The sequence below is a fragment of the Eubalaena glacialis genome, chromosome 2 (genome assembly GCF_028564815.1).
Source record: "Eubalaena glacialis isolate mEubGla1 chromosome 2, mEubGla1.1.hap2.+ XY, whole genome shotgun sequence".
NCBI lineage: Eukaryota > Metazoa > Chordata > Mammalia > Artiodactyla > Balaenidae > Eubalaena > Eubalaena glacialis.
In genome coordinates, this window is record NC_083717.1 from 194,767,554 (window position 1) to 194,903,958 (window position 136,405).

A 136,405-nucleotide genomic window follows, 5' to 3' on the forward strand; every position below is an offset into this window, starting at 1 on the left:
CGGAGCCTGCCCCTCCCCCAACCCACCCCTCCCCCCTCAGCTTCTGTTCCAGGTGATGCAGGCCTGAGGCAGCGGCTTCAGGAGAAAGGCGTGGCCACTTCTTTGCCAACACGAGGTGGCGGGGTGGGCGTGCGGGGGGCTGAAGCGCCCAGGCTCTGTTAGCTGGGATCAGCAGGGACCCCTGGCCAGGACTGAACCAACCACAACGTTGCCCCTTCCCAGAACCCTGGAGGCCTCTCCCGGGGAAAACGTACACACACACAAAGCCCACCCTGGGCGGGAGGTGGGGCCGGAACAGCGACAGCCCAGCCCGTGGAAGAGGAGCCAGAGACAGTGAGGTGGGGTCTCCAAGGGAGGGGCTCTCTGGGCTCATCGGCCACATGCCCCCCAACCCATACCCAGCTACCTGCCCATCACCCAGCGCCCTCCGAGCCAGGCCCCGTGCTGGGCACAGGAGCAAATGAGGAAACGGAGTTGTGCCTTGGGGGGTGCGGGGTGGGAGGGCAGCAGGTGGGGGGGGGGATCCACAGACGCATCGCGGGAAGAAATAGCGCCGGGGTTAGGGCCTCCCAAAAGCTAAAGCAGGCAGGGGGCATCTCGCTGCCTCTTCTCCGCCCCTTACCGGCTGGTGACTCTGGATCTTAAGAATGTATTCAGTGTTCAATAAGGAAACTGATCCAATTTAAAATGCGAAAAAGAAAGAAAAGAAAATCCCTTGAGAGCCATCAAGAGAAAGCTTGTCCCTCGCCTTCGTGGCACCAGATGCGGTGCTGGTTGCGCCCCAGCTGGGCTCGCGTGGCCTGGGGAGGGTCGGGTAGGACTCTTTGTGGAGGGGCCCCGGCTTAGCACCCGGCACCCCGCGCGCCCCGACGTGCGCGCCCACGGAGCCTCCCACCCCAGGGCGCTCAAGGAACAATCCGCCGTCCCTAACCGCGGTGCAGTTACCACCCGCTAGAGGCGCTGCTCAGTCGCCGCGCCGCTCCTCAAATTAGAACTTGATTTCTAGTTAATTTCAAGAAAAAAAAATATGGCCAAGGTAATTAAGGTACTGATGGATGAAAGGAAACGGTGACGCCGCCTGGGACGGCCACAGAGGGCCTCCCTGGGGAGGGGCGGGGTGCCGAGCCCCGGGAGGCTGGAGGAGGCGCAGGGCACGGAGAGCCTGGCGGGGCCCTGAGCTGCACCGCGGAGTGGGGCCAGTCCGGGGCCCATTCTGAGGCACGCCGCAGAGACAGGGCGGGCGGAGCTGGCGGTGGGTAGGAGCTGGCGGTGGGTAGGGGCTGGCGCTCACTCGTACCTCCCACATGCCCACACACCGGGCACTCCAGGGCCGCCGGCACCCTGACTCTCAGCCACACCCCGCCTGGAATTCACAGTCCAGTCAGGGACACGGATGACGCCCACACGGGCCTGTGCAAGGGGAGCAGAGGTCAAAGCTTCCTGGGAGACAGGGGAACGCAGTGATTCTTCCTGGGGCCGGAAGGGCGTGGAGAGGTGGAGCGTCCCCGTGGAGGGGGTCCTTGTGCGGGGCCAGGGGAAGTTCCCGGGGAGTGGGGGGGGGGGACGAGGGCAGTGGGCGGCAGCCCGCGCAGAGCCCACGGCCTGTGCAGAGGGACGGGAAAGACCGCGAGCTCTTGGGCTAGGAATTGGCAAGCCAGGCTGGTGTATGCGGAAGAACCGTATTCGGGTTTTGGTTTGGGGGTTATTTTTAACCCTTAAACCTCCCCACCGGGCTGGAGGAGAAAGTTGTGACGGGGTCAGGAAGATGCTGAGCAGGAGACAGCAAGGGGGTGGGGGCAGGAGGGGCTGGGACAGAGCCCTGTCCTGGGGGCTGAGGGAGTGGAGCCCCGCCGCTGGGGGGTGGGGGGCCACAGGAGCCCCTTCCTCCATCCCCGCCTGAAATCTGTGAACTCTTCCTCCCCGGGAAAGCTCAGATGCCAGCGGGTTCTTTTCCACACAGGAGAGACTGGGAGCCTAATTCAAGGATGGCTGGGAGCTGAATGGAGCCGGTTATCCTGGGAGAAGCAGGGAACTGCCGCGTGGGGGGGCCTGGAGGCTGGAGCCCGGAGGGGTGGGACGCAGTGAGGCAGGTGCGCCAGGACAAAACCTCCAAGACCTGGGAGGCCCAGGCTTGGCGCTGTGCCTCTGAGAAACACAGCCCAGTGGCCAAAACCAGCAGCAAGGATTCCAGCCTTGATTTCCATCTCTCAGCAAACACCAGGGGGGGACCCAATTCTTCAGCCTAAATGCCCTGTCCCCTCCCTTCCCAAGTCACCTCTGCCCCTCAGAGCCCTGCCTCTTTAGAGGGGAGAGGGGAGACCCGCCTTCTGAGTCTGCAGCTTCAAGGGCAAGGTGAGTCGAAAACTGCTACATGGACGGAGACACTGGGTTTGGGGCAGGGTGGGTCTCAGGCACCTCCTCATCATCGAAGCTCTAAGGAGGCCCCTGGGATTCCAGCGGGTGTGCCCGCCGGCAGCCTCCCTCTGCAGCACTCCCAGAGCCAGGGCTGCACGGCCCAGTGGTTTCTTGCCTCTTTCCCTGCATAACCTTTTTTTTTTTTTTTTTTTTTTTTTTAATTTATTTATTTATTTATTTATTTTTGGGTGTGTTGGGTCTTCGTTTCTGTGCGAGGGCTTTCTCTAGTTGCGGCGAGTGGGGGCCACTCTTCATCGCGGTGCGCGGGCCTCTCACTGTCACGGCCTCTCGTTGCGGAGCACAGGCTCCAGACACGCAGGCTCAGTAGTTGTGGCTCACGGGCCTAGTTGCTCCGCGGCATGTGGGATCCTCCCAGACCAGGGCTCGAACCCGTGTCCCCTGCATTGGCAGGCAGATTCTCAACCACTGCGCCACCAGGGAAGCCCCCTGCATAACCTTTATCCTGAGGTGAAGACGCCCCCCCTTCGGCCCCCCCCCCCGTATAAAGAAGTCAGCGCTGAGCTGCCGTGTGCCCCCGTCACACTGGGTTATCTCTGCAGAACCAAGGAGAAAACCACTGTCCCAGCTAGACCTTCACTGGGTAACTGAGGCAACGAAGGGAGTCCAGGAGGCGAGGGACAGTCCAAGTCTTGGTGGGTCAGCAGAGGCCCCAGGCCCGCCCCTCTCCGCTCTGCAGGCTGCATCTCTGGGCATGGCCCCGGCACTCCCCAGGGATGGCCACCCACTGCCCTAGGGGACTGCAGGACCACTGGCCCAGCTGCTCAGAGAGGCACCAGAGGGGAGGTGGCCACGGACAGAGAGACCAGGAGCCCGGAGGTCGCCCAGCTCTGCCGACACCTCCGCCCCTCTACATCGTGGCTTCCTTGGCTGGACGGGCCTGCAGACGCGGGGAGGTCCGTGCGGGAGCCCATGGGCCTCTTGCCCCGATGCGGAAGCCACACACCGTCTCGGCCAACCCCAGGGCGCAGCGGTTCTGGTCTGTAGAGTCGCCACAAACACTGAATATTGGAGAACTGAGCCATCACCCCAGGCGGAGCCCAGGGTCAGTGTCCCACCAGCTTCGGGCCACATTCTTTCAGCCAGTTGATACATAAGCTCGTTCTACGTATTCTTGCATCCCTGTTTAAAGACACCGTATTTGGTACGATTGTATTGTTGGTTCACGAGCGTTGAACCCGCGGCGGCTGCCCTGTAGCTCACGTGGACGGTATGGTCCTCAGACACAGGCGTTTTCTCTGTGAGGCACGTCCAACCTCCCTGTGATAAGGGCCACTGGACGCACTTCAGGGCTGTGCTGGGGGCCGCTTTAAACAGGGAAATCTCCTCCCGAAAAAGCACAAAAATGTGGGAAACTGAACACTAAATTGACCGTGTTTGCAGCAGGCGATTAAACGAGAAGGCACAGAGCATCACCTCGTCCGACCTCAGCTGGGGACTCAGAGTTTTTGCCGGTCTACACATGTCAGCAAAAGACTGCAAAACAAGTAGTGATTTTAGGGTCACAAATACATTTTAGCGAGTAGGCAAGTTCCCAAATACAGATCTGCAAATGATGAGATCTCCTGAGTGTGTGACCGCTACTCAAAGGAAGAGGCTAGAGGTTACTGACCCACCCGAGCCTCTGCCTGACCGGCCCGCCCACTGTCCCTTCTGAGAATCTGGTCCTGAGTCCCACCTCTCCTCCCCAGACCAGGGGTGACGTCTGACTGACGTCACCTTCTGCCACGAGGGGGTGTTGAGGCTACAGTGGCCAAAGCTGCCAGGCTACAGAGGAAAGGCGCTGAAGGAGAGGCAGGGATGCTGAGAGGAGCGGGGCCCAGGGCCGGAGCCTGCAGCTGCTGCCGCATTACAGCCCACCTTTCTGGAGGTGGCCAGAGTGGTCAGGTTCCTGTCAACAAGCACAGGGGCAGAACGGTTGCCCGAGGTGCCATAGCTGCTCTGTAGCAGAGCTAGGTACCCCAGGTCTTACTCACCAGGTAGACCTAGTCCTGCAGTGGATGAGTGGATGGATGGATGAGTGAGTGAGTGGGTGCGTGGGTGGGTGGGTGGAAGGAAGGATGGGAAGATGGATGGATGGGTGGGTGGGTGTAATGGGTGGATGGTGGGTGAGTGGATGGGTGGGTGGGTAGGTGGATGGATGGGTAGATGGATGGATGGGTGGTAGACGGGTAGGTGGACGGGTGAATAGGTAGATGGGTGGTTAGGTAGGTAGGTAGGTGGGTGGGTGGGTGGGTGAATGGATGGGGGGCACACTTCTGCTGACTTTATTCTGTAGCAGTACCAGGGGTCACATCAGGGCACCCCAACAGGATAAAAAAGGAAAAACATTTCAAAAGGCAAATGGTAAAAAGCATTTTGGGTGCTGAACTGACACAGGAAATGAAACCCAAGGCCAGGCGGCTGCTTGGGGTCCCCGGGTGGGCCCCAGGCTCCCCTCTTGGCCCACAAGTGCCCGCTCACTACACTCAGGTCTGTCCTGGCATCAAACATCGGGCTGGAAGACCTCTCTCTCTCTGAGAAATTCCCGTGCCCGCCCGGCTGCTCCCAGAGCTCACGTGTCAGCGCCCAAAGCCTGTTCTGCCCCCTCATCCCAATCTCTGTTTTCTGCATCCCAGCAGGAGGCAGTGGCAGGCTCTCCACAGGCTCACTGTGGCCCGAGCACGGTGCTGTGGGTGCGGGCTCTTTGCGGGTCAGTCTCAGGCCTGTGCGAGTGCCACTGTGGGTGTATGCTGGAGGGGGCCGGGTGCGGTGAACGGACCTGACCCTCGGGTAGGGCCTCTACCATTGGTGCCATCCAGGACACCCGCCAGACCGGGAGAGTCGGGACTGTGCCCACCTGCCCCAGGCTGGAGCACAAGGGAGAAAGCCCTGGGCAGGAGCCAGCTCTGGGGGCAAGAGAGCTTCCCTCTCTTCCGTCAGGGGAGGGGTCGTCATGCCTGAGTGCGCCACAGAAGGGCTGACCCAGTGGCCGAGCCATAGATCCCTGGCCAAAGCCAGGCCTCCTGCTTCAGCCACTGGGGGAGGCTCAGGATTCTGGCTGCTCCCCGCCCCAGGTGGTAAGAGCTGGGGGTCCAGGGCACGGGAGGCCCCGCTCGACGCTGCTCTCCCAGCTGGGTCACCCTCGCCAGCCCAGCCTGAAGGCTGGAAAGTCACTCCCCACCTTCCTCCCCTGCGCTTCTCCATCCACTGGATCCACAGACACACCCACTGACCACAGCCGGCTGCAGCCAGGAGCCAGGTTCGGGAAGCGGTGAGTCAGCGACTGGTGTCACCCCCAGAGGTGCCAACTGCTGGGATCCAGGAGGGCATGGAGGGGCCTGAAATCCAGCTCAGGGAGGATAGGAAGGCTTCCAGGAGGAAGCCACACCTGCTCCACGGGAGGGTCGAGGAGAGGGGCTGGGAGCCAGTCGGGGCGCTGGCCGGCCCTCCAGGCAGAGGCAGGCCCAGCCCTCGGAGCAAGGACTCGAGCATTCCAAGAACAGCAGAGTCCCGGCAGCTTCCCGTCAGGGAGCGGCCTCCACATTCACACGTGCCCTGGCTGGAGGGTGTCCAGGAGCCAGCGCACCCTCCTTGGCGGCTCACCTGGGCACGCCCGGCCCTCAGGCCTTCATTCCACACCGGCCTGTTGCCAGAAGCTGCTCCCTCACTGGGGCCGAGCCAAGGAGACTTCCAGGGGCTGTACACGCTGCTCTTATCCCCACCCGACAGGGGCAGGCTGGGCGCCAAGGGGTGTGTGGTTGGCCCCAGGGAGACGCGGGAGCAAGGCTGTGAAGCCGCCTGGACCCGGCGCTGTTCCCTCTGCCCTGAGCGGCCCATCGTGAGCCCTCTCCACCCACGCTGCCCCCACCATGGTCCAAACACGGCAGGTCTCGGGAGAGATTTGGCAAGACAAAATCAACAGTGGAGACACTTCACCACGTGTGCTCATCTCGCCTGGTAACCTTTAGACGTAATTGTCAATGTTTTACAGATGGGGGAACTGCGGCTCGGCAGTGCACGTCAAGCCCGAGCCTGAGGTTGAAGCCTGAGCCTGAGGTCACACCCTGACCGTGCAGGACCCTCAGGCCTGCTGCCTGCACCACCCAGCAGGGTCCAGGCTGCCCAGAGACCACCCAGACCCCATCTCTGCTGGGGATCAGGGAGCACTGCTGAAAGGAGGCCACACCGTCTGGCCCGGTTGATCGGGACACTCTCCATCCCGGAAGACCCGGAAGACCAGTCTCCCATGAGGGAGCCTCAGACGTCAGGACGTGGGATCAGCGGGCCCAAGGGGGGCTCCCACTCAGGGCGCAGTGAGCGAAGCGTGGGAAGCCGGTCCCACCTGCCGCCGGGCTTTGACAGGGAGCCTCAGTGGGTGAGCCGGTGACCTGGAGCGCTGCCAGCGCGGGTGGACCTGCAGGGGGTTTGTGGGGGGAGGAGGAGCAGTGGAGCCCAGGGAGGGGGCGGACAGTGAGGGCTGAGGTGGGGAGACCACTTCCAGATGTTTCCCAGGACGCCCCCACCCCTTCCCCACTCTGTGTCTCACTCCCCAGCGCCACCCCGGCCCACGAACAGCGAAACTGGCAGGGCCGGGAATGGGTCGAGCCGCGGCGGAGGCGGGCCGGGTATTTATAGACGCGGGGAGATTCCCTCGGCGCCCCAGCCCGCCGGGCAAGAGTGGGCGGGGCCTCTCCCGGGACCCCCACCGCAGACTCCGCCCCCGGCCGCCGCCCGCTCCCCACGTGGCCGCCGGCGGGCGGGGCTGGGCGGTGCCTCTTCTTCCTCCCGCGCGCCCAGCGGAGCCGGAGCCCGAGCTGTGCGGAGACCCGCTGTGGGCCGGCAGTCCGCGGTTCCTGACCCGGCTCCTGACCCGACGCGGACCGAGCGCTGGCCTAATATACCCGCCCTCCGCCGCCGTCCCCTCCCGGTAAGTCCGCGCCCTCTGGGCCGGCCAGGAGCCGCGGGGAAACTGAGTCCGGGCCGTGGGGGCGCTTGGGGCCGGGGAGTGGGGTTGGGGGAGCGGCGCGTGCGCCCGGGGTGGCGGCCAGCAGCCCCGCGGCTCAGGGCGGCGGGATCCCGGCTCCCAGGCGGGGACCCCGCGGCGCCCCGGCCCCGCCGGCTCGCGCCCCACCCCGGACTGCCGGCCCCGGCGCGGAGACGCCGCCCGAGCGCGCGCTGCCCTCGAGTGGTGGGCCGAGGGTCGGCTGGGCCTCCGCCCTGCCCGGTGCCGGCAGAATTTACCCGCCTCGCGGCTACTACATCCTGACCATGAATCAGCCGCAGTTGGGGAAATAAACTTCAACTTCGCGTCCGCCGCCCCGGTGGCACCACAAGGCATGCGGCGGCCTGCGGCCCCGCCTGGGCTGCTGGGTCTGTAGCCGCCTGGATGCTGGTGGGCGCACACGGGGCCCTGGCACCCCCATAGGCAGGCCTTGGGGGAGTGAGCCCCCGTCACTGCTCTGGGTTCCTCCAGAATGGGGCTGGTAGTCTGGCCCTGTGCTCCTCCGGTCCCACTTCTGGGCCCCTTTTCTGGGGAGGAACCCGGGAGTGACCATAGCCTCAGGAGGGAATCCGTGCTTCCACCAACCCTGGCTGCTCCTGGGGAGACACGAAGGGAGACTGTCTGCCTGGCCTCCTGAGCCTCTGTGACCCAGGGCCCCAGGCTGCATGGTGGCCGGCCTCAGTTGTGACTGCAGCTTTAGTGCCCCACCCCAGCTAGACACACACACCAGGAGTCAGAGCACCTAAGGTGGCCATGACCCTGTCCCAGCTGGGAATCAGGAACAAGGCCAGAGGTCAGGCACACCCATGAAGGAGCTGGAGTTGGGAAGTCCCCAACTTCCCAACCTCCCCGCCAGCCCCGCCCCCTTCTCCCTCTGGCAGTGGGAACCGGCCAGGACTCTGGCCTTCTCCGGGCCTCTGTCTCCCCACCTGCACCCTGAAGGGTGGGGACGGTTGCTCAGGCGTGAACCTCCTCTGTCGCCCAGCAGTGAAGGAGCTGGGGACCCAGAACAAAGCCCCAGACCCCGTCATGGTGCTTCCCAGGGTGGCGGGCTTTGGGTAGTGCACGCCGCAGCTCTCTTGTGACAGCTGTGGATGGGCGTTTGGTTCCAGGTCTGGAGTCTGAGACTTCACACTGTCCCCACCCCTTTCCAGGCCGGCATCAACTTTCTGCTCAAAGAGCCAGGTTGGTGCGGTAGGCCCGTCCCGACCACTGCCCAGGCCCACCCTCCCGTCTCTTCCACAAGAGTTCCCGGCCCCCAGGTCTGGGCTGACAGGTCATCGGGGCGGGTGGGCAGGCGGGGGGGCGGGGCACTGCCGGGGGGCGTGACCCCAGGTGACCGGGTGGGGCTGCCCGTCCCGTGACCCATCCAGGCCGCAAGTCCGTTGAGGCTCCGCTCCTTGGCGGCAAAGAGTTAACCGTCAGGTGGGGGCCCCCGCTTTGTGGAGGTGCTGACAAGCTGTCGGAGCTAATTGCACACACTTCACATTTGGGACCTGGAAGCTGTACCCTGAATAGATTCCGTTTGCCTTTCAGCAAAGTGCAGTTGTTTTCCAGGTTGGAAAAGTTAGTGGTTTGTGGGACTGCAGAAGGGATAGATGGTAACTGGATGACGATGGGGCGCCGCCCTGGGTGCAGGTGTGACCAGCTGGCCCGGCCTGGACCCTGGCGGGGGGCTTTCCCTGAGGTGAGCTCGAGCCCCTGGCTTTTGAGGGCACCCAGAGGAGGAACCCAGAGGCAAAGTCCCCCCACGGTCTGAGGGTCTGTGGGCTGAATGAATGAAGGAGAGGAGGACCGAGTGAACTAGCCCGCCACGTTCCCAGCGTGATGTCTGACCCTCACGCCGTCCCTGGGTAAGGGTGGGTCCTGGGATTCTTGTCTGTTTCACGGGAAGAGGAGACTGAGACACGGGGTGGTTGGGTGACAGAACCAGTGCTGCCCTCCTGGCAAGAGATGTCTGTGAAGCCCCTACTGTGTGCGTCAGCGCTCACGCTCCCCTCACCGCTGTGGTGGCCAGAGCGTGGCATCCACCGCTCTGGGCACTCGGGAGGTGCTGCCCCGGGGGCCGGGGGAGAACTGGCCGGCCCCCCGGGGAGCACTTGGAGGCCAGGGCTGTCCCCCTGCCCCTCATCACCGCCGCAGTTCCCACGGGAAGAGCAAGCACATGGGTGCAGCAGCCTCTGGGTTCCAGACCTGATGCCCTAGGAGTTAGGAGAGCTTTGTCCTGGCCAAGCAGCGCCCCCTGCCCCTGGCCCCCAATGCGGGGAGGGGGTGCCGGCCCACCCTCAGGGCACCCACCTGTGTGAGTGCAGAGCAGAGCAGCCAACGCAGACAGACAGCTGCCCTGGAGCCCGGGAGCCGCCAGCCCATCAGGGCGGTGGACCCTCCTGGCAGTGGCCGGGGGCAGGAGGGGCGGAAGCAGTCGTGGGTGGGTGAGTGACGAAAAGGCCCCTCTCCCTGAGCTGTCTAAAACAGAAGGGCAAGGGCCGAGGCCGCTTTCCTCTTCTGCCTGCCCATCCTGCCCCATCGCAGCCCCCTCCCCCGCTGCAGCTTTCCCAGCTGCACCTCCTGGGTGCCCTGGGCAGGGGCCCCTGCTCACGGGCTGCCAGAGCACCCTCCGTCCCCCCCCATCCTGTGAGCTGGGCCCAGTGGGAAGGGAGGGGGAGGGAGGGGGAGGGCAGACTGGAGGACCACCAGCTCCCATGAGGTTGTGCCTGGGCCCACCCGATCGGGAAGGCGGAGGCCTCCCTGGGAAGGGGGGCAAGGCCAGCGCTGCTGGAGGCCCGGCCGGCCGGGGCCATTGAGCGCAGCCCTCCGTGGGCGGGAGGCACACGCCTGGGGAGGTGCAGGCTGTTTCTGCTTCCTGTTTGGCAGGTGGTGCCACCGAGGCCTAGCATCGAAGGGGAGCACTGCGGCTAGAGGGTGCCGTGGGTCAGGGCTGGGGCGGGGCCGGGCGGCCCACTCGGGCCGCATCACAGCCCTGGGCCGTGGTTTCCCTGCGTTACCTCTGAGACCCCGCTCGGCTGTGTGAGCAGAGGCCAGCCCCAGCCCCGCGCTGTGCCAGACACTGCCGGTCCCCCCACCCCACACGCGTGCACACAGTCCCAGCAGACCCAGCTGGTGGGGCGGGGGCTTCTCCGTCCCTGAGCCTGACCTTGGTCCTCGCCAAGTGCTGGTGGGTGTGGGCGTGGGTGCCAGCACGGGCCCTGCCCAGCTGGGTGAGAGGGCCTCAGTCTCCCCATCTGGCCTGGTCCCGGTCCTCTGGGGCCCTGGGATGTGGCCTCGGTGTGCAGCTTGCCTCTCCCACCATCCATGTCCCCGAGCCCACGTCCCCATTTCTGCTCCAAGTATGTACAGCTCGGCACTGCCGCCTGCGCACCGCAGCCGGGAAACAGACATCTGCCCTTCACCCAGCCCCAGGGTGGGGAGGGGATGCTGCCCGTCCCCTTCCCGGCCTGGCTCCGCCGCCCCACACGCACAGGCGTGAGTGGCCTGAGAACGCCAGCCCCGCGTGCCCAGATCGGATGCTGCCCACTATGGGGACATCCATGGCCCCTGCCTGGTGTTTCCAGGCTATCCACCCAGGGGCTGGGCCAGGCCGTGCAGATGGAGGCAGAGCAGTCGGGGCTGCCTGTGGAAGGTGGCAGAGTGATGGGAGGGACGGCCGGGACAAAGGCCCAGGGGTAGGACCTAGGAGGTCACCTCTGAGAGGAGGAGGGGAGCCGCCTGGGAGGGGCCTTACTGGCCAGGCAGGCCCGGCGCCTGTGCAGATGGTACTGGCCCAGCCAACCCACGGTCCCTGGACGACATTCTGGCCATTTTGCAGATGAGAAAACCAAGTCCAGGATGGGCCTGGCCCCTCGGTGCCTGGCAAGGAACAGCACGCAGCATCTTGTGCCCGATGCTCAGGATCCCACTTGCCCGGTAGGGCCGGGCTCCTGGCGCCGGCTCTCTGGGGTGGGTGGCCCAGGGATGCTGAGCGGGGGCTGCAGAAGAGGCCTGCTCCGTTCCAGCTCAGTGTCGGCCACGGCAGCCTGGCCGAGGCGACGTCACGCACAGTGGACTGCTAGGCAGTGGGGCACAGCACGTCCTGGCAGTTACGGGCCCGCTTTGCAGATGGCATCCGTGGATCTGTCGGCAGACTGGGGTGGGGAGGTGGCAGCAACATGCTCATGCCTGTGTGAGGACAGAATCCAGGGCCCAGCAGGTCCTGTGTGTTGCCCAAGGGACACGGCCGGTCAGCAGCAGAGCCTGGTCTCAGCTAGAACCTGAGCGGTCCCCTGCCCCCAGGCCCTGGTTGCAGCCCTTGGCAGTGCCAGGCTGCGCAGGCTGGGCCCCTCCCCGCCACAATCTGCTGCTTTGTTCTCCCTACTCTGGGCAGGCAGCCTGGAATGGGGAAGCAAGACAGGCGGGGGTGGGTAGAGGCCCCCTGGGGCAGGTGGTGGGTGGCCTTCATGTCCCACCCCAAGACCCTGAGGCCTAGACAAGTACAGGGCGATCAGGGCCTGAAGCGGGCCTACCCCTTCCCTTCCCTGGACACCAAGGGTCCTCCTCCCTGCTGGGAGAGGCCTTTCCTGAGGGCAGCAGGGGGCCGGGGGGAGGGACACGGGGCTTCCTGGAGGAGGCTGCTCGGAGCTCTGTCTGGTCTTGGGGGAGAGAACCCATGCAGAGGGGATGCTGGTGGCGAGCCTGAGGGCTGCGTGCGGCCCAGCGGAGCCCTACAGGTGGAAGCTGTGGCCAGACGCCACCTTGCCACCCGCGGGGCCACCAAGTTCCTCGCCCTCGCTCACTCCCTGACCGCAGGACTGCACGCATCACTGCCCTCAAGTGTTCGTTGTCAGAGCTGACTCAGCTCCAGAAGGCGGCAGCGGCCTCTGTCACCGTCGGCCCCTGAGCCGCTCCCCTCCCTCCCGGCCTGGGATCCCCCAGAACCTGGACCAGAGCCCTGAGACTGGCAGAGGTGGCCAGGCCCTCTGGGAGCTCCCCATTGGCTCTGCTTGTGTGCAGCTGGGGAGGCCGAGGCCCAGAGACCAGGTGACAGCGAGAGGCGAGGACAGACCCGGTTCCTGTGAGCCTGCAGGGCAGGTGGAAGCGAAAGCCTGGCTTCCTGGTGTGGGTGCCTCCACCCTTCCTGTCCTCTCCCTGCACCCGAGCTGGCCCATCCCCAGGGAATGGGGCTCCCAGATCACCCCCAGCCCCTTCCCAGAAGCCCAGACACCCACAGTGCCCAGCTCAGAGCTGCACTGCGGGGACGCTCCTCCCAGTGAGCCCGGGGTAGGGCGGCACCACCCACCCCCCTCCGGCAGGCGTTTCCTGTTCACCGGAGTCAGTTCCCTGCACCAGGGCCCCCCTGTGTGGCTCCCACCAGCTTCTGCTCCTAACGAGGAGGGTGTGAGCAGGCCATGTCGGTCGTGACTCCAACCTGCTCCAGATCCTTGGGCACATCGGGCCGCCCGGCCCCGCCCTTCTCCACTAGCTAACCGTACAGGAGACCCAGCTCCCAGGTCTGTCCCTTCACCCCTGGTGACCTGAGCTGGGGGTGGACCTGCTCTAAGCCCAGCTGCCTCTGTGAGATGCTGCTGGTCTCCTGTCATTTTGCTTGCTCTGTCCCTTTATAATTATGAAAATGACCACATTCACCGTGGATGCATCACCTCTTAGTGTTCGGCGCGTGTCTTGTGCGACATGTCACATTTCACGTGATTGGAATCCCACACAGTGCGCCTGGCATCCTGGTTGTCATCTCTGGGTTTTAATTTGGTGCTGCCGCGAATGTCTTGGCGCCCACCCACCTCCCAGCGGGCCCCTCTGTCCCGCCGCTGGATGCAGTGAGGGCTCCGGAGGCAGGGGCCTCACACCCCATCCTGGAGACGGCAGGTGGGGCGGGCAGGAGGGCTCCTTGGACGGGAGATGGGCCAGGGAACCGTGAGGACCCTGCGCACTCCACGCCCGGGGACGGGCAGGCGATGGGTGGACACCCAGTTCCTTCCCCGAGGCCCACTGTGCACAGGACCCCCTACCTGGGATGAGCCCACAGGAGGTGACCGACACTGTTGAGTTGAGGCACCCTGAGGGCTCGGGGCCTGGCGAAGATGACACAGAGGAGCCAAGATTCTGGAAAGGAGGGGTAACGAGGTCACAGCAGGGCAGCCTCAACTCCCCCTCCTACCCGGCAGGGCCAGGGCTGCCCCTGAGCTCCAGGGAGCTGCCAGGAATGTAATCCAAGAGTTGCCAGGCAGTGGAAAAATTTGGGTTCTTGTAGGAGCTAAAAATACAGTGTGGCAGCCCCTGCCTCCCAGTTCCGGAACTCCCCTCCTGCTGTTTTACGCCCACCCCGGGGGAAGACGAGCTAACTCTTTGCACCCGCCCCCGCCCTCGCTGGCTCTGGGCCCAGAAGCACCCCAGCCCCTTTGCTGATGCTGGCAGGGCTACCCCAAAGCTGTCTCCCCAGCCTCAGGCAGCCGGTCCCCCTCACCGGCGCCTTCCTTAGCCCTGGCCCCCTCCCCGGCCCCAGAGCCCCTCCGCCTGCCCTTGCAGGGATTGAGGAACAGAAGACCTCACCCACCTCCACAAGGTGCCAAGTGCTTAGCCCAGAGTCTGGGCTTCCCCACCCTACCACGCTGCTCAAAGCCTGATGGACCCGTGCAGGGCCTCCCAGCAGCCGTGCCCAGGACACAGCTCAGTGCCCAGTGCCTGCCTGTACCGGCTCGCCCTCTCTGGCTCAGTTTCTCCATCTGCAGGGGCTGGTCTGGGAGGTCTGGGAGGCCAGCTTTGACCCTGCCCCCGCCATACGCACGCACTCAGTTTGATGACTGCCAAGCAGGGGCGGTGGCTTCCCGAGAGTCTGCACAGCTGCCCAGGCATGAGGGTGCCCAGGTGGAGGTGCCAGCATCACCGTGTCAGGCTGGCCAGGTGCAGGAGGAGAGCCAGATGGCTGTCTGAGGAAGTGGCATCTGTGTGGGCTGGGTGAGTGCCCATGAGCAGGACACCCAGATCGGTGGGCTGACCCTAGGAAAGCTCAGAGGGAGACCCTACCTTTTGGAGTTCCCGTCCGAAGGGGAAGGCATGACCCTGTCCAAGTGGAAACCCCACGTTAATGGAAGAAAAAAGGTGAACATTAAAGATCCACGGGCAACATCCCACTAATGTCAGAGCCTCAGGGTCTCCCTCTGCAAAGGGTCACTGCCCCTGTAGTTTTGGTGCAGGGGTGGGGCGGACTGCTTGGAGGACAGATGGGGGTGCTTCAGCGCCCCGACCCTTCAGTTGCCGAGGGACGGGGGCTGGCCTGAGCCACTTGAACTTGGACCCCTGGGGGCCCCAGGTGGTCGTGCTCTTCTTAAGTCTGCCATGCTGGCTGCAAAAAAAAGGTCTACCATTCCAAATTCCTGTGCAGGCCCTGCCCTGGGCAGGCTGGCCACACCCCTCATCTGGGGGGGCCCCCCCCGCAGAACTGGGAACACATTCCTGAGCTTGGGGCCCCGCCCCGCCCTGGTGAGACTAAGCTGGGTTGGTCCCCGGGGCCCCGCCGAGACCCGGCGCCTGTACTGGCTGCGCAGCGGGCCAGGGCTGAGCAGGGCCCGAGGGCAGAGAGGCAGGCATCCACGGACAGGGTGACAAGAGCCGGGAGAGCCCTGCGCACTCGCTCTGCCCACCGGGTCCAGCTTCTGCACGGAAACCCACTGCAGCCCCCTGAGACACTTCACAGATGGAGAACAGAGGGGCAGAGTAACTTCCCTGGGCGCACAGCCAGTGAGCCCAGGAAGGGGGCACCAGCCTCCCACCAGGCTCCCTCCCGCGCAGCGTCCCGCGTGTTGTCAGGAAGGGCCGTCCCCACAGCCTGTGCTCCTGAGAGCAGTAAAGGTTGATTTCCTGCGGTGCTCCCTTTGGAAGTGCTCAGCCACCACCCAGACGGGAACAGGCAAAGGCTGTTTATTCCAAGCTGCTGCAGCCAGGGAGTCGTCTGCTGGCTGCTTACTACAGACATGGAATGTTACATACGCACATACCCGTCTACATACATATTATATAATATATGTTAATATGTTAAAATATTTTCTGTGTACAGAAAGCTTCTTTACAGGAAGAAGGGGGCCTTGGTCGTGATGGGGGCTGTGGGACTGGGGAAGCTGGACGGCCCGTAAGACGTGGGGCGCCCACGTGATGGCTGGGGGCACATCTGGTTTTCCCCAGTTGGTCCTCAGTTGGAAGCGAGGACAAAAACAATGGGAGCCATGGGTTACTGATCAAGTCCCGGCTGTGGGGTGATGTCACAGGGCGGTTGTAGAGCTTCCTGGGCTGTCACTAGAGATAGAGGTCTGACTTCCTGCAGGTCTGGCGCAGAGGGAGTGGGCTGGTTCCTGTGATGGTGGCTGGGTGTCCCGGGCTGGTGGCTGCAGCTGTGGCTCAGAGTTCCGTGTTTATATATGGTCTGGTCGTGGTCCATTTATGTATTCAGTCTTTATCCTGAAAAGCAATTGGAACATTTCTAGGACGATGTCCTTGGCCCAGGGCCTGACGGCCCTGGATGATGTTGGGCAGCCTGGTGGGCATCACAGAGGGAGAAAAGCCGCCCCACCTAAGCCTCTGGGTCCCTAGCTGAGCTCGCTCTCCCAGCTGGATGCCCTGTGCTCACTGGGCCACAGCCAGCCGAGCCCTGCGCACCGTCGCTGCCCCACACGGCGCCTGGGGCAGAGCTCGGTGCCAGGGCACATGGCATAGGATCCTTCGTGGACAGGTGGCAGGCAGGGCTGGTCCCCTGCTGTGCTTCCCCTTCCGCAGACCCAGGGCTCCCACGTTGGGGGTCTTTCAGGACAGTGAGCCGGTGGGCCCGGGAATTGGGTGTGTACTGGGAGGACGGGGCGGCACCAGGAAGGGTGGTGCTGGTGACATGGGCTGCCTCTGCATCCAGGGACCCCTGGGGCTCTTGGCTGGCGAGGACACTTGGAGGCCAGAGTGCTGGCCTGGGAGAGTTCGTGCTCTGTCCACTCAGCCTGTGCCAAGCAGCCAGGGACTCGGGCCAGTGGAGGCGGGGCGGGAAGGGAGGGTCGGTTCTGGGTCCTCCTCAAGCAGCAGCACCCACGGCGGGTGGCAGGGTGTGCGGAGGTCCGTCTGCCGTGCTCTTCATGGTGCTGGTGGGAGCGGCCCCCTCCCCTCCGCTGAGAGGCTGCCTGGGAGGGATCAGGGCCACGGCTGGTACCGGGCAGTTCAGTGGTCAGCAGCGATGAGAAGCCAGGAGAGTGTGAGGGGCAGCCGGTGGCAGGGCCCAGAATCGATGGGCCGAGGCAGCCGGAAGGTCCTGCGAATCTGGGTGAGTGCCTGGGCGTCTGAGGCGGCCGGGCCTGGGAGGGTGCAGTCACGGGGAGGGCTCCGGGTTCTCCACCCGGCCTGGCCCAGCACAGGACCCAGGCCGTGGGGGCCCCTGGGCGAGGGCTGAGGAGCACCCCGCAGGCCCCTCGCCTCCCACCCCTCAGGATGCTGCCAGCAGCCCGACGCTGGTCCAAGTGAGGAAACAGGCTCGGCCAGGGTCTGCTGGGAGGGTCAGAGCTGGGGGCACTTGCGGGTCAGCCCTCTCTCCCCGCAGCCAGGCTGCTTCCTGGAAGGACCCCATGGGCCCCGCCGGGCAGGTGGGCAGGTGGAGGGTGAAGGGTCGGGGGAGGGTGCTGGACTCCTGGTGCGGACCCACTGCAGACAGAGGAGGGGCTGCTGAAACTCCAGGAGGCCTCTGGCTGTTCTCTGTGCTCCGGGCAGGCGGGGGCAAGGGGGGTGGTTCCAGAAGCTCGAGGGAGGATGCCCAAGACCCTCACCCAGGCGGAGGGGGAGCAGGGCCTCCGAGAGTGACAGCAGCGAGCCCTGGGGACCGCGAGCCCCGCCGGGGACAGGCACCTGGGCTCTTGGCCCCATTCAGCCTGTCTCCTGTGACCTCAGGCGGCCCCGCGCGTCTCCCCTCTAAATTGCCAGGGCCAGCAGCCCTTAGGGTGATGCTGCCCTGGACATCCAGCATCTCGAGGGCCGCAGGCCACTCTCTGGGGTCCAACCTCAGCTCTGCCATTTCCATCTCTGGGGCCATGGGCACGTGATCTGGTTTCCCTGGGTACTGCCTCCGTGTCCCCTCCTGTGAAGTGGGGGCGTACTGTGCCCGCCTGCCGGGTGGTGGGAGGCCAAGGGGCGGGGTGGGCAGTGCTGGCACCAGGCCCTGGGCATGAGGCACCGTGGTGATGCCGTGCCCTGCCCCTGAGGCCTCCCTCCACGCTGCCCTCTCACACGCTAAATATAAGACCCAAGCCATACATGGTCGCAGAAGAGCCTGGACTGCCCCTGATCTCTGGGGGCCGGTCCCAGGGTCTGTGGTTGGGGACAGCGTCACAGCCCAGGGCCCCAGGGAGGGGGCTTGGTGGGTGTGATGATGACACAGAGGCACAGCCCGCCTGTCCTGCTGTTCCGTTTTGGGAAGGGCACGTCTGGGGGTCATTCTGGGCTGGGCCACCCCCTCGGCCTCCGGGGAATGTTCTCTGGGCAGTGATCATACCTCCTGCAGCTGCATCCGGGTCAGTCTCCGAGAGCCACAGGCCTGGGGGACACTGGTCCTCCACTGCACACAGGTTGACAGAGTGAGGCCCACAGAAACTGGGGCCTGGCAGGGCTGCTCCCCACAGGGCCCTGGTCTTGCCCAGAATTGGGTGGGCGGTGGACATGACCCTCGAGTCAGCCCCCCTCCCCAGGCACATTCCCGATGCTGTGGGCAGGCTAGAAATGACCAGGGTCTGGAGTTGTCCCCGCCCACCCTATTGTCCCCATCTGATTCTGTCCACTGGGCAGGGGAAGCACCCTGGGGGCCAGATAAGGGAGCCCCGGAGACACCATTTTTGCTGCCTGATCACCGCTGGGTCAGTGGTATTCCGGCCAGTGTAGCCTTCTGGGGTCCTGGTGCCTTCAGCGAGGACAGCGGTGCTGCCTCCTTGGTTGCCATGATGATCGAGACAGGGATGGGTGTAAGCAGAGCCTGGCACAGGGGAAGCCAGTGGGCAGTGGCAGCCCTGGTGGGACAAGGGTTTGCCAGTAGTGTGTCCCCCGGGCAGGCCTGGGCATCAGCAAGAAATGCAGTGAGTCCCCAGTTGGCAGGTGGAGGCTCGGAGCAGGGGACGTTGCCTCCACTGACCAGCCAGGGGCCAAGCTGGGCCGTGGCTCCCCTCCGGGCCCGGGGCCGGGCTCCGGGCTGACACCCCTCTCCTCTGGCCCCGCAGTTCAGCAAGATGTCGGTGAAGGAGGGCGCGCAGCGCAAGTGGGCAGCGCTGAAGGAGAAGCTGGGGCCTCAGGACTCGGACCCCACGGAGGCCAACCTGGAGAGCGCTGAGCCCGAGCTGTGCATCCGGCTCCTGCAGATGCCCTCCGTGGTCAACTACTCGGGGCTGCGCAAGCGGCTGGAGAGCAGCGACGGTGGCTGGATGGTGCAGTTCCTGGAGCAGAGCGGCCTGGACCTCCTGCTCGAGGCCCTGGCGCGCCTGTCGGGCCGCGGCGTGGCCCGCATCGCTGACGCCCTGCTGCAGCTCACCTGCATCAGTTGTGTGCGTGCCGTCATGAACTCCCAGGAGGGCGTCCAGTACATCCTCAGCAACCAGGCCTACGTGCGCCAGCTCTCCCAGGGTGAGGCTCCGGGCTGGGAAAGGCGGTGGGAGGGCCGGGGCACAGGAAGAGAGAGCTTGGCCCGGCAGCCAGGGAGGACTTCCTGGAGGAGGAACCAGTTTCCCATCTTCCCAAGTCTGAAGCCTCCAGGTCACCTTGGAGCCGTGATCCTCTACCAGCTGCACCTAGTTGCCCCCTCTGTTCTGTGACTTTGCCCTGCTTTTCCACCTAGCCCTGTGCTAGTTTGGGCCCTGCCCTGCCCCCTCCCCAGTCTCTGGCCTCCGGGCCCCCGTCCACACCGTGGCAGCTGGAGTCACCTGGGCCAGAAACACACGTCCACCTGAGGGGCCCGCTTCCACTCCGCCTGGCTCCGAGCTCCTCGGCCTTAGCCAGGCCTCAGCCCTTCAGGTCTGCAGCCCCTGCCAGTGGCACCATCCTCCACCTCCACCCCCCCTCCCTGCCCCCATCCCTGCTCTGGCCACCTGGGGCTTTTCCTTCCCCAGCTGCCGACCCCCAGTCTCCACCCCCCGCTCAGGCTGCTGTGCCCTCTTGTGCCTGCCAAGTCCTGCCCGCCCTTCAAGTTCTGGCTCACTGTCACCTCTTTTAGGAAGTCTGCCCGGACTGCAGCCAGACTCAGTCCTCAGTGGCCCTTGGTGGGCAGTGGGCCCTGCGGGCGCTTTGCCCGCCAGGCTGTGCTGGTCCCACTGATGCTTGGGGCTCCGGGGCGGGCAGGGCCCGTGTGGGCGAGCGAACTGGAGACCACCCGGCCCAGGCCTGGCTGTTGCCGTCTGTGGAGTCCTTTGTGCCTTAGTCTCAGCAGGGCCGGCCGAGAGACACCCCCAAAACTGTCCCAGCTCCGGGAATGCAGTGGGAGGCAGGGGTACATGGGGACAAGGAGGCATCGCAGGCTGTGTCTGCCGTAAACACAGTTGGTCTAAGTTTGGAGAAAACACGGGCTCAGCCCTGGGAGGGCTGCCAATGTTGGCCTTGGGCCCGGAGCCCGCAGAGACCCCCCTTAGACCTGAGGGCCAGCGGGAGTCGACCCCGGGTGACTGGAGCCGTGCCTGCCTCCACACCCCTCCCCGCGGTCCTGGGGACGGTCAGCGCGTCTGGAGAGGCCAGCGCCTGATGTGGGCGGTGGGCCGATACAGAGCGCCCCCTGGCCTCTGCCAGCCGGGCACTTGGCAGCTAAAGTGTGGGAGCCCAGGGTGGGCGGTGGGCACGGGCGGGGGAAGGGCAGGACTGGGAGGAGGAGGACCCCGGGCTGGGGGGTCGGTGGGCCCCTCTGAGAGGCCCCCTGCCCTTGGCAGCTCTGGACACGTCCAACGTGATGGTCAAGAAGCAGGTGCTGGAGCTGCTAGCGGCCCTGTGCGTCTACTCGCCCGAGGGCCACGCCCTCACCCTGGACGCCCTGGACCATTACAAGGTGAGCGGTGGGTGGCTGGCGCCTGGGTGCGGCCTGGGGGCACACTGACCCCTGCCCACCCTGCAGACGGTGTGCAGCCAGCAGTACCGCTTCAGCGTCATCATGAACGAGCTCTCGGACAGTGACAACGTGCCCTATGTGGCCACCCTGCTCAGCGTGGTCAACGCCATCATCCTGGGCCCCGAGGACGTCCGTGCCCGCGCCCAGCTGCGCAGCGAGTTCATTGGTAACCCTGCCCGGACCTCCGCCCCTGGGCCCCTGGCCGCCCAGCCCGCGCTGCCCCCTTCTGGGGAGATGCCCCGTGCCCTCCACTCCAGGGCCCCAGAGGCAGGCTCTGCGTGGGCCTGGGAAGCCTCCTGCCCCCACCTGCTCCCTTCGGTGGACCCAGGGCCTCAGGACCCCTGGGCGTTAGCCCTGGAGGGCTCTCTGTGCAAGGCTGCCGGGCAGTGGAGGGAGGCGGGTCCTCTGACGTCCAGTTCCAGCCCTGCTGGCTGTGCCAGTGACCGTTTACTGGGGACCACTGTGCGTCCAGTGTGGTCTCCCCCGAGAGCCCCATATCCCCGGTGTCCCGAGGGAACGGGCCGGGTGCTTCGGGTGGTAGGAGTGAGCCCAGGGAGAGGGTGGAGATGAAGGTGTCAAAGATGCGAGTGGCCCGGGGTGGGCGGCCCGAGCGGCAGCCTCCGAGGCTCACCCACCTGTCCGTTCCCAGGGCTGCAGCTGCTGGACGCTCTGATGCGGCTGCGGTGAGCCCCCACTCTGTTCCCCAGAGCCAGCCCCCCTTCCCCCCGGGTCCCAAGCAGCGCCTCCAGATGGGCAGGGAGGGGGCTTCCTGGAGCAGCCCCAGCAGGCCCACCCCTCCTGGGGCCAGGTCCCAGGGAGAACCCAACTTGCCATCCCTAGCGCTGCTGGACAGGCCATTCTGCAGCATTTCCCGCCCAGGGTCTCGGGAGCTGCCCCGAGAAACTAAGTTACCAGGTAGGGTACAGGACGCCCAGTTAAATTGGATTGGAGGTAGACAACAGATCGCTTTGTTAGTATAAGCGTGTCCCACTTATTGCACGGACGTACTTGTGCTAAATATACCGTTCAGCGTTTATCTGAAATTCAAATTTAAATGCATATCTAGAAACCCGTGTAGCTGAGAACCCCATCCCAGGCCTCATCAGGACCACTCTCCAGGGTGGGGCCTCCACCCCCAGGGAAGTGGGCAAGGGGCGACCCCAGGAGCAGGAGCCCCAGCTGGTGCGACTGGTGCTGCGCTGGCCTCGGGCAGAGGTCTGCTGGGCGCTGGGGGTGCGGCTCGTTGGCCAGGCTGAGGACAGGCCTGTGCTGGGCTCAGTGAACGCACAGCCCCCCGCTCAGGCCAGAGCCCCGCACCTGCTCGCAGAGGCCGGGTGGACCCCTCGGGGGCGGCCTTGGTGCCGCCCTCCAGCACCCAGAGGAGGGCCTGCCCTCCCTACTGTGCCCGCCGCAGCACGGCCCCTCCACCTCTCCCTGCGAGTGTGAGAACGCGCGCTTCCCGTCCCGAGGGGCGCGGAGCTGACCGGAGAGGCCGGCCCGACAGGCCACGCAGCCCCCAGCCACGGCGGCCACCTACAGGCCACGGCGGCCACCTACAGGCCACGGGCCCTGCTCGGGGTTGTCTGTGCGCCTGTCCCGGGGGAGAAGCTGGGGGAGCAGCCCGCTGAACCCGCCCGTGCCCCGCCCACCCTCCCGCCTCAGAGACCTGGAGGACGAGGACCTGCTAATCCAGCTGGAGGCCTTCAGGGAGGCCAAGGCCGAGGACGAGGAGGAACTGCTGCGGGTCTTCGGGGGCATCGACATCAACAGCCACCAGGAGGTCTTCGCCTCCCTCTTCCACAAGGTGGGCCGGGGCCGGGGCAGCCCCTCCCGGGACTGTCTCGGGGGAGGGGCCGGTGGGCTCAGGGCTCGGAAGTGGCCTCCTGTCCTGCCCTGGGCACACCCTGCCCTGCTGGGGCCGGGGGGAGCCACATCCGGAGCTGAGAGGGCTGGGGGGCTGGAGAGAGGCAGAGGCTGGAGCCCGCTGCCTGGGGCCGGCTCTGGGCTGTCCCTGGCCAGAGTCAGGGCCCCAGGATGCAGGAGGACGGGCTGGCTGCGCTGTCCTGGGCCCAGCCGCCCGGCCACCGTGAGGGGTACCGAGGTGACTTCGGGACCAGCGAGAGTCGGGGGGCTGGGTTCTGGTCCAGCTCAGCCCCTCCCTTCACCGAACCCAGCAGCTCTCAGCCAGGGGCCAGTGTCCCCCAGGGGTGTCCAGAAACATCTGGAGACGTCTGGGGTTGTCCCAACTGAGCAGGGGTGCTACTGGCTTTGAGTGGGTGGAGACCAGGGATGCTGCTGAACATCCCGCAGGGCACGGACCGCCCCCACACGGTGCCCTGACCCCAGGTGTCACCAGCGTGCCCGTCAGGGAACCCTGCCTGACTCAGGCGCCTCGCCAGGGCCCCCGTGGGGCATAGAGGGGTGACAGGGTGGACACTCCTGGGGAGGCGATGGCTGTGACCCCTGCTCCTCGCCCACCCCGCCCAGGTGAGCTGCTCCCCAGCGTCTGCCCACCTGCTGTCCGTGCTGCAGGGCCTCCTGCATCTGGAGCCCACCGTCCGCTCCAGCCAGCTGCTCTGGGAGGCCCTGGAGAGCCTGGTGAACCGGGCCGTGCTCCTGGCCAGTGACAGTGAGTGGGTGGGATGGGGCGGGGGAGGGGGCCCCGTGCCCTTAGCCCCCGCCCGCGTCCCCCTCCCTGACCCCAGCCTGGTGGGCAGACACTGGGTTCTTAGCCTGTGGGCGGAGGGGGCCAGCCTCGGTCCTTAACCCGCCCCTGCCCGAGGGAGGGGCTGCACCTTTCCGGATGCCCCCTACCCTGACCTGGATGTCCCCACCCCAGCCCAGGAGTGCACCCTGGAGGAGATGGTCGAGCGGCTCCTGTCCATCAAGGGGTGGCCCCGCCCGCGCTCCCTGGACAAGGCCCATAAGGGCGTCCAGGTCAACCTCGGCCAGAGTCAAAGGGGCAGCTCCCCCCAAAACACCGGTGCCCCGACGGTGGGGGTCGGGGGCCAGCAGCCAGCGGCAGCCCTCGCTGGCCTGCACGTTGCCAGCGTCCAGGGCGAGAGTGGCAGGATGGCGCCACAGCCCACAGCCCCGGAGCAGCTGGAGGCCACCCCGCCCCCAGCTGCAACCCCCCTCCCTGGCACCGCAACCTGTCCCCCACCCCCGCCCCCGCCCCCCCCCACCTCCTCCACCCCCGCCCCTGCCAAGCCTGGGGGCCGCGTTCCCCTCACCCCCACCTCCTCCACTGCCTGGCCCTAGTGGGACCATACCCCTCCCGCCTCCACTCCCAGGCCTGGGGTGCCCACCCCCGCCCCCGCCCCTGCCGGACACCTCCAGGCCCCCTGCGGCGGGCGGCGCGGAGGAGATCATCGTGGCCCACGTGGGCCACAGCCTGGGCTCCGCCTGGGTCCCCAGCCACCGGCGGGTGCACCCCCCCACCCTGCGCATGAAGAAGCTGAATTGGCAGAAGCTGCCGTCCACCGTGGCCCGCGGTGAGTCCAAGCCCCCAGGTGGCTTCCCTCTGAGGGCAGGGGCTCGGCTGCCATGGGGGGCAGCCGGGGCAGGAACAGGTCAGGGGTCACCTCTAAGGCCCCTCTCCTCCCACAGCTGCAGGCCAGTGTGTGTCTCTGATGCCACCCAGGGGCTGAGGGTGCTGATGGCTCAGAGAAGGTCAAGGCCAAGGCTGGCTGGCGGCCAGGTCACCTGCCAGCCTGGACGCAGGCCCCCCATGCAGCCACACCCACATACGTGGCATGACAGCAGCTGGAGGGCTTCCTTTGCCAGGCATTTATTAAGTGCCTGCTGTATGCTTGCCCTGGGCTGGGCCCCAGGCAGGGCATCCCTGCCGGCCCTCCAAGGCCCGGGCCACCTGCACCCCAGACTCCCGGGGTAGGTGTGAACCTGACCGGCGGCCCCTTGTCCGCAGAGCGCAGCTCCATGTGGGCGTCACTGAGCAGCCCGGACGCTGAGGTGGTGGAGCCTGACTTCTCCAGCATCGAGCGGCTCTTCTCCTTCCCCGTGGCCAAGCCCAAGGAACAAGCAGTGGCCCCAGCCAGGAAGGAGCCCAAGGAGGTAGGGAGGGGGCGGGGGCTTAGACAGGGCTCCGTGGCGCCCTCCAGGTACTGATGGGTCACGGATCACTTTTCCAGATCACTTTTCTGGACTCCAAGAAGAGCCTGAACCTCAACATCTTCCTGAAGCAGTTTAAATGGTGAGCTGCGGGCATCTGAGAGCAGCTGGTGTCGCAGAGCCGGCCCCTCCCGCCCAGCCCCCGTCAGACTCCCAGGCCCCGCCTGACCTGGCCCCCCATCTTGGGCTCAGCAGTGCTCTCTGCAGGCCACCCTGGGAAGTTCACATCCCATCCCTGGGGCTAGAGACAGCGGGGGTAATAGCCACAGAGGACCCCAGCTGGGGGCTCTGGAGACCACCAGTCCAGACTCCCTGGGGAAAATGAGACCCAGAGAGTGGTGGGGACCCCATAAGTCACAGACAGGCGGTGGCCAAGCCAGGCCGAGGACCTGGTCCAGCCTCCCAGCCCTTGAGTCCTTCCCTGCAGCAGGTGTCCTGCCCGGGAGCTCACTGGGTACCGCTGAGCCATCCCGCCTGTGTCCTGAGCAGCCCCCTGGAAGGAGGAGGAAGAGGGTGCTCTGGCAGATGGGGAGTGTTCTCTTCAGCCCCCAGCCTCATTACTGTGTGACCCCGGGCAGGTGGCTTGCCTTCTGTGTGCCCCGCAGCCCTGGTCCCTGCGATCTCCTAGGTGTGGGAGGCAACCCGCGTATGAGCAGCAGAGGTGTCGTGGGCCAAGGGCCATCCCAGGCTGGCAGGGTCCCGAGGAGGCCAAGTGGGGTGCCTCGTGTGACCACCCCCATCCTCTCACTCCTCCAGCTCCAACGAGGAGCTCACCGCTATGATCCGGGCTGGGGACACCAGCAAGTTTGACGTGGAGGTCCTCAAGCAGCTCCTCAAGCTCCTTCCCGAGAAGCACGAGGTGAGTGGGCCCGAGAGGTGTGTGTCGGGGGCACCCAAGGGGCCTGCAGCTCCACCCAGAGCTGTGCCCGGTGAGTGGGCGCCTCAGCGAGCCGCCGCAGGCCTCCTGGGTGAGCACGCGTGGGCCTCCTATTGCAGATTGAAAACCTGCGCTCCTTCACAGAGGATCGGGCCAGGCTGGCCAGCGCTGACCAGTTCTACCTACTCCTGCTGGGCATCCCCTGGTGAGCTCGGCAGCCCCGGACCCGAGGGCCTGCCCATGGGGGCGGGGGTGGGGATTGAGGGCGGGAGCTGGGCCCAGACCCAGAGGAGAGAGCAGGGCTGTGTAGACCCGTCCCCAGGGTTCCACGAAGAGCGATACAGATATCACTGGTGCTACCCCCAACCGTGGGGCCCTTCGAGGGGACCCTGTGGGCCGGGGCCTTCCTCCAGGCCAGCGACAGCATTGGGGGTGGGCAGTGGGCAGGGCTGTGTGGCCTCCAGCAGGCAGGCCCAGGCCCCCCATGTGACCCCCGGGAAGGGCCCTGTTCTAGGAGGGAGGGGTGCCCCACAGGGGAGCGACTGCCCTCATCTTCGGCAGCCGGGGGCTTGTCCGGAGCGCCCTTCCTGGGCCCACCCCAGTCCTGCTGAATCCCACCTGGGGCCTGGCCCGGGAAGGTGCGTGCTGAACAGGGCCAGGCCGTGGGACCACCCCCCACACCAGCTCTGTGCTGAGAGGACCCTGCGGGCCCAGGGCAGGTGGGTGGGGGCCCCCGGGCCCTGAGCTCCTGCTCTGCCGCCCCAGCTACCAGCTCCGGGCCGAGTGCATGCTGCTGTGTGAGGGTACGGCCGTTGTGCTGGACATGGTGCGGCCCAAGGCCCAGCTGCTGCTCGCCGCCTGCGAGAGTGAGTGGGGCACCAGGCTGGGGGCGGGCAGGCCCTGGAGGGCGCCCCTCGGGCCGCGGAGGCACCTGGGGGTGCCAACCTTCCCCTCCCTGTAGACCACCGCCCCGCCTTGAAGCCTGAGCCGTGCACGCACACACGCGTGCCCACGCCGACACACGTACACGCACACACGCCCACTGCTTTCCCTGAGCGAGGAGTCCCCAGCCACCGGGCAGGGACACGGACGGGCCTGACCACCGAGGCGTGGCTCGGTTCTGCTGGGGTCGCACGCCGGGCGGGGATGTCCCCTGTCGTCTTGGCCACAGACCTGAGAGCCAGGGTGGCTGCAGGTTCCAGAAGGTTCCCCTCAGTGTCCTCGCCCCCAGAACGGGCAGTGGTCACCTGCCCCCGGGGGCGTGAGGTTCAGTGAGCGCCGATGTCGCTCCTGCTTCCCGAGCCTCCAGGCTTGCTTTCGGTCAGGGTTCCGCTGCCCTGCCCCCTCCCTCGTGCCCTGGAGCCTAGCGGGGAGGCGGGGGGAGGCAGTGAAGGGACGCCATCCTGCAGGCCTGCTCGCCAGCCACCGGCTGCCCGTCTTCTGCCTGCTGGTCCTGAAAATCGGGAACTTCCTCAACTACGTGAGTGGGCAGCACGCAGCCCGCCCTTGCTCCCTGATCCCCGCCCAGCCCCGGGCCTGGGCGGAGAGGCTCACTTCCCGCCCTCGCAGGGCAGCCACACCGGGGACGCTGACGGCTTCAAGATGAGCACGCTGCTGAAGCTCACAGAGACCAAGGCCCAGCAGAGCCGCGTCACGCTGCTGCACCACGTGCTGGAGGTGCCCGCGGGCCTGGGGGGCCTTCAGGATGGCGCCCACGCCCCGCTCTGCCCGCAGCCCCTCTGGGCTCCCATTCGAGCCCCTGGTCTCCCCTTCACACCACTGCACCCCCCGCAGTCCTCACCCACTCCAACTGGCCTCCGTCCCTCCCCAGACCCCAAGGAGAGCGAAACTGGCAGAATCCGGCCAGGCCCGAGGGGAGGCCTTGGAGGCCCAGGGTGCCGAAGGCTTTCCGAGGGCTGTGAGCCACAGCTACTGAGGGTGGGGGGTTGCAGGGTGGCCTTAGCGGGTCTCACCGGACACGTCGTGTTGCAGGAGGTGGAGGAGAGCCACCCGGACCTCCTGCAGCTGCCCCAGGACCTGGAGCCGGCCTCCCGAGCGGCAGGGTAGGTACCTCCTGCCCTGCCCCCCGCTGCCCGCTCCCCAGCCAGTGGGGCGGCTGGACTAGGCTGGGTGGCACGCTGCGGCGCCACCCCGGGCCCCCAGGATCTGCTGCCTGATAGACACTCACTCTCACCCTGGGCAAGACCTCGTGTCCACCGTGGCCTGTGCCCGTGTGACCTAGAGGAAGAAACTGAGGCCTAGGATGTTGGGGAGCGACCTGGCTACAGTCACGCCAGGGGCTGGTCTAACACGCTCTCTTTACAAGGTTAACCTTCAAGACGAGGCCGTGCCACCCCATGGTACAAGGAGGGAAACTGAGGCCTGGGGAAGCAGGGCCGGGTCCATGGGGTCACATAGCCCAGGTGCAGCTCTGGGAGGGCAGCCCGGGCCATCCGCCTCCAGGGTCCACACTCCCAGCACAGGCCCTGCCCGGCATCACGCCACCGTGGAAGGTCCTCTGGTCCTGGGGCTGCTGAGCCTTGTGGAGGGTCAGGCGAGGAGGACAGGCTGATCCGTGGGGATTGCTGTCCTAACGCCACAGGCGCAGCTCCTTCTAGGCTGGGCACTTCATCCCGACACCACTCAGCCCATCTGAAAGCTCTGACGTGTTTCTGGCAGCCAATGGGCGTGCAGTCCGGGGTCCCACTGTCCCTGAGGGTGTGCAGTCCGGGGTCCCCGCTGTCCCTGAGGCTGTGCAGTCCGGGGGTCCCCGCTGTCCCTGAGGCTGTGCAGTCCGGGGTCCCCGCTGTCCCTGAGGCTGTGCAGTCCGGGGGTCCCACTGTCTCTGAGGCTGTGCAGTCCGGTGTCCCCACTGTCCCTGAGGGTGTGCAGTCTGGGGGTCCCACTGTCTCTGAGGCTGTGCAGTCCGGGGTCCCCGCTGTCCCTGAGGCTGTGCAGCCCGGGGGTTCCCGCTGTCCCTGAGGGTGTGCAGTCTGGGGTACCCCCGTACCTTAGGGTGTGCAGTCTGGGGTCCCTGCTGTCCCTGAGGCTGTGCAGTCCGGGGGTCCCACTGTTCCTGAGGCTGTGCAGTCCGGGGTTCCTGCTGTCCCTGAGGGTGTGCAGTCCGGGGTTCCCGCTGTCCCTGAGGGTGTGCAGTCCGGGGGTCCCCGCTGTCCCTGAGGGTGTGCAGTCCGGGGGTCCCCGCTGTCCCAGCAAGCGTGGACACCAGCTGTCACCTGACCTTACTGGCCTGTGGCACCTTCAGGATAAACCTTGAGATCATCCACTCGGAGTGCAGCACTAACCTGAAGAAGCTTCTGGAGATGGAACGGAAGGTGTCTTCCTCCATCCCAGAGGTGCAGGAGCAGTACTCCCAACGCCTCCAGGCAAGTGCTGGGCAGGTGGGGCCCTGGGCAGGGAGCGGCTGCCCGGTGGTCTCTGGGGAGGTGGGCCCCTCCGGTGTTGGGGAGTCTGCCAGGCCTGGGGTCTGTAAGGTAGGCTGGCGCGTCGGGCGGGGGGCAGGTGAGCGTGGGGAGGAGACAGCCAGAGTGAGAGACCCCCCCCCGGAGGGCGGCCTCCTGTTCCTGGTCCCTGATCCTGGGGCTGCAGTGCTCAGACCCTCGGTCCTGCTCAGAGACCACAATGCCTGCAGGGCCTGTGCCGGTGCCCATCCTCCTGCGGCCATGGGCCCCACCCCGCCCTCCCTGGGGCTCCAGCCTGGGCATCTCCCTGTGACAGCAGGCGGCGCCCTGCGTGGGCCCCCTCAGGGCCATGACCCTGCCCCTGTGCCCCCAGGCCAGCATCACGGCCTCCCAGGAGGTGGAGGAGGTGTTCCAGGCCATCAAGCAGAAGCAGCTGGAACTGGCCGCCTACCTGTGTGAGGACGCCCAGCAGCTGTCCCTGCAGGACACGCTCAGCACCATGAAGGCCTTCCGGGACCTCTTCATCCGCGCCCTGCAGGTGGGCCCCCGCCGTTGCCGGGGAGGGCAGGCGGAATGGGGGTGATGGAGGGCGGGGGTCACGGGCCGCCGCTGTCCCGCAGGAGAACAAGGACCGGAAGGAACAGGCGGCCAGGGCTGAGAGGAGGAGGCAGCAGCTGGCGCAGGAGGAGGAGGCCCGGAGGCTGCGGGGCGAGGCCGGGAAGCCTGGTGAGGCCGGGCCTGGGGCAGCAGGGACAGGCCACGGGGTGGGGGGGCACCGGGTCTGGGCCGTGGCCGCTCCTCCTTCCTTGCAAGTCTGGCAGCACTACATCCCCTCCTCTGGGGTGAGTCCCGGGTGGGCTCCAGGGACCCTCTGAGCCGTGTCTCTGGGCTTCTCAGTCAGGAAGGGAGGCGGGAAGCAGGAAGAGGTGTGTGTCATCGACGCCTTGCTGGCTGACATCAGGAAGGGCTTCCAGCTGCGCAAGACGGCCCGTGGCCGAGGGGACACCGAGGCGGCCAGCAGGGCGGCTGCCGCAGACCCCCCGAGGAGCAAGGCACCTGGTGAGACCCTCCCCCACCTCCCCGTCACCATTTGCTTCCCGCCACCCCCGCGCTATGCCATCCTTGCAGCCCAGCGCCTCCCTTCCTCCAAGAAGCCCTCCTTGATTTCACCGGAGAGCCCACTCCTCTCCCCTGCTGCCCTGAGATAAGGGCCAGCTCACCCCCACGATGCTTCCGCATGTCTCTGCTGCAAGAGGGCTCCCCGGCTGGTGTGACGGCTGTCCGTCCAGCCCCCGGGCCGGCAGAAGAGTCGGGCCAATGGGCCCGCTGACAGATGCCCTGGGGCTCAGAGGGGCTCTTTGGTGGTGGAGGAGGCAGGCATGAGGCCCTGGGGTGGGACTCTCCACTCCTGAGGAGGCTGCCTTGGACTTCTTGGGGACTCTGGGGCCAGGGGTGACATGTGCCATCGCCTCGGGGCCCAGCGTCCCCTGCTCTCCCCCACTGTGGACAGACCGTGGACATCAAGGCCCGGGCCTGCCCTGTGGGAACCCACACTCGGCCACCAGGAAAAGCTTCCCGGGGAGGGGGCTTTGCAGGGTGGGTGGTATTCGACTTGGGCAGGCCCTGGGGATCGGGATCACTGAGGGGCCCCTGCCCTCCGCTGATGTGTACTCCATCCACAGCGGCCACCAGGGACGCCGTGGGAGGCAGCAGCCTCCCCACCTCTGAGCCTGGTCCCGACGCTGCAGCGGCCAAGGAGCCCCACGGCTGGGCTCTCGCGGATGCCGCCCCCAGCAGCGCCCAGCCCATTGGAGACTCATCAGAGAAGGGTGGTCCTGGGTCCCTGGAGAGGCGTTCTTCCTGGTACATGGATGCCAGTGATTTCCTGGCCACCGAGGACCCCTTGGGCCCCCAGCCCTCTGCAGGGGCCTGGCCATTGGTGCTGGGAGACACTCAGGCCCTGAAGCCCCTCAACTTCTCCAGTGACAAGCCCTCCACAGCAATGGGTTTGAGCCAAGACACCGAGGAACCCACGGCCCCTCCGGGCGCCCACCAGGCCGAGGCTGACACCACACGCGAGGGCGCGGAGGACGCAGCTGCCCACGGCCGCGGTGCTGGCCTCCCTGCTGCAGGCCGGGGCGGGGACGGAGACGAAGATGAGGAGCGCACAGCCCCAGACTCCGCTCTGGACACCTCCCTGGACAGGTCCTTCTCCGAGGATGCCGTGACTGACTCGTCAGGGTCTGGCACCCTCCCCAGGGCCCAGGGCCGGACGTCAAAGGGCACGGGCAAGCGAAGGAAGAAGCGCCCCTCCAGGAGCCAGGAAGGTAACTTGGGGCTCCCCCGTCCCTCCTTGTACCCCGAGCAGGGGTACCGGGCAGGCGAGTCGGCAGGGCTCGGGGCATTGGCGTGTGGTTGGAGCTCATTCGTCACACGCCAGGGCCCTGGAGCTCTCCCTGCAGCCGGCCGCTGCCACCCGTTCCCCCCGAGCGTGGGCGATTCCCGGGGCATCTCCATGTCCTGCCAGAGAGGAGGTGGCAGCGCTTCTGCACCGGGAGGGGCAGCCTTGGGGGCCCCTCCCAGCCACCACACCTCTAACCCACTGGCCCCTGCCTTACGTAGGCCACGTCCAGCAGGGTGCGGCGGGGGGCCTGGGGTGCGGCTCTTTCGGCTTAGCGTCCACGCAGCCCCAGCCCCGGCTCTGAGTTCAGGGTCGCTCGTGAGGGGCGAGCTGTTGAGCGCGTTTCTTTTATTTGGAAGCAGAGGTTGCCCTTGACCCTGACGATAATAAAACAAAAAGACTCTGTGTGATCCAGTAAGGTACGTACCAGCCTGGCGCTCAGCACTAACGGTGGCGGCAGAGGCAGGGCCCGCGCCCGGCCCTCCTGGGCACTAACCCAGCTCCCCAGCCCTCCAGCCGGCGTCCCCCGGGCCGCGGTGTGGGGCCCTCCCGGTGCCCGGCTTCCCCTCCCTCTCGGAGAAGGGCGGGAGCCGTGCCTCACCTAGCTGGGGCAGGTGCGGCCTCAGAGCCTCCGCCGGGCCGACGGGGTGGACAGGGCCAGCCGGGGTGCCCTCGGTTCCTCACGCACCTCCTGCCCGATGTGCCCGGGGCTTGGACAGGGCATCGAGGTGAGGTCGGGCTGGTGCCAGAGCCCAGGGCAGGGGTGCGGTCCAGTGCAGCTGTGACCTAGTTCATCCTCACTGCTGGGCTCAGCCTTCACCCTGCGCTCCGGGGGTTTGCCCCCCGGGGGTTCTGAGCTGGGCTCTCTGCTTTCACGAGGGCACCTGCCTGTCCCTCAGGGCCAGGATTTGTCCTTGCAGCCCCAGCTGCTGGCCCTAGGCATGGGGGACGTTGGGGAGGGTGCAGTCTGTGGGTTTGGGACAGCGACCGTGTGTGGCCACTGTCTGGTGAGAGGTCGCTGCGCCCAGAGCAGGGTCTGCGCTTCCCGAGTTCCCCCCGCCCCACCCCCGGCCAGGCCTGGGGCTCCCAGTCTGCAGGCTCGTGGGCCCCGTCATCCAGTATTAGGACGGGAGGAAGAACCCCTACCCTCCTCGTCTCCCCAACTTCTCATTTGGAGAAAAACTTCAACTGGACAGAAAATTTGCAAGGAGGTCCCAAAGAACACCACCTACCCTGTACCCTGAAATTACAAAAATGTGGAAAACATAGGAGAATTGCTGACATCTGCTGCATTGCTCCCCCCACCCCCCGCAGCTTTACGGACCGATTTGAGAGTTGCTTATAGCCATCAGGATACTTTGTGCCAGGGTTTGTCCCCGGGGCGCCCAGGTCAGGGCCGTTCTCCCGCACACCCGGACGCCGAGCTGTCTTCACCCGCAGCCCCGGCTGGGGTGACCCCTGGCCCCAGTCTCCCTGTCGCAGTCGTTGCTTTGCTTTTCTGGAAACAAAGTCCTGCCCAGGACCACACGTCCAGCCCCTTTTGTCTTGCATAACACCGAAGACACGAAGTCACTTTGGAGGTGTCCTGTTTGTCCCCCACCTGGGTCCAGGTTGCGTTTAGGGCAGGAATCCTACACCCATGACGTGAGTCCTCCCCCAGAGCATCGCGGGAGGGGCTCAGGGGCCCATTTGTCCCGGTGTCGGTGGCATTGACGCCGACCCAGACGTGTTATGGTGGTGATTCTGGCAGAACCCCGCTGCACAAGTACTGTTTTCACTCTGATTAGTAAGCAGCCGGTGGGTGATGACCGGGGTGACGGCCCCCAGTTTGCACCAGCATTTCTGTCCTGTCGGGCCTTCCACAAACTTCTCTTCTGCCATCTTTCAATCATGCAAGTGTCGAGTGTGGGTGGTCTGTTCCGTCCTCTGTTCTCCTCTGCGATGCTCCCGTGGCCACAGGAAGAGTGGGAGGAGTGGCGTCAGGTTGCCTCCGCCGGCTCCTGCAGTCCTTTCCTGGGTGCAGCCCCACCCCCGCTCCCTCTGCCCGCCCTGCCCCGGCCTGGGCCCGCCTGACTGTTCCTCCTGGGCCTGCAGTGGGGCCGGGACTGGAGCCACAGTGTGAGTGACTCTGATCCTCTGCTTCCGCCCCACTTGTTTTCCTGGCCCATCTCTTTTGAGCTCTGGTCCCCAGGCCCCACGCCGCCGCCTGGCTCCGGGGTGCCGTGGGCGCAGGGCATCTGGGGGGAACAGCCGGGCAACGGCCCCTGGACTACAGAGCACGGAGGGCACTGGGTGGGCGCAGGGCCGGCAGGGGGCAGGAGCCATAGGTGTAGGGCCCGGTGCCCTGAGGACGGAGCTGCAGAAAGACATGGCAGGAGGCGTCCACATGAGGGGCCGGTGGGGAGGTGACAGTGGGGACCTGTGAGTGTAGACAGAGTGAGACTTGGCGAGACCCCGCCCACCTGGTAATGAAACGTGCTTTGTGAAACCCAGTCTGGACAGGTGGACGAGCCATCTTGCCAGGGGTCAGCTGGCACCTGCTTCCTGTGTGAGCCTCGCTGCTCCAGAGAAAGGGCCTGCGGTCAGAGTGGACCTGGGGACACGCGGTGCAGCCCACTGGGCAGGGGTCACCAGGGGGCAGCAGGAGCCTGGGGACCCGATGCGGGCCCCCTGCCACTGCCCACAGCAAGGCTGCTCCTGACCGAGTTCTTTCCTCTCCCTCCCCGCAGGCCTCAGGCCCCGGCCCAGAACCAAGTGAGAGGACCCACAGCAGGACCACTGGACGTGCTGCCGAGCAGGGCTCCTCCGGGGCCAGGCTGGGACCGGCCCCCGGGAAACCAAAACTCTGTGCCTTACCCAGCCAGTGCCGCGGTCTCCCGGAGCCCTGGCAGGGGCTTGTGGCTGGGACCCCAACGGACACTGGAGCCCGGCCCGCCTGGCGCCTTCCTGGCCCGCCTGAATGCCCCCAGCCCCTCGCGGTTTGCTTTCCAAACGCAGATGCCCAGCCCTGACCCCACACCGCATGCACCACGGCGCCCGCCCACAGCCTGCAGGGGGCAGGGTCAGGTGGCTGCAGGCCCGGGCACCGCTGAGCTTGTGACCTGGCACCCAGCTGCTTCTGGGGACAGGCCCTCACAGACCCCCTCCCCCTGAAGCTGCAGTTAGCCGGTGGGGGGTGGGGGGGACTGAAGCCCCGGCGCCACAGCTCGTCCCCCCAGGCCACTCAGTTGGTCTGAAGCAGTCGTGTTTAACTGAAATGGGATTGTTGATGCGTTTCTACAGTTCTGTGGTGGCCGAGTCGGGGATAGGTAGGTAGGTGAGAGGACCCCAGGGCCTTTGGGTAGAGGCAGGCTGTCTGGCAGTGCATGGGAGGGCCAGCATCCCTCTACTCATCAGGGGGGGACCCCACGGAGCTGACACCCATCCTAGCATCTCCAGCCCTGAGGTGGGGAGGGGTCTGCCCTTGTGGCCACAGCCGAGACCTGGTCCCCTCGTCGACAACACGACCCGCCCTGCGAACTGCTGCTCCCACCTCCAGACCCGGCTGGGCTGAGGGGAGGCCAGGATCCAGGCCTAGGGGACCGGACGGATCTAGCCAGAGGGGCTGCCGCCTCTCGTCTCTGACCCCATGGGCCCCCTGCCTGCACTGCGCCCCCGCCCACCCCCCACCCCCCCACCGTGTGCTGCTGAGACTGGAGGAACTTTGGCCAATAAAGAGCAAAGCTTGCCCAGAACGTGACTACATTGTATTCAGAAGCCGTGGGTGAATGTGGTTTGATCACAATGGCTGTGATGATGTGGGTGGGTGGATGGATGGATGATGGACAGACGGGTGGGTGGATGGATGGACAGATGGGTGGATGGGTGAGGGACGGATGGATGATAGGTGGATGGACAGACGCGTAGATGGAGGAAGTGAAGGACAGACAGGTGGGGGGAGTGAGAGGGTGGGTAGATGGGGGTATGGCTGCATTAGCACGTAGGTGGCTGTGTGCATGGCTGGACAGGTGGATGGATCGCGGGAGGGGGGGACAGCGGGAGGGGTGGGCCTGAGGGGCCTTGCCTGCTCCCACAGAGCCCCGAGAATAGGGGCAAGGGCAGGACAGTGGTGAGATGAGCACAGCTCTATAGGGCCGTAATTTACCGACATAAACCTCCCCTTCTGTGTGTGTGATTCAGCTACCTTTCCGGCAGATTTACAAGATGCTGCAATCGTCACTGTGGTCCGCTTTTAGTATATTTCCATCATGCCCTCGAAGTCCCCGCACTCCCGGTGTGGCAGCTCCCCCTTCCCCCAACCCCAGCAACCACTAAAGTGCCTTCTGTCGCTACGGATTGGTTTTCCGTGGATGTGTCATGTAAGTGGGATCAGACAATAAGTGGCCTTCTGTGACCGGCTGAGCATGTTTTGGAGATTTGGCCGGGCTGTAGTGTGTCAGGACTCCATTCTTTCATGTAGCTGAAGAATGTTCTGTTCTGTGGCCAGACCACATTTTGTTCATCCGTTCACCTGTCTGTGGACGCTCGGGTGGTCTCCCCGTGAGGCTTTGTGAGCAGCGCTGCCGTGAACACGTGTGTGCTGCCCGTGTGTTTTCATTTCTCAGGGATAGATTCCTAAAACGAGAATGGCTGGGTCATATGCCAAATTTATGTTCAACTTTTTAAGAAATTGCCAAACTGTTTCCCAAAGCGGCTGTACCAGTTTTCACTCCTGCCGGTGCACTGTTTCAAGTTCCAGGGGCACCCGTGTCCTGGGGCACCACGTATGACGTGAGGTGAGGTCCCTTGATGTGTGGCCCCAGAGAGTGGGAACCCTGGGCAGCCGAGCCTGTGTGCTTCTGCAGGGGGCGGTTCTAATTTGGGCTGGGCCGTGTGATTGGCAGGGCCCCAGCTGCTGGGCCTGGACAGGGCTGTTTATAGAAAAGCCTGACTCCCCCCAGGCCTGCTGGCTATTTATAGACCCAGGCTTGGGGGAGTTGGTGCCCCGGCCAGCGTCTGGCCCTGCAGAGCCCATCTGAACCCCCATGGTGTCCCCTTGGCCCCCCTGAGCCTCCATCTCACACCTGCTGGCCCAGAGCCCCGGCCACCCGCAGGAAGGGCTCGGAGCCAGCAGTCCCCGCCTGGGGTCTTCAGCACCACCCAGTGGTGGACAGAGGGAAGCATCACCACCACCCCCCTTTGACGTGACTCCAGCAAATCCCTCTCCAGGGCTCCTGGTGGCCATCCTAAAGCTCAACTCCTGCATCCGGAGACAACAAAGAAATCTCCCAGAACTCTTTTGGTCCCTCCCGCTACAATCCCGCCTCTTCCTTGTCAACACAGCCAGCCTCCCACGCCCTCACTCCCTGAAACACTCCGCCCCCCTGGCCACAGCACCCCCTTGCCAGCCCATGGTTCGCCCCATCCTCAGCCTCCTCAGCCCTCGGTGGCTTCAGAGCCTGGCACCCGGCCCTCCTGACCCTGCTCCAGCCGATTTCCAGGGCTGGCGGCCCACGGAAGGGCGGGGGGGGAGGGGTGCTGCCCACCCCCCCTCCATTACTGTCATCCAGGGAGGCCTCACACCCTGCTTGTAACCCCTGGTGTCCCCATGTGAGAGAAGAGGGACTGGGGCACAGAGGGGCCACGAGACCTGCCTAGGGTCGGAGCCAGGGCTCTGGCCAGGAGCCCAGGGAGCTGGAGGATGCGGGGCGGGGGGAAGGGGGGGCGGAGGAGCAGGAGAGCAGTGCTGGGGCTTCAATCACTAACTCTCCAGGAGTCTGAGACAAGCCCAGGGTCCACTCCCTTGCTCCTGGGGAGTATCTGGTCCCCTGCCTCTGGCTCGGGAGCCCAGGGAGCCCAGTGGCTCTCTGAGCCCTGGGCAGAGGCCAGTGGACAGGCTCCAGGCCCCTCTGCACTGAGAGTCCCCCCAGGAAAGGAACCAGGGGCACTGGCTCCCAGCCCCGGGGCAGGGGCCTAACAGGACACTCCTACCCCCAGGGGCCCATCCCTCGCCCCTTCTCCGACCCGTAGGGCCGGTCATGTCCAAGCCCAAGTCCACTTAGGGTGTGTGTGTGGCAGGGTAGAGCGGGCGTTCACTCAGCTGGGAACACAGGAGCCCAGCAGACCATGGTGCACCCTCTCTGGGCACCCAATCCCTGCACAGCCTGGGGCAGGGAGGTCTGCTGGGGCCTCTTCGACACCCCGGCCCAGTGCGGTTGGTGAGCACGCTGGCTGCTCCAGTGCCCAACCAGGTGACCTGACAGCACCGTCCCTTCTCCTTGGACTCAGGGCCCTGAGACCCGAGGGCAGCCGGGCTCCTGGATTGAGCCCGCCTGTGATACCAGGGTGCCCAGTGCCAGACTCCGGGGCCCCTGCCCATGTGGGAGGGCGACAGGAGCGGGGACGTTGGTGGGGGAGACACTCTGTCCTCTCTCTGCGCCCGCCAGAGGGCGCCCGCGCCAGTCTGGAGAACCCGGGTTCACCGCGGGGCAGGTGCGCACCCCGAGCACCCCGAGTGGGGCGCAAAGACGCAGCTCCCCTTTGGCAAACCGCACTCCCGCCCTGGAGGGGACCCCCGCGGTTTCTGGAACGCCGAGGTCCTGGACCTAGCGGGGCCCGGGGGTGCGGGAGGGGGTCGCGGCATCCAGGCCTCGCCTCGGGGAAGGCGAGCGCGATCGCCCCCCAAGAGCATTCCTGGGGCTCCCCCGGCCTGGCCGCGTGGAGGGACCCCGGAGCGCGCCCTCGGGCCTTGCGCCCCACAACCCCTGGCCGGGCCCGCGGCCCCACCCGGCTCCCGGGTGGTTGCGGGGGCGAGACCCGGCGGCCGGGAGGTCACGGCGGCGCGTCACGGCGCCCGAGAGCCCGCCCCCGGCCCCGCCCCCGGCCGGTTCCTTTTAATGGCGCGGCGCACTGGTGCAGCGGGCTCTCGGGCGGCCCAGCGCAGCGAACGAGCCGAGCCAGCATGTCGGGGACCCGAGCCTCCAACGACCGGCCCCCCGCCGCAGGCGGCGTCAAGCGGGGGCGGCTGCAGCACGAGGCGGCGACCACCGGCTCCCGGGTGACCGTGGTGCTGGGCGCGCAGTGGGGGGACGAGGGCAAAGGCAAGGTGGTGGACCTGCTGGCCACGGACGCCGACATCATCAGCCGCTGCCAGGTGCGGGCCGGGCGCCGGGTCCCTCCCCCAGCGAGCCCCCCTCCCCTCCCCTCGGACCCAGACGGAGCCTGTCCTCCCTGCCCTCCAGCCCTCCCGGGACACGCCTCTTGGACGCCTCCCCTCCCGGGACACCCTTCCCAGCCGCCACCCCCGCCCACTCACACGCACACACCACCCACTCACAACCCCCTGCCACTCATGGGAGCACACATTTCCCTCCCCCACTGCCTCCCCCAGGGACCCCGCCTTCCCCACCAGCCCCACCCCCCCAGGGCAGTGGGCCAGGGGCAGAGCTATAAATACAAGTCGCTGAGTTGGGGACACCGGATCCTCAGGGGGTGGGGTGTGCCGTGGGTGTGACAATGGGCCCTGAAGTGTGGGGGGCAGGGACCCCAGCTGCCCAGTGGTTTGAGGGCCACGGAGACACCCTCCCTTCCTGGTTCTGTCTGGGTCTGGGACAGGGCTGGCTGACCACAAGGGGTCAGTGCACGCTGAGTGCCCGGAGCCCAGAGTGGGAGCGAGCAAGGCCCCTCTGAGAGGGGTGGCCCTGGAGGGTCAGCCAAGCAGAGGCAGAGGCCAGGGCAGGACAGCGGGCCAGGTCCTGAAGGCAGGCAGAGCAGGCACAAGGGGGAGAGAGAGGAACCTCGGACTTACGGCCAGAGTGACCCAGCGGCTGGCAGTGCCAGCTAGGAGGCCGGACACAAGCTCTGTCCCCTGAGGGCCCAGGGCGGGGCCTCTGCCGGCTGCGGGCTGCTCTCTGCACCCCGTCTGTCCTGACTGCCACCGGGCAGTCCCTTGGGGCCCCGTGCCATGCTTGCTGCTATGGGCTGACTTACAGCTCGGGGCGCAGAGGGGTCAGCTTTGGGGTGCGTGCATTGGCGCTGCCAGGGTTTGCAGCCACGGGCGGGAATGCTGTCAAAAATGAGGAAGGGATGCCCTCTGAGCTCCTCCTCCCTGGCTCTGTGGCCTCATTCCTGAGCTCCCGCCAGGTGGCTTGGGGCTCAGCTGCCCCAGGGGAGACCAACATGCCGGGCTTGGGGAAGACGCTGCCATCTGGACCACTCCTGCCCGACGCGGACAGTGGGTTCCTGCAAAGTGCTTCCTGGGGTGGTGACAAGTCTCCCACCCTCTCTCTGCGCTAAGCCACGGCGAGCAAGTCCACTCCTCTCCCCTGGACCCTGCAGCTGGGCGCGTGGTCCATGCCCACTCCCCTCCCTCCCCAGCTCAGGGCATCCCCTCCTGGGGCCTGTCTGCTCCAGCAATGATGCCCAGGGCCCTCCGTGTGACCTGCCAGCTCTGGTCAGCCTCGCCCACCCGCCTGTGGCCGTCTCCCCTCCTCGAAGTGACCTCGGGGCTTTGCAGGTACCCGTGAGAGCCCTCATCTTGAAGCCACCGGGATGTCCTGGCTGTGGAGATGGTTCTGGAATGAGGCCCTCCCTGCTCTACCACCTGGGTCAGCAGGCCAGGCCCTGCCCTCTTCCGTCGCTGGACAGGACCAGCCAAGGGCAGAGCAGGCTGGAACCCCCCACCCACCTGGGGGGCCCCCTAGGCACCCTCTCCCCCACCCATATTCTCCAGCTGACATCAGTACATTTCGACCTGCAGGCCTCTGCTCTGCAACACGGGGGAATAATTCCCAGCTGTCCTGGGAGCCCACTGTGGCTTCTCCTCTCCAGCCTCCGAACAAGCTGGTGAGGCGGAGCCTCGGAGAAGCTGAGCAGTTGGAATAAGCAGCACTTATGGGCCCTCACGTGTGCCACACCCGCATGGGAACAGCGCTAGGCATCAGGGGTTGGCACGGGGAGGGTCCAGCCCATGCTCCGGGAAGGCTGCTTTTACTTAGAGCGTGTAGGCGTGAAGCCCGGAGTCGTAGCCTTCACACCGCACCTTGACCCCAGGAGCTGGTCCGAGCTCGGGAGCGAGGGGCCAGGGCAGCTGGCGGTGGAGTCGCGTGCAGTGGGTGGGCTGGGCTGGGGCCCGTCTGGGTGGCTGCCTAGAAGGCCTAAAGCCAGCCGGCCCCAGTGGCCGGAAGGGTCCCCTGGCCTGTCACCTGGGCCTGGGGCCGTCCTGAGTGGCAGCTGCTACCCCCGTGGCTGCCCTGGTCCCCGGCTCTGGTCTTGCCTCTGCTCACCCTCTGCCACCAGCAGGCCTGTCTTCCGTCTTGGCTCTGGTACACGTGGGAAGCCCTTTGGTGGCCTTTGGCCACCTGGCTCACCTGGACTCACTTTCCGCCTGCCCAGAGGCGGCCTGGGGCCAGAGCCACCCATGCCCCCAGCTGCCATCCTCATTTCTTCCCATCTCAGGGGTTTGGGGCCTGTGGTCAGCAAGCACCCCAAGACCCCCAAGACCTTCCTTACGGTCCAGAGACTCAGGCCTTAGGCCCCTCCTGCTGTTTTCTTTGACTCTAGGACGCGTTTCCTGGCAGCCTCCCCTCTCCCTGAATGGAGGGTGTGCAGCCCTGCCCTTCACCACCAGCAGCCCTTCTGCAGCCTGGGTCCCCGGTCTGCCCCAGGGCTGGCTCCCTTCTCTCCTCATTCCCAGCCCAGCCCCTTGGGCTCAGGGATGGCCACGCAGCCTCCCCCTTTCCTCTTTCTGGTTCAGGTCCTGCCACAGCGCTGCGACGGAGACCCCAGAGCCCATCTGTTAGCGGCCTCCCCGCGCTGGCACCTCATGCTCTCTCGGCCGCTCGGGCTCCGCTCACTCCCTGGGAGTCCCCGCACCTCCGCTGGGCTCCCGCTTTCCATGTCTGCTGAGCGTCCTTCCTGCTGTTTGACATTTCCCCCCCCCGCCCCCTCCCCCCCACCCCGCCTCCGTGGTGCAGATAGGAGCCTAAGAGCCCACACACCTGGCCTGGCTGTCGGGCCTCGGTGCCAGCCCTCCTTCCATTCCCAGAGTTGCCTTCATCAGGCTTTGGGCCCCCGCCCAGGACCCCGAGGCCTTCACGTGCACTGGGCAAGTTTCAGATTCCCCTCCTTCCAAGGGCAGTAAGACGGCTCGGCACAAGGGCGCGGGCGGGTTTCCCTGGGGGAGCACCGTCAGTTCGCAGGGAGCTGTGGTGATGGGCACGGTGGTCTCACTCGTTGGGGGCCGCGTCCTGCGGCTTGTTGGTGCTCTGGGTCCCCTCTCCCCGGGAGGGCGACTGGGAAATGCCTCACCTGGAGCCCCAGGCCAGTCCAGGAGCCTCCGAGGGGGAGGGAGAGTGGGGAAAATACCTGGTGGTGTTCCAGAAGCCGCCCCCCTTCCACGTGTACACCCTCCGATGACACCGGCCCCCCAGCAGTGGCTCCAGGGGGAGGGCCTCCGCAGGGTCGCCCAATCCCTCGTGGCTGTGGGAACGTCCACGTGGAGCCCACGCCCTCCTCCCTCCAGGCCTCACCCCAGTGCCTCATGGGACAGAGTAGCTCTGTTAGGGATGAGTGAATGAGGGGGTGAACGAATGAACAGCAGGAGCCTGCCGGCAGAGCAGACACACAGAAGGAGCTGACGATGCCTGGGCGCGGGCGCGGGCGCTCCGTGGTTTCACCCCAGCCGGGGCGGGGGTGGGGCAGTGCACAAGGGTCTCCAGCCGGAGAGCCGGCCCCTTGCTGCCTGCTGTGCACGCCCCTGATAAAACCCGCAGCTCCTGCCGCTGCCCAGAGGCCTCCTCCCCCGCCCGCGGCCACACCCGGGGGCGCGGGAGCGGCTTCACAGCCTCTGAGACACTGTCGCCCCGCACTCAACCTCTCTGCTATCTTTGTGCACTCTTCCCTGGCCCCCAGAGAGGGTGGGCTGGAAGGACACCTGCAGAGGCAAGCAGGGTCAGGGCTGGTCAGACTCCCCAGTGGGTTGGCCTTGGCCCCGTTCCTGTGTCCCTGAGCGAGAGAGCCCCCCTTTCTTAGATCCCTGCTGCCAGGGAGGCACCTGGCAGGAGCATCCACCAGGGAGTTTGAGTGACCAGCCAGGCCACAGGGGTGGCTTCAGCATCCCTGGCGACTCAGAGCTGTGCCTGACCCGAAGCTGCATCACGGAGGGGAGAACCTGGAGGCTGGCAGAGCCCTGAGGGTCCCCCTAGGGCACAGGAGAGGGGTGAGGCCAGCTCCAGCTCACTCTTGCGGGGCCCCCGGCATGGAGCTTCCAGAACCTGCCCACCCAGGGACGGGGAGGCAGAGCACCACCCAGGAGTGAAGGCCCTGCAGAGGCAGCCGGGCTGGGCCTGGGACCTGGACCGGCTCCCCCTCCAAGTGGTTTTCCAAACCAGGCCCCGCATGGACTGCCGGCCCCCCGCCCAGCTCTCCCTGGGCCTGCAGGGCTGGAGCCTTAGGAGGGCAGGTGGGGTGTCCCTGCCCCGACCTCAGCCCCTGACTCTGTGCGGCCAGGAGCGGGCAGACGGGGGTCTCTCTGGGACGGTCACCTAGACCTCTGCAGAGCTGCTGGGAGGTGCACGCTGCGGGTCGGCAGACCCTGGGCTCAGCGTCCAGGGCTGGCTCACGCCCCTGGGGGTAGACTGTGACCTGGTGCCTGGGCCCTGCAGCCGGTGGGGGTCATCTGCGGCCCACAGGCCCACAGAGGCGTGCGCCTCTTCCTAGGCGCTGGTGTTTACCCCAAACAAATGTGGTGCGTGCTCAGGCCAGCTGGCGTTGGCACCGGGCACTTGAGAGCAGGGGAGGGAGGCGGGCCGTCTGGGCCCCCACCAAGGCAGGCAGGATGCGGCTGGGGGGAGATGTCTGGCATACGGGGAGAGCATCTGCAAGCTGCCATCTGGTCTAGCCTGGGCTCTGCTGCAAACTCCCTTCTTGGGACCTCAGTTTCCCCATCTGTCAAAGGAGGCCATGCACCCCGGACTGCCCCACCTACGGTGGGAAACCTGACCCTGGGTGTGAACTCTGCAGAGAACCTCGTGTGAGGGGACTCACTGCACGTGTACCGAGGCAAGGGCAGAGCGAGGACGGGGGTCTCGGGGGGGGCACAGTTGACCCCCAAACCCGGGGCCCGTCAGTCACGGTGACTCAGATGGTCAAGGCTGAGCCCACCGCCCTACTCCCCCGACCCCCACACCTCATCAGCATCAGCTCCCTTCCCTCCCACAGCCCCTCTGGGGTCCCTTCCCTGTCTCCCTCCAGGGCAGCCCCCCCAGTTCACCCCCCAGCACAGTCTGCATCCGAGCCCCCCGTGGCCTGACACCGCCTGCCCGCCCTTGCTCGCAGGGCACCCCCTCCTTGGCCCCCAGCCCCACCCGCGTCATGCCCTTTGTCCTTCTGCCTCCCCTGTCATTTGTTCAGAGCCTGCGCTCAGTTCCCGCAGCCAACCACCTGGCTCGGGGCACCTGGGGAGGCGGCAGGCTGGCCTCCAGCCATCGTCGGCCTTCGGGAGGCGGCTGAGCCGTGGGACCTGGCACCGTCGCGCAGCAGGGCCTCGGGGATGCACAGCAGGATCGCAGTGACCCCAGGAGTCAATTAGAGGCAAACCCACCCCAGTCCTCCAACCCCCGTGTCAGGCCAGACAGGCCTCCCCGCGTGCGTTTGACAAGCGGAACGCTAGGGTGTCTGGGGACCCCCGTGGACGGGGCTTCTAGCCGGGCCGTGGTGGGGCCGTCTGGCACAGATCGTGGCCAAGCCCCAGGGCGAAAGGGGTATTGTGGGTGAGGTTGGGCTCTGGCCCCGCTTCTTAAATTCCCCGGGGGTGCGGTGAGGTCCAGGAGGAAGAGGCCCTGGCCAGGTCTCCTGGCGCCCGCGCCCCCAGCCTGGGCCATTTCGGTGGGGGAGGCCGGGAGACGTGTGAGTTTCATCCATCCCCAGCCCGAGGAGCAGGTGCTCCTGGCGGGAGGAGGCTGCCCTCCTTCAGCCCTGCCTGGATGGGGCAAGGAGAGGCCTCGCATGGGGGGAGCCCCACCCTGCCGGGCCCTGCGGAGGGGGGCTGAAGCCCTCACAGCCAGCAGCCACGGCCCCCGCCACAAGGCTGGAGGACAGCGGGGCGTGGAGGGTGGAGGCCCAGCCGCGGAGAGCCTCCGCGGATAAGCGATAAGCGTGTGCTTTTGCAGGAGATTCAGCCGGGAAGGTGGAGCTGGGCCGGACTCCGAGGCTCTGGGGGCAGAGCGGGCCCCACAGGGCAGGCCCACAGCCTCTGGCGCCAGCCGGAATGTGCCCCTCCCCGGGCCCTGCTCACTGGCTCTGGCGACCCACGTGCTGGGGCCCGCGCTGTCCGCTAGTGGCCGGAACTGGGACGGAAGGCCGGTGTCCCTCAAGGGCGGGGCCTTCCCCTGGCTCCCCTGACTCAGCCCCGCCAGCCTCAGAGTGGTTTTTCCCACTTTATTCTTAGTTGGGAGACACAGGCCCCAGGGAGGTTCCCTGCTGAGAGGGTGAGGGGCCCTGGCCCTGCTGGCCCGTGCCAGCACCCAGTCCCCTCACCCGGCCCCAGAAGGGCTGTGCTGCTTGGCCCGCCCTCTGCTTCCCCGGAGCTCGGGCTGTGTGGCAGCAAGGGCCGTGGGGGCCTGAGTTTGCTCCCCGGGATGGTTGGGCCCCCTCATTCCTGCATCAGAGGACGGACCCCCAGAGGGACTCATGGGCAGGGCAGGCAGGGCTCTGAGTGTGTCCGCACTAGCCAGCCTCCCTGGAGCATCAGCACGTGACGGTCCTGGGTGTGGGCCAGCCCCTCTCTTGGACCCAGTCCCCTGGCCAGGCCCCTTCACCCCGTCCCAGGAGCAGGGCCCTAACCCAGCACCCCAGACGTGCATCAGAGCCGACCACTGGACCAAACTCCCCAAGTCCGAGCATGGACGGCATCTCACACTCCTTGGGGAACAGGACCACCACCCCGGGCAGCCCAGAGGGGGCTCCTGAGCGCCTGCATTTAGAGCTGCCTGGAGTGAGGCCGCTTGCCGGGCAGGCCTTCCCAGGGTGGGTCCAAGCCCCCGGGCTCCTGGATGCTGAGCCAGTTTGTTTTCTGTTCCCAGGGGGGCAACAATGCTGGCCACACCGTGGTGGTGGACGGCAAGGAGTACGACTTCCACCTGCTGCCCAGCGGCATCATCAACACCAAGGCCGTGTCCTTCATTGGTGAGTGCCCGCCCCGCCGCGCCCCGCCCCACCCCAGCCTGGGATCCTGAGTGTGTGAGCAGGAGAGACCTGGGACGTCATCCAGCCCAAGGGCCCGGTGTGAGGCCTGGACGCCGCCGGAGAGCTGGGCTGGACCCCCGCCCCCCCACTGCCCTGCCCAGCGTGAGGAGCAGGTGCTCCCGACCAGGAGGGAATGACCTGCTCAGCCAGGGCCTCGGCCCTGGGCCGGGAGGTTCCAGGTCCCAGCCTCAAGCGGGAGCCCTCGCAGAGGCCTCTGATCCGGGACCTGTCCTCAGAGCCCCTCCCAGAGCCCAGGACCCCACCCGGCCTGGGCCAGAGGGAGGGAGAGTGCAGGAGGCTCCGCTGAGGGCTCAGACTCGCGCAGTGTGTGTGTACAGGCCTGTGTGCCTGTGTGTGAGTGAGCACACGTGCGGGTGTGCATGGGTATGAGTCTGCGGGCGTAGGCGCATGAGTGTGAGCGTGTGCGTGCGTGCAGGTGTTGTGTGTGTGTGCTCTTGTGCATGTCCTTGAGCGTGCGAGCGGGTCGGGCCTGGCTCCCTGCTGCGTGGCTGGAGCCGGGTCTGTGCCTGCAGCCGGGTCTGTGCCGGAAGCTGTTCCTGGCCTGCTCGGGCCCCTCTGCGGTCGCCTCCCCTCGGCCCCTTCCCATTGCCTTCTGCTGCCCACCCCACCGTGGGACACGCTCTGGCAGCTTCTGGTACTTTTCCTTCTGGCTCTTTCCACGACTTGGCAGGCCCACACTCGTGACTTATCTGCCCCGCCCCCTCGCTGGCTGGGAAGCTGGGAAGCAGGGGTGGCGCGGCAGGTGTGTGCCCGGCGGTGGCAGGGGGTCTGCCCCTGCGCGTGAGCCCAGGGACACGGCGGCGGAGGGGCTGCAGGGGCAGTGGGCAGTCCGTCTGAGCAGGAAGAAAGGGTCTCCCGGAGCCTCCTCCGTGGGTGCGGACCGGGCCCCAGCAGTGGGTGAGGATGGGGCAGCGAGGACGCCAGCTCACCCGGGACCCCACGCCCAGGGGCTAGGGCTTTGCTGCAGGAAGCTGCTCAGCGCCAGCCTCGGCTGCTGGGCCCCGGGCCCCTCTGGGAGGAAAACGAGCCCAAGGAGGCACCACTCGACCAGGGGGCGCTCTGCCCGGTCTCCGAGGAGCTGGGGGTGGGTGGGGGCTGGCGGTCACCGGGGAGCAAGGGCAAGGGTTCCGCTCGGCGGTCAGCGCGGCCAGACGGCGACGGCGGCGGGAAGCCCCTTCGCAAGGGCAGGACGAGCTGGCACTCACACAACTGCCCCCGCAGCCCGGGTCACTCCCCCAGGCCCTGCCACGTGGTCATTTCAGGACTCGTGGCATTTAGGTGACCTTTTGTGCTCGGTGTGGCTCGCATCGTCTCTGAGTCACTCCGTCTGGACCCATGTCCCGTCTCCCTCGGCCATCTCGGTGCTCAGGGGACGGGCTCCTCCCAGGGGGGCAGCAGGGGCCCTGCCCAGCTGGCTTTGGTCTTAGAGGAAGGGGCCAGCGTTGGCTTTAGCCTGGGCCCACGGTGACCTCGTGACCTTGGTGAGCCCCTTCCTCCCCTGGCCTCAACCTCCGCCCTCTGTAGACCCTACTTCAGTTTTACGTGGATGGGGAAGCGTGGCTCCCCCAAGGCCCTGCTTGGGTCCCAGGAATGGCTGGAGGCTGCATTTCTCCGCACCTCCTGCTTTCCCATTTCCATGCCGCTTAAATAAAACACAACAGCTTTACTGAGGTATAATTTACGTACCATGAAGTTCACCCCTGTGAGGGTACGATTGTACATCCATCACGATTCAGTTCTAGAACATTTTCTTCCCCCTGAGGAGTTTCCCCTCCCCCCTCCCACCCCACCCCCGACAACCACTGATCTGCTGTCTCTGTAAATGCTTCATGATGGCTTTTGTTTTGTTTTGACCGTTTTCTTTATTGTGATAAAATGTACATAATATAAATTTACCATCTTAGCCGTTTTTCACTGTACAGTTCGGTAGCGTTACGTACGTTCACGTTGTTGTGCAGCCTTCACCACCATCTGTCTGCAGAACTGTGTCATCTCCCTAAACAGAAACTCTGTCCCCATTAAATACTCACTCCCCCTTTCCCCCTCCAGCCCCTGCCCCCAGCATCCTACTTTCTGTCTCCACGAGTTTGACTTCTCTATGGACCTCATACACGTGGATCATACAGAACGTGTCCTTCAGTGTCTGGCTTATTTCACTTTATATAGTGTCCTCGAGGTTCATCCATGTTGCCACCTGTGTCAGAATTTCCTTCCTTTTTAAGGCTGGATAATATCCCATCATGTGGATGAACCACATCCTTCTGTTGATGGACGCCTGGGTTGCTTCCCCATCTTAGCTATTTTGAACGATGCTGCAATGAACATGGGAGCGCGAATTTCATGTTGTTTTTGTTTTTATTTATTTATTTTAAAAATAGGCTATTTTATTTTATTTTTTAAATTAACTTATTTATTTATTTTTGGCTGCGTTGGGTCTTCATTGCTGTGCGCGGGCTTCCTCTAGTTGCGGCGAGCGGGGGCTACTCTTCGTTGCGGAGCGAGGGCTCTAGGCACGCGGGCTTCAGCAGTTGTGGCGCACGGGCTCTAGAGCGCAGGCTCAGTAGTTGTGGTGCGTGGGCTCAGTAGTTGTGACTTGCGGGCTCTAGAGCGCAGGCTCAGTAGTTGTGGCTCGTGGACTCTAGAGCACAGGCTCAGTAGCTGTGGCGCACGGGCTTAGTTGCTCCACGGCATGTGGGATCTTCCCGGACCAGGGCTCGAACTCAAGTCCCCTGCATTGTCAGGCGGATTCTTAACCATTAGGCCACCAGGGAAGTCCCTGTTTTTGTTTTTACATTTTTTTTTTATGTGGACCGCTTTTAAAGTCTTTATTGAATTTGTTAACAGTACTGCTTCTGTTTTATGTTTTGGTTTTTTGGTCATGAAGCATGTGGGATCTTAGCTCCCCGACCAGGGATTGAACCCGCACCCCCTGTATTGGAAGGTGAAGTCTTAACCACTGGACAGCCAGGGAAGTCCCTGTGCTGTTTTAAACGTAAATCCCCCGCGTCCGTGATCCGATTCAGTCTTGTGTCTGTGTGTTGCAGGCAACGGAGTGGTTGTCCACTTACCAGGCTTGTTCGAAGAAGCAGAAAAGAATGAGAAGAAAGGTAGGTCCGTGTCCCCGCAGACCCGCCCCGCCCAGGACATGTGCATGTTCCCAGTGGCCAAGTTGCCAGGTGGCTCGCCATGTGGTTTCTCCTGAGGGCGGCGGCAGGTGGGCAGGTGGGGCGGCTTCCACGGCTGGCCCCCTGCCTGGGCCTGCTGGCTCTGCGTGTGCAGGAAGCCGGGAGCGGGCAGTCCAGAGGCCCCAAACTCTGGCTTCAGGCCACAGCCTCAGTGTCGCAGGGGAGCTTTCATGCCACTGGGGACAGGTGGCACTGTCCAGGAAGGAGCCCTGGAACCTGGAAGATGACCCTGATGTCTGGCTGAGGCTGGGGACTATTGGGCCGACCATGCGCGCAGGGAAGAATGTGGTCCCTGGGGGCTGTTCAGGGGCAGGAGGCTGGCAGGCAGTGACCGAGGCCACCAGCCAGGCATCTGGGCAAGTGGGACCCCAGTGGTTGTTCAGAGGCAAGCTGATGACACAGTAGCCCTGAGATGCCATGGAGGAAGCATAGCCTCGGCCTCAGGGCTCAGTGCAGGCATGAAAAGAGCGAGTGGGACCCTGGCCCTGGGACGCGGGCACCAGGAGGTGCCGGGATGGAGACCCCACAGAGAGACAGGCTCGCCCGTGGGGACGTGGGTGGACGTCCCCGGGGGGAGGGCCCAGGACCCCCCCCAGAGAGGCCACCATGGGGAGGGCCCGCCACTAACCGGAGGTGACTTTGTGGCCCGTGGCCGACCACGTGCTGTGTCCGCAGGCCTGAAGGACTGGGAGAAGAGGCTCATCATCTCTGACCGGGCCCACCTCGGTGAGTCTCAGGCCCTCCCTGCCCACCTGTGAGTGACGCCCCCATCCCCACCATGGCCTGGGGCTCCCCCAGGCCTTCTCCAAGGGCTTCCGGGGGTGCCAGGTCGGGAATCACTGCCCCCACTGGCAGATGGGGAGATTGAGGCCCGGGGGACCCCAGTGCGTCCCCGGAGGCCCTGTAACCGTCTGTCTCTCCCGCTCGTGGTGCCCCCGCCGGCCCGGCCGGCAGTGTTCGATTTTCACCAGGCGGTGGATGGGCTCCAGGAGGTGCAGAGGCAGGCCCAGGAGGGCAAGAAGTGAGTAGTGCGTGCGCTCGGCGCGTGGCCCTCGAGTCCACGGATGGAGAGCTGGGGGCGTGTGGGGTGGGGAGCGTGCGTCCACCCGAAGCCCCCGAGGACGGTGCCCGTCGGTTCACCCCAGGCCTCCCTGGCCCTGAAGCCCAAGCGAGCCGCCTCTCCCCGGGGCCGCGCCGTCCTCCCCGGCTGCCACCCCGCGGAGTGCCCGTGCTGTCTGTCACCTGCTGCGCCCCCCACCCCTGCTGGGATCGCAAGCCAGCCTTGACCACAGCTCCGTCACGGCACCCCGTCCTGCCCACCAGCTCTCGGTGGCCGTTCACTGGTTCTCCAGAGATGTTTATTAGACGGTGCCGGGGACGGTTCTCAAAGCCGGGGCAGGGATGCAGCAGACCAGAGTACTGCCTCTCACACACACGTGCACACGCGCCTGCACTGCCCACATTCACACTGCACACGCTCGTCCACAGGTGCACACGTACGTACACATGCACGTACCGCACACATCCGCACACACACACGCCAGTGCACGCATGTGTGCACACAAATGTGCGTGCACCACATGCACTCACACACAGCACACGCTCATACACAGGCACACACGTATGTGCGCACGTGTATGCGCTGCACACGTACACACGCACGTGCTCATACACAGGTGCGCACACGCTCCCATAGGAGCACGTGCACGCACACACATGCACGCACACACACAGGGCTTGGCCACATGCAGGTGGCAACGCTGAGCCTGGCTGGGCTGCGGCGGGCAGAGCGTGCAGGCTGGGCACAGCTGGGTTCCACTCCCGGAGCAGCAGCCTCCGTGCCAGGCGAGAGGGAAGCCAGGGCAGAAGGCAGACGGGCCGGGGAGGGCACCACTGGGCACTGGGCCTCAGAGGGGGGTAGGGGAGGGTCAGGGCTGGGACTCAGTCAGACCCGGGTGCCACCACCGCAGCCCCGGGTCCCTGGAAGCTGGCCACGTGAGGTTTCCCGTGGTTCTCATGGCCGTCCCAGACTCCCGGGTGCTGCTGCTGGGAGGGACCCTCAGATGTCACCCAGCTCGACCTTGATTTATGGGGCTGGAAACTGAGGCCTGAGGGGCTGGCTGGGGAACCCGCGTTCCCAGGCTCCGCCCCCAGGCCCCAGGCAGGCTGGCCTGGGCGACCCGAGCTCACAGCCTGTGGCCTTTTAGCATCGGCACCACCAGGAAGGGGATTGGACCGGCCTACTCGTCTAAAGCGGCCCGCACGGGCCTCCGCATCTGTGACCTCCTGTCGGACTTCGACGAATTCTCCACCCGGTACCTGACCTGTCCGTGACCCCAGGGGAGCCTGGCCAGGGAGGTGGGCGCAGGGCTCCAGGGGGCCGGGGGTCTCAGTCATTGTCGCTTCTGCAGATTCAAGAACCTGGCCCATCAGCACCAGTCCATGTTCCCCACTTTGGAAATAGATGTTGAAGGTCAACTCAAAAAGCTCAAGGTAGAGCTGGGTGCCTCGGAATCAGGGCAGACCCCACCGAGGGTCCGTGTCCCACCCGGGCAGACCCCACCGAGGGTCCGTGTCCTACCCGGCTGCCCGTGCACATGCGCGCAGTGTACCTGTCGCGGGGCGCTATCACAGGGTGCCTGGGCTCGGGGACTGCGGGCCTCCCAGGGGAGCCCCCTGGCCAGCCGTGCTCACGGTGTTCTTCTCAGCAGGCCGGGGGCTCACTTGCTGGCCTGGCCCCTTGCCTCCTCTCTGAGGAAATGGCCCCAGATGTGCTGGGGGACGGAGGCCGACCCTGTCTGTCTGGGGCAGGAGCAGGCGGGAGACAGGAGGATGTCAGCGCAGAGCCCTTCTGGAAGTTTCCAGGGCTGGGACCCCAGCTCCTCCAGCCTTGTCTGGGGCTGTAAATGTGACAGGGCGGGACGAGCGGGGATATTTGCAGACCGAGCCCCTCGCTGGGCGGGAATTTGCTGGAAAAGAGAGGCTGTGGGGAGGAGGCCAGAGCTGGGTGGACACCCTAGTTCCTGCATCCTCCCCTTTCCCCCAGGGCTTCGTTGAGCGGATCCGACCCATGGTCCGAGACGGCGTTTACTTCATGTACGAGGCGCTCCATGGCGCCCCCAAGAAAATCCTCGTGGAAGGCGCCAACGCAGCCCTTCTCGACATTGACTTCGGTACGCCCCGGCCGCATCCCCACAAACCCCTCCTTTCAGAGACAGGCGTGGTGCGGCCTCCCTCCATGGCCACGCTGCCGGCCGTGCCCAGGAAACGTACCGCCCTCGTTTCCCTAACTTCAGCCGCGAGGGGAGAAGCGAGAAGCTGGGCTGGAGGTGCGGGAGGGAGGGCGAGAGAGACCGGCGGGGCCCCAGCTGCCCCACGTGGGCCTCCGTCCACCCTATCCCCGACCCAGGAACACACCAGCACCGAGGCCACAAGGCGCAGGCAGGGGAGGCACGCACCGTCCAAACCCAAGCGACCCTCCCCCTCCCCTCCCCCCCAGCTCACACCCATTGCGCCCTGTGCCGGCCACTCCCCCGGGAGGGTCCCCCTGGAGATCCTGCCGAGGGGGACCCCTGGGCCCAGGCGATCTGCAGGCTGGTGGCCTAACTGGCTGTCTCACAGGGACCTACCCCTTTGTGACGTCATCCAACTGCACGGTGGGCGGCGTATGCACCGGCCTGGGCATCCCCCCCCAGAACATAGGCGAGGTCTACGGCGTGGTGAAGGCCTACACCACACGCGTGGGCATCGGCGCCTTCCCCACCGAGCAGATCAACGTGAGTCCCCAGCCCCGCGGGACCGCGTGGGCACCTGGGCGAGGGGCCTGGGGAGGCTAGCGAGATGCAGGAGGCTGCCGCTCCAGCCCCATCCCGCGCCGTGGCCGTGGCCGTGGCCATACACAGTGGAGCCCCTCGGCTCAGGAAGGGCACCGAGAGCTGTCTCTCTGCTCCATCCTCGGGGGCACAGGCCACCTTCGTCCTTGGGGGCCTGAGCCCGCTTGGGTTTTGGTCTCAGCCAAACTAGAGCAAGGCCAGAAGCACCGCCCCCGCCCCGCCCAGCAAACTGCTCTCCAGCCTCGTGGGTGCTTCTGGAAGCTCAGGACACCGCCGGCCTTCCTCTCACCTGGCCTGTGCCCTCATGGCCGGCGAGCACCCGAGACTCTTGTCCTGGGCAGATGTCTGAGAGCCAGAGTGGGAAGGGGCTTGAATGAGGCACAAGGATAGGGATAGGGACCCCTGAGAAATAAACACACACCTGCCCGAGGCTCAGCTGCAGGGCCAGGTCAATCCACCCTCACCTGCCCACGAGGCCCAGAAGGAGGCGCTGGTCAGCGCGGCCCAACCTGTGGGGGCCTCAGCTGGGGCAGGTGTGCCAGGGACCAGGGAAGCAGGCGTGAGGAGGGGGTGATCGTCAGGGGCTGCAGGAGGGTCGGAGGGGAGGGCAGAGGAGATCGTGAGCGCCAGGCAGCCGGGCACAGGCTCCCTTTCCCATGGCACTGGGGCCCTCTCTGTCCCCACGCAGGAAATCGGGGACCTGCTGCAGAGCCGCGGCCATGAGTGGGGCGTGACCACGGGCAGGAAGAGACGCTGTGGCTGGCTGGACCTGATGATCCTCAGATATGCCCACATGGTCAACGGATTCACCGCGTAAGTGGCACTTCTGGCACGTCTGCTACTGAGCCCACCCGGGTGCCCGTCCACCCCGGGGTCCGTCCCTGAGTCCCCAGACACCATGGGAGCAGGGAAGCTGGGCATCGGGGCTCAGGGCCACCGTCTCCCCACGCAGGGTGATGTCACCCGAGGGAGACCCTTCTCCACGGCGAGGCCACAGCAGTGGGGTGACGTGGAGGCCCATGCAGGGCACCTTGGAGCTGGCCCTGTGGCCAGCCCTGCATCTGCTCCTGAGCACAGACAGGGCTGGGGCTCCTCCCACGAGCTGTGCCAGCAGCAAACGCCATCACTTCAGTTCCCCCAAACCCCCAGGGTGACACTGGGCTCCTAAGAAGGGGGCAGAACAAACCCCCAGCAGGAGAGGCCACGCTTGAAGCTCGCGAGACCCCGCAGAGAGGCAGCAGTGGGGACGCAGCCTGCGCTGGTCCTAGAGAGCGGCCGGCCGGGTTTACAGCCCCTCGGGGGCCTCTGCAGGTCCCCCCGCTCTGGAGCCCCGGTCTGCGAGGCTGTGGACAGGATGATGACCCCGAGGGTGCCGGGAGCAGGAGCCCCCCTCCTCTGGAAGCGGCATCCCCCTTGGGGGCAGGGTGGGCCCCCCACAGGGCCCCCGAGACCGACCAGGCAGCCGGGCTGCTCTTGGTGACGGTTGTGGTTCCGGCGGCTCAGACCTTGCCCTGGGAAATGAGGGGCTTCGTGCGAACGGAGGACTTGCTGCTCCCTCCCCAGAAAGACGGGCCAGGGTGCGAGGTGCACGCTTGTCACAGCGCACGGCCCACGAGTTAACCACAGCCGCGCTCGGTGTGTGTGGGCCGTCCGTCCGCAGGAGGCACAGGGACGAAGTGGCCGAGGACACGGTGTCCAAGGTCCCCGGCCCGCAGTCCTTGTGTGCAAAACAGGGAGATGCAGCCTCCCGAGGCCCCGAGGGTAACGGCCCAGCCCAGGTCAGGGCAGTGGCGCCGCGCACGGTGGCCCACGTGGGCTCGGGAAGCCCAGGGACACCCACCCAGAGGCCCTTGAAGCCTGGCCGTGCAGAGATGAGAAAAGGAAGGGGAGAAACTTGCATGAAGCCCGGGCTCCCTGGCCCTGGGCGGACGGTGCGGGAGACCCTCAGGGGTGGACGACGTCGTGGGCACCGGTGGTCTCGGCCCAGGCTCGGGGTCTCCCGGGTCAGAGGGCCGTGGACGGGCACAAGGCTCACATGCCCAGACCCTCAACGCGGCCGTGAGAAGGGCAGAAAGGACAAGGCCGCCAGATCGGGGTCCCCATGGGGTGCTCAGGGCCAGGCGGGCCGGGCGGCTGGAGCTGGGTTCCAGCCTGGCCAAAGGCGGCCTTTTCCATCCTCCTCTCGATTCCTGGCAAGTAGAGGAGAAGCGAGGGGTGGAGCCCAGACAGGAGAAATGACGGCGTAGCTGACCGCTACTCGGCTTCTCGCTGTGGTTTTGGACAGGCTGGCCTTAACGAAGCTGGACATCCTGGACGCCCTGGACGAGATTAAAGTCGGCGTCGCGTACAAGCTCAGCGGGAAGCGGATCCCCTACTTCCCAGGTGCGAGCACGGTGGCTTTCCTGTCCTTGGCCTGTCTCGCGGGACCTGGGAACAGACGTGACCCGTGGTTTCTGGGGCGAGGGGACAGGGTGTATGTGTTGAACACGCGGGGTGAGCGCGTGTCTGCAAGACTCATCCCGATTCTGTCTGTGGCAGGTTCTCACCCCGAGGGGAGGCCTGGCCAGGCCTCAGGGCAGTTGCCAGGCATCCATGGTCTGGGAAGGGCTCAGAGGGACTCAGAGGGACCGGCCTGACCCCGGGACCCTGGGGGACCCTCAGGCGCCTGGGGTCAAGGCCCACCTCCCAGGAGCTGGGGACTCACCTGAAATAGCCGACGTCAGGTCTGGACGCTCAAAGCTCTGGGCAAATAGGAAGACGACTTTGACCTAAGAAAAGATACATTTTTGGTTAGACTCTTTAAGGTCCTAACTGGAGTTTCTGTGACCAAGCAAGCATCCTTTCTTTTAAAAAGCATAAAGGCAGTGCTGTTTTCCTGGTGTCACAGTTACCTGTGCATCTGCACAGGGGTCACATGACCCCACCCTCACCGGTGGCCATGGGCGAGCTGCCCCCCGCTGCCCCACCCCCAGCACGCGTGTACACCCGCCAGCACCGGCGGCTGTGGGAGCCCCCTGCGTCCTCTCGGCCAGTGTGCCCCAGGCCTACTGACCCTGAGCTTCGAGAGGGCGCAGCAGGATTGTGGTGTGACCCCAGGGGAGCATTCGAACTTGGAGCGCATCCAGGGCCCTTGCAGTGGACGGCTCCTTGCAGCATCTTCTGACAATAAGGGGTGGTTGGTGTCTGCTGTAGCCCCGGAGTCCCCGCCAAGTGGGGCCCCTGCCCTGAGGAGGGGGATATAGATCCTTTAGGACCTCTTGACACTTCAGGACCCTCGATCCCCTTAGAATTTCCAAGCAGGGGCCTCGGCGTTCCTCTTATGATCGCTGGGGACGTTGTAGCAGAGCACGTAGTGAATCCGTGTCCAGGGTGGCGTGTCCCCTGGGCTGGAAGGGGTACAGCCAGTGTCCGAGAACCACCCCCACCCCCTGAGTAAACCAAGCAGGGCGGCTTGCCTTCCCCGCCTCTGAGCCCCGGGGCAAGCGGACCCCAGGCTGGGGGTCCCGGGCCCGTGGCCGAGCAACTGTCCACAGCACGTGGTTCACCCCCGCCCTGCGTGTCCCCAGCCAACCAGGAGATTCTGCAGAAGGTGGAGGTGGAGTATGAGACGCTGCCTGGGTGGAAGGCGGACACTGCGGGCGCCAGGAAGTGGGAGGACCTGCCCCCGCAGGCCCAGAGCTATATCCGGTTTGTGGAGAACCACGTTGGAGTGGCAGGTGGGTGCCCTGAGCCCTGGCTGCCCCCTCTCCCCGCCGCGCCCTGGGCTGAACCTCCCCTTTCCCTTTCAGTGAAATGGGTTGGTGTTGGCAAATCCAGAGATTCGATGATCCAGCTGTTTTAGACAAAGACAGAGCTGATCCCGGCAGGCCACGTCCACGCCAGCAGCCACAGTAGTGTTCTTTCCCCAGCCAGCAAAACCAACGCCGTAAACAAAGAGATTTGAAAACTATTTTCTGTACTTTTATATTTCGCTTTAAGCCTTCAGCTCCACCCACTGATTTCTACAACAACTTGAAACATCTGAAAACCAGTGTTGGGTACATTTTTAAAAATCCTGCTATTTCAAATGAGCCGAAGCGCTCAAAACAGAGACCTTTTATGGCACGTGAATTGTCACATGGTTGTATGCCCGGTTGGAGCCATTTAGTAATAAACAAATCCGACAGCCGCTGAACGGTAGTGAGCAGTGCATGTTTTGTTCTGACTTGGTCGTCGTCGTTTTGACTTTTAAACGCTGGAAGGCGCCACTTTGCCGCATCAGCAGTCTGGGTGACACACATTTTCTTTTGTTTTTTAATAAATTTATTTATTTATTTATTTATTTTTGGCTGCGTTGGGTCTTCGTTGCTGTGCGCGGGATTCCTCTAGTTGCGGCGAGCAGGGGCTACTCTTCGTTGCGGTGCGCGGGCTTCTCATTGCGGTGGCTTCTCTTGTTGCGGAGCATGGGCTCTAGGCGCGCGGGCTCAGTAGTTGTGGCACGAGGGCTCAGTAGTTGTGGCTCACGGGCTTAGTTGCTCCGCGGCATGTGGGATCTTCCCGGACCAGGGCTCGAACCTGTGTCTCCTGGGTTGGCAGGTGGATTCTTAAGCACTGCACTACCACGGAAGCCCTAAATCCTAACTTTTTAGAGCTGAGGATGCCAGCTGGGTTCACTGACATTGGGCCGCTGCCAACTCGGCTTGCTTCCCATGGACCCTGCCGGCCCCAGACGGTTCCACAGGGTCCGGTGTCACCGGCTTGCACCACAGAGTCCCAAACTCATGTGACAGCATGTTGGGTGAAAGGGCCACAGATTGGGTGTGTGGCTTCACACCTGCTAGCGAACTTTTCCAAACAGTGCCGAGAACGGCCTTCAGCAATTTGAAAGATGTCGGGGGCATGCGTGTGGACCACCGTCCTCAGGCAGCAGGGCTACAGATGAGAAGCACCAGCGGAAACTGATCTTGGAGTTTCCCAAGAATTATTTCCTTCCACGATAGAGCAAGAGGGACGAAAGGAGAGGCCAAAGGCAGGGTGAGTTCTTAAGGAAAGAGGAGGTGGACCCCAGCTCTCCTCCCTGCCCCCGGGGATACTGTGCTTCTCCTGACCAGATGACCATCCTGCTACGACAGAGGGATGCACGCTTTGGGCGATCCACCAGAGTAGGCATTTTCCAAAGAAAGAAATCATTTCATTCTGCATAAAAAGCTGCACTCCTGGCTTGGCAAGCTCAACCTGCAATTTAAATTACAAAGCTGCAAAAAGCCGCTATATTATGTAGTATCTGCTAAATCCTCCACTCGAATACAAGTTGTTCTTTCCTTTGATCTCTGGACAAAATCTTGGGGAGGCAGCCCCAGGCAATGTCTTTGAGTATCTGCAGGTGTTATACAAGGTGAAAAGACACCAATTTGGAGGGGAAATCATTCTTCCCTGGCACCAGCTTCCTCACTCCCGTGTGGCCCAGGGATGGGAGGCTCTGTCCTCTGGGTTGGGTTAGGACAGACAGCCCCCTTTTTCTCAGTATCAGATGTTGTGAGGGTCTGAGTAATTATAATAAGGTGCTCTCTCTTCTTTGCACCAATAACACGGCCCCAGTGTAGACGAGCTCACAGTGGTCTCAGGTCAATATGTGGATAAAAGACAAGTAAGTGATTTGATAACGTTGTTTGATAAAACGTGTTTTTCCAGGGACTTCCCTGGCGGTCCAGTGGTTAAGACTCTGTGCTTCCACTGCAGGCGGCAAGGGTTCGACCCCTGGTCGGGGAACTAAGATCCCATATGCCACGGGGCGCGACCAAAATGTAAAAAAAACAAAAACAACAAAAAAGTGTTTTCCCAAACACTTTGGAAAGCTGCCGGTTTGCTCAGAAGTTTAACATTCATCTACCCTACCATCAAGCCATTCCACTCCTAGGCACTGACCCACAACAAATGACCACGAATGTACAGAAAAAGCCTTAGACAAGAATGTTTAGAGCAGCTGCCCTCATCAGAGCCAAAACCTGGCACAGCCCAGGTGTCAGTCGACAGGTAAACAAACTGTGGTCCATCCACACACGGAATACACTCAGCAGCAGAAGGAATGGACCACTGAGGGGTGCAGGACAGTGGCCAGTCTCGGAGCGAACTGAGGGGAAAAGCCAGACACAAAGGTGCACGTGCAGAATGAATGAGCCCCAGCCTGTGAGGTTCTAGGATGGCAGCGTCCCCCTAGGGATGAAAGCAGAGCAATGGTCACTTCTGCCCGGGGCGGGGGAGGGGCGACGGGGTCATCGTAGCTGGCAGAAGTGTATACATTTACCATCTGGGCATTCCACTGGGCGTAAATACACACAACCGCACTGTAAGTAAATTATACCCCAATCTACAAGTTACTCAAAGTAACCATACAACCATCTTACATAACAGATGATAATTACTCACAATTTTAGGACCCCGAGGCAACTCTGATGAAGCATATTAATGAATACGTTTCCTGCCAGCCTTACCCACTCTGCATTTGTTGGAGGGGAAGTTTGCTGCACTTCTCGTGGGAAAACAGAAAGCGTGTTCCTTCCTCATCTGACACATACTCACTTCCAGAATGTCCAACTTTCTAAGGTCAAACTATGCCGTTCCACAAATGCTTTGCATGAGTTCGGTTTTCCTGGGATATCGCCCCGCCCCGGGAAAGGCAGTTCTCCTTACTCTGCTTCCACAGCTCCCGTCCTTCCCCTTTTGTGACATTTGTCCCACCAGAGGGCAGGGACCCCGCTGGCTCTGCTCCACACCACCCCTAAGGGCCTAGCACAGAGCTCGGTATCTATTATGGGCTGAATTGTGTTCCCCTAAACTTCACGTGTTGATGCCTCAACTCCCAGTACCTCCGAATGGGACTGTATTTGGAGGTAGGGACTTTGAAGAGGTCATTTTTTCCGAAGCTTTATTGAGGTATAACTGACATATATTTAGATATAATTGAAATAGAACATATAATTGACATATAATGTACACCTTAATTGTACACTGTTAACCTAAAACAATAAAAGAGACCAGCAAAATGGGTTTATTTGGGAACGGCAAAAAATTGCAATTCAGGACATGTAATCTATGGCGAACCACAGGCAACTCTGGAGAACAAAGGAGAGAAAACTCTTGAGAAGGGGGAGATGGAAGGGGCTAGTCTGAGCAAAGAACCCATTGGTGGAAACTGGGAGTTTGACATGTAAGTGGTCTTTCATTGGCTGAGTTGTGACAGACTCTTATTGGCTGGGCTGTTGTCGGGCAAGGAGAAATTCTTCCTCCTGCTGGGTAGTAAGGTAGTAACCTTCTTCTTTGTAGATGCAAGGTACTCTTTTCCTATTGGGTCTGCAATTAATGGAGTGCAGTAGGGCATGCTTGCTCCCTCTTCTGGCCTCCTGACTCTTTTTTTTTTTTTTTTTTGGCCACACCATGCAGCTTGCAGGATCTTAGTTCCCCAACCAGGGATTGAACCCAGGCCCTCTGCAGTGAAAGTGCGAAGCCCTAACTACTGGACCGCCAGGGAAATCCCTCTGACTCCATTTTAAATGAGGTTTCTTTTTCTTAATTTTTACAACATTAAGGTGTACAGTGTGATGATTTCCTACACATACACATTGCAAGCCATAATAAGGTTAGATAATACATCCTGCACCTCATAGAACCACCATTTTGTTGTTGTTGTTGTTATGGTGAGAACAGTTAAGATCTACTCTTAGCAACCTACACATACACAATACTTGCGAACTATAGTCACCGTGCTGTCATTAGATCCCTGGAATTTATCTACCATATAACTGGAAGTTTGTACCCTTTGACCAACAGCTCCCCATTTCCCCCAAGCCCAGCCCCTGGCAACCACCATTCTACTCTGTTTCTATGAGTTTGATGATTTTTTTTTTTTTTTGGTTAATATTTATTTATTTATTTAGGCTGCGCTGGGTCTTAGTTGCGGCATGCGGGATCTTCGTTGCCACATGCGGACTTCTTAGTTGCGGCGTGCATGCGGGATCTAGTTCCCCGACCAGGGATCAAACCCAGGCCTGCTGCATTGGGAGCACAGAGTCTTACGCACTGGACCACCAGGGAAGTCCCAAGTTTGATGATTTTGGATTCCACAGATAAGTGATATCATACAGTACTGTATTTCTCTTTCTCTGACTTATTTCAGTTAGCAAAATGTCCTCCAGATTCATTCACGTTATTGCAACTGGCAGAATGGCCTTTTTTATGGCCGAATAATATTTCATTATATGTATATTCCAAATATCACATTTTCTGTATCCACTCATCCATTGATGAACACTTAGGTTGTTTCCATGTCTTGGCTATTGTAAAAATGCTGCAGGGAACATGGTGCAGATAGCGCTTCAAAATAATGATTTCAATTCTTTGTATACACAGAAGCGGCATTGCTGGATCACATTGCAGTTCTATTTTCAACTTCTTGAGGAACCAGGAGGTAATTAAGTTTTAAAGAGGTCATATGGGTTGGCCTTAATCCAGTCTGACTGGCGTCCTTATCAGAAGAGGAGATGAGGACACAGACACACACAGAGAGACCACCACGTGAGCACAGGGAGAAGACGGCTGTCTGCAGGCCAAGGAGAAACCAGCTCTGCACACACCTTGATCTTGGACTTCCAACTTCCAGAACTGTAAGAGAAATGTCTATTGTTTAAGCCCTCAGTCTGAGTGCTTTGTTACTGCACCTCTAGAAAACTAATCCAGCACTGACTGGGCCCTCAACAAATATTTCTTAAATTAAAATTAGGTTGAAATAGAAGAGCTAACAAGATTCTCTTTTAATCACAATGTTTTGCATCTATCTACTGTGTCTTAAACGAGCCTAAGGCAGTTTCAAATCTGAACGCAAAGAAGTCTTTTAAAATTCCCAAGACCTGTAAGAGTAAAAACAATACTCCTGGGAATTTCATCTGTTTCTGGGATAAAACCAATCAAGCGTCTTTTTGTCACAGTGACCGCAGACCGCTAACAGGAATAGTACCCGATCATGCGGTCACGCAGCAGGAAAAACGCTGGCCGAAGCCCCGCTTTCGGCCTGGTCTCCCTAGACCCGCCATGCCTGGCGGGAAGGGGCAGGTGGACCGGAGGCTGGCCCCGCCCCACCCCTGCCGGTGTCCTGGGCTGTGATGTGCGTCACGTGGCGTGGTGTCACGTGAGGGGTGCGTCGCGTGGGGCGTGGCCTGTAAGACGGAGGCCCTCGGCTTGTCAGCGGAAATCCAGGCGACAGAGGAACGAGCTGGATGACCCCGGGGGCAGCGGACAGGACGAGGGTCGGGCGGGCAGGCGGCCGGCAGAGGCCGAGGTGGAGCCGGAGCCGCACGGCTCTGTCACAGCCCGACATTACGTCAGGCCTGCCCCGCATGACGCAGCAGGGCCCGGAACCCGCCCCGTGACGTGTGTCCAGTGCGTTCATGCAGCACTCTCCACTTGTGAGGGCGGGGCAGTCCTCCAAATTAAGAATTACAGAAAAGTGAATCATCCGCGAACTTTTGGTGATTTAAACGGAGAAGTATAACCAGTTTCGAGAGTTGTTTGGGGAGCAAAATTAAAAACAACCGAAACGCCCTTCCCTTCCGCACCTCCTCGTACGAGTCCCTCCCACATGTCGCCTCCGACCTATCACGAGCCGCCCCTCACACGAGTCCCGCCCACGATGTCGCCGCCAGCCCATCCTGCGGCGCGTGCGCACCACACCGCCTTTCCGCTTCCCCACCCCCGGGGCGCCCACTCCGACCCTTGACCTCTCCCGTACTTTCCCGCGTCTCCGAGTCCCGCCTCCCGGCGCACGAGCCCCGCCCCCGCCCCGGGCCTATCCCGCGTCGCGCCGCGCAGCAGCCCCGCCGCACCCTCTTCCCGGGCCTATCCCGCGTCGCGCCGCGCACCGGCCCCGCCCCCGCCCCGCGCAGGGGTTGGCGCGCGGCTGTGACATCACGGGCAGGCGAGGCGCGGCCGCGGAGCTGCGCCGCTGCGGGCCGCGGCCATGCCCAAGCGGGGCTGCCCCTTCGCGGACGCGGCCCCGCTGCAGCTCAAGGTGCGTGTGGGCCGGAGGGAGCTGAGTCGCGGCGTGTGCGCCGAGCGCCTCACGCGGGAGATCTTCGGTGAGTGAGGGGAAGCGGGGTCGGGCAGGCGGTCTCCGCAGGCCGCGCCCCCTGGAGCCGGGGGCCGGGGCCAGCCGCCCGGCCGGGTTTGGAAGCAGCGATTTGGGCGCTGCGAATGCGCCCGCGTCCACGACCTGTCCCCGCTCTCCACCTTCGCGAAACAGGCGGCCTCCGCGTGGGGCCGAGACGGGGCTCTGTCCTGTGGGAATGCTGGACTCGCTCAGGAGCCAGCCCTGGTCTGACCAGCCCAGCGAGAGGCCGGGGAGTGGGATGTCCCGGTGGAATAAGCCGGTAGAAGCACCTGTTCTGACCCGAGAGGCGTTTATGGAGCGCGCCTTCCTTGCCAGGCGCTGCGGCTGCGGGAGACCCTGCCTTGCGGTCTACTGGGGGGCCAGCCAGAGAAGGACTCTCCAGAGGTCATCAGGGCAGGCACGGGTCGCTGCAGGACCAGCTGCAGGCTGTCAGAGGTCTCGTGGAGGAACAGAGTCGAAGCCGAATCCTGCAGGGTTAGGCAGGCAGAGAGGGAGAGGAAGGGAATTCCAGGCAGAGGGAACAGCCTATGCAAAAACCGGGAAGCCGGAGAGTGCTGTCCGGTTCATTGTGGCTGGAGTGTCCAGTTCCAGAGATGTAAGGACACTGACCTAGGAAGCCTTCTCTGGCTTCCTCATGCAGGTTTTCGGGCGCAGTGATATTATTGATCATCACTTTGGGGAGGTTAATACCCTGGGGTAACTACAGAGTGGAATTTACCTTAACTAGTGGTTGGAGGCACAAGGTTTGTGCGTGTAGAACAGTTAGATGGTTACCTGGGTGTCTGTGATTGAGTGGTGCTGCCGTGCATTAGGGATGTGGGGAAGAGCCTAGCCTGGGGAGACCCTGCTTCTCTTCCTCCTGCTGCTCCCCACCCCTCACCCCCGCCCCGCTGCCCCCATCAGCAGCTGCTGTGCCCTTTCTTTTCTTGCACACGCAGGGTTGCGAATGCAAATGCCTTTCGAGGCCTTGAAGGTGATAAAAATGAGTGAAGCTGTGAGAACTATGGCCAGACTGCAAGTGTTATCCTCTCAGGAGCTTCAAAAAATGTAAACATTGCAGACATACAGAAGAATTAAAAATAAATGGGGGCCAAGTCAGTCTAGCTCTTGACCACGATGTTCTGGAGCATTTGCAGGGGCTTGTCCTTCGCAGGGCCCCGTCACAGAGGGAGTGCTAGGCTCCCTGGGCATTCCCTAAGAAGGGCAGGACATAGGCCAGCGTGAACTCGTGTGTAGTGAATTCCAAGCCTGAACCCTGGTCTCTTTATCTTGAACGGACCACAGGCCCTTGAAGGCAAGTATTAGCCTCACCACATGACCTCCCCCCAGTCCCACCCTATTATAAGTGGGGGTGGGGGGGATTGGAGGAGGAGGAACTGGGTGTGACGGGGCTGTCATCAGCCAGTCCATTTGAGTTACCCAACTGTGTGTTTCTGTCGGTTTCACTTAGCACCAGCAGCTTCTAAGGTCTCCACCCTGGCTCTGTTGGGACAGGGCAGAAAACCACAAACAGCATTTCTGGGGCTGGCACCTGGCATTTGACCTTGTGAAAGCCCCCAGTGCCCTGAGAAACCACCTCAGCTCTGGGGTCAGGGGGTGGGGGGATGTCCAGGGCCCACAGAGGTCTGGAAAGTTCTGGGGTACCTTGTCCGGAGCTGGTTGCTGCCATGCCTTCTGCTAGCAGCTCCGTGGTAGGTGAAGGGGTGCGTGCTGCCTGGGGTGTGGGCTCAGCTCTGAGTCTCTGGCTGTGCATTAGCTAGCACTCCACAGCGCAGAGCTTCCTCTGCTGGACGAAGCCGGCTTGTGGGTGCTGCGGAGGAGACGAACGGCAAGGAGGTGAGGCCACACGTGTGGAAAGTGAGCAGTGTGATAGGACAGGGAGCCCAGGTGGGGCTGCAGGGTCCAGAACCTTCCTGGAGGAGGTGGCCGCTGAGCCCAGGCAGGAGGTCAGAGTGGGACCCAGCTCGCCAGGGAGCAGCGTGGCCTGGGGTGGCTGGATAACCACGCAGGAGACCCGGCCACGCACAGCTCAAGGGACGAGGTGGCCACGCAGGTGCTTCCGTGCTGCAGCGGTATAAGCGGGGAAATGGTTGTCCTCCGCAGAAAAGACCATGCAGCTCCTCTTCCGCGGGGCCCAGGCCTGCATGGACCCCGCGTGGGAGGAAGGCTGCGCCATCGTCGACACTCCAGAGTCTCCGAAGCCTGGCCCCACGGAAGCCCCTCGGGCCGCGCGCGGGCAGATGCTGATCGGGCCCGACGGCCGACTGACCAGGAGTCGAGCCCAGGCCTCCGAGGCTGGTGAGTGAGGCCCACGGCAGGCGCTTCCCAGCTGTGTGCTAAGGACGGGGTGTGGCAGGGGCTTTTCCTACCTGGGCTGGCGGGAGCCGGGCCCGAGACTGATAATATGAACAGGACGAGCGCCTGCAGGCTCCTGACGTTAGGAGGCTCTGCTGTCACCAACATCCACGTCTGGTAGCTGCGAACAGCTTCTAACTGTTGGATCGGAAAGGAGCAGAGACCCCTCTGGGTGACCCTCCTGGTGTCCTGCCTGCTTTCCACCTGCAGCTCTCCCACGGAGTCCCACCTGGGTGGGAAAAGCCTGTTCGGGTCCCTGTGCAGTGTGGTGTGCGTCTCAGACTGTCACCTGTGTCGCTGGTTAAAAACTCTCCTGCCCCCGGGTCTGGGTGGGGCAAAGGGACCCCTGTGTTAACCCGTGATGCAGGGACCACGCTGTGAGACGCAGCTGTGAGACACACAGGGGACGAAGGCCTAGCGACTTCCGATGCAGGCGGTCAGGAGAAGGGCTGACCCTTAGGTACCGACATTTGGGTGGTGGGAGTTGTAGGTGGGAGTCATGGAAGCCAGCTGGGATCTCTCCCTGGTGAACGGGTCTGGGTGCTGTGCTTACGCACAGGTTGTCGTCTTAGGACCTGGTGGTCGGTCAGGCGCGGGAGGAGGCGTGGCCCCCAGCCCCAGCGCTCCAGGTCCCCTCTGGGCTGACGGGTGTTTCTTCCCCACAGACCCAGCCATGGCGGCATCGGGCGGCTGCTCGTCGTGCGTGCGGGCCGTGGACGGGAAGGCGGCGTGCGGCCAGTGCGAGCGGGCGCTGTGCGGGCGCTGCGTGCGCACCTGCTGCGGCTGTGGGGCAGTGGCCTGCGCCCTGTGTGCCCTCGTGGAGTGAGTGAGGGCCCCGTCGGGGAGTGGGGGCGGCAGGCCCATCCCGCATTGCCCGGTGGGACGATGTGATGCCAGTAACTGCTTTGCTCAGCTTGAGTTTTTCCAAGACCTTGAGATCCTTTCTGGAGGAAGTCCAGACCTTGCAGGTCAGCTCTGCGCTGTCTGTGGTCTGTCCCAGACCATTCGTGCTCTAGTCCTTTGAGCCCTGGCGTCAGGAAGCCTCACGTGGCCTTCCTATGTAGCGCGCTCATTAGCGGAGGACGCCTGACAGGTGAGGGCAGGAAACAGGCGTTTGTCTGTGACTTGGGTGAGCGTGTCCGCCGCAGCCGGTGGACCCCTCCCTGCCCAGGAGGTTTCAGGCGCTGTCCTCGTCCCAGCGGCCACTCCCGGCTGACGGGTGGGGATGGGCAGTGCCCCGTAAGAAAGGTTCTGTAGATCTCAAACCAGTTTAGTCCCAGTGGCCTTTAAAACCAACCCCAACCGTGGAAAGTTAAAAACACGCCTGCTGAGACGTGGGTTGCTCCACGCTTGGGACGCGCTGGGCAGAAGGCGGCCAGGCGTGGGCCTCCCGTGCTGGCCAGTTCAGGGGTCAGGTGCTGGGCGAGTCGTGAGTGTGGAATACTCTTTCTTTTGATTTTGCCAAATCAGTTTTTCTTTTCTTCCTATTTATATGTAAACTGAGACGGGCAGGGCCTTGCCAGTGGCCAGTGGCTTTTCCCTGGAGGGGGAGCTGCGCACAGCACAAGGGCCAGCTGAGGGGCCAGGTGGGCGCCCCTCCTGCTGGCAGCCGCTTCCCTCCCCGGGGCCGTCCTCATCCGCAGGGACTCCCGTGGCAGCCCCCTCCCGCCCCTGCTCTCTGCTGCCTGGTCCCCACGCGTCCGCAGAGCCCGCCGCGCACCTGCCTGTTTCTTGGGCCCCGGCGGGCGGGGCTCTCTGACCCGAGTGAGAAACAGACGACGCGTTCCGGGTCCCCTCTGGAGGCCATGCCTCAGGCCTCCGAGCTTCAGCGCCGCCCTGGAAGCAGGCATCCTGCCCGCACCTGGTGGCTGCCTCGTCCCCAGGGTCAGGCATGGCCGCGGGGGCGGGAGGGGGGCATCGCCGCCAAGAGCTGGAGCCGAGCTCCTGGCCCTGGACGTGGACCCTTTGCCGCTGCGCCTCAGGCGTGCTACCGTCCCCTTTCAGCATGTCTCCCGACGCGTGCCCCCTGCCATTCGCTGAGTTGCCACATCCCTACCCTACCTGAGCTGCTGCCCCTGGGAGCCACCCGGGGCCAGTCAACCCTGCTGCACACCTGGCCGACGTGAGACCCAGGCTGAGCCCCGGGGGCTCCTTAGCTGTCAGTCCGTGGGGACGGCTCCAGCGAGCACCCCAGACGTTTACCCTCGTGCTCCAGAGGCAGATATCTGTCCGGGGGGGGGGTTCTAGGGAGGCCGCAGAGGTCTGCTCCTGGAGCCCCGCACTCTGCGGGTTCCGTGCTCCGGCCTCTCCCCGGACCCTCGAGCCGCCTCCCTCTGCGGGTGTCCTTCTCCAAGGACCCGGCCCTGTGGGCTCGGCCCCCTGCGGCAGTGGGGCCTCGTCTTAACTGGTTCTGTCTGGGCCCATGGCCCCGCCTCCAGATAAAGTCGAGGGACCAGGTGGGGTCGGCAGCTCCCGTGGAACTCAGCCCTAATGCCAGCTCCTCTCCCCCAACCTCGCGGTGTCGCAGCTGCAGTGACCTCCACGAGAAAGTGCTGTGCGCCAGCTGCGCCATGTTCGAGGCCTGAGGCCAGGAGAGGACGGCAGCCCTGCCTGGACGACCTCGCCGCCGGTCCACGCTGAGGGACTGGGGGGAGGGGCGGGAGGGGACAGCCTTTCTATATTGTATTTTGTTCTCCTGATCACAGAAGAGAATAAACCCTTTATATTTGGACAAGAGGACTCACCCGTCAGCGCCCCTGGGGCCCGTGGTCTGCCCAGCTCCCACCTGGCAGCGCCCTGAGCTCCATGCCAGGTGCCGCCGATCGTCCCGTTGACAGGTGGGGACACTGAAGGCCAGAGCGTGTGAGCCCAGGTGGGGCTCCAGTGCCCCTCGGGGGTGGGGCTGCGTCCCAGGCTGTCCCTGAAATGCCACCGTAATACGCCGCTGTCCGGGTGGCTGGGCCCCGGGTGACCTGCCTGTCCAGTTCCGTCTGGGTGGTGCAGCCCGTGTGGCCTGAGGGAGGGGAGTGGACGAGAGGGGGAAGGGAGGGTCGCAGCCCTGCGCGGGGCCTCCTCACCTGGCTCTCGGGTCCCGGTTCCCACCCACGGGGGTCCTTGCAGCGCCGTGGGCCCAGGCCCTCGGGTTGAATCCGTGGGTGGTCAGTCCCAGCCCCTCCGAGAAACCCTGGAGGAAAAGAGTGGTTCTTTGGGGCGGGGAGCAGGGCGGTGTCCTGTGGGCAGCGGGGGCACCCACGGTTGGAGGGTCAAGTGACTCTTCGAGGGGGCTGGGCCAGGGTGGAGTTTGCCCCTGAGTGCAGAGCCTAGGACCCCTGAAGCAGGAGCGGGGGAGGGCCACGGGGAGGCATGAGGTCTTGGGGGCGGCTGCAAGTGAGCCCATGGGCCTTCCTGAGCTGAGAACATTCAGAGGCCTCTCCGGCTCGGCCGCGTGAGTGCGGCACGAGCCCTCATCGTGGGGTCACCTCCTCTCACCTGGCTTCCTGTAGAGGCCCTGGGCCTCCGGCCCAGTGTCCACGTGCAGACCGCAACCCCAGTGAGCACGTGAAGAGATGCTCAGCGTCGCTCGTCATTAGGGAAGCACAGCTCAGTATCACAGGAGACGCTGCCTCACACCCGTCAGGGGGGCTGCTATTTAACAGAAAACAAGTGTTGGCAGGGCCGTGCAGACCCGGGAGCCCTGTGCACTGCTGTGGGGATATAAGGTGATGCAGCCTCTGTGGAACAGTATGGCTGTTCCTCAGAAACTTAAAAGTAGAGCTGACGTGACCTGGCAAATACCCAGCGGGGATTCGAGCAGGTGTCTGTACACCTATGTTCATGGCAATGTCATTCACAAGAGTAAAAATGTGGAAACAAACCACGTGTCCATCAAGGGATGAATGGATGAGCAAATCGTGGTCCATCCATACGATGGAATATGATTCGGCCTTAAAAAGGAAGGAGATCCTGACACAGACTGCAGCACGGATGGACCTTGAGGATGTCAGGCCGAGTGAAGTAGCCAGTCACAAAAGGACAGGTCCTGTGTGATTCCACTCCTATGAGGTCGTTAGAGCAGTGGGGTTCACAGAGACAGACAGTGGAAGGGTGGGGGCCAGGGGAGGGGGCAGTGAGTGTTGAATGGGAGCAGAGTTTTAGTTTGTGAAGATGAAAAGTTCTGGAGACGGTGGTGCTGGTGCCACAGCCACGTGAATGCATTTCATGCCACTGAACTGGTCACTTAAAAATGGTTAAAGCGGTAAATTTTACATATATTTTACCAAGTAAGGATATTTAAAATGTTAAAAAGACAATTGTCGAGGGGCTTCCCTGGTGGCGCAGTGATTGAGAACCTGCCTGCCAATGCAGGGGACACGGGTTCGAGCCCTGGTCTGGGAAGATCCCACATGCCACGGAGCAACTAGGCCCGTGAGCCACAATTACTGAGCCTGCGCGTCTGGAACCTGTGCTCCGCAACAAGAGAGGCCGCGATAGTGAGAGGCCCGCGCACCACGATGAAGAGTGGCCCCCACTAGCCGCAACTAGAGAAAGCCCTCGCACAGAAACGAAGACCCAACACAGCCATAAATAAATAAATAAATAATAAAGAATGAGGAAAATCTAGGCTCCTGAACTTCAGAAGTAAGAAAAAAAAAAAAAACAATTGTTGAAAGCAAAACTAATAATGTATGTTAGGGATTTTGAACATGTGGAAACAAAAGTTGTGACCACAGCACGGAGACGGCAAGTGGAGGTGTGTCTTCTGAGGACCGTGCGTGTGAAGGGCTGAATTTCTCTCCAAGGCAAGCTGCTGAGTGAGTTATGGACTGACATCCGACAGGCCGTGGCTACAGTCGTTCCTTCAGGAGAGATTTGTTCTAAATTCCACATGGGATCCTGGGTTGGATCCTGGAACAGAAAAGGAACATCAGTGAGAGAGCTGGTAAAATCGAAGTAAGCCAATAAAAGAGAGAAAATGGGGGAGTTCCCTGGTCGTCCAGGGGTAAAGAATCCGCCTTCCAATGCAGGGGACGCGGGTTCGATCCCTGGTCAGGGAACTAAGATCCCTCATGCCGAGGAGGAACTAAGCCTGCTCACCACAACTACTGAGCTCGCGCGCCTCAACAAGAAAGCCCATGTGCTGCAAACTACAGAGCCCACGCACCCTGGAGCCCGAGCGCCACAACCGGAGCGAGAAAACCCACATGCCACAACTAGAGAGAAGCCCACGTGCCACAACTAAGACCTGACGTGGCCAAAAAAATTAAGAAAAATGTTTTAAAAAAAGATAAAATGGGGTGTTAAAAAATAGTTATTTAATCCAAAATGAGGGAGAAAAAGAGGAAGGAAGGCACAAAGAACCAATGGGACGCACAGAGGAACAGCAAGATGGTGTTTAAGCTCAGCCACGTCTAGATGCCACTCCTGTAGGTGATCTAAGCACCCCCGTAGGGGTGGAGACCCTCAGATTGTCTAAACAACAGTTGAGACCCAGCCAACTCTGTTGTCTGTAAGAAATTCACCTTGAGTATGAAGACACAAGCAAATTCAAAGGGAAAGGGTAGACTGAGTATCTGTTGAATGATGACCCGTCTTTGAGCAGACATTCCCGGGGTGGCATTTACTGGGGGGCAGACCCCGCCCCTGTGCCGTCCCGACACCCCAGCCATGCCTGCTGAAACGTGGGCACTACGGGTGCTAAAGGCACTTCTGTTCCTGTCTTGCTGTGTCCCTCCCGAGGCCCGGCCTGCTGCTTGGAAGGGCTGGGTGGGACATGGGAGGGCGTTCCGGCCCCCGTGCATGCCAGGCCGTGGGACCTCCACCCTGCTGGTCCTCGCTGCCCCAGGCCGCTGTTCACCAGGCCCCGCCGGCTCTGCTCTGGCCCTGCGGCCAGGACGGGATAGCGCCCAGGAGTTTCCTCCCCGAAGTGCCCATCTCCCTGCACCCCTACCACTCCGCCCCAATGCTGCTGCAGGAGGCGCCTGCGCAGCCCCACCTCCAGGAAGGCCGGGAGGCTCTGGGGGCTCCGGCCTTGGCTCATTCCCTCTCGGCCCCACCCACCCGGATGGGACACGCCATCAGGGTAAGTTTGTGCTCGTGTCCATGCCCATGACCTTGAAACCTGTCCCAGGCCAAGGAATGTCCCTAAGGCCATCACCCCCATCCCCCAGTTATCCCCCAACCATCCCCCCATCCCCCAAGCATCACCCAAGGAGGTCCCACGAGAAAGAGCAGCTCGTGCCCCTCTACCTGGCCAGCTGGCCGTCGCCCCCCAACACCCCCGATGCCCCAGCTCCAGCTTCAGAGGCACCTCCCGGTTTTCCACACCACATCTGCCACTTTGGGGTACCATTTGCTCGAAGTTCGAGGATAATGGAAAGATACTGCTGTAGGTTCTGGTGTCTACAATATACATTTTTTTTCCTTTTTTTATGTGTTAAAATACACACCTCTTCAAGACCCTGCCTTCAGCTCTTTGGGGTATATATGTGTACCCAGGAGTGGTATTGCTGGGTCACATGGTAGTTCTATTTCTATTTTTTTGAGGAACTTCCATACTGTTTTCCAGAGGCTGTGCCATTTTACATTCCCACCAACAGTGCACAGGCTTCCAATTTGAAGGACGTGTTTATGTATCTGAAATCTGGATCCAAAGCATCATTTAGCAGGTAACATTTGGTGTGTTTGTGGTTTCCAAAAAAGCTGTGGGAGTGAAATAGTTCGGAGCCTATCAAAACTGAGCAATCAGGCACCGCCCAGAGAGGCACCCGCAGGCCTGGACTGACCCCACCCACCCCATGCTCTGCGCAGGCGTCCCTTCCAGCAGAAGGGGCAGCCACCCCGCCCCAAGGAATGTCTTGTCAGGGTCACCGGCCCGGCCGGCCCCGGAGCCTGGAGACGCAGGCTGCTTCTGCCCCCTCCCCCGGGCCCGGGCGCCAGTCCCTGTGAACGTCCAGCCCTGTCCCGGCCACGCCTGCGGGGTTGAGGCCACGTGAGAGAGGAGAGCTGAGGCTCCGCCCGCCCCTCTGGGCAGGCGCCTGGAGGCCGACGCGCTGGCCAGTGCCGGCCGCCGGCTCCTCTCCGCGCCCACCAGGTGGCACCCACGGCACGTCCCGCCGGGCTGCTCGGGCGCCCTGGACCCACTCCCGGCTGCCCCAGGCTTGCGGTGTGACCCCTGGCAGGCCGCTCTCTCGGGCCTCCTCAGGGCCCAGGGCCTGGCAGTGACCCGAGTCTCGGCCTTGGCCAGCTCTGGGCCCTGCAGGGTGGCTGGTCCTTCCTGGTGGTCAGGGTCTGTGGCATTGCACGGACAGAGCTGGTAGGCAGACGGCTGTGCAGTCTGGGTGGCCTCCTTGGGGCGTGGGGCTGGGGTGAAGCCAGGTGGAGACAGGGACGGCCAGGGCATCCCCCCTCCAGTGAGTCCCACCGGAGTGGGGTGGGGGGACATCGTCCCTCAAAGGTCATCCCTGGGGCCTCCGGGCAGGAAGAGAGGATGCTCCCCTCAAGTGGACCGGCCACACGCTCCTTCACCTGCCACCCAGCAAAACAAGCCACAGAGCTGAAAAGCAATTTTTATTGAAGAATTTGGAGGGAAAGTCTCATAATAGTAAAAATACTAAAGTTGAGTATAAAAAACGCCACGGTGCAGCGCAGCGTCCGGCTGGGAGACACGGAGGGTGCAGCGATGGCCCCTCCCAAGGGCGTCAGGTGGGGCCAGGGCGACAGCAGGAGAGTGAAGCTTCTATAAGGACAGGTGCTACCAAGGGAAGCCATCGGGTGAGACAGTCCCAATGGGGAAGGGGGCGGAGGGAGGGTTCTCTCCTGAGATTAGAAACCCCAGTATGCACGTGAACAGCATAATACACGGCAACAGATGTCACCTGGCTCTTCTATCTCGCCGGTGAGCCCCGGCCCAGCCCCATTGCGGGGGCCACCCTCCTCCAGCCTCAGCGCTGGGGCTGCTGCGTGCCCCACCCCAAGCGAGAGGGAGCTGGGCCAGCACACCATGGCCAGGTGGCATCTGGGGCCCCCGGGCCGGGCCGAGACAGGGGCAGCCAGGGACAGCCGGCGAGAGGGACGGAGGGGCCGCGGGCAGGGCCCACCCGGGCCCGATTGCACTTGGCTGCAGAAGTCCTCAACGTTTTCCTACGTGAATCTAATCGTTCCGAAGGCCAAGGCCACGTCTGGAGAACTGGATGAATAAATTAAGAAAAACCGCAGGATGTCTTCCTCCCGACCTGGCTGGCCAGGGGGACACCGCCCCCAAGGCGGGCAGCCCTGCCCACAGCACGAGGCGTCTTCCCATCCGTGTTGGAGGACGGCATGGTTCCGCCCAAACGCATCCAGAAATAAGAAACATTAAATACAGGTCATCCGTGCGCGGCTTCCTCCCGATCCTTCCAAGCCCTCGTCCGGAGCACGTGGCTGCCCAGGGCGGCGTGCCAAGCGCGGCCGGCTGGCCCCTCAGGCCGTGCCGCTGGCCGAGTAGGAGAACTGGGGGAAGTGAGGCCTCCTTTCGCTGTCCACGCCCTCCATGCTGTCATCTGCAGGCGGGAGGGGCGGCTCAGCTCCCGGGCACTGGGGAAAGCGAGGCCGGCCCCGAGGGCTTGCCTCCCAGACTCCACATCCAGCCTCAGCGAGCCCCCCTCCCACGATCCCGGGGCCAGGGGGCCGCGGCCCTCCCGCCCTGATGGCCACCCTTGAGGGAGCCTTCCCAGTGAAATGCTGAGCATGGAGTTCTGTTGCCTGGGGAGGAGGAAGGGGTCGGCAGGGAGGCCCACCCCTCACCTTGGTCGGGCGGCGTGATGGTGATCATCTGGGCTGTGAACTCCTCATCAAAATACCTGGTGTCCGTCTCAGACGTGACCTGAGGCTTGAAGGGCGGGCTGAGCTGCAGGAAGGGGGCTGGGTTACAGGCCTCGCCCTGCACACCTGGACCTGGACCTGGACCCAACTCCCCACCCAGGAGCCAAGGCTGGGGCCAGGCCTTCCTCTGCCCACGTCCCCTCTGGGGCCTCGCCCTTCAGGGATGCACCTGAGGGGCCACCGGCCTCACTTGCGGCCCCCGGATGGCAGAGTGGCCCGGCAGCGTCAGGCCTCAGAGAGGACTCACCACGACGCAGGATGCGAGGGCAACTGCAGAGGGACAGGCTGGCGGGAGGAAGGAACCCCCACTCCCCCAACCCCTGGCCCGGGGGCAGGGCTGCCTGGGACCTAGCAGCAACTAGCAGGGGGGTGGGTCCTGGGTCAGGGCTGGGACTAGAGCCCTTGGAGGGCAGGCCCAGGAGGCGGCAGGACCCTGGCTGGAGCGGAGCAGGGTTGGAGAGCCCTGTCTCACAGGAACAAAGGCCCAGCCGGCCATGCGTGGCCTGCAGGGAAGGGGTGGGCTGGAAACGGGGTGGAAGCATGCTTGGGGACAGGCACCCAGCAAGCCTAGGGACAGCCTTCCTGAGCCTGCTGGCCACCCCACCAGCATGGGCCAGGGCCTGGGGCTCCCAGATCCCTCAGAGGGCAAAGGGCAGAGGCACACGTGCAGGAAGCAGCTGCCTCGCTCCTCGGAGGCCTCCTCACGTGTGTTTGTGGGGTGTGTAAGCAGGTATGTGGGTGAGCAGGTGGGTGTGAGCGGGCGTGTGCAGGGGGAGGGGTGTACACAGGCCCCACGCACCTTCTTCTCATACACATCCTGCCACAAGATGCTGGCGAAGAAGCGGTGCTGCATGATCTCCTTGGCGTCCTCGGAGCCCCCACCGAGCCTGCGGGGAGACGGAGGCCACAGTGACGGGGTCGCCACCTGCTGGGCCCAAGGTTCAGACCCCTCCTCCCACAGGCTGCGGTCGGCCGCCAGGCAGCAGCCCAGGCAGCTGCAGCAGGTGCGGGGTGCTGGGCCGGCAGGAGCTGCCGGCAGGACCGGGTCTTCCTGAGCAGGTGTGAGGAGGCCCTCTGCCCGGGGCAGCCCAGGCCGAGGACATCACACACGGCCACCAGCACGGTCATTCCCTGGGGGTTTCAGGGGACAGGTGGCTGGGGGGCAGCCCAGGGCAGGGCTCACCGCTGCTTGGGGTCCTTCTTGAGCAGCCCTGAGAGCAGGGACTTGGCCTCAGGGCTGAGCGTGCGTGGGAAGCGGATCTCCTCCATGAGGATGAGCTCGAAGAGCTTCTCGTGGTCCTGGTTGTAGAAGGGCAGGCGGCCGCACATCATCTCGTACATGACCACGCCCAGCCCCCACCAGTCCACTGCCCGGCCGTAGTCATTGTCTTCCAGCACCTGGGGTTGCAGGGCACGGGCTCAGAGGGCACCTGAGACGGGGGGACTCGGGGGTCGGGAGGGGGGAGTAGGGGACACGGGGACTCGGGGCGCGGCAGGCGCGCACCTCGGGGGCCAGGTACTCGGGCGTCCCGCAGAAGGTCTTCATGGTGGCACCATCCTTGATGCCCTCCTTGCACAGCCCGAAGTCGGTGATCTTGATGTGCCCGTCCTTGTCCAGCATGAGGTTCTCCAGCTGCAGGAGGCAGCCTCCGGGTCAGCCCGCCTCCCTGTCCCGCCTCCCAGCCCCGCCCCACCGCCTCCCAGCCCCGCCCCCGATCCCCAGCCCCGCCCACCTTGAGGTCCCGGTACACCACGTTCTTCTCCGAGTGCAGGTAGTCCAGGGCGGACACGATCTCGGCGCCGTAGAACCGGGCCCGGTCCTCGGGGAACACCCGCTCCCGGGACAGGTGGAAGAAGAGCTGCGGGAGGGGGAGCCTGAGCGGGGCTGGCGACCTGGGCCAGGGTCACGGGGCGGAGACCCTAACCAGGCTGGGAGCGGCGAGGACAGCCACCCAGACGCCCGAGGCTCAGAGAGGGCCGCCCCCGGGACCGGGCCCTACCTCGCCTCCGTTGGCGTACTCCATGACGAAGCACAGGCGGTCGTGGGTCTGGAAGGAGTACTTCAGGGCCTGTGAGGGAAGCAGAGCTGGAACCCGGCCCTCAAGCTGGGCAGGAGCTTCGCCCTGTTCAGGGCGGGGATACCCCACTGCCCCACCGGCCGCGCCTGAGGACAGGCAGCTGCAGGTCCAGTGACCGTGAGGAGGCTCCCCTGCAGGGCCGGCCCCGCTGCCCTCACACCTCAAACCACAGGCGGCCTCGCTTTAAAAGAAAGGCCCGCTGATGACCGGCTCGCTCACAGAAACACGGATGGGAGACCCTCCCCGGCGCTCGGCTCCCCCACGGCCAGGCCTGCTGCACCGACCAGGGAATCTCTGCGGAATGCGACGTTAGCGTCCCGTACAGGGACCGACTGGAGGGTGGAGGGCACGACAAAGCCTGGCCTTTTCCTCACAATCCTCCAGCCAGACAGAGGGGAAAAGGGCAAAATGAAGCAGATGAGGCAAAGCCACGATAACGAGTCACATTTGGACGAACAAACACGACATCTGCTCTTGAAGTCTGATGTTTCTCGTAAGAAAACGTCTCAGGAAAAAAATCGCCCCAAGTCTGCCCACTCCTCTGCTCTGCCCCTGCTTTGGATCAGGCCATCCCCTGGAGCGAGGATACCTGTGCTGAGCGGAGGGGACAGGCCCACGGTGGTCCCGGGCACAAGACCTCGGAGGCCGGCCCCGGGTCGCCCAAGGTCTGAGTCCTGAGCCCCGTCTGCCTGACGGCTGACCTTCTTGGGGGCGGAGCCGGCTGGGCCTGGCAGACTAATTCCAGGCACTTCCTTGTTGCTCCAAACGTCTAAGGGTTTTCCATACACCCCTCCTGGCCCAGGTTCCCCCAGGACAGGGACCTCCCGGAGCGAGCCTCAAAGGGGAAGCAGCGGAAGACCGTGCAGAAGGGTGGGCACGGGGAGCGCGGCCTCCCAGGGTCTCAGCGGGCCAGAGGGAAGGCCGGGCCTCCTGCCCTCTCTGTGCACCGGCGACCCCACACCAGGCACCTCCACCCGCCCCTCCTGGAGGCCCGCCCGATTCTCAGGGGAGGACAGGCTGGTGCGAGTGACCGCGCGACCCCAGCACCTGGCGCCCGAGCTATCCCCCCGGGGTCCCGAGGGGACTCACCGTCAGGAAGGGGTGCCGGGAGTTCTGGAGGACGCGGTTCTCCGTGAGCGTGTGGGCCACCTCGTCCTGGAAAACAGGGCCCACTGAGCCGCCCGCCCCACCCGGCCCGGCCCGGCCCGGCCCCCAGCCCCCAGCCCCGGTCCTAGCCCCTACCTTGGCCACAATGACCTCCTTCTTCAGGATCTTCATGGCATAGTAGCGGCCCGTGGCCTTCTCCTTCACCAGGATCACCTTCCCGAAGGTGCCTTTGCCCAGCAGCTTCAGGTACTCAAACTCATTCATGGTCTGAGGGCAGCGGGCAGGCACCAGGGTCAGGGGGCAGCATGGTGACTGCTGGAGGCCCAACAGTGGTGAGGGGTGCCAGAGGCCAGGGCTGCCGCGGCCAGCCTCGGGGCCGAGCACAGGTGGGGCCTGAGGGGTCCGGGGGGTCCAGGGCTCGTGGGAGATCACGGGGCTGTGCGCCCCGACTTGGAGCCCTGGGGTTCGGGGGGACGAACCTGGCGGCCCGCCCTCACTCCTATGCGGGAGCTGGGCGGGGCGGGGCCCCGCGACTGCAGGGCCCCGAGGGCAGGGCCGGGCCTCACCACGCGGTGCTTGGGCTTGGCCAGCGCCACCTCCATCTCCTCGGCCCCCGAGTTCTCGCCGGGCGAGCCCGACCGGAAGTCCATCTCCTCCTCCTCCTGCCTCTTGAGCCCGTCGGCCACCGTCTGGATGGCAGTTGTCCACTCCTCCCTGCGGGGCAGTCAGTCGGGGGAGGCCCCAGCCCCACACAGGCCTGGGGCCCCCCCCGAGGTCCCCGGGCTCGGGGCGCCGGGACCCGCCGCCAGCGCGTACCGCTCCTCAGGGCTCTCTACGTGGAACGTGCGCTCGATGACCGTGGTCCACTGCAGGCAGCGGATGATGAAGGTGTTGGGCCGCGGCCGCTCCGTCTTCATCAGCTGGCATTCTGGGGGCAGGCGAGCAGCCGTCTGCACTGCGCCCCGGCCCACCCGCCGCAGCCCAGCCCGCCCCAAGCCTCGGTCTCCCGCCCTGTAAAAGCGGGCCGGGACCCCCACTCCAGCGGGGACCCTGCTCAGAGCTCAGCGGCGCCCCCGAGGGGGTGTCTGGGGGCCGGTCAGCCCTCCGTGGTCCGTCCTTAGTCTCCGAGCTCCCCTGCCAGCCAGGACGCGGCCCTCAACCGGCCGGAGGGTGAGGGGTTTGGGAGAGCAGCTCGCCCCCGCCACCCCGAGCAGGAACGTCCCACCACGGGCCCAGCCTCACGATGCCCAGCGCTCCGCCTGCCCCCTCTCGGCGCAGCGCCCGTCCCAGAACGGAGGGGGGTAGCGGCTCACCCTGCGGAGAAGCTACCTGTCCGCCCCAGAGGCCACTCGGGCTGCACCCTCCCCGCACTGCTGCCCACGCCCCCAGGTGCACACGGGAGTGAAAACAGGCACATGCACACCTGGAGCACGCACACCTGCAGCCGAGGAACCGTGGAGGTGCCCCAGGCCCGGAGAGGGGCTGGATGCCAGCCCAGCCTGTATGAGGCGGGAGGGGGCTGCGGGGCCAGCGCAGGGGTCTCCGACATTCCAGCGTCTAGGCCCTGGCAACCGCGAGGGGCCCCGGCCGGGCTCAGCCGAGCGCAAGTGAGCGAGGAATGGTCTGCCAGGCCGCGGGGCCAGGAGGGGGCTGGGGGCCCAGCCTTATGCGGAGGGCGGCCTGTGTCTACATGGGGCAGGGGAGAGAGGAAAACCTGTGCGGCCAGCCTTCTGGGTCCCCACATGCCCCCTCCCACTCGCTCAGCCCATCGGAGACCACCAGGAGCCCCCAGGGCTCAGGTGCCTGACACCCACCCAGGGCCTGACTTCTCATCCCCCCACCCTGGAACCCATCCCCAAGGAAGAGCCCGTGGTGCAGAGGCCCCTGCACAGCCGCTTGCCCCTCCCACACGCCTCTGCTCCTGCGCCCGGAGCCCCTGCTGGCCTAATGCCCAGGTCAGGGCCCCAGTCCCACCCACTGCTCAGGAAGCCCCTCTCGGTGGTGCCCACCTCCCATGCGCCTCCTGAGAGCCCCCCCTGCCGTGCTCCCCTGCATTCAGCCTGGGGAACACTCCCGAGGGGCCTCAGCCCCCCAGCAAGGCAGCATCCCCTGGCCGAGCATCCTTCCCAAGCCCGGAAGCCCCCAGCCTGACCCAGGAGGCCCTGCGGGGAGCCCAGACACACTGCAGTGAGGCTCCCACGTGGCCACGAGGCTGCGGGGACGGGGGTCTGCCTCCTTGGCCTCCCCTCACCCCCAGGCCCCTGTTCTACCTGCTGCTTTGCTGAGACTTGAGGAGCCTGGGAGGGGGTTCAGGGCTCACAGGAACCAGGCCCTGGTAAAGCACCCCCAAGGGAGCCTCCCTTGTGGCGCAGGGCCTCTGCTCCTCCCATGGGAAACCCTGCAGCACGGGGCCAGGCACACTGGGGGGTGGGCAGGACAGTCAAGGTACCAGGACGGCCCCCACCTCGGAATATCTGCAGGCGCGGAGGCTGGGAATCCTTCCCCGTCAGCCGAGGATGGGCCACCTGTGCTACGCCCCCTCCTGAGACCCTGGACCAGACCCTGCGGTCTGGCGGCGGGGGTGCCGCTGGAGGACCCCGAGCTCCCAGGCACGTGGCAGGGAGGGCAGAGCCAGCCGGAGGGCGGGGCATGAATGAAGGAGGCTGGCGTGGAGCCGGGACTGTGCTCTGCAGCCCAGGCAGCAGCCCAGGCGGACCCCGGGGTGTGCTGGTCAACGAGCCCCTCACTCACCCAGCCACCAGGCCTGTGTCCCGGGCCAGCCCGGGCAGAGCACCGGGAACAGGGGCCAGGCTAGAAGGCCCGCCCGGCCCAGCATCCCACCCACCCACCCGTCCCCATGCCTGGGTGCCCCCCACCGTGGGTAGGGTCACACCTGCCGTCCCCCTGCAGGTATGTAGCGAGGCCACAGTAGCACTTGGTTTAGAAAAAGTGCCAGTTTGTTCAGCGTCCTGAGACGCCCCAGGCCAGCAGTGCTGCACCCACCCACCTGGCACCCCAGCTGAAGGTGGGAACAAATGCACTGCCACGGTGGACTGGGGCCTCTGAATACCTGTGGTGGGCACTCGTGCTGGGGCGACGGAGGCCCCGGGAAGCTGGGTGCCCCCCACCCCCGCACTCTCTTCCTGCCTCTGCCCGGGGGCTTTGGGGAAAGAGGCCCTGGTGGGCTCGTCTGGCCCCCGCTGGAGGAGGGGCCCAGGTCGGCCAGCTGCCCCAGGCCAGGCCCTCCGGCCTCCAAAGGTCCGCCCAGAACAACCTCGGGCTCGGCTCGGAGATCCCTGGCAGCCGGAGCCGACCACTAACCGGTCCCCGAGGTGACGCGGAGCCGCAGGCCCAGCCTGGTCCCCGGAGGGCTGCTGGCCCCAGACACAGAGGCCAGGGGGACCCCATGTGGGGGCGCTGGGCCCAGAGGGCTCTCTCCGCCCCGCCCGCCGGCCCGGCGCCCTCATTCCGACCCGGGGCGGCCGCCGGCACACTTACGCGCCACGGAGAAGTTGTTCAGGGGCGACTCACGCTGCTCCACGTCCTGCGGCCGCTCCTTGTAGCCGATGAAGGTGCCGTCATTCTTCAAGAGGAAGTACCGAGGCCGCCAGGTTTTGATGTACTCACCTGAGGACACGCGGGCAGACAGGCACTGAGGGGCTGCGGCCGCCGGACCACGCTCCCGTCCCCCTACGCACCCCGCTCCCCGGGGTAAGTCACAGCTGGTTGTGCCGGGACAGATGCGCCCAGGATGCCCCAACTCCGGGCACTGACCCCGATTCCCCTGGGGCAGGCAGAGGGTGGGTGGGAAGACAGGTTTCACTGTGTGAAAGCGCCACCTCTGATGAAGTGCCAACCCCGAACCTGTGCTGGAATGGGGGCCAGGTCAGCACCTGGACCTGGGGGAAGGGGTACAACTGACGGGAAGGCGGACCGATCCAGAGGGCCTTCCTGGAGGAGGTGGTGCCAAACCAGCGGGTCTCCAACCAGAGCGCGGGCACCAGCTACAGCCACCCACCAGGGGCTTCAGGGCCAAGAGGACTCCCCACCCACCCTGGGTGCCGCCAGGTGGTGGACGCGGCAGCTACTGTGGTGACCGTGGCGACTGGGCTGCCCACCACAGCTGGCCCCTGCCGAGAGGATGGAGCCTAGCATCCAGCGGTGAGGGGGCCAGCATCACACTCAGAGGGCGACTCATGGGGGCTTGCCTGGCAGACACGAGCCCACCTGCAGCACGTCCCCAGGGTGGGCACTCGGGACAGAGCCCCCTCTGCCCGTGTGACAACACTCACTGTTCAGGGGCCCTGAGCGCTGTTGTGAAGCCAGACCCAGAAGGCGGCTGGGTGGTCCTCGGGCTGGGACCTGCCGTCCTGGGCCCCTGCATCCCACCCATGGGTCACCCAGTTCCCCAGGAAAGTTTTCCCTGAAGTTCTGCAGCATCAGCCATAAACAGGCGCTCACACTCAAGAATCAGAGCAGATGTCCTCTGTGACGTTCCAGCGACTACCATTTTTCATACTGACACCCAGAAAAAACGTTTCATTTACATTTTGCCGAGCAAGGAATTTGAACAACACCGAAGAACTTACTAATTAGGCGCCCGCTTCAGCAGAGGGCCACCGGGCAGCAGGAGGGGAGGGGGCCGGACCTTCCCAACGAGCTAAGCCCCGCACGCAGCCACCTGGAGGGCGGGCAAAGGCCCAGAGCCCCGCGCCTCGGTCTGCCCGTCCTCCCCCGCCCCACCGCCCCACCGCCCAGCTCTCACCCGGCACGACCCAGGGCCTCCGGGGGAGGCTGGGCAGTCGGGGCCTCCAGCCACTCCCTTCCTTCCCCAGGGAGCCCAGACACCACTGGCCCAGGGAGGACAGGGTGTCGGCCGGTAACCTGCCCTCACCCCGACAGCATTTAGCGGGCCCTCCACCCAGTTCCGAGCCCCCCAAACCCCTGGGGACGTGGGCTGGGAAGGTGGTGAGGCCACCCTTGGATGCTGCCTCCCCTCCCGGGCCCGGAGACCGCCCCCCAGCCAGCGGTCCCACCCAGCCTCCCCGGCACCCCTTCCTCCCCCGCCCCGGCGCAGGGTGGGGCAGAGCTGGCTCCGGGGGCTGAACGCGGCCCAGCCCGCTCCATCCCGGGGGCCCGCTGCTCGCTCCCACCCGCCTGCGCTCCAGTCTGGAGCTGTCGGCCCTGATGGAGCGCCTCCCATCCTGCCAGCTGCCGCTCCCCGGGACGCTAAGTGCGCGGGGAGAGTGATGAGCGCCTCACCCGTGCAGCCCCGAAAATCCATCTTGATTCACCAACTGCTGCTGGCCCCCACCGTGCCCAGCACGGCGGCCCCCCAGCGCCGCGCCCCACGCGGGCAGTCGGCACGTGTGTGCCCGCAGAGGCGCCCGCGCTCGGCAGGACTTGCACACACACCAGCCTGGGCCTCGGACCCCACTGTGGCTGAGGCCCTGGGAGGGGGACCCGCCCCCAGCCACGTGACCCTGCACCTGCCCTCCAGCTTTCACCCCACAAGCCCACCCCCAGGGCTGGGAAGGTTCTGGGATCCAGAACTGGGGGTGGGTGGCGGGAGCGGCACTGGCCAGAAGGAGGCTGAGGGGCAAGCACCCAACGCTGTTGAGCCCGTGGGGAGGGGTCTGGGGGGATGGGCCACAAGCCGGCTGGGCCCCCCGCCAGCCCCCAGACCCAGGGCACTGAAGGGGGGCCAGGCGACAGGAGCCGGGCAACACACGGGTGGAAGCGACAGCCGGGAGGCAGCCTCACTCGGCCCCTGGCCCTCAGCAGCCGGCATCCAGACCCCCGGAGGAGGAGCAGGAACGCTGGGCGGCGGGTGGGGGGACGGGCCGGGGAGGCCAGGGCCAAGGCTCTGAGACCCACAGACCCCTTTCTTCAGCCTCTGGGACACTCCTGCCTGCAGACGTCCAGCCAGGCGGTCACTTGGGGGCCGCCAGCTGCAACGTGGGCCGTGGCCTGCATCTGAACGAGTTCAGCACGGACAGGACGCCGGTGGGCGGCCGGCCCAGGCCCAGGGACGGGGGTGACACAGGAGGGGCGAGGGGAGGAGGTGGCCGCCCTGTGCCTGGCCACGGCTGTGCTCTGTCCTCTCGGCTGTAACACCTGTGGGCCAGCGAGGGGGATAAGGCAGCACAGACACACACGGCCCATGCTGGGAACAGACGAGAAAGCCCAAGTCTGCTCTTCGGATGCCGCTCCCTAAACGGGGGGCGGGGGGCGGGGGGGGTCCCCTGGTCTCTGGGGCCAGATGCCCGCCCACCACCGGGTGGCCTCCCAGCAGCGGCCACACCAGGGGTCAGCAGGGACCGGCCTGGACCTGGACCCAGATCGGGTCCCCTCGTCCCTGCCACTCCCGCCCAAGCCCAGCCCAGGACTCCAGAAGGGCTCCCACCCACCCCATCCCACCTGAGCGAATGCTTCAGACCGGGGCCCTGGAGCTCCACATCACAGCTGGCCCAGCTCCCCTCCGCGCAGGGCAGGACAGCACCCCAGCCGGGAGACCGGAGCTGGGGGCGGGCACTTGGAGGCACGCGTAGTCGGGTGCCCACCCCCCCCCACCCTGGAGGGTCCATCCTCAGCCCGCCCGAGGTGGGAGGCTCTCTCAGAAGCCCAGCCCTGGGCCAGGGCAGGGGAGGGGGCCTACGGCACCACACCCACCCCTCCCAGACACTGGCGCCCCACCCGGCCACCGGCGAAGGGGACCCACACCCCCTGAACCCCGAATGCCCAGGCCTGCCCACCTGCCTCCCAGGCTCCAGATGAGGGGGCAACTGCCCTGGGTGGGGTGGGCGTTGGGGGGCGCCCAGGTCAGCCAGGCTCCTGTGCCCAGGGCAGGGCTTCCCTCCTCCTCCTGCCCCCCTGGGACCCCCAGCCCCCAGCCCCGGCCCCCTCGGCGTCCCCGTGTGTCGTCCACCAGGAGGGCCCTTCCACCATCCCAGCTCACTCCCAGGAAGGGGCTGCAGGACCCCCGAGGAAGGGGGATTCCTCGCCAGCATCACTCGTCTCCCACAGCCCAAATCACCCTGATGGGGCCACACGGCCAGGATCGGGGACAGGACGGGTGCCGGCTGACGGCCTGTGCCTCTACACCTCCCAGCCCGGGTCCCAGGCCGCGCTGTGGGTCAGGGCACCCCCGGCAGGAGACCCGGAGGCCAGGACCCGAGCCGCTGGGGGGCCCAGGGGCACAGCGCACAGGCTCCCCACACCCCAGGCCTGCCACCCGCGAGTCCTCCCCTGCCAGGCACCTCGGCCCCTCCAAGCCCCCAAGCGCAGGCCGCCGGCTGCCACGCCCTGAGCTCGTGAACGGTCTGAGTCCCCAGCTCCCGGGGAAACTGCTGGATAAACGATTTGCCGCAGTGGTGGCAGGCGGCGGCTGGCAGGGCGCCAGGCGGCGCTGAGCTATTTCTCCACAGCGAAGCGAGCCCCAGCAGGCCAGGGGAGCGGGTGCCAGCTGACGGCGGCCACCACGCGGTCCCCCGCCACCGCCACATCCATCGCTCATGGACAGCTGCCTCACGCCATCACCCCCTCCGGCGCTGCGAGCAAAGCGGGGCGGGCGCGGGCCTGGCTCATCTCGTGTCCCCACGTCCCCGTGTCCCTGTCCCACCGGCAGGACACCAGGCCACGGACAGTGAGCGAAAGCCCGAGAACCGGTGCCAGGGAGGGGGCACGCCGCACTCAGGCGGAGCCCGGGTCTGTCGGGCGAGCCACGCCGCCTGCTCCTTGCTCCTGGGGACGCCTTTCCGAGGGCAGCGCTCTCGGGGTCCTCACGGGGGCACGAACGGCCAGTGTGGACAAGAGGAGAGGAGAGATGGCCACTCCTGGCCCAGCAGGGGGGGCGACACGTGGAGGACGGGTGTTCCCCCGACACAGCCCCCCGAGCCTGGCTGGGCCGTCCCCAGGCTGCCTGGCAGGCCGAGAAGGTGGGATCATTACGACCAGTCGCTCCCGGGGGAAACTGAGGCCCAAGAGAGCGGGCTCTCAAGGTCACAGAGAGGCAGATGGTGGCCAGAGTCCCAGGTCCGGCTGCCCAGGCGGGGCTCACTCCTTGACACAAACCGAGAACTCTTCGCAGGTCGTTGGTTCTGCCATCAAGCAGGCAGGGGCCCAAGGCCTGAGCCCAATGCACACAGACTCAAGAGGAACGTGGGGAGGCGGCGTGGGAGGGAGGGATGCAGTCAGGGAGCAGCGCTGTGCCCCCGCCCCCCACCGTCAAGGTGCAGCAGACAGCTCTGGGGTCTCCCTGCCCCTTCCTGCTGCCCCAGGATGGTGCCGGCTTTCGGGCCTCTCACCAGCTACGACCGACAGCCCCCCTCGCTGCAGCTGCCTGCGCATCACCTGGGCCTGGCCGTCCCACCCACTTGGCCATCTTCTCCGGAAACCCTCCTCCTTGGGCACCACACATCACCTGCTGCACAGGCCAGAAGAAGGGGCCACCCCTGACCCCAGCCCGCCCCGCCACCCGCCTCCCCCGCGCTCTCCGCCTGATGTGCACCTGGCCTCACTACTGCAGGGTTCAGGGGGGCTGCTTGGAAAGAGCTGGGCTGGGTCCAGGGTTCAGGGCAGCCATAGCCATACCTCTGCCTGCAGGGGCATCTGGGGCCTACATTTTCCAGGGCGGGTGGGCCTGGGAGGTGGAGCAGGCAGCCCCCAGGCCTGTCAGTCCACCAGCCTCCCCCCGTCTGCTGGCCCCCTGGGTCACAGGCCCGGGCAGAGGGGTTTCTGCCTCCACCGGTCCTGGCCCAGGCCCTCAGGCAGCGTCTACCCAAAGCCACACGGCACTTAAGTTCTAGGTTTCCAGAATGTTTCCCGAGGGACACGCCTCTCACTCCTGTGCTAAGAGCCCAGGACGGACCCAACGAAACCGAGGGAGGTGCCGGGGCTCCCCGGGCAGGGCGGAGGCAAGGAGAGGGAGGGGGCGGGAGTGAACAGACGGGCAGCACGGGCTCCCGGGAGAGCAGGTGGGGTGGCAGCAGAGCCCTCCCTGCAGACACAGCTGCAGGAAAGGAGCGCCCCATGGGCACCGGCCCTGCCCAGACCCCCTCCCTGCAGACACTCAGAGGAGGCAGAGCAAGACCCTGGCATCTAAGTGACCCCCAGCCTCTGTGAGCCAGGGCCCTCCCCTGGGGGCGAGGGGCTCCAAGCACCAACCCCCCCTCCCCCAGGAAAAAGCACCACCTACACAGGGGAGGGGGCAAGGGAACGAGGGACAGGTCAGGGGGACCGTCCAAAGAAAGGGCCTTCCACCTCCCAGCCGCCCGGCTCTTATTTATTGTTCCCTAACTGGGAGCCACGTCGTGGTGCGACAGCCGTGAGGACAGCAAGGCCTGGCTGGGGACGTGGTGGGGACATGGTGACATGGTGGCAGGCTGCATCCTCCCAGCTGCCAGCCCTGTCACCTCATGTTCCCGGCCACACCCACCCTGGCCCCAGCCCCGACCGAGCTCATCACAGCCCCCAAACTCCAGCTCGCAGCGTACCCCGCCCCCCAGCCCGGGGTGGAGCGCCAGCATGGGGCCCCCACCCCTGCCAGGGACAACCGGCTGAGGCCTCTGGGCCGGCGGAACCAGCGGGGGGAGGCTAGGGGCCGGGGGTCTGTGGTCCTGGGCCTGCTCAGGGATCTGTGAGCCCAAACCCAGTGCCCAGGGGACCCTACCCCAAGGCCCCCAGGGGTGGCAGAAGAGGCACCAGAGAACCCCCCCCCCCAATCAATGCCAACATTCCTGAAACACGAGTGTTATTTCGGATGGTTAAGGAGCCACGCGCGCGTGACGCAGGAAGAAAGGCAGCAGGGGCGTGGCCGGGTGGGCGTGGCCGAGGGAGCGCACGCGGCCCTCTGCCAAGCTGCTGGGGGCCAGGTCCGGGCTGGGGGCCTACCCGTGGGGGGCGAGTGGGCGGGGGCCCGGGGCACCCACCGCTACGGGTGCAGAGGCGGCAGGCGGCCGCCGGCTCCAGTTACGGGAGGGCCCGCGGGGAGGGCGCTGGCAGCGAGCCTGGCCCGGTGCGCCCCAGCAGAGGGGATGCCAGCCGCGCCAGCGCCCCCGCCCCCACCCCCACCCTCCCACGGCACTTCTAGGAACTGGCCTGACGCGAGCCGGCCCAGGCCCCTCCTGAGGGCCCCCTCCCCTCCACGTACAGGGCGCACACTCAGCTCCCTGGGGCGGCTGGGCTGCCGGTAGAGGCCCCCTGCTCGCCACCACAGGACCAGGAAGCGGACAGGAGCACGGCCCGCTCAGGGCCCCTCAGGCCCGGGGCAGCGGTGACCCCTCATCCCCCAGCGCAAGGACGCCCGAGCTTCCTCTTTCGTTGTTTGTTTTGAAGGGAAAACTCAACCGGCTCACGAAACAGGAAACTGGGTCCCACACAGGCCGGCAGGCCTCGGTCTCAGCCTCGTGCCACCGCCCACGGGCTCAGGGGCACCCCTCCAGGAACGGGCCCCCCTCCCAGGCACCGTCCTTCGGAGCAGAGGCCCCAGCACCTGCTCCCATCCTTGGGCCGGCCGCCTGCACGCACCTGCCTCAGTGGACCAAGGGGACCCCCCCGGAACGAAAGCCACGGCCGCTGCGGCGAGACCTGGAGGGGACCTGGGCATCCCTCGCCTGAGCCAGGGACGCTGAGGTGCGGAGGGAGGAGGGCCCAGGACAGCCCCACCCTCCAGCCTGGGGCACGGGGCGAAGGGAGCAGCCTGCCTCCCCTGACGGTCCCGTGAGCCCCTTGCCCAGGCAGAGCGGCCCGGGCCGTGCACACAGATGATTCACCCCGACGGGCCCCCAGGCAGGTGTGCTCAGAAGTGGGTTCAACAGGCCCCTGCAGGCCTCGGCCCCTGCTGTCCGCTCAGCAGAGCCGTCGCCCCCTCTAGAGGGGAGCCGGGCTGCACCCCCATGGCCCCGCCCCATGGGAAGCCCAGGACTGGGGATGGGTGGGAGTCTGTGTCAGCAGGTGGGACTGCCGGCTCCCCAGCTTAGAGCCCCCTGAGGGGGCAGGTAAAGCCCAGGGCCGCAGCCGGAAGCAGGACCTGGCCAGGACCGAGGGAGGGGACGGGGGAGGAGCCACCACAGTCCAGAAGCCCGCCCCCCACCAGGACGCCTGGGACCGGCGCAGCGGGGTGGTAAGGGCCCGAACCGGGGGAGGGTCTGGGCCAGAAATGGACTGCGTGGGTGTGGGGGGAGGGGCGGCCACAGCCAGGCCTGAGACGCGCCAGGGACCAGCCCCACCGAGCCCCGTGAATACACGACGCCGCCAGGCCCGCCGCTCCTGGGGTGGGGGGAGTTAAGCCGACGCACAGACGCTAGCCTCCCACGTGGGCACGCACCGGGCAGACCTCACTTGGGGCCACGTCCAGGCAGGGTCCTGGACGGGGGACCCCGTGCCCACAGGCCAGCTCTCCTCCACCCCGCCCCTCAGCCCCCGCTTGCCGGGCTGCGGCGTGGTGGCTGCCCCTCTGGACCCTCCTGGCTAGGCCAGCAGCCGGCCCACGTGAGCCCAGGGGTGCCCGAGGCCGGTGCCCCACCCCCACCCAGACCCTCAGCCCCTTCCTTCACCCCGTGGCCAGCATCTCGCTGCCCTCCTCCCTTCTCCCGGCCCACGTGGCCCAGCTGGCCCGTCTGTGGGTTGGAGACACCCAGGAGGACGCCCACAGACCCTGCCCGCTCCACGGGCTCTGAGAGTGGGACCGGCGGGTGGGGCTCTGCTGGAGCAGCTCTCCGCGGGGCTGGGCTGCAGCCGAGGTGGTGCACAGACCGGCGGGCACCAGGGCAAGTGGGCAGGGACGACGGGGCCCTGGGGACACGTCCCAAAGCAGCTGCACGGACTCAGGCCCGTGGCCTTGCACACCGCACACAGCCTAAAGACAAAACTGGAGGCCGCAGGCCAAGTCCAGCCAGACCTGCATCCTGAAGGACAAGGTTTTTAACTGTCAACCTTCAAAAATCAGGAGAGCGCACATAACAGACCAAACCTTCGGAAAGGCGACTTTCTGAGCCACACCGAGCCCACCGGCCCCCAGCACCAGCGGCTGGAGCTGAGCGGCAGCTGCCCACCGCTCGGGCTGTCCACCCGTAGCTTGGGGTGTCTGCCCATCACTCGGGATGCCTGCCTGTCCCTCACTCAGAACGTCCCGCTTTACTCAGGAAGTCTGCCCACCCCTGGGGACACCCACTCATAGCTTGGGACGTCCACCCGTCCCGCAGGACATCTGCGCACGGTCCCTGCGGCCCCACCCGGCTCAGCCCTCCTCCTCCCCACCTTCTGAGCCTTGAGCAGCTGGACCCCACTCTCCTGGGGACAGCCAGGGACAGCCGGGGACACCGAGGCCCAGAGGGCCCGCCTGAGTGCCGCAGGGCAGCACAGGGCTGGGACTTGAGCTGTGGCGTCAGCCGCCAGGCCGGGCTCTCCTCTGCCCCCTCGGCTGCTCTGGCCCAGAGCACACGCATCAGGACACCAGGGCCGCAGCCCCGGGCCCTCCCCAGAGATGGGAGCCCGTGTCCCTGAGGGGCGGGAGAAGGAGCTGGGGGCCGGGGGTCTGTCCTGCCCTGACCCTGGCCAACGGGCCGTTGGGTCAACTCTCAACACCCACTCAGCCCCAGAGGTCCCTTCGCCCCTCACGTGCAGGCCCTGGGCTGGACGCAGGGCAGACACAGCACGGTGGGCAATGCAGGCCCTCATCCCACAGCAGCCCCCCAACCTACGTAACAAGAAGCAGCAGCGTGGGGGGCCTCAGGGGTCTGCGAGGAGCTGGAGGACAGTCGGAGCTCCCCCAACCCCATTGGGGATCAGACCCCTGGTGGGGGGAGGGGGCAGGGAGGCGGTGGCACCTCACGCCAGTGCTGCAGGAGCCCTCTGCCCGCTCCCAGCCCAGGGACCCCCCAACTCTACCCAGAGCCACCCCACAGGAGGCCTGGCTCCCTCTTCCAGCCAGTCCTGAGAGGCGGGGGGCCGGGCTGGGGGGTGGGCGTGACGCTGCAGGTGAGGGAGGGTTCTGGGCGCGGAGCACGCACACAGAAGCATCTTCAAACCGTCCACCCTCCTGCCCGTGACGCGGGGTTCGGCCTGCACGTCCGCCCGCCCACGACCAAGGCCAGGATGCTATCCCCACCCAGGAAGGGTACGCGAGCCCTCCCCCGCCCCAGTCTCGGGAAACGGCACCGCCGCGTACCTCCAGCCCCAAATCAGGGTCCTCCTCGATCCCCCAACGTCTAACCCAAACCCACCCATTTCCCACCCTCGGCCACGTGACCCCTGCTCCTTTCACCCAGTCATCCCAAAGTCCAGCACACAGAAAGAGCCCACATTTGTGGGAAAGAACAGATCCGTAAAAGACAGACCGAGAGACGGACAAAAGGACGGAGAGAACAAGACAGCAGTGGGGGCAGTGGGATGAGCCCGCAACACACAGAGGTTCCCACGGGGTCACTGGGAACGGGGAGCGGAGGGCGGGGGGGGGGGGCCCTCGAGGGCAGGCAGTGGAGGTGGGACCTGGCACGACCCCTCCCAGGCTACAAGAGGGCCAGGGCCACATCGCCGCCCCACACGCTGCCTGGGTTGGCACTTGGGCTGGAGAAAGAGCGGAGGCACGTGGGCGCGTACGACCCTCTGTCCCGGCCTGAGTCTGGCTGCACTCTGCCCCAGGGCCTACCCCACCAGGCCCTTGCCCACCACCGCGCCCACTGTACCCATGGGGAAACCAAGGCCCAAGGAGTCAACAGACTTGCCCTTGGAGAAGGACACAGTGATGGGGCAGCCGAATCAGGTCAAAACCCAGCTCCCTGGATGCCCTGCTGGGCCCGACACCCCGTGCCCCCAGCGCACACACCCCGAGTGGCACTCTAAAATTCACCCAGCATGAGAGGGGCACTCCCACCCGAGCCTGGCTGGCCAGTGGATGCCCCAGTAACTGGGACAGGAGCCCTGGCAGCCCTGAGGCCTAGGCATCTCCTAGGTCAGTCCTTAATCGAACAGTCAGTTAACAAACATTTGCCAAGGATTAAGAGGTACCGGTCCCCATGTGTTCTTGTGCTGCCACCAGGCACAGAGGGGAGGACGGGGACCAGGGTCAGAGAGGGCATCCTTGACACCAAAGAGGGCTATGAGGTGAGGAAGACAGAGTAGGACCTGATGGGGAGCGGGGGTGGGAGGCTCCAGGCACAAGAAGTGGTACTCCTGGGGGTCAGGAAGGGGTAAACATTGAGGGAGGGGATCCAGAAGGCCGGTGGGTGCAGGAAACCTTGGAGGGGCTCGCCACGGACCACAGGCCCCTGCGGCCGCCTCACCTCCGTCTTGAGGCCCAGTGCACTGTCCTCCCTGCAGCTGCCTAAGTGAGCTCTAAAAACACACAGCTGACCACATCCTTGACCCCCTGCTTTGTGCCCTCTGCAGCCCCTTGAGGTCTCATCTCCATCACTCCTGTGCTGCCCACCGCAGCTCCTGCACCTTCCCAGACTGCTCTGCTGGGAGGCTCCTATGCATCCCACAAAACCCAGTCTCGTGACACCCACTTTTGCCATGCCTCCCTGTGTGCTCCACCTGTGTCTGAGGTTCCCCCTCCCAACAGCCTGTAGGATCCCGAGGTGGGGACAGGGACACCCTCACCAGAGGGCGTGCATGAAGAGTGGCGTGGCTAGTGGCTAGCTAGCGTGGGATCGCCAGAGCTTTGGGAGGAACAGGTCTGGAGGAAGAGCAAGTTGGGGGAGCAGGTAGTGACTGGCCAATCCCCGCCCTGGAGCAGGAGGGAGTGACTTACCCAGGCACCTGGACAGGAGGCCTGTCCAGCCCCCCACCACCAGCCGCTAAGCAACAGAGGGCGGTGGGGCAGGCAGGGCCGCAAGGCGAGGGGCCCAGGCCCAAGCTCCCATCCCACCAGCTCCTCACCGAGCCCCTCCCTGGGCACAGGGCCACGTGAGTGAGCAGAGGGGAGGCTAAGGGGGCTCCAGGCCAGCCAGCTGGGCAGCTCCAGCATAAACTCGCCCCGAGCCGGGCCACTGGGTGGTACGGAGCCCCCTCCCGCCTACAGCCAGGCCCGAGGCCGGCACCGGGCCAGGCCAAGCAGCCCTGCCCTGCCCTCAGGAGCCCTCAGGCAGCGCCCCGGGCCGCTAGTGCGCCAGGCCTTGGACCGGCCCCAGTGTCCTCACTGCCTTCCAGGAAAGCGGGTGGCTCTTCCCGCCCACGGCCCCAGCCAGGCAGCCACTCCACGGGCTGCATGCCGGCCCAGGGCACACGTCCCCGCCCGGGAGGTCCCGCGAGGCCATGCCCTCCAGGCCATGGGGACATTGGGCCCCAAAGCGCACCCGGGCCGGTCCAGGAGGGTCCAGGAGCCCAGGGAGGCCTCGCTCGCCCGGCAGCCACGGCCCAGGCCGCCCCTGGCCACCGAGGAGCCGCAGGCCCACTTGGGACCCTCACCCCCGGCCGGCCCCGCGGGCACTGACCTCGTTTGTGCAGCCAGCCCTCCTTCACGATGGCCACGTCGTTCATGGTGCCGGGGCTCCCGCGGGCCTGCGTGGCCCAGACCTCGCTCACACGCCTCTAGCAGGGTCCTCCCAGAGCCCAGCGGGCTGTCAACAGCCTCTGGAAGAAGCAGAGGGAAGTGTGAGGCTGTGTTGGGCTTGGGGACACTCCTCGGGCCCCGAGATGAGCCCAGGAGACCCGTAGTGCCTGGGGTCTCAGCCCGGGTGCGCCTTCCCACGCGACCTGTCCCCTCTTAGCATCCAGAGCCCCCGCTGGCCCCTGCTCTGCCTTCCCGCCACGGCACCTGGTACAAAGTCACTCACACTGCTCCCTGGGCCCAGGCCTCCCCTCCCCCTGGGCTTCAAGCCCCTACCACCACCCCTCCTGGACCCCCAAGCCCTCAGAGCTCACTGCCCCCTTTACTGACCCATTCCCACCTCCCCTGAACTTTGTACAAATCACTCCCATCCCCAAAGGGCCCTCCTGGTATATCCCAGCCTCCCTAACCTGCCGGCCCAGTGGAGGCCACCTCTTCCAGGCAGCCCCTCTGACTGCTTCAGCCCACACCACTCAGCCTCCCCAATCCCTTGGTGAGGGTGCCCAGTTCTCCCTGTCCATGGTGTTCCTGCCCAGAGGCTGGGGTTCCCCGGCAGAACCCAGAGCTCCTCTTCCCTGCCCCAGACTGGGAAAGGAGAGAAATTCAAACGTGAAAAAGGCAGGGCCAGGAGTGCAGGCGATTGGTGCAAATGAGAGCCCGGAGCCCTCCAGGGTGACATGAAAACCCCCTACACACACCCATCCCAGAGAAACGCCAAACCCCTCCTAAACCACAGCGCCCCCGCCGGTCTGAATCTGGTTCATTCATTCGGCCAATATGTACCAGGCATCTCTGGTTTTGCCAGGCTCAGCGCTGGGCACTGGGGACAAAGAGAGGTTCAGACGAGTCCTGTCTGTAAGGAGCACCCAGTCCAGGGTGGTTACAGACCCATAATTACAGCTTTCAGGAGGCAACAAATGGGGGGGGGGAACTGTGCAAACTCAGAGGCACTGGCACCCGCCCTTTGGAGGCCCACCAGCAGCCTTCTCTTGAGCAGACACTTTGGCCATTGATCCCGTGTGGCCCACCCCATTGCTCCCCTGCTGGATGAACTCCTAGGCATCCCTCAAAACCCCATTCTCACATCACCGGTTCTGGGCATCCTGGGAAAGAGCACTCTCCCCATGAGCAGTCCTCTGCTACCCTTCCAGTTGGGCACTCAGGAGGGCAGGCCAGGAAAGACTCCTCTCGGGGACACCCAGGCCGGACAGAGACCCTGAGTACCTCCAACATGGGTCTTCCTATAGCCACCTAGACACTCTCCCGCAGCCCACCTTACTGGCCTCCTGAGGCATGGGCTAAGCACCCAGAGAAGGCCGCTTTGCACTGACTGCCTTGGGCTAAATTTGGAAGGACAGGAAGACCCACTCACTGCCTTGGGTCTGGGACAGGGAAGACGCTCCTTGCCCAACACACTCGGCAAGCCCACAGGCAGGGATGGCAAGTAAGACCGGAGGAGGCACCACCAGGGACAGGGCTCTGAGCCCCACCTGGCAGGCACAGGGGGCTCTGGCGACACTTGAGTAGGCGTGGCCTGGAGGCAGAGGGCTGGACCCAAAGACCTCTGGATGTGCCCCTACCCCCACGGGGGCCTGAGCAGGGCCTGGTGCTGACAGAGTCAGACAGCTGCCGATGGCCCCGTGTGTAAAAATATATCTGCACGTACACAGGGTGGTGTGCATGTGCACAGAAACACACACACCAAGCCAGGGCCAGGACTGCCTCTGGGCACAGCGTGGGCAGCACGGATGGGACCTCTGCTTCCCGCTGCTTCTGTCCTGTGAGTGACTTCACCACAAAGGTGAATTACTGCCATTATTACTTAAGTCACAACCTTAAAAAAATTAATAATAATTTGTGCTCTGAAGGGCCCCCTCCCCCTGCGTCCAAAACACTGGTTTATGAACTGGATGCTCAGCTGGGGGGCAGGGAACCCAGCCCCACAAGTGTACCCCACCCTTCACCTGGACCAGAGCTCACAGCAGTTAGGGGTGGCCTGAGCAAGGTGGGAGGGGGCCAGGAGTGAATGTGGGGGGCCCTGTGGCCACATAGCACAGGCCCAGGGCCCCAACTCTGTCCACCGCGACAATACTCGGGAACCAATCCCACCCACCAAGTTCACCAGCTGCCCCGGGCCTCTGGGATGGGTGGGCAGCACCTCCAGAACCCACCCAGCTCAGGAACAAGTCTCAGGGCCCAGGAGGGCTGTAGTCCTTTGTGGGATGGCCTGGGCACCCAGCCACCATGGACAACTTTTTCTCTATGGGAAAATGAGGTCCCTTCCAAGGGCCCACCCACAAACTTCAACGAGGGCCGGGGCGAGCCTTTTCCTCAGCCCCCCGAGCACCTACTGTGCGCCGGGGCCCCCCTGGCCGGGCGCCCGGGCAGCCCCCGGCCGCAACGGTGCCCCGGCCCCCCGCGCGCGGCCGCACCCCTCCGCTCCGGCCCGGGCCTCGCCCGGCGGAGCCGCTTCCCCAAGGTCATGCAGGAGGCCGGGGCCAGAGGCACGCACCCCCAGCGCCGGCGCGGCCCGCGCCCTCCCCGCCCAGGCCGCGCTCGGCCACTTCCTGCTCCCGCTCCTCCATTCCAGCCGCGCGCGGCCCTGGCCCCGGCCCCGGCCCCGGCGGCCGCGAACAAAGCGGCCGGGCCGCAGGGAGGAAATCCGGGCCCCGGCGGCGGGCGGCGGGCGGCGGGCGGCGGGCGGGCGGGGACTCACCGGGCGCCGCGTCCGGCGCGAGCGCGGGCCTAGCCGGGCCGCGGCCTCCGGCGCCCGCCGCTCCGCATCCCCGCGGGCCGGCCGGCCGGGGCCGGGCTGGAGGCCGCGGCGGGCGCTGCTCGGGCGGGCCTCGCGCGCCGCCGGACCCGGAGCTCGTGCGCGGCCGCCGGCTGGCTCCTCCGGGCTGCGCTGGCTGCGCTGCTGCGCTGGGCCGGCCGCCCGCCCGCCGCGCTCGGTCCCGCCGGCCTGCCCTCTCTCCGCCCCGCGCCCGCCCCGCCCGGCCGCCCGCCCACATCCGCCTCCGCCGCTCGGGGCGCCCCCACCGCGGGCCGAGCGAGGGCGCGGCGCCGGGAGCGGGAGCGCGCAGCGGGCGGCCCTCGGGGCCGGGGACCGCTGCGCTCCCCCGCGGGGCCTGTCCCCAGGCCACGTCCTCTCTGGCCTCGGTCTCCCAGTTTGTCCGGTGAGCCCGCACTTCTCGGCCCAGTTCTGCCCCGACCCTGTTAAAGGGGCCGGTCTGGGACGAATCCTGGGCTTCTGCCTCCATCGGGCGGGGGTGGGCTTGGGGTGTAGGTTAGTGTGACTTTTAGAATGTGCCCCAAGTGGGTAGTTCAAGCTCGGGAGCTGGGGGCTCCAGGGGCCGGGATGGTCCTAAAAGACCCAATCCAAGGACCCTAACTAGTGCAGGTCCCCTGGGGGTCGTGCAGGAGGCTGGCTGGAAGGTGGGCGATCCGTCATCTGTCTGTGTGCTGAAGGCCTACTGTGGGTCTGGCCCTGGAGTGACCGGCAGTGCGAGCCCTGCTCCCTGGCTGGGGTCTGCCAGGATCTCCCCTTCCCCAGAAGGAAAATACTGACACCTGGCAGCTACAAAAGTGGACGGGGACTTCATGTGGTGACAGAGGGAGAAGAGGGCCACAGGGGCCAGTGGAGGAGCATCCAACTGGCACCGCTTCATCCAGCACACCTGGCCTGGAGTGACCGCCCCGAGTCGGGCACAGACACCCAAGGGGGTGCTGGAGGGGGCAGACTCCAAAGAAGAGCTGTCACAGCTGAGGCAGCCCAGGATCCTCCCTAATGTCTGATTGGGCCCCAGGCACTCACAGCCCACTGGGGGACAGCTAAGGGGCCAGCAGGACACTGCAGACAACTCCCCACCCTGACCCCTCCCTGGGCCCTGTTGATCGCAGGTTTCTCCAACAGCTGCCCCTCCCCCCAACCCCGAGGCCTCCAAGTTGATGGTAAGCCTTTTGTAAAAGAAAGACTTGTGGGCTACCGTTCTGGGGTTGGTATGTATTTGGGGGGAGGAGGACATTTTTGTTCCTCGTTCAGGGTCAGAGTTCAGCCTGGGGGGTATAGACACTTCATCTGGGTCAGAGGTGGAAGCAGCTGAGCACCCAGGACAGCGTCCGCAGCTGACACTGGGGCTCCGTCCCTTCCCCTGGGGCTGACCGAGAGAAGGACACTCCTGAGGGAAGGACTGCCTCCCCTGCTCAGGGGGACACTCGCTCCTCCGGGAGAGGACACCCAGTTCTGGGCCTCTCCCCTTGGCACCCTGCCCTCCCACCCCAGCCAGCTGCGTGGGCTCTGAATGTGCACCCCCAGGCCCCGCCTCCAGGGGCCAGGGGAGAGGCCCGACTGGCCCGCGCCGCTGGGGCACCTGGCCATCGCTCACCCCCTTCTGGGACCATCCCACCCACCCGCCATTCTCACAGGAGGGGTTTCCGCACCCACCCCCCCATCCTGCGCTGGCAACGCTGAGGAGAAGGCAGAGGAGGTCTGGTGGCCTCGAGGGCCACTGGGGGCCCGGGAGGGCGCCCTCTCGTGGATAATGTGGCGACTCCCCAGGCTGTCCTCGGCCCTGCTGGCCATTTGAAGACAGCATCTTGGCCAGAGGTGTCATCACGGTGGTCCAAAACCTCCAGGCTTCCTCACCGCTGGCCCATCTCCAGGAGGCCTCCCTGCCTGGTGCGCCCACCAAGGGCCCGTGACCTGCGGTGAGCCCCACACCCCATTCCGTGCAGCACCTACGTGAGCCTGCCCTATGGCTGGGGCATCTCTTCGGGCAGGGCCAGCGCCCTCCTCTGGCCTCCGGAGGGAAAGCAGAGTCCCTCTCTAGAACACCTGCCTGCCCCCCCAGACAGAATGTCAAGGAGAGGACCCAGACCCACCGGCCGCCCTGGCTGAGGCTCAGGCCGCGGGGGAGCCCCTTAGACAGATGTTTGCAACAAAAACTGCTGCACCGGCCCCTGGGGAGGAAGGCCACCTGCCCCCTCCTAAAGCACAGGGTCCTCTGGCCCTGTCACCTTCCGCAGCTGCCGGCCATCGGGCAGGACTCAGGGGCCGGAGCCCCGGGCTGCCTAGCCTCGGCAGCAGCTGCAGGGCGGGGCCTCCAGGCAGCTCCCGGGCCAGATGGCCGCCTGGCTGGCTGCGTTCAGGGAAGCTCTGTCCCCACCACTGCGACAGCCTCCTGTCATCCTTGTACCTGAGACCGTACCAGGCCAAACAGGGGATCTGGGGGCCGAAGGGCGGCTAGCTGCCGAGTGCCATCTCGGGGCTGCCTGGGATGGCCCCTCCTGGGCCTTAAGGAAGACTTAACTCCAGGGAGACTTAAGACTTTCCGACCAGAAAAATGCAGGGGCCTCTCTCCCCCATCCCCTCCTCCCAGTGAGGTTTCTCCTCCTTTAGCCATCGCTACCCAGCACAACCCCAGCCTCTTGCTGGCAGCGTCCCCTGCCGCTGCTTCGATCCCTCTCCATGCCCCACAACCTCTGTCAGGGCCCCAAGGAGCCCTCTGTCCCACCAGCCAGGCAGGGCAGGCCAGGACACTCTGCCTGCCCCAGGGCCTCACTCCTAGCCTGGCTGGGGAGCTGTGTGCCAGGGCTGGGCAGGTGGGCACGACGGAGCAGTCGGGATTAGGTTGGTGGCACCCGTGGACATCCCGCGCAGATGCCTCTGCCCTGCTTTCACTCAAGAGACACAACTGTACCCGCACTTTGTGCCACGCCAACTTCTTAGCAGCAAGGATACAGCAGGGAGTGGGGGGGGGGGTGGCAAGGTCACATGACATGGGGAGCACTCTGGAGAAGGCTAAGGCCACAGAGGAGATTGTGGGTTTGGGGGCACCTGAGTGGGGGTGATCAGGAAGGACCACTCCCAGGGGGTGCTGCTGGTGCAGAGACAGGACTGGGGAGGAGCCGGGAAGAGCTCTCCGGGGAGAAACGTGTGGAACCTGAGGACTGGCCATGAAAGGGCCTGGGGTCTTGGTGTGTGCCAGGCCCCGCAGTTAATCTACCCATTCTGCAGATGAGAATATTAAGGTTTGAAGAGGTTAAGGGTCATGCCCAAGGTTGGGAGAGGGCAGGGCTCTGATGCAGGCAAGACTCCAGGAGGCAGTCCCCCCCGGGTTCACTCTGAGCTGACTTGAAACCAGCTCCCCCCGCTGGGGTGGGAGGGCGTGGGTGTGGAGGAGGAGGTTGGCCCTCCTCAGGAAGGGATCCCCAGAGCGCCTGGGCCATGGGAGCCAGGGCAGTCTCTGTGGCTCTGAGCGCAGCGTGAGTCCAGGGTTCCAAGCTGAGACTGCCGAATATAGGAAATAAAAATGCAAGCTGTCAGGTCAAATTGGAATTTCAGATAGATAAGGAATAGTATTTTAGTATAAGAATGTGGCTTTCTTTCCCTCAGACTGTAGGTCCTAACTGCGGTGGACCCTGGGGCCTCTGGCCACTCCTCAGGCCCCCAACCCACCAGGGTTTGAATAGGGTCCCTGGGGGCTCCCACCCCATCTCACAGCCAGGAACCCCCTCCTCCCAGGGGTCCCGGCCTTCCAGGAGCATGGCTGGAGGGCTCCCCACACCTCTTGCTGCTTCCTCTGCCCTGGTGTACCTGGCCAGGGGGGTCCCGGCCTTTGTAATCCAGCCCCTGCCCCAGCACCACCCCCACTTCTGGTCAAGGCCTCCTTTCTACTCCTCCCCGGCTGCTGGGCTATGCAGGTGAGAATTGAGGACACTGCCAGATCTGAATCCTGGTTCAACAACTTACTGCCTGCTGTGTGGCTCTGGGCACCTTAGCGAACCTCCACCTAAACAGGTGCCATAATCAGAGCACCTGACTAACAGGACTGTTGTGAACAGCTGAGCAATGGTCCACAGTGCCCCCATCCTGCTCTGCCCAGGGCGGCGGGGAAAGGACTCCCACCAGCAGCACACCCCAACCCAGGGGCCCCAACCTCTCCAAAATCATTTCTATTTTTCTCGGGCTCTTTCCTTCACGCAGCAGACCTGGGTGTCCCCTCACACCTTCATGGTGCCCTTGCACCTGACTCACCAAGCCCGGGGGACGCCAACCCAGCCCCTCCAAGGTGTCTCCTCTCCCTGACCGCTTTCCCGCTGGCTCTGGGCTCTGGGTGCACTTCCCTCTCTCTCCATCACCGCGATGGTTCCCTCACCCCCATCGCTTCTTCTGGGACGTGCCCAGCCCTCAATGCTTTCCCAGTACACCGCTCAGCGCCTGGCTCCCAGCAGAGGCTTTGCTGGGTGGGCTGACAAGATGAGAGTTCCCTGTTCAAGACGCCAAGGTCGAGAACCCGGCTGAGTGTTTGGAAGAAGGTCCCAGCTAAATTAACTTGAATTCAAAACGAAGCTTTCAACGAAAAGGGGGTGTCATCTTTTCCATATTTACGACCCCCCACTCCCCCTCCTCCATCCCAGGGCAGGCGCCCCGCGAGGTGGCAGGAGGCCGTGTCCGTCTGTGCCTTCGGGTGACTTGCTCCAGCGCTGCCCGGGAGAGGAGCTGGTCCTCGGAAGGGGTCCCTTAACAGACGGGCGCAGTTGGGACCCCATGGTGGGGTGGGTACCCTGAGGACGAGACGGCAAGTATCGCGAGAGAGCCCCCTCCCCCCCCCCCCCCCCCCCGCCCGCGCCCCGCGTCCCCTCCCACCCCAGCGCCCCAGATGGCGGCGCGCAGGGCCCGGCCGGGCGGGGCGGACAGGGAAGGGGCGGCGTGGGTGACCTCAGCGGTTCCGCCGCTCCGGGAAGTCGCCTCGGCCCGCCCCCTCCAGCCCCCGCCCCGAGTTTCGCTCTCTCCGGGGCGGGGCGAGCGGCGGGTGCTGCCCGGCCAGCCAAGTTGGAGCGCGCCCCGCCCGGCGCCCTCCCCGTCCCCGCGCCCTCCCCGCCGGGGCGCGCTGCCCGCAGCTCCGCGCGCGCCGGGGCGGCACCGGGGAGGGCGTGCGGCGCGGGCAGCGGCCGGAGAGGAGGTCGGGGCGGCGGAGGTGAGCGCGGGGGGCGGGCGCCCGGCTCTGCCCGCCCCGCCCGCCGGCCCGCTCCCCGCGGCCGCGCTGCCATAAATGGGGCCCGCGGCGGCGGCGGCTGCATCTGGCGGGCCGGGCAGCAGCTGGAGGCGGCGCGGGGGCGCGGGCCGGGGGTGGCGGCGCCGCGGCGACTCGGGCGTCGGGGGACGCGGCAGGCGGCCGCCCCGGAGTGAAGTTCAGAGGCGCCTTAGCGGGGAGGGGCACTCCAGGCGGGGACGCGCGCAGGTTCGCGCGACTCCGGCCCCCTCCGCCCGCGTCCCGGGACCCGCCCCCGCGGCGGAGCGGCTCCTGTTTACTTTCGATCGAGTTTTTCCTGCTCCGGGCAGGTGCCCAGGGCGGCTGCAGGCGGGCAGTTGCGCGCGGAGCCCCGCGCCCCTCTCCCCGCGCTGCCCGCACCCGGGAAGGGCTGGGGGCTGGTCGGGCGACTGGGGGCGAGCGGCGGCCGCGGCGTCTCCAGGCGCGCTCACGGGAGTCCCGTTTGTGCCCAGGTGATGACCGCGGCGGCATGGAGTTCCCGGAGCACGGCGGGCGGCTGCTGGGCCGCCTGAGGCAGCAGCGTGAGCTGGGCTTCCTGTGCGACTGCACCGTGCTGGTGGGCGACGCGCGCTTCCCGGCCCACCGCGCCGTGCTGGCCGCGTGCAGCGTCTACTTCCATCTCTTCTACAGGGACCGGCCCGCGGGCAGCCGCGACACGGTGCGGCTCAACGGCGACATCGTCACGGCGCCCGCCTTCGGCCGTCTGCTGGACTTCATGTACGAGGGCCGCCTGGACCTGCGCAGCCTGCCCGTCGAGGACGTCCTGGCCGCGGCCAGCTACCTGCACATGTACGACATCGTCAAGGTCTGCAAGAACAGGCTCCGGGAGAAGGAGCGCGCGCTGCCCCTGGAGACGCCTGCCCCTGGGGCAGAGCTGCCTGGCCAGCCCCCAGGCCCCTTGTCTGCCTGGTCCCGTGCACTCTGTCCAGCCGCCCAGAAGACCAGGCTCCCTCCCGCTGGGGTCAAGGCCACCCGCCCTCCACTGGCACTGGGGCCTCCCCCCTGGCAGGCTCCTGGCGAGTCAGACCGGGCCCTGGACCTGTCGCTGAAGCCTGGCCCGAGGCGGGAGCCAATCCGCCCACCCTGCGTCCTCCAGACACCCCCTTGCAGCCGGATGCAGCCAGGGGCCCAGCCGATCGTGAAGGACGAGCCAGACTCACTGTCCGAGCAAGAGGACAGCAGAAGCCCTCGGTGCCCCCACAGCCCCCTGCAGCCGCCCTGTGTTCCTGCAGCCCAGCGCCTGGCCGGGGGCTTGGAGCAGCTGCGGGTCAGCGAAGTGGGCAGTGGGGAACTGGAGCTGGAGGCAGAGCGGGGGGCGATCGAGGATGTGCTGCGGCCGGGCGGGCGCCTCTGCCTCTGCCCGCTGTGCGGCAAGCTGTTCCCCAGCGCCCACGTGCTGCAGCTGCACCTCAGCGCCCACTTCCGCGAGCGGGACGGCGGCCGCGCCCGGCTCTCGCCGGACGGCGCAGCGCCCACCTGCCCGCTCTGCAGGAAGACCTTCTCCTGCACTTACACGCTGAAGAGGCACGAGCGCACGCACTCGGGCGAGAAGCCCTACACGTGTGTGCAGTGCGGCAAGAGCTTCCAGTACTCGCATAACCTGAGCCGCCACGCCGTGGTGCACACGCGCGAGAAACCCCACGCCTGCCGCTGGTGCGAGCGCCGCTTCACGCAGTCGGGGGACCTCTACCGCCACGTCCGCAAGTTCCACTGTGGCCTGGTCAAGTCCCTGCTGGTGTGACCTTCGCTGCAGGGGTGAGGGTGGAGGGAGGGGCGGATGGAGTGTGAGGGGCCGGAGCTCAGCAGGTGAAGCCCCTGAGGCTGGGCCCGCCGGGGGAAAGAACCCTGCTGCCCTGGGAACGCGGCCTCAGACTTGGGCCGACTGGGAGCCCCACGGACAGCCCTTCTCCAGCCTTGTGCCTCCGCCAACTCACTCCTGCTCCTGGACGTGCCCTGACCAGACACCGCCCTCCTCTCCATCCCCTCAGCCAGTCCCAAGGAGTGTCTGCAGCTCGAGGAGGCCCGTTGACCCTCCCCCCGGGGCTTTCCTGACCAGCTCACCAGCAGGCTCAGGGGTACCCTGTGACCCTGGCACCGCGCTCGATGACGGATGCCCGCTCACAGATGCTGCCAGTGTGAGCCTCCGCCAGGGAGCTCTGATGGGACAGGCTACTCCTGGCGGGTGGCAGTGGAAGCCCCTGCAGGGGAGGCCCCGGGCACAGTGAGAGGCAGCAGGGCACAGCTGGTGTGACAGGGGTGCAGGCCCCAGCAGGGACCCCAGGGCGGCAGGAGCAGAACCAGCCAGAAGCTGCGAGGCTCCAGAGTTACAGGCGCTGGGGTGGGAGGTAGGCCCTCCAGAGCTTTCGACCCTGACCGCAGCGTATCACAGGGCAGAGAAAGTGGGGGTTTGGAAACGATTCTCTTTAGATAGAGACGGAGCCTCCGGAGGTTGCCAGATGTCTGCCCGTGGGTGACGGGCCGTGCCGCTCCCCTGCCTGAGCACAGGATGCAGGGCGCCTCTGAGCCTCCCCAGGGTGGGGCTGAGGGGGCTGGGAACGCAGCTGCCCGCCTTGAGTATTGCAGGTCAACGGCAGGCCTGACCTTGAAGGTCACTTCCCCGCCTGCTCAGGGTCTCCCTGGAGCTGCTGGTCATTTCCAGAGCACTGAGCAGGAGGGCTGAGGGCTGCTCTCTTTACCAGGAGCCATGTTTGCAGCGTTTCCCTTCCCTACGGTGGGGCCTGGGTGAAAGCAGCCATCTCGTGAGGAGGGGCGGGGCGGGGGGGGGCTCTGGGCTGATGCTCCTAAGACGCAAAAGGCCACCACATTCGTGCTTGGTGGGGGGCACCCCTCCTCGCCTGCCTGCTCACCCAGCAGGGCTCGCCGCTGGAACCCAAGGGGGTGGGCAGGGCTGGGGCCGCCCCAGCTTCTGGGAGTCCCACAGGTGGCAGAGCCGCCTGGGTTCCTGGTTCCCCGGACTGCATGAGCTCTTTCTGCTCTGACTGGAAATGGTGCTGAGGTCAGAGTTCAAGTTTAAATGATCTTCTCGGCCCCTGACAACACTTGATGTGGTATTTATTCGTTTGCCTGGTCTGGAGTGAGAAGACCGTTGGCCTTTGCAGCAGGTGGACAGGCGGGGACCATCTCCCTGCAAGCCCTCGGCTCTCCCGGTGTGTGGGCAACTGGCCTGCGGACCAGAGAGAGAGCTGGGGGAAGGGGACCTCCGCTTCTGATTGTCCTGGCCCCCCTCCACCTCTGGAAGGGCTGGTGGGACCTCACGCTTGGCATGATGTGCTTCATGATCGGATTTCCGTGTGTGTGTGTGTGAGTGTGAGTCTGCCTGTGTGGGCACCTGTGTCCAGCAAAGGCGGGGCCTGAGCCGGACCAGCAGCCGCGCGCCCACCCCAGCAGGCAGCGGGGAGATGAGCATCGGGCCTGGTTTTCCCCAAGGAGTTTCCACCGGGGAAGAAATTTATTTTCCTGGGGCAGGAAGCCTGCCCTGAGTTATCGACACTGGATTCATTGTCTTTTGCAAACAGTTACTGTGAAGTTAATGTACAGAGAAGTGGTCAGTTTTACATTTAATAGCTGACGCGGTTCAGATAAAATAGATATACATACACACACAAGTATATTTAAGACGCTAATCGTGTGCCATCGTGTAGCAGAGGTGCGTGTAAATGCATTTCGGGTGGAGCCTGCTGTGTGGGTCCTCCCGGGCAGCCCAGCCTCCCGCCCCTCGGTCACTGCTGTCCTGCCCCTGGGGGGCGGCTCTGGGTGCCCAGAGGAGAGTTGTTGATGCTTAGCGTTCCGCGGGAGGTTTTGTGTGCACGTGCCCGCCTGCTGTGAAGGTCTGGAAATCAGTGCTGTCTTCCCATGTTCTCATCATCGTCTCAATGACAGTGGTAATAAAGCCCACCCCAGGTGGAGACGGCCGTGATTATTCCTGGGGACAGGAGTGCGCGTGGGAATTGGGGGCGCTGCTGGTCTTGGGGGGGACCCAGGTGGGTGGTGGGCACTCTGGGAGCCCTGTCCCAGATGCCACCTGCTGTGCCTCGTGGGTGGAGGGAACTGGGGCAGGGCCGTGGACAGGTGACAGACACTCTTTCCCCAGATTTGTACCCCCTTAACCCTGAATTGGGGGAGGGGAGTCCCAGGGAGCAGGATGCAGGTTGGGACCTGGTGAGAGACCTCGTGGCTTCTCGCTTGGGGTGCCTTCTGAGCACCCGCAGGCCCTGGGACTCAGATCTGAGGCTCCCAATCCTGTGGTTCCGGGTCTTCCTGTGCCCCTGCATCCAGGGGCAACCCCAGCTCCCCTGCCCTCTCCCACCCCCCTCCCCTCCCCGAGCCCACCCTGTGCCCTCTCCCCTCCTCCACACCTCATTTGTACCCCTACCTCCCTCTGGGCGGGATGGGCCCTCACAGAGGTGGGCAGGTCTGGGAGGGGGTGGTGTGCCTGCTGCCCCCATCCCCACCCCGTGGAGCCCAGCTTGATGTCTAGAGGGCCGGGGGGTCAGGCTGGCTGGGCGGCTGGGCGGGCCTGGCCCCTTGGTGGTTCCAGGATCCCTGAGCCAGCCCAGCTGGTGCCCGGGCTGATGGGCGGGTGCGTATGGGTGTTCCAGGGCCCCCCCCCACCCCACTGCTTCACGGAGGGGCGTGAAGCTGGTGCTTCCCTGAGCCTCCTGGGAGCTGTGCCTTCCTCACCAGGCCCAGGACAGATGGGCGGATGGCCTTATGTGTGTCCCAAGCCTAGTCCTGGCCAAACACCCTCCAGGAAGAGCTGAGACAGACCCCATGGGCAGGGCGGGGGGGCCTTGCTTGCCTAGAGGTCCCCCGAAGTTGCCCCGAGCTGAACTGGTGCCAGAAGGGCTGCTGGTTCTCGGGCCAAGCTTCGAGGCCTCCCCAGTCCTGACCCCAAGTGCAAGGCCTTGCTTCTGGGAGGCTGTGCCTGGCACCTTCCCTCCCTTGCCCAGCCTGGCTCCCACGGAGCCTTCCTTCTGGACCTAAGCCACTGTCCTGCAGGGAGGCCCTGTCATGTTCCCAGTTGGGCCCATGACTCAGCCCAGGCCTTCTCAGAGCCCCGGAGAAGGCTGTTGCCGTGCCAGCCGGCCAGGGGAAGAGGGCAGTCAAAAGGTGCCTGGGGGCAGAGCTGACTAGGGAGGGGCTTCCGGGATCCCTCCCGCAGGCGACTCTGCCGCATTCGCACTCTGTGCGCTGACACGCCCACCCCCGAAGCTGTCGCCCCGCTCCTGGGGTTGGGGGAGGGCATCCAGCCTGGCCCCTGGGCGGCTCATGGAGGGGCCCGGCTGGCCCGCAGTCCCAAAGCCAGGCCCTCTTTGCACAACCTTCAGGAACGCCGGCGGTGCTGGACGCAGCCCCCTGGTAGCTGGCGCTCGGGGCAGTACGGAGGAGCCCATGGAGAGTGCAGAGGGTCGGACTCCGGGGCAAGAGGGCTCCCCAAGGCCCCCTGGCAGGGTGAGCGCTCAGGACCCTCCAGGTGGACGCGGAGATGGGTGCTCCAGGCCGAGGGCCGCCGCTGCAGGGGCGTCAGAGCGAGGGGTCGTGTGCGAGCCGGCACAGGGCTGTGACGGCCAGGGCGCTCCGGGGAAGCCACCCACCGGCTTTGAGGCAGGGAGAGGCCAGGGCAGCTCTGGCCAGCCTCAGGCCTCCGTCCCCAGCTTCCGGGGGCTCAGCCAGCTGCCCACTCCCCCCACACCGGGTCTCGCCCCTCCCTGGGTTCATCCCCGCTGCTGAGGGAGGTTCATCCTCAGACACCCGAGGACAGGCGCACAGGCTTCGGACACGGCTCCAGCCCTGCTTCCCAGCTTCTGCTGGTCCCCTGGCACTGCTCTTCCCACCTCAGCCGCATGGTTCCTCTCTCACGGCCATTGTCATTGTCATGGTCACTATACCTCCCCTCCCCCTCCTCCCCCACGTCCACGGTCACGTCCACCACTGCCTTTGTGGCGGGTCCCCGCAGAAACTGACCCCTCATCTAGGCCAGTTTCCAAGCTGAGGGCCCGGTGCTCGGTATCTACAAGCCGAGAAGTGGCGGAGCCGGTGCCGTCCTCCCAGTGGTGCTGCGGCACCTGCGCCCCGCTTCCTGTGCCCTCAAGTGCCAGGACCTTCTCAGTCCCCTCCCCCTCCCCTCCCCCCCACCCCTCCCCCACCCCTCCCCTCCCCCTCCCCTCCCCACCCCACCACCCGCTCAGAAAGGAAGATGTCTGTGCCTTCCCCACCCCACGCAGGCCACCTGGCCTCCCAACGCCAGCACGGAGAGAAGCCCTCCTCGGTCCCTGTCCCCGGGTCCCTTCCTCTCCCCCGCCTCCGTGTCCTCACTTGTAGAACAGGCACCGTGGCGTGGCAGACAGCTGCTGAGGGGAGCCTGGGGCACCGTCCAGCAGGCACACGGGCAGCGCTGCTGCTGACGATGCCCACCCAGGGCAGAGGGCGGAGGGCTTGGCCACAGCGCCCCACGGAGCAGGCAAGCCAGTCCCTGGAGCGCTGGCCGTGCTGGGTCGTGTGTGATGGGAGGGCAGTTGGAGGAGCGACGCCATTGGGCCCCAGGCCTCCTGGGCCACCCCGCGTGCTCCCCCCGCAGCTGTCCCTGCCCGGCCCCCGGAGGGCTCCGGGGGTGGGGGGGCCGTGGACCGAGGAGTCCAGGACAGCTGGCAGGAGGGCGGGGGCCGGGCGGGGGCTGTTCAGAGAGGAAACCGGCTAGGCTGACAGTGTCCAGGCCCCCTGACCCCGGCTCCGGCCAGGCTAGCCGGTAGCCCTGCAGAGAAGTCAGTGACTTGAGGGATCCCACGAAATCCAGGGGCAGGGCCTCGCCTCCCTGAGTTGGACCCAGATGGGTTTGTTTTCTCCAATTTGAACAGAAATCTGTGTAAAGAGAAACCTGTTCCCTTGCCTCCTTCAGCAGACAGCTGAGGCCTTGAAAGTTAGGCTCTGGACCCAATTCCATTCTGTGTGCCTGTGTGTGTGTGTGTGTGTGTGTGTGTGTGTGTGTGTGTGTGTGTGTGTGTTGCGGGGGGCGTTCCCACCCCTCCAGCAAGCAATTCTCTAACACCAGCTGGGTGTCCTACAATTCAACTCCATTCCGACACTATCTATCCAGTAAAGCTCAGATCCCACAGTTAAGGGTTCAGTCCTACAAGACCGCCCACCCAGTTGAGACACCAGGTTGTCACCTGTGCTTCTAACCCTTGGGCTATAGATCAGAGGTTCCCACGGTCCCTCGTTGGGTTTGATTAATTTGCTAGGGCGGCTCCAGAACTCAGGAAAACAGTTTACTTACTAGATCACTGGTTTATTATAAAAGGATATAGCTCAGGAAGAGCCAGATGGAAGAGACGCCGGGGCGAGGTGTGGGGAAAGGCGTGAGCTTCCAGGCTCCCTCCGAATGAGCCCCTCTCCCCGATTCTCCACGGGTTCACCAGCCAGGAAGCCCTCCGAACCTCATCCTTTTGGGGTATCATGGAGGCTTCATGCATGGGCATGATTGATTAAAACATTGGCCATTGATTTTTTTTTTAATATTTATTTATTTGGTTGCACCGGGTCTTAGTCGCGGCTCGCAGGCTCCTTAGTTGTGGCATGCATTTGGGATCTAGTTCCCTGACCGGGGATCTAATCTGAGCCCCCTGCATTGGGAGCGTGGAGTCTTACCCACTGCGCCACCAGGGAAGTCCCTGGCCATTGATCGTTGGTTCCACCTCCAGCCCCTCTCCCCTCCCCAGAGGTCAGGGATGGGGGGTGGGGTGGGTGGGGACTGAGAGTTCCACCCTTGTCATCACGTGATTGGTTCTCCTGGCAACCAGTCTGCACCCTCAGGTGTTTCCAAGGTCACCTCATTCACACAACAGAAGACACCTTGACCACTCTCTTCACTTAGGAAATGCCGAGGGTTTTAGGAGCTCTGTGCCAGAAACAGGGACTAAGACCAAATGTGTATATCTTTTTTTTTTTTTTCTGGCTGCGCTCGCTGCGTGGCTTGGGGGATCTTAGTTCCCCAACCAGGGATTGAACCCGGGCCCTCGGCAGTGAAAGTGCAGAGTCCTAACCACTGGACAGCCAGGGAATTCCCTGTATTTCTTATTATAAATCATAATATCACAGCTTGTCATTGGTTTCTTCACTGGTGGTACTAGTTTGCTAGGGCTGCCATCACACAGCACCACAGGCAGGGGCTTAGACAACAGACATCACTGTCTGACACCCTGGAGGCTGGAATCCCAGATCCAGGAGGTGCAGGGCTGGCTTCTCCTGAGGCCTGTCACTGTGGCGTGTAGACGCCGTCTTCTCCCGTGTCCTCACGTCGTCCCTCCGTGCGTGTCTCTGACCTTATCTCCTCCTCTTATAAGGTCGTCAGTCAGACTGGATTGGGGCCCACCCTAGTGACCCCCGTTTAACTTGATTACCTTTGTAAAGACCCCATCTCCAAATGCAGTTACGTTCTGAGGTCCTGGGGGTCAGGGCTTCAACATGTGAATTTGGGGGACAGAGTCCAACCCGCACCTTTGGTGTTTCAGAAGGGCATGGAGGCCGGAGGACCCTGGCCCGGGAGCCGGGAGGCCCAGATCCCAGCCTGGCTCTGCCCACATCCAGAGGAGCCACTGCAGTGTTTTTGTCAGTGACGTTTGTTGATATTTCCGTTTTTGTCCTCCGACCCATGGGCTGTGGGCCGCCTGGCACTCAGAGCCACAGCTGTGGGGACATCGCCCTCCTCAGGAGCCCACACCCCCTACAGGGGCCACTGTCACCCTCGTTCCATCGCAGGGCAGATGCCTCCTCCCCAGGGCGGCCCCGCGTCTGGTCCCACCTGACCGTCCCGCACAGACTCTGCTTTCCTTCAGGGGGCACGGACGAGCCTTTGCTCCCATCAGCCCCCACCAGCCAGGCCAGGAAGGGAAGCACATGTGTCCCCATCGCCCTTCACGAGACCCCAGCCCTCTGGAGGCTCCTGCCGTCCAGGTAAAGGCCCTCCCTTCCTCGCCCCTCTGGGCTCTCCGCCTGTCTCCCCTCCGCCATCTCCCCCTCCAGTTGCCAAGGCCTCCGAGATTCAACCCTGTGCAGGAAACGCAGTGCCCGCCCTGCCCTGGGCTCCCAGGCCTGTTCCATCCCCCCTCAGTCCCGCTCCTGGCTCCGTCACCACCAGCAACGGCATCTGCTCTGGGATCTGAAGTTCAGACTCCCTCGCTCCCCGCTGACCTGATCAAGCTTCTCAGTAATAATTCTTTGGCCTCGTGGTTGTGAACCCACTGACCTTGCCATCTTCTCACCACGTCTCCTGCCCTGCCCCCCTCTTTACTCACTCCGCCTGCCCAGACCTTGAGTCACTGGCCCTCTTTTTCTGTCAAACTCCTGGGCAAAACCAGAACCTGGACGGCTGTAAACATTGCCTTTGCTGTGGAGTCCACGGAAAAGGCAGGCCCGACGGATCTGCCTGACCTCCTTCATAACGGTATCATAACAGAGAGACATGCAAATGAATCTCACGGAGTCTGCGATGCCGGCGGAGCATGGCTGGTCTGCCGCCCACCCCCACAGACGACAGTGAGAAATGCTGGACAAAAATATATGTTTTAAATAACACTTTGAAGGCACTGGAGAGCGAGGGAAGCAGGCAGAAGCTGGACAGAAGCCCATCCTTGAAAAACGGAAGCTGCCACCAGCCAGACGCGTGCGTTGGTGGCCGCAGGGTCTAGAGACACGTCCCAAGGGAAGTTACACACATATATGGCTGAGAGGCACGTGGAGGAGTGTGAAATAAAACCACAGCGAGCCATCACCACACGCCCATCCTGAAACTCAACGACCGACACCACCAAGCATGGGTGGGGACTTGGAGCCACCGGAACGCTCCCACACTGCGTGCAAAAGGGATCGCGTTTCTCACCAGGGTCAACATACACCTATGTCTGGACGCAGCAGCTCCGCTCCAGGGCACAGCCCAGGAGAACTGGCACCCGTGAGCACAAAGGCACCCGACTGCAATGTTCACAGCGGCTTTTCCCTATTTACCTGGCAACCAGCAACAGCCCAAACGTCCGTGAATGCGATGGCAGCACACTCACACCACGTCGTAGAACGGACCCAAAGGGGACCAGCGAGTAAGGCACGATGTGGGCGAACGTCACCGTTCGGAGGGGAGAAGGCGGCCGGCCACGCACACTGATGGCAGGAAGCTTGAGGGCAGGAACGGCTGTCCAAGGGGGTCTGGGCGGAGGGGGAGGAATGACTGGGCAGGATGTAAGCGACCTTCTGGGGTGACGGACACTTCTAGAGCTTATTGGGGGTGTGCTGTGCAGGGGTAGCGTTTGTCAAGAGTTACAGTTAAGCTTTGTGCATTTCAACACACGTACTGTCAAGACTAAAATAGTTGCAGGAGGACAAGAGCAGATGAAGGTCTAGACACAACTAGAATGGCGGAAAGAGGGTGGTCGCTGAAACTGGTGACGGGTACAGGGAGCTTATTGTACTTAAAAGACACTTGTGTATTTGAAACTTTCCGTAATACGTTTATTTTTTTTTAATTTTATTTATTTTTGGCTGCGTTGGGTCTTCGTTGCTGCGCGCGGGCTTTCTCTAGTTGCAGTGAGCGGGGGCTACTCTTCGTTGCGGTGCGCGGGCTTCTCATTGCGGTGGCTTCTCTTGTTGCAGAGCACGGGCCCTAAGTGTGCAGGCTTCAGTAGTTGTGGCATGTGGGCTCAGTAGTTGTGGCTCGCGGGCTCAGTAGTTGTGGCGCACAGGCTTAGTCGCTCCGCGGCATGTGGGATCTTCCTGGACCAGGGATCCAGCCTGTGTCCGCTGCATTGGCAGGCGGATTCTTAACCACTGCGCCACCAGGGAAGTCCCCCGTAATACATGTTCAGAGTAAAAAAAATACACAGATACATTTTGCATCGGCCTGCCGAAGATAACAGCCTGGTACCGCCCTTCCTTGGGGAGGCTGTGGGCATGACGGGCAGGGTGCAGGCTGGCACGTGTCCGATGTGGAGGGCGACTTGACAACTGCTGTCCACGTCACAATGGCAATGAATGCTTGGACCCAGAAGTTCTAGGAAGCTATCCTACAGATAAGCTCACATATGTGCCCAACGACTTATGTATAAGAGTATTTATCAGAGCGTTGTTCAATGTAGCAAAACACTGGAAAAGGCTTAAATGTCCAGGGGCAGGGGACCAGCTAAGTGACACCACAGTCCACACATTGAACGGGATACTCTACAGCCGTGGAAGTGGAGGTGCCCTGTGTGGGGCAGGGTGATCTTCACGCTGTGAAGTGAAGCTAGGAAGTGCAGGGCATGGTGGTGTGCCAGCCTCCCCCTGTAAAAACAGGGCACATTCTATGCACATGAACGTCATTCACACAGGTATAAAATCTCTCTGGAAAAACACTAAAGAAATAGCTAAGTTGGATATTTTGGTCACTTATGGGGAGGGAAATTGGAGGCTGGTGTGGGAAGTGGGGGACTTTTTTAAATTTTGAATCATGTTACCAATCATTAGTTCCCAGATCGAATGTTAATTAAAATGTAAACGTCTTCCTTTATCCCCCATCTCCTTCCACTTTTCTGCTGTTCCCAGCGAGATTTTTCACTTGACTGGTTAGTTCTGTGTACCTTCTATTTCTTCTTTTCCCTAAGTATTATGCTTTAATCTTTATTCTTTGTCATTAAAAGACACACATTGAATGCCCCCTCTGACTTATATGTTCCCTGCCCGCTCTGTACGCCCCCATCTTCGTGTTGCCAACATTATTCACTTCTTGCGTATTCTCCATTGTTCCTTTTTGTAAATACAGGCAAATACTCTTTCCCCCCATTATACCCCCCCAAAAGTGGCATACTATGTATGCTGTTCTGCACGTTGCTTTTTTTTTTGCTTTTCTCACTTAAAAAAAGACCACAGAGACCTTCCCACGTCAACACATAAAAATTTCCGTGACCCTTTTATTTGTCAATGGCTGCACAGCGTTCCCTGGTGCAGTTGTACTATTGTATTATTTGGTCTCCTAGAGATGGACACCTGGGTGGTTTCCAAGCTTTTGCTGTTACAAGCAGTGCTTCGGCTAATAACCTTGATCGTGCATCCTTCCGCACAGGGGGTATTCGGTGTACATTCCCAGTGGGTAAAAGCACCTATGATCCCATCAGGGGCCAAACTGCCTCCGTGGAGGTCGCACCTACCTTCACCCCCTGCATCTGCTTCCCTACCACCGTGACAGCCCAGTGTGGTATCAAACTTTGGGATTTAAAAATATCTGACAGGTGAAAAACAGCCTCTCGGACTCATTTTATTTGCATTTCTCCTGTTACATGTGAGGTTCCCTGCTTTCCTGTGCTCAGACCCTCTGCCCACTTTCCCACAAGCATTTCTACTCCAAGGCTAAGGAATTCACCCAGTTCTTTCTGGCATTTTTACGGTTTCACTTCTTTTACATTTATATCTTTGATCAATATTTTCGTTTTAACTGGTCCATGCTCAAGCTGAGGATCTAACTTTCTCACTCTTCACATGAGCGACACTTTACTACAGTGTCCACCTTCCCCTTTGCTGACTGGAGAGCGGCCCCTCCACACATCCCCACGTGCGTCCAGGTCTGCCCCCTCCCGCTGCTCTCCCACAGTCCCCACAGCCGAGCTCCAGGGCTGGACTGAATGGGCCTCGTCACGTGTTCTGATATCTGGCGGGGCGAGCGGCTCCAATTTCTTTTTTCTGTTTTTTGGGGGGAGGGGGCTTTTTTTGCCTGTTCATTTTCCACTGAACTCTCCAGTCAGCTCATCTAGTTCAAGGAGAAGAGCTGCTATTTATTCTGTAATCCTCTCCAAACAGCTTCTCTCCCAACACGCCACCGAAACTCCAGGTCACCAAGTCAGAGGCCCTGCCATCATTGTGCTCTGTACCAAGTTCTCAGCAGCATGTGGCTCAGCTGACCATCCCCCTCAAACCCTCCTCCCCAGCATCTCCCAGTTTTCTTTCTACCTCCCTGGCTGCTCTCCACCCCGATCCCCTCTCTGCACGTGCTGGCTCTCCTCAGCAGCCCTCCCAGGCAACACTCCCGCCCCGCCACCATTAGTGCCCCCTTCCTAGGGAATCTCATCCTTTCCCATCCTGCGGGATGCCATGTCTTGCTGGGGCCTCCTAAACTGACGCTGCCTGTCACGAGCTCCCCTCTGAGCCCAGTCACATATACAACACCCACACAACTCCTGAGTGCCTTCCGGGAACACAAAGTGAAACCTGGACTTCCCCCCACAAACCCACTCTTCACCCGGCTGCCCCCACTCGGTAAATGAGAGCATCAGCGAGCCTGCTGTTCAAGCTGAGAGCCTAGATGTCACCCCCGGGTCCCTCCTCTGCCTCACTCCCCCCGGCCCACAGCGAGTTCTAAAGCCTGTCTGCAGAACAGAGGTCCAGTCTCTCTCCTCCACTGCCAGCACCCTTCTCCAAGCGCAAACATCCTCCACACAATCCCCCCCCCGTGGCTTAGAATCCCCCGCTGGTTCCTCATCGCACTGGCAAAGACATTCTATCTCCTTCCTCCCCGAGTGACCCAGCCCCTGCCCTCCCTCTGACCTCATTTCCCAGCATCGTCCGGAGCCTTTCCTCTCTGAGGCCTGGCGTCACAGCCCAGGCCCAGGTCCCAAGCGTGCTGGGTGCTTTCCTGCCGGGCTGGGGTTTTTTCTGGCGGGGATGGCTGTCCTAGCAGCGGCTCACGGGGTGGCCGGGGAGGGGGCTGGGGTCCGCGGTCTGGGATCCAGGGTCCGAGGACTGGGATTCGGGACCCGGGGTCTGGGGTCCAGGGTCTGGGATCCGGGGTCCGGGGGCTGGGGCCTGGGGTTCGAGGGCCCGCGGGCCCCGCTCCTTCTCGCCCCCCAGGTCCCACGTTACCCGCTGCCTCCTCACTCTATTACGAACGACCTGCCTGTCCTCAGATGCCACCTGCGGAGGTTCGAGAGGGGACAACTCGCCACGCCCCCCTCCCCGAGTTAACCCTGCAGCCAGACGGGTGGCGACGAAAGGCGGGCGTCTGAAGAAGCCGCCCTGACACGTCCAAATGAAAACAGCAGGGCGCAGCTGGGGCGGGCGGGGCGGGCAGGGGGCCTGGAGGGCCCCGGGAAGCAGCGACCCAGCGCCCCCGCCCGCAGCCCGCCCGGAAGTGACCGGCGCAGGCCGCGCATGCTCGCTCCCTCCCCCTGTGCGCTCGCGAGTCACGTGGGTCGGCGCGCGGGTCGCACCGGGAAGTCCCCCCGGAAACGCGAGCCGCTGGGCGGCGGGTTCCGGCCGGCGGCGGTGGGCGGTGGGTCACGTGTTGTTCATGGCCCATCCACGGTGCAGTGTGCCGCGGTGTGTGGTCTGAGCGCCACCGTCCGCTGGGCTCCCGCCGTGCCCGACACGTCCTGCAAGCTAAGTGTGGGCGACTGCAGGAGTGAAGGCTCAGTCGTTCGCTGACCGACTGACCGGGCGGTGGCCGGCCTTGTCCGGCCTGTCCATCCGTGTCCGGCACGGTCGCTTCATGTTCGAGGCGTGAATAAGGGGGCATGGTAGATGGGTCATCCCTACGCACGCTGCGGCCACCCCATGGGACAGCAGGACAGAAAGGGACAGGCCAGTGCCTGTCCTGGGTGACTGGAGGAGAGACCGAAAGCCTACCCACGGATGGGGTCTGCTGAGTCTAGGGCTTTGTTCAGGCCTCGCACCCCCTGTTGAGCTGTCCTGCTTCCCGTGTGCAGCTCCAACCCTGCAGATGAGTAGCGACCCTATGGTCCTGCTGGTCCTTGCTCAGCCCTGGGGCACAGGGGCAGGGCAGCTCTGTCCTGACCCTCAGCAAGGCAGTCTGCATTTCTTACTTCCAAGTCCAAGTCTGTAAATGGGAACCCTTCCACGGCCTGACTGGGCCCGGCTTTGGGGAGACATCTTGGTTTTGTCCCCAGCTGGACTCACCGAGAGCTCACCAGTGGGGTTGGGTGATGGAACCAGCTTGCAGGAAGCTGCGGTGGAGCGTGGGTTTCTCTCCAGGGGGCAGAAGAATGTTAGAGGCCTCAATGGGATGGAGGGGAATTCTGACCCATCTCCAAAGCCTGAGATAAGTGAGCTCTAGGAGAAAAACCACTACTTTAGAGGGCTATAGTGCAAGTGGTATCCCCATTGGAAAGCTTGGTTTTGTACAAATCTAGGAATTCTTCAAAACTTTCCATCTCCCTAATCTTCTAACAGTAAACAACTTGCTACAGAGGACTTCCCTGGCATGAACTCCTACTCCATGCCCACTTCTAACTTCCGGTTGGTTTCTATGCCTCCTGTCTCCTACAAGTCTCTCAAGTAAATTTAAGCAGATGTCCCTTATTCCTTAAAACCATTGTTAACTCTAGGTGGATGGATGGTTGGCTATGTTAACCAAAACCAATAAAGTAGCCAGTTATCTTTACCAGCAAAACAAGTTTATTCTGGAGCAGTAAAGAATTGAAATTCAGGACTTGGAACTATGGCAAACCACACGAAAGTCTGGCAAGGCAAAGGAGAGGACACTCTTTTCTAGAGAAGGGGAAGTTGGGAGGGGCTGTTAGAAAAAAAAAAAGTCTGTTGGAGGAAACTGGGAGATCAGAGTATAGTGGGTTTTCATTGGCCAAATTTTGACTGTCTCTCATTGGCTGAGCTGTTGCCAGGCAAGGAGCAAATCTTCCTTCCTCTCCTGGTGGTAAAGCAGTGTCACTTCCTGCTGGGGAAGAAGGTACTGCTCTTCCTGTCCCAATCTGTGTTGATGTGGTACATGTATTGAGTGGTACATGTGTGTGAGCTCCTCTTCCTGGCCTCCTGATTCCATTTGAGTGAGGCTTCCCATTATTAATTTTTACAGATACATGGATGGATTGTGGGATGAATGGATGGCTAGTATATCAGTTAGAAGCACTTTTAGCTTCAAGTAGCAGAGATTATGACAAGTGCAGTGGTTTGAACCAATAGGGGTTTATTTTTCTCCCATAACAAGAATCCTGGAGACAAGCAAGTCTGCGTTAGTTCAGCATCCCGGTCATGTCAGACCAGCATCTCTGCAATCATACCAGGCTTCCCCTGTGCTCACAGAGGGTTGCCACGGCTCCAGACACCGCATCCATGTCCCAGGCTGGACAAAGAGGGGAAAGGATAGTGAAAGGGATGTCTATCTCTTTTATCATGGAAACAAAATTCCGCTTCCGGCGGTGACATCTCACTGGCCAGAACTGTGTCACATGACCAGCGCTACTGCAGCACAGCTGGGGGAGTGGGCACTAAGCTTTTCCGGTGTCTATAGTGGAAGAGAGAAGGGGAGAAGAGCGTGGAGTTATGACTGTGGTGGATGTCTGGCATTGCGACCGCCCAGCATCTTTTGAATATCCTTTCTGAAATTTGGTAGATTCCACATCGTGAATTCTTTCTCTCCCACTTAGAATCCAGAAGGATTACGTTGGTCAGCCTCCCCTCACCACTAGGGGCAGATGTCTGACTTGACCTGGGAGAGGGCAGCTGCACCAGGACCCCAGTGGGCTGCTGGGGAGACCGTTTTGCTGGACTGGTCCCAGCAAAGGCAGCTTATTTCTGGGGCCGGGGGTGGTGTCAGCTTCTTGCTGTTGCCAACACAGCAGCTCTGGTCGTGGTGGGGACAGCAGAGCCTGAACCCAGACCAGTCCTGGCAGGGGTTTTGGGTACTGTTCCTGGAAGCTCAGCTAGATCCTCGAGCCCTCTCACAGCCCCTTATAAATCCATATCTGCTTAAATAAGCTAGAGTGGATTCCTTTATACACCACTGTTAGGGGTTGGATTGTGTCTCACCAAACGCTATGCTGAAGTCCTAATCCCCGGTACCTGTGAATGGGACCTTATTTGGAAATAGGGTCTTTACAGATGTAGTCAAGTTACGAAGACGTTATTAGGGTGGACCTCAATCCGATATGCTGGTGTCCTTATAAGAAGAGGGAAATTTGGACACAGACCCTCAGGGGAGAAGGCCGTGTGACGGCAGAGGCAGACATGGAGGGGCTGTGGCTTCGAGCCCTGGAAGGCCAGGCTGACAGCCGCCCCAGCAGCTGGAGGAGGCGGGGAGGACCCTCCCCTAGGGCCTTCAGAGGGAGCACGGCGCTGCCCACACCTTGATGTTGGACTTCTGGCCTCCAGAGCGTGAGAGAATAAACTTCTGTTAAGCCCCCCGATTTGTGGTGCTTTGTTACAGCAGCCCCGGGACACGCATACAGCAGGTAAGGACCCCAGCCCATCGTCCGAGGAGCAGTGACCGGGTGAGTGGAGCAGGGCCAGCGGATGGACGTGTAACCAGGTGTGAGTGGTGGGGTCTGCTGTGCGTGGGGAGGCCCCCGCACCCTGAGGAGAGCTGGAGCAGCTGGCCCAGACTCCCCTCCCTGTGCTTTCCAAGCGAGTTCTGTTGAGAGCTGCCAGCCAGGACAGCCGGCCTCCTGCCACGCCCCCACCCCTGACCTGTCCTGTCTGAGCCCGGAGGGGACTTGGGGGAGCCGCGCAGCGTTCAGGCAGAGGCAGTGCCCCTGCGTCCCATCACCCCTGGAGCAAGGTGAGGGCTCCACAGTCCAAAATGCCTGCACGACAGAGACGGGCATCTCGCTCCAGCGGCAGAGTCCACCGGCACCCACCCCGTCGGAGCAGAGCCAGCCGCAGGGGCTGGGTTTACCCTCCCTGAAGGCGGGCCGCACTCCGGGACACGGTGCCCACTCCCCGGGGTATTTCTGAGAGTGAGAGGCCCCTTAGAGCAGCGGGCACCCAACGGGTGGGAGGTGGGCCTGGCCACGGGGCGCCCAGGGGGCCGCAGAAAACAGCCCACTCTGCAGGTTCAGACGCAGAGGTGGCCGTCGGGGTGCTGTTCATAGAGGTGCAGGGCGGGGTGGGGGGCCCCTCTGTGGAGGGGCTGGAGGAGCTGGGCTGCTGTGCTCTGAGGGCAGTGGGCTTCCAGCCTCAGGGGCCTCACCCCCACCAGCCCTTCCACGGCTTTGGGAGGGACCCCAGAAATGCATTCTCATAGTCACATGTTTTTGAAAATTTGTAAAAGCTGTATAAAAAATGAATATAAGTATATATGAAAGATATATATGTGTGTGTATATGTACATATAGATATATACATTATATATTATGTATATATATGTGCGCTTGGGCTGCCAAAACAAAGTGCCACAGACTAGGTGGTTTAAACAACAGAAATCCATTGTCTCCCTGTTCCAGAGGCTGGAAGTCTGAGCTCAAGGTGTCAGCAGGCATGGCGTCTCCTGAGGCCTCTCTCCATGGCGTGTAGACGGCCGTCTCCTCCCTGTGTCCTCACATGGTCGTCCCTCTGTGTGTGTCTGTGTCCTCATCTCCTCCTCCTATAAGGACACCAGTCTTGGGACTTCCCTGGCCATCCAGTGGTTAGGACTCCACGTTTTCACTGCTGAGGGCCCGGGTTCCATCCCTGGTTTGGAAACTAAGACCCCACAAGGCACGTGGTGTGGCCAAAAAAAAATAAATAAAGGACACCAGTCAGACTGGAGTAGGGCCCACCTTAGTGACCCCATTTTAACTCGATTACCTGTGTAAAGACCCTATTTCCAAATGCAGTCACCTTCAGAGGTGCGCAGAGTCAGGGCTCCAACAATGAATTTTTAAATTTGGGGGACACACAATTCAGCCCATAGCTATAACTGTATCTTTATATATTCTTTATATATATATTAAAAAGATTTTTTTTCTTAAAGAAGAGCTCAGAAACGTGTGCTCGTCAGGCCCACTGGCCACACCCACAGGAATCCAGCGTCCAGGGAGCCAGGCGGGCAGCAGGCAGCACGCGGAGGTCGGAGGGCGGGAGGGAGGGACAGAGCCCCAGCAAGGCCCAGCCCTGTGTGGCCATTCCCGCCCATTGCCGGGCTGAAGTCCCCCCACCGAACAGGAGGAAGCGAAGTCACCAGGCAAGGCCAGCGAGGCCACTCGCGCAACTGAACCCTCAGCTGAGTGCTGGCCTCCACTGCCTGCTCCTTGGGAAGTGGGGGGAAAGAGGGCGTCAAAAGAAACAGCAGATTAACGTTAAAGCCTGCATCCCGCCAGGCTCAGCCCTAAGGTTTGCTGAGTGCAGGACCAGGCACAGATGGGAGGTCCCACTGCGTGTACCCTCGCCTTGTCCCAACCTGCACCCTGAGGTCCCCCAAGAAGAGTGTCAGCACCCCAGCCTGTCACCGCTTGCACACACCAGAGCACCCCCCGCCCTGGGCCAAACCCCAAGAAGGGCCTGGCAACTGGGGGAGCAGCTCGGGCCGTCTGGGCTGGAGTTCTGGGGCCCAGGTACCAGCGCCTGGTCGGGCAGGAAGGGGGATGGGCTGTGAGGGACACATCCCCCGGCTGCAGGCAACTCTAGTGAGCGGCCCCGGACGGGCTGCAGCTTCTGGGCCCGAGGGCTGCACTGTCCACTGCTGTCCACACGTCAGAAGCTGGTCGTGAGGCCACCGTTGGCCACAGGCTCTGTGTTGGGTCGCTAGGCCTGTCGTAACAAAGTGCCATAAACTGGGTGGCTTACAGCTATGGTTTTTTCTCTCGTGGTCCCGGAGGCCAGAAGTTTGAGGTCAAGCTGTCGGCAGGGCTGGTTCCTTCTGAGGCTGCGTGGGAGACTCTGTCCCGTGCGTCCCTCTGAGCTTCTGGTGGTTGTGGCATCTTTGGTTTTCCTTGGCTTGTAGAAGCACCACCCTGGTCTCTGCCTCAATCTTCACGTGGCTTCTCCCTGTGCGTGTCTTTGTGTGATGTCCCCTTTTGTAAGGACACAGTCACGTGGGATGAGGGCCGCCCGCTCCAGTAGGACCTTGTCTTAACCGATCTCATCTGCAGGGACCCTATTCCCAAGCAAGGCAACATGCTGAGGTGCCGGGGTCAGCACTGCAGCCTATGAATTGGGGGCACAATTCACCCCATCACAGCCTCTTTCCTCTCCCCCAGGTGCCACATGCTTCTCTCTCTCTGCCAGCACTTAGCCGGCTGGGGTTTTTACCAGATGGTGGAACCCGAACCCTCATTCGTGAAGCTCCGAGTCCTCAGTGGTTCTCTCTGTGTCCCACAGTTTTCTACGACCCTTTACCACCACCTGGGAGGCTGTCATGTGGCCCCCGAGTCCCTGGGTCCCTGACGTGGGGCTCTCTCCCACCCCACGTCTCCCTAGCGATGAGGACCGACCCCCTGGCTGGCACACTAGCCCCCTTCTCCAGCCGTTGGTCCGGCAGCAGGAGGAGCCCAGCGGCCAAGGGCAGTCTCTGCTTCACGTGCAGGAACAGTCCACGTTCCCTGGACGACTGGGGACCGGGACCTCCAGTCCTGTGGATCCCGCGTGGCCAGGATGGAAGGAAAAGATCCTCTGCTAGATTATCAGGCGTCACAGTAAGTGGTCGTGCTGCCTCTACCCCGTGGTTCCCAGACATGTCATGCATTGGTCCCTGGTGTGAGACTGTACCCCGTCCTGCTGGACGCATCTCAGCATCACTGGGCAGCATCACTGGGCCCCCAGGAGGCCAGGCCACCTGCGTCTGGGTGAGGGGTGTGGGACGAGCCCAGAGAAGCTCGTGGACACGAGGCCACTGCCACACGTCCTTCCTCTGAAATGAATCCCTTGATTAGAAGTGCCGTTTGTAGAATGCAAGCGTCTTAGTCCATTTGGGCTGCTGTAACAAAATGCCATAGACTGTGTGGCTTACAGAGAACAGGAATTGATGTCTCGCAGTTCAACGCTGGAAGTCCCACATCAAGGCGCTGGCAGGGGAGAACCTGCCTCCTGGTTCACGACTTCTTGTTGTGTCTTCTTGCTGTGCCCTCAAGTGGTGGGGGGAGCCAGGGAGCCCTGCGGGGGCTCTTTTATGAGGGCACTAATCCCACTCCTGGGGGCTTCACCCTCCAGACCTAATCACCTCTCTAATGCATCACCTTGGGGGGTGAGGTTTCAACATCTGGATGTGGGGGACACAGATGTTCTGTCCTTCTCACCAGGAGAGCGAATGGGGCACCCTGCAAATCCACGATGGCAGCGCTGGCGGGAGCCATCCAGGTAGGAAACACACAATCCTGGGGCGCAACCAGCCCTGACCCCTCCTCGACAGGAGGGCCCGCGGCACTCTCCCTGCTTCCAGGAAGCTAGGTGGTCCCTGGGGATGGAGCCACATCAGTGGCTCAGACCCTGTCTCTGCTGGTGAGACGGGCACCTGGCAGTGAGGGCCGCTGGAGGGGTATGGCGCCGGCCGGCCGGGTGCCTGCTGTGTGTACCGTGCTGCTGCCCTGAGCCCACTGTGCGAGGGTGAGGAGGTGACCGACACCGCAGAAGGGGCCATTCTGTTGACCTGATCTTCGAGCATCTCCTGGGCAGGGGATGCTTCTGGGGGCATTTCCACAGAACACAGGTGTCGTCAGGCTCTGCCCACTTCAAGTGGCTCCTTAGAACACCCCTCGCCGACCCTCCGCGCCGCCTGCCACCCCACCTGTGAGCCACACCTCGTGAACCAGGGCAGTCGTGCCCCAGGCTGTCCTTGTGACCTGTCTGGTAATGGCTTCACCACTGTCCTCCGGGACCTCCCTGGGGGCTGCGGTGCTGTGGGGACAGCTGCCCGCTCAGACCCCACGTCAGCTCGTTCCCTTCTTCTCTCTTCTGTTAACCGGTCAACTGGGCGCCGCGTGAGGCCACAGACACACTCGGAGGGAGGAGTCTGAGCAGCGGCCTCAGTGTCTCAGGAGGTGCAGCCATCTCAGGCAAACACTCGCCTTCTGGATCGGGCGGCCTGGGCTCACGTCCACGGTCTTCAGTTAGGGATGGGCGTGCTGCGAGGCATGTTCAGTTTTACGTTTGTGTGGATGGACGGTCAGCGCGGGCAGTCACCCCAGGGCCCACCGTCTCATCTCCCGGGCCCAGCAGCCCAGCCAGGAGCTGCCTCTCGCACAGAGAGCTGTGAGCTGAAGGGAGCACGACCTCTCTCCAGACATCTCGGGGTCTTCCCTGTGATTCTCCTGTTAGAGCCGCCAGAGGCTCCCCACAGAACTCCACCTTCTGCGGGCCCCTCAGCAGCGCTAACCCCAAGGAGTCATAAGCCCCAGATGGCAGGACAGCCTGGACCATGCCTGGCCTCATGCAAGAGCTCTCTCTCCCGCTCTGAGCCCCACCCAAACCTGGAAGCCCACGTGTCACTCAGTAAATACGTTGGGGAAACATATCCAAACAGGGTACATGCTGCCTCCAAAATCCAAAATGACTCGCCATGGGACTTCCCTTGTGGTCCAGTGGTTAGGACTCCGCGCTTCCACTGCAGGGGGCACGGGTTCCATCCCCAGTCGGGGAACTAAGATCCTGCAAGCCGCCAGGCGTGGCTGGCCAAGCACGGCGCCCCATTTTTCGAGGTGAGCGGCACAAATTATAGCGACTCATCTTTCACTTTGCAGGGAGGGCTGACCACCACGCTCCAGATGACCAGACCCTGGAAATATCACCACCTGTACTTCCATGAGGCTCACCTCCCACCCTCTGACACATGTCTTACTAAGGCATCTGGTGTCGTTACCACTTCCTAATAACTGGATCCAGTTAGCGTTATACAGTCAATGCAGGGGCACAGGGCAATGTATCAATTGTGGGATGTCAATGTGACCAAGTTCCCCGGGAGCCACGCCGTGACAGATGCGGGGGGGCGGGGGCGGACATTGCCATGAGGAGACCAGCAGGGTTTACTGATACCCCTGCCAAGTGAAAGCAGACAGCTTCTGATTTTCTAGACTAGTCGGGATTGAGGGGAAAGCAAAACAAAACACCAGACAGGTCACTAGCCGCGCGCTGGGTGCAAAGGGTGCAGTGGTTTGCTCCATGAAGACACAACATCTGGAAAAGCTGCAGATGTCGCCACCTGATTAAAATTATCACAATATCCCGTGGTTCTTCACGCCCAACCTGCAAATGCAGAGGGGAAATAAACACACCGAATGGGATGTGTGTTAGTTTCCTGTCACTGCTGTAGCAAATCACCACAAACTCAGGGGCTTCAAATAACCCACGTTTATTCTCTCACGGTTCTGGTGGGCAGAAGTCTAACATCAAGGCGTCGGCAGGGCTGTATTCCTTCCGCAGCCTCTGAGGGGAAGATCCATCCGCTTGTCTTTTCCAGCTTCTCGAGGCACCTGCATGCTCTGGCTCAAGGCCCTTTTTCCATCCTCAAGGCGCCGCCTAACCTCTGGTCCCTTTCACTCTGACCCCCTCTCCTCCCTTTTGTAAGGACCCTTGTGATTACTCTGGACCACCTGGATAACCCAGAAGCATCTCCCCATTTTAAGATCCTTGCGTTAATCACTGCTGCAAAGTCCCTTTTACCATGTAAGGTCCCATATCCTCAGGTTCCAGGGTTTCAGAGATTAGGACATGGACCTCTTTGGGGGGACCATTATTCAAAGAATCACCACCCCTGTGTTTTTCAAGACTTTCAGGTGACATTAATTTCATTTCCCTCAGGGATATACTGTGGGTTTGCATTACAGTTTTGGCGAGGCTGGAGTGCAGCCTCGGATGTTCTGCTTGGCCCTTTCTACCCGTGGTATAATAAAAAATGTATTTGGTCTTTGTCCCCGTTCCCGGCCCAGAGCTCCTAAAACCCTTGGAATTTTCTGAGTGATAGGAGTGTCTTTTATTCTTCATAAGGAGCCCTTTTTGATAACCTGGATTTATGCTAATGAGGTGATTTGGGTTGAGGCCCCTAGATGGCTTCAGGATGGAGCCGGTCACCAGAAAGGCCCAGTGGTAGAGGGTTGGAACGCTCAGCCCCACCCACTGACCTCCTGGGAAGGGGGAGGGGTGCTTCAGATTAAGCTCTACGAAAACTCTCCAACAACAAGATGCGATGGACTTCTGGGTTGGGAACACATCCAGTCCAGGTGCCAGGAGGGTGGCGCACCCCAGTTCCATGGGGATGGAAGCTCCTGTGCCCAAGACACTTCTGGACCTCACCCTATGGACCTCTTCATCTGGCTTTTCTCCTGTATCCTTTACAATAAACTGGTAAATGTAAGTAAGCGTTTCCCTGAGCTTTGTGAGCCATTCTACAAATTATTGAACCTGAGGAGGGCATCATGGGACCCCCGAGTTATAGCCTTTGAGTCCGAAGCACAGGTGACAACGTGGACTTGTGACTGGTACGGTAAGGGGCAGCCTTGTGGGACTGAGCCCTTAACCTGTGGGATCTGTGCTATTTCCAGGCAGATAGTTTCAGAATTGAGTTGAACTGTAGGACACCCAGTGGGTGTCCGCTGAGAACTGGAAGGGTGCTTGGTGTGGGAAAACCCCACACCTGGGGTCCAGAGTGTTGTCAGAAGAAATGAGTTTCCCTTAAACTAGTTTCTTAGCTCTTATTCCATAGGTCAGGGAGCCAATATGGAAATCACTCCCGTGCCACGTCTGTCTAAGTTCAATACATCCAGGAGCGGGGAAATGACCGGGACCGTCCACGGCCCACTGGCCTCACTATGAGATGGACTTGGGTCAAACTTTTTCTATCACTTAACCTCCATAAGCCTCCCCTCTGACATGGTCGCACTTGGAGGCCCAAGGGGCTAGTTCGGAGCCAGTATGTGGCCACTCCCAGAGGGTGTGGATGTCGTCCCTCCCCCAGCTCACGTGGTTGGTGGCCACGGTCCTCTGGGACAGGCCTGGAGAAAGGTTTGAGGCAGACACATGTGACCTCACAGCAGCATCCTTCCTCAGAGCGACCCGGCCTCCCTTCCAGTCACGGAGCTTGGGGTCTACGGCCCGACGCAGGTGGGGGAGTTGGGTGAGGGTCTTGGATCCCCAGCCTGTTCTGCTTCATCGAACAATGAAGCGAACCCTTGGTGCTTCTCCCAGCAACTCAGCCGCAACGGCAAATCCCAGTTCTGCCTGCGTGCACCCACATGAGCACCCACGGGGCCCCACCCAGTCTCGCATTCCACCCTCCCTGGCCTCACCCCTTTGGTCTCATCCTTCCATGGACAGAATGATTCTGGAGTTCCTGCCGATGTGAGTTAGGGAGCTCTGGTAACTGACTTGGTGTCCCATTAGCTCCTCCTGGACCACATCTGCAGTGGTCCCCTGGCCCGTGCTGGGACGGCAGTGACAGTGGTGAGGCAGGGAAGTAGGTGACTGTCCACCCCAGGGACGTTATTGAGGGATGGTCAGGAGGCCAGGCCCGTTTCTCCAGAAAGGCAGCTGCATCTTACCCACCTCTGGCGATGACCTGTGTAACTGAGGTCACTGCAGGCATGGAGTCTCGGCGCCCCACGGCCCCTTCATGGGAGCCCGGGCTTTCACCAGTCCCGAGATCCATTTGTAAGGTCTCTCCTGGGGACACTCCTGTAACCAGCACCGGTTACAGGATCAGTCAGGAAGCCGTCTTCATCCCAGACAGTTTGAATGCAGAAACGTTACAAAAGGTGCTACTTATGGAGGTGTGGGCGTGCCTTGGGAAGCAAAGGGGAGGTGGTGAGGCACTGGAGCCTCTCAAAGTCAGGAAACCATCACCATCTTTCGAGCTGAATGGATAAGAGTAGCAGCTAATGTTTCCAGAGCCCACGAGGAGCTGGGCCCATGGAGGAGGGCTGCCCAGGGGCTGTTGTCATGGAGGGGCGTGGCTGCTGCCGGAGACCTGGCACTAACGCTGGGCAGAAGCTCAGAGAGATTACCTAAACTACCAAAGAATTCCCTCCCCGGTCACTTGCTTGCGTCCCCTTTGGGCTGAACCAGCCAGAAGCCGGCTGGCGTGGGAGCCCACATTGGTGCAGTCCACAGGGGCCAGCCTCCCAGGGCACAGAGCAGGGTAGAGGCTCCAGTGAGGGGTTAAGGGGAGGCCAGGAAATGAGACACCCAGGCGGTCGGCTGGCTGGGGGCTGCCACCTTGGAGAAGGGCCTGGAGCCAGGGACTGCTGCTGGGGCCCATGGGACACACAGCTGCCCTCTGGGGGCTCAGCCCCGGAGGGGTCCAGCTGAAGCTGACTACTGCCCCAGGACAACCACAAATGACCCCCACTACTGTGGAGACATCAAATTGTAGGGATAATAAGACCGGGCCAGAGCAAGAGCAGTGACGTGTCCCCACCGCGATGGCCCTTGCCTCCGCACCACACCTCCTTGCCCCGAAACAAGAAGGACCAAAACCCAGGAGAGGGAGGTAAAGGCCTGTCCCAGGGGCAGATCCATTGCACTCCTCCTCAGTCCCAGGTTCTAGAGCAAGTGAGCTGACCCCGCCCCACCCTAATTCAGATCCAGTGAGTCACAGGTGTGGCCAGCAGTGAGGGATTAGGGAGGGAAGCAGGGCTGAAATTGGGTATGAGATGGGTATTTTAAACTAACTGGGCTGTTTTGATGCCTGAATGTTGTGGCCCCTGCCTGAGCCTGAGATGTAATTATGCGAGGGAAAGGGGGGATTGGCAGAGACAGCTCATTACGCCCTAATGAGCTGAGATGCCTCGAAAGAACTGGTCCAGGTGGATGACTGGACGGATGGATGTTTGGGATGGACGGATGGATCAGCAGGGATGCTGCCTGCGAGCTCCGGGAGGTTCAGAAACCTGGATCACGGCCTCCAGTGGATTACTTTGCTACCCTGTCTGCTCCCCGCTACCCTCTGCTCATGCCTGACTCAGTGACCTGTTGATGGGCTGAGAAGGCAGGAGGGGGGCAGCTTTCTCCTGGGCCAGGTAGGGGGCAGAGGTGAGGCACAGATAAGAAAGAGGTGCAGGTATACTCTGGGGCATGGTCTGGGCTCACCTGGGGACTCCAGGTGATTCTAGAATGCCCCCAGGGCCCTTCTGGGTGGGAGTCATGAAGGCAGGTGGCAGAATCCCATGGCCCAATAAGCAGATAGAAAAGTAAATATTTGGGATGCCAGATTGGCATATCGATGGGAGGTGCAGGGCTGGCTGGCTGACCGCGGACGTTTGAGCAGAGGCGGGAAGATACAGGCAGAGATTGTTGGTGTGTTGCGGGCGCAGCAAGGAGGCCCACGTGTCTGGAGCTGAGGCGGGGAGAGGAGGGGGGACAGGGAAGGGCACAGAGGCCTCGCGGCCATCGTAGGGATTTCGATTTTTACTTTGAGTGGGAGCCTCTGGAGGGTTCAATCCGCTGAGTGACAGGATCGGACTTGGATTCTGACTGCATCAGTTGCTGTGTGGACAGCACACAGGGCAAAGACGGAAGGAGCAGGGGACAGCGAGGGGGCCGCTGCGATAGAGCAGGACAGCAGTACAGGGGGGATGCCGGAGGGAGGGCTGGGCGCGGGGGTCGGCGAGGCTGGAGGATCTCGGTTCTTACGCTCAGGCCAAGGCGGGCACCGCCCCGAGGGCTCACTCAGCCAAGCCCTGCAGGGTAAACTGAGGGCTTTAAAGTTTCCAAATGAGGGCTCCTGAGCGAAAGATTTGGTCTATTTGGGAAGCTGTGAGGACTGAGAAAGTTGGGCGGTGCGTCCCAAGTCATCCTCAGGCCACAGAGTGGCCAGCCCTGCGCTCTTGCTCTGCGCAGAGGAGCGCCAGCCTGGAACCAGGTGTCTGCATGGAGAGGCCCCTTTCCTGCGGCGCTCAGGCGCCCTCAGCATCCCGGAGGGAGGGCTCTCAGCATCGGGGGGCGCTGTCAGCATCCCGCGGCGCTTCGCGAGGCAGCCCCGCCTGGTTCCCGCAACCAGCGCGCCACCTGGCGGCGTCGCTCCGCCATAGCGCCCCGCGCGGGCCTCCCCTCTTTCCCTGCCGCTAACGCGCTTCTCCGCGGAACCCGTAACCCGCGGCCCCCGGAGCGCACAACTGTGAGCAAACGCAGCCCTTTGAACACAGCTGACGCCGGTGGCATCTGGGTTCCCGCCCCGCGGGGGGGGGGGTGTCGCAGGATCCGGGGGTGGAGACCCGGGGCGCCCGGGGTCCACCCGCGCTGGGCCAGAGGGGTGGGAGAGGGCGGCGAGGGTCCGCGGGGGCGGGGGGCGCTCACGGGGGAGCTGGAAGGCTGCGCCCAGTTCTCCGGGAAGGGGCGGGGCGTCGCGGGGGCGGGGCGGGGCCGGGGCCGGGGGCCGCACCTGCCGAGACACGGGCAGCCCCGACGCTCGGTCCCGCCTGACCCGGGCGCAGCAGCTGTCCTGGGGCTGCAGGTGACCAGAGAGGAGCGGGGTAAACGGGGGCTAAACTGTGGGGGGGGTCCTAGGAGAAATGGGGGCGCACGGGGGATTTAAGCAGGCGCGATCCGGTCGGGTTTGCGCGCGGGAGGGCTGCCCTGTGCACTCAGCGGAGAATGGTTGGGAGGGTTGAGGCGGGGGCTGTCCTGGACGCCCCCACGAGTGCTGAAGGCCTTGGCGGTCGGTGGAGGGAGGTAGGGAGGGAAGGAGGGTGCCCGGGGCTGGGTAGCAGCTGGACGGAGAAGGATAGAGGGCACCCGGGGGCACCTCAGCTCTGGCACTTCGATGGAACCCGCGGGGCAGAGAGAGGCCTGGGCGGTGACCGGGGTTTGGGAGCGGCCAGCACGGGCCTGTGGTGAATCCTTGGGCCGGCCGCCCAACCCAGCCCGCCGGTGGGTGGAGGCAGGGCTGGAGGAGCGCCAGGGGGCACCCGGAGAGCTAGCCCCCGGCCAGGTGCGGGTGGGGACCCGGCAACGGTCTCGTGTGCCGGGGGAGGGGGCGGGGTGGTGTCCTCAAGGCAGCTCCGGTGCCCACACCCAGCCTGCTCTCTGCCCCTTCCTCCTCTTCTGCCCGCCGGGAGCCCGGGCAGCCCGGGGCTGAGGCCTGGTGGTGTGGGGACACACCAGCGCCCCAGGCTCCCCCATCTGCTCGATTCTCTCCCAAGCCATCACCAAAGCCGCTCCCTCTGGGGTCTCTGGACCCGCCTGCGCCTCCGCGTGCCCCAGGCCCTGTCTCGGGTGGCCCCAGGTGCGGGGGGAATCCCTCGTGGGGGGTAAACTGCACGCAGCTTCTCGCGGTGTCGGGTCCTCCGAGAGGGGGCGGGGGGCGGGGTGGTGTGGCGCGGTGGCCTGGACGGCGGGGGCGGGGACCGCGCGGATCACTGCCCCCTACCTGCGCAGGAGCGAGCGGGCTGGGGACCCAGGGAGGCCGGAGGAGAGTTCAGGGACCCAGGGCCCCGGTGAGTTTGGAGAGAAAGAGGGATGGCCGGGTAGGTGAGCGGGGCCAGGCCAGGGGCGGCAGAGGGGGTGACCCGGCCTCAGTGGCCGCAGGGCTAGGGCAGCGCCCCCGGGTGCCCAACGCCGCCACCTCCTCCATCGTTTTCCTCGGCCCCTCCCGGAGTCCCTCCCGGCCTCGGCCGCTCCCAGGATAAAGTGTTCATGTTGGTTTAAAAAAATGTTTAATTTTGTTTCCTGTGTGATTTTCAAACTTACATGAGTAGCAACGTGCTAAAAAGCATGCTGTTTCTTTCTTCATGTAACGCATTTTTTATTGCGGTATCCTGTACACGCAGTACCCGCCCAAATCTTAAGTGGACAGTTAGATAATTTTTACTTGTGTAGACATCCGTGTAAACATCCGCGCTCTCCGTGCCCCCACCGGACACCCCTGTGCCCACTCAGCGCGGTCCCAAGGGGACCACTTCTCTGGCCTTCACACCACACCAGCTTTGCCTGTTTTTGAACTTCCTCTAAGGGGACTTAGGGTACATTCTCTTCTGCATCCTACTTTTTTTTTTTTTCACTCAATAACATGTCCATGAGATTCATCCACGATGTACGAGGAACAGTAGTTGGTTTTTCAAGGTTCAGCAGCTGATGGCCCGTCTACTGACATTTGGATTTTTCCAGTTTGGGGTTCTTAGGAATAAAGCCACTCTGATGGTTCTTGTACATTCTTTTGGTGGATACAAACATGTGCTTATTGTACTTTTTTTTTTTTAACTTAACTCACTCATTTTTACTGCAAATCTCTCCAGTTTTGTTCATTCATTCATGAAAATTTTATTGAGAAAGTTTACAATGCACCATGGATAGAGGAGGGCATAGCACAAAATCCTGAGCCTCCAGAAGCTCACAGCCTAATAGGCAAAACAGACTGGAGAGAAACAAGTGTCCTGACCTCCCAGGGATTGGAAATGCAAACCGTGTTCCACTTAAAAATGCAATCTAGTTTTCATAAGGTTTGGGAAATAGACTTTCAAACAGCAGACCCTCCAATATTCTAGGTATGCAATGTGAGGCTCATACAGCTTGAGACAGTGTATTCCGGATCATCTGAGTCATTTCGATGAGCTCCTCCTATTTGAAACCAAATTATATCTATTGACCTTAAACTCCATAATTTCCTTATCAAGCTTCCTCACATGTTTTGGAAAAAACTTGCAGGCCTTTCGCTTGCTTAAAACTGATTTGTCAGTTAGATGGAGACTTTCCTGTGCTTTGATCACAGTTCAATGTAGGATTTTATGTTTGCATTGGAAGACCATTTACAGTGGATGTTTCCTTAACATTTCTTCTTAACGACAGCCATTTTGTCACTAATTCTTTCGTGATCTTGCGATTCTCACACCTAGAGTCCCTTATGCTTCTACCTTACCTGCCACGTTGGTATATTTCTCTAGCCCCCAATTTTAAGAGCTCCCCATAAATGGAGTAATCTTTCCTCAAATGTCGACTCTCACTTTTCTGCTTAGTCTTCATCTGTTTTCCCTTTGAGACTTGATCTTTATCTGGATACAGGTTCCAATAAGGTGCTAAAGTAATTTCCAAGCTTTCTGTGTTTTAAAAGGTAACTCTACCCTAACTCTTTTTCTTGCCACATCTTTATTTTGTTGTATGGGTTGGCCAAAACGTTCGTTCGGGTTTTTCCATTACATGTTATGGAAAAAACCGAGTGAACGTTTTGGCCAACCCAATAGTTCTAATTTCCTGTTGATTGATCATAGGTTCGATTTTAAAATTTTCCCTTTCATAGGTTACTATTTGTTTTTAATATTTATTTATTTATTTGGCCGCACCAGGTCTTAGTTTCGGCACGCGGGATCTTCCTTGCCGCATGTGGGATCTTTAGTTGCGGCATGTGGGATCTAGTTCCCTGACCAGGGATCGAACCCTGGTCCCCTGCATTGGGAGCGTCCTTTTGCTGTTACTATGTTTTATTCCTTTATTTTTTGTTGACATATAATTCAGTACAATTTACAATGACAGGCGCAGATCTCTGTTGAAAAATGCCTGTAGAATATTGGCTATAACACAATGTCTCTGACGCCTCTTTTCAGTCTCTTTCTTTTTAAGAACTTTGAACTGAGATATAATTCACAGACCGTAAAATTCACCCATTTAAAGTGTATAATTCAGTGGTTTTCAGTATATTCAGAGTTGTGCAAGCATCACCCATCACCAAGACCTAATTCCAGAACATTTCCCCTCTGCACCTATGAAGCACTGCTCATTGGCCATTTGTGTGTCTTCACTGGAGAAATGTCTATTCAAATCCTTCACTCATGTTTTAATTAGGTTTCTTGTCATTTTTTTATTGCCGAGTTGTAAGAGTTCTTTATATAGTCTGGTTATTAGACTTATCAGATATAAGATTTGCAGATATTTTCTCTCATTTTTTGGGTTGTCTTTTAACTTTCTTGATAGCGTCCTTTGAAGCATAGAAGTTTTTAATTTTTTGAAAAGTTAAATTTATCTATTTTTTCTTTTGTGGCTTGTGCTTTTGGTGTCCTATTTAAGAAAACTCTGGCTAATCTAAGGTCATGGATATTTACCTCTATGTTTTCTTCTTAGAGATTTATAGCTCTAGCTCTTACATTTAGGTCTTTGATGCATTCTGAGTTAATTTTTGTATACAGTGTACGGTAAGGGTCCAACCTCATTCATTTGCATGTAGATATCCAAACTTCCCAGCACCATTTGTTGAAAAGACCGTCCTTTCCCCTAGTTAAAGGGTCTGGACACCTTTGCGAAAAATCACTTGACCATATATGTGAGGGTTTGTTTCTCAGCTCTCTGTGCTCTTCCATTGGTGTATATATCTGTCCTATGCCAGTACCATACTGTTTTAATTACTGTAGCTTTGTGGTAAGTTTTGAAATCAGGAAGTGTGGGTCCTCCAACTTTATTCTTTTTCAAGACTGTTTTGGCTATTTGGGGCCCCTTGCAATTCCATATGAATTTGAGAATTGGCTTTTCTACTTCTGTGGGAAAAGGCTGTTGGACTTTTCACAGAGATTGTGCTGAATCTGTAGATCCCTTTGGTCAGTGTTGACATCTTAACAATGTTGAGTCTTCCTGTCCATGAACACGGGATGTCTTCCCATTTATTTCATTTTTCTTTAATTTCTTTCAGCAGTGTTTTGTAGTTTTCAGCATACAAGGCTTTCACCAAGTAGGTTAGATTTATTCCTAAGTATTTAATTCTTTTAGATAAATTAAATAAGTATTTAATTTATTTCAGATGGAATTGCTTTTTAATTTCCTTTTATCTCCTGAATTATTTGTGGTCTTAGGTACTTTCCACTACCTAACATTTTAAGTATATATGTTTGCTTATCTTCTGTCTCCTTTACAAGAATAAACTTCCATAAGGGCTAGAGTTTGGATTTGTTTATTGCCATGGTATCTTAACAGTGTCAGGCACATAGTTCAGTACGTAACTGTTGAGAGCATTAATAATGACAGAACCATTTACCTATATCGGCATTCACTTCATTTACCGTAGCTTTTTTCTTGTGCCACGACAAAGAATGCTGCACTGGATAGCTGTGAACATATATTTCCTGCAACGGAGGTTCTATTTTTATGGCAGAAATTCTCCATCAGGGGATTGATGTCCACCTGTCTTTTTAATCGTATCTGCAGTTTTCAGACTGCTTTCCAAGGTGTGGTAATGATTCTCATTTCTGCCATCAGCATACAAGGGTCCCTGATCCCTTATACTCCCAGGACCACTAGGCCCGTTTTCAGTGTCTGGCAGCCTGAGGGTGGAGCCCTGTATCAGTGGTGCTTTAATTGGCATTTCCCTGATGGCTCGTGACTTTGAACGTCTTCTCCTGTTTCCCAACAGATTGTCAATGAATTGCTCTTCTGTGAATTGCTTATTTATATCCTTTGTCCATCTTTCTACTGGTTCCTAAAAATCTTTTTCTTGTCAATTTCCAACAGCCTTCGGTCTATTATAGGTATTCATCATTTGTCTATCGTCTGCTTTACAAATATGTATTTTTCCAAATTTATCATTTATATATTGTTTGTTTATGGCTTCTTTTTCCACACAAAATTTAATATTCCTACAAAGTCAAATATATCTACCTTTCTCGTATAGCTTTAGGGTACCTGGATTGAGGTAGGATGTTCTTCTTGACCCTAGATTACATGTGTGCTGATTACATATGTGTTTTTTCCAGTTCTTTTGGTTTCTGCATTTATTACTTAATCAATCTGGCTCTAACGTTGACACACTATGTAAATTTTTCTTACAGATGGTTATCCATTGTGCCAGCACATGGTTAGTAGATAACCCATCCTTTCCCACTGAATTTACCTTCCTCTTCTGTCATGAATGAAATTCTGCTGGAAAATGGTGACTATTTCTAGCATTTCTATTCTGGTGCATGGGTCTATTTATTTATTCCTAGATCAATACCATATTTATCGGATTACTAGCTTTAGAGACTGGCCTCATATTTGGGACGGCAGATCCTCCCTTGCTCTTTTTCAGTCTTTTCTTGCCTGTTATTGGGCATTTATTCTTACATATAAATTTTAAGATTATTTTAGCCATTGAAAAGACCTTCTTGGGCTGTGCATGGTACTCCTTTCTTTTGTTCAGATCTTGCTTTATATAGCTCTATAAGATTTTATAGCTTTCTTCATATAGATACTGTGCCCTCCTTAGTGGACTTCTTAAGGTTGTTTGTTTTGTCACTGTAGGGAATGGAATAGATTCCTCATTTCTAACGGCTCATTATCGGAATAGAAAAAATGATGGATTATTCTATATTCTTCTCTTCCTGACTATTCACCAGATTATTTTATTCACGCCAGTAGTTTTTACTAGAGCCTCTTAGATTGTCCGGTGTTCAAGCATATCATCCTCAACAAGAGGTGGCTTTTCACTCTTCTTTTTCATTGCTTACGCTAATTCTCCCACCTCCATCTGTGTTCATAAGTGGGATGGCTATCGTTTTGCACCATCTGTCCTCAGCTGCGGGGGAGGGGTCCCGCCTTTCCCTGTGGAATGGAATAGAGTCAGCGCTCAGACTGTCTGTTCTCTGAAGACGACCAGAGGCCTGCTCGTCCTGCTGCTCCGCTCAGCCCCCAGCCGTCACCGCCCGGCCTGGGCTCCTGCAGGGCAAACCAGCTGCCCCCACCAGCTCCCGGGCGGCCCGCCTCGCTCACCACGGGAAGCCTTGATGACCGGTTCCTGCCCACCTGGAGCCAGGGGTCCTTTAGCTGATGGCTCCTCTCAGCCTGGGGTGTAACTGTGAGCCCCCAACCTGTAGGTCTGGGGGCTGAGGAGGAGGACCCCAGAGCCTGCCCCCCACCCCGGGGTGGGGCATGGAGGATACAGGCCAGCCCCGCTGCTGAGCGTGTCACCCATGCTGTCACCCGTCAGGGTCACAGAGACTTCCTGGCTGGCCCACCTGTAAGTGGAGGTGGTGTGTGAGGCCCTCAGGGATGAGGCCAGGCCTCCAGGGACCCGGCATATGGCGGTGCTCAGTCCTGGAGGTGCCCCTCCCTCCCGCCTGGGCCGGTGCTGACTTTCTCCTCCCCAGGCCCCAGGGCCCCTCCTACCGAGTCTGGGCTCCCTCTCCCGACACCTGCACTCTCTGCACGGAAGCCCTTCACCGCCCTTCCCGTCCCCGAAAAGGAAACGGGGCTCAGCGCATCCCTGCCGGCAGCCCCAGCCTCCTCATCTCAGCGGCCTCCATCCTCTCCTCCCCCGCTCCCTGTGGATCAACACCTTCCTGCTTCCTCTGGCCCATGCTCTTCCCCAGGTGGGGTGGGGGGCAGGTAGGGGATTGGGGGGGGGTCTCACGTACTTGACAGCCTGGCAGGCGGAGCTGAGCTTGGACCGGTTTCGGGGTCCTGGGCTCAGGTCCTCCAGCCCCGAGGAGTTCTGCGGGAACACAGCGGCCACCAGCTTAGCAGAGAGCTTCCCGGCCGCCTCGTGACTCCCCTGTCCTCTCCTCCCCGCGGTGACCCCAGGGCCTCAGGACACTCACTGTCCATGGCCCAGCCCCCTGCCCCCTCCCCGCAAGCTAGTCCAGGGCCTGCCCCTGAGAAGCGGAGCCGCGTTGTGGCTTCACAAGCCCCTTCTCTATGAGCACCTGCTGCTGAAAAGGAGAAGCGGGTTGGCTTTGAGACTAGGGTCTTGGCTGGGGATCTGGCCACTCGGAAGGAACCGAGGGACCATCTCCCCAGGTCCCTCCACTGCGTGCGGAGGTGTCTCAAAGTCCGGTTCTGCCACCTTCTCCCAAATTGGAAAAGAGCACACGTTTAAAACCTTCTCGGGCTTCCCTGGTGGCGCAGTGGTTAAGAATCCGCCTGCCAATGCAGGGGACACGGGTTCAAGCCCTGGTCCGGGAAGATCCCACATGCCACAGAGCAACTAAGCCTGTGCACCACAACTACTGAGCCTGCGCTCTAGAGCCTGCGCGCCACAACTACTGAGCCCACATGCTGCAAATACTGAAGCCCGTG

General features: G+C 62.9%; 5 protein-coding genes across 7 annotated transcripts; 4 read left to right on the forward strand and 1 right to left on the reverse strand.

Moving 5' to 3' along the window:
* Window positions 1–7,175: 7,175 nt before the first annotated feature.
* On the forward strand, window positions 7,176–35,087 carry INF2 (inverted formin 2). Its single transcript, XM_061181366.1, is given in 23 exon segments — window positions 7,176–7,342; window positions 18,658–19,057; window positions 20,347–20,462; window positions 20,529–20,688; window positions 21,172–21,205; window positions 22,185–22,326; window positions 23,010–23,151; window positions 23,362–23,704; window positions 23,706–24,016; window positions 24,451–24,596; window positions 24,674–24,735; window positions 25,410–25,512; window positions 25,650–25,735; window positions 26,296–26,396; window positions 26,940–27,010; window positions 27,100–27,207; window positions 27,523–27,593; window positions 28,796–28,916; window positions 29,326–29,490; window positions 29,573–29,678; window positions 29,850–30,011; window positions 30,635–31,279; window positions 34,083–35,087. Coding segments are annotated over 22 exon segments (3,615 nt in total). The 5' UTR covers window positions 7,176–7,342; window positions 18,658–18,666; the 3' UTR covers window positions 34,112–35,087.
* Window positions 35,088–38,224: 3,137 nt separating this feature from the next.
* Window positions 38,225–56,789, forward strand: ADSS1 (adenylosuccinate synthase 1). Of its 3 annotated transcripts, none has more exons than XM_061181368.1 (13): window positions 38,225–38,485; window positions 45,414–45,516; window positions 48,642–48,704; window positions 49,458–49,508; window positions 49,737–49,803; window positions 50,990–51,097; window positions 51,194–51,275; window positions 51,829–51,955; window positions 52,404–52,558; window positions 53,304–53,428; window positions 54,900–54,997; window positions 56,182–56,331; window positions 56,404–56,789. In XM_061181368.1, exons 1-13 carry the CDS (start codon window positions 38,294–38,296, stop codon window positions 56,454–56,456), a joined length of 1,374 nt encoding a protein of 457 aa, XP_061037351.1. In that variant the 5' UTR covers window positions 38,225–38,293; the 3' UTR covers window positions 56,457–56,789. The 3 variants fall into 3 exon arrangements, with proteins under 3 accessions (XP_061037351.1, XP_061037352.1, XP_061037353.1); XM_061181369.1 differs by lacking the exon at window positions 38,225–38,485 and adding an exon at window positions 44,826–45,325; XM_061181370.1 differs by lacking the exons at window positions 38,225–38,485; window positions 45,414–45,516 and adding an exon at window positions 46,399–46,470.
* Window positions 56,790–62,446: 5,657 nt separating this feature from the next.
* Window positions 62,447–67,842, forward strand: SIVA1 (SIVA1 apoptosis inducing factor). The gene is made up of 4 exons (XM_061181371.1): window positions 62,447–62,721; window positions 64,857–65,051; window positions 65,774–65,930; window positions 67,636–67,842. The coding sequence occupies exons 1-4, from the start codon at window positions 62,604–62,606 to the stop codon at window positions 67,691–67,693; spliced, it is 528 nt and encodes a 175-aa protein (XP_061037354.1). The 5' UTR covers window positions 62,447–62,603; the 3' UTR covers window positions 67,694–67,842.
* A 4,819-nt stretch (window positions 67,843–72,661) lies between these two features.
* On the reverse strand, window positions 72,662–95,514 carry AKT1 (AKT serine/threonine kinase 1). The gene is made up of 14 exons (XM_061181372.1): window positions 95,419–95,514; window positions 92,587–92,725; window positions 80,651–80,779; window positions 77,969–78,080; window positions 77,719–77,866; window positions 77,288–77,419; window positions 77,135–77,200; window positions 75,968–76,036; window positions 75,701–75,826; window positions 75,472–75,600; window positions 75,151–75,365; window positions 74,767–74,854; window positions 73,890–73,992; window positions 72,662–73,645 (listed from the first exon to the last, which is right to left on the reverse strand). The coding sequence occupies exons 2-14, from the start codon at window positions 92,630–92,632 to the stop codon at window positions 73,566–73,568; spliced, it is 1,443 nt and encodes a 480-aa protein (XP_061037355.1). The 5' UTR covers window positions 92,633–92,725; window positions 95,419–95,514; the 3' UTR covers window positions 72,662–73,565.
* A 5,072-nt stretch (window positions 95,515–100,586) lies between these two features.
* On the forward strand, window positions 100,587–104,673 carry ZBTB42 (zinc finger and BTB domain containing 42). Its single transcript, XM_061182925.1, has 2 exons — window positions 100,587–100,681; window positions 101,209–104,673. The coding sequence occupies exon 2, from the start codon at window positions 101,226–101,228 to the stop codon at window positions 102,495–102,497; it is 1,272 nt and encodes a 423-aa protein (XP_061038908.1). The 5' UTR covers window positions 100,587–100,681; window positions 101,209–101,225; the 3' UTR covers window positions 102,498–104,673.
* The last annotated feature ends 31,732 nt before the right edge of the window (window positions 104,674–136,405 follow it).

What these genes read in the sequence shown, in the direction of transcription:
- ADSS1 (XM_061181368.1), top strand. Translation starts at nt 38,294, where the DNA reads ATGTCGGGGACCCGAGCCTCCAACGACCGGCCCCCCGCCGCAGGCGGC. An exon ending in CTCTGACCGGGCCCACCTCG is followed by an intron (nt 49,509 to 49,736) that starts GTGAGTCTCAGG and finishes CCCGGCCGGCAG; the next exon opens with TGTTCGATTTTCACCAGGCG. An exon ending in ATGGTCAACGGATTCACCGC is followed by an intron (nt 53,429 to 54,899) that starts GTAAGTGGCACT and finishes GGTTTTGGACAG; the next exon opens with GCTGGCCTTAACGAAGCTGG.
- ZBTB42 (XM_061182925.1), top strand. Translation starts at nt 101,226, where the DNA reads ATGGAGTTCCCGGAGCACGGCGGGCGGCTGCTGGGCCGCCTGAGGCAG.
- SIVA1 (XM_061181371.1), top strand. Translation starts at nt 62,604, where the DNA reads ATGCCCAAGCGGGGCTGCCCCTTCGCGGACGCGGCCCCGCTGCAGCTC. An exon ending in CCTCACGCGGGAGATCTTCG is followed by an intron (nt 62,722 to 64,856) that starts GTGAGTGAGGGG and finishes TGTCCTCCGCAG; the next exon opens with AAAAGACCATGCAGCTCCTC. An exon ending in AGCCCAGGCCTCCGAGGCTG is followed by an intron (nt 65,052 to 65,773) that starts GTGAGTGAGGCC and finishes TCTTCCCCACAG; the next exon opens with ACCCAGCCATGGCGGCATCG.
- AKT1 (XM_061181372.1), bottom strand. Translation starts at nt 92,632, where the DNA reads ATGAACGACGTGGCCATCGTGAAGGAGGGCTGGCTGCACAAACGAG. An exon ending in AGTACGCCAACGGAGGCGAG is followed by an intron (nt 75,827 to 75,967) that starts GTAGGGCCCGGT and finishes CCCCTCCCGCAG; the next exon opens with CTCTTCTTCCACCTGTCCCG. An exon ending in TGGTGTACCGGGACCTCAAG is followed by an intron (nt 75,601 to 75,700) that starts GTGGGCGGGGCT and finishes TGCCTCCTGCAG; the next exon opens with CTGGAGAACCTCATGCTGGA.